Source organism: Rhipicephalus microplus, chromosome 5 (assembly GCF_043290135.1).
Source record: "Rhipicephalus microplus isolate Deutch F79 chromosome 5, USDA_Rmic, whole genome shotgun sequence".
NCBI lineage: Eukaryota > Metazoa > Arthropoda > Arachnida > Ixodida > Ixodidae > Rhipicephalus > Rhipicephalus microplus.
This window is the reverse complement of record NC_134704.1, coordinates 111,866,069-112,010,247: the sequence shown is the minus strand read 5'-3', so window position 1 is coordinate 112,010,247 and position 144,179 is coordinate 111,866,069. Positions and strand designations below refer to the sequence as shown.

Genomic DNA, 144,179 nt, shown 5'->3' with positions numbered 1-144,179 from the left:
TGCAACCACGCGCAGCCATCGGCGCCTTCCAGTATGGCGAGTCTTACGCAACGCGTGGCAACATCCCTCGTCCTTGGTGCAACTACTCGCAGCGGCGGGCCCCATTGGAGGATTCCGACATCACGGTATATGGCGGTTCTCGTTGGACATTTGGTTACTCAAAGTATCCGCCCGGTGCCTATAAAAAAGAAGTCCTCCGGTGCGTCGCCAGCAGTAGACCTACGTGTCAGAGAAGCCTCTCGTTACTTCGAGCTCCTTCGCAGTCGGCGCGGCCGGTGTCCTTGGAAGCGGCGAGTTTCGTGGCGCCCTTCGTAACCTCGTCGGTGGAGCGCTTCGTAACAGCTGTTGGCCCCAGTGCCGAATATGCAACGACTCTATTTCTACGCTGTGCATAAACCTTGCCTTAAATCACCGTCGTCTCGTCCGCTCGTCTATCAGCTCTGCGCAGAAGCAGTCGCGAGCTGAGTAGCGCCCGCTACCAAACGACTGGTGACCGTGTCGGTGGAGTTCGGAGCATCGGCGCCTTCGGAACCGTGTCGGAGGCGCGTGTTCGTAACAGTGGATGGCAGCTGCATCATAGACCAGCGTCAGCCACATCGATGCGGTGAGTGCCTGATGTTTCCCTTCAGTTCACCAGAGTACTCTAGCACAGGTTATAGTAGCTTAGAGAAGGGCTGTGTGAAGCATTAGAGTGAGCTTTGATTGTTTCAAGCCAAGTCGAAGCGCTTTGAAACCAAAGTTAATGCGGAGAGTGTAAACACGGTAGTGCTCTAAATTGCTTTGCGTGTCTTGCTAGTAGGCTTTCAGTGGGTACGGAAATTTAATTCTTAACAGGGGCAAACAGCAAGAGGCTAATGTGAACGATGGAGATCCTTAAAGTGAAGGAACTCATCGAAATTTGTTAGGAACTTGGCCTTAATTTGGGCCGTGCGAAACGACAGCAAGCGATACTTGAGATCATGAGAGATGCAGGAGTGACGACTGAGGAAGTCGATGATGCCTGGGCGGGTATCACAGCACGCTGCGAGGAGGCTGAAAGGCGAGAAGTAGAAGTTCGCGAACGCGAAGAAGCTGAAAGGCGAGAACGCCGTGAGGAGGCCGAGAGACAGGAGCAGCTTGAGTTGAAACGAATAGAATTGGCAATCTTATGGTGTTCGCAGGCGCCTAGCGTAGCTTCTGCGTCAGTTCAGGTCAGCGGTCAGAGAATTCGTGACCAACTGCCACCGTTCGTAGTAGGCGAGGACATGGCGAAGTATCTTGTCAAGTTTGAACACGTCTGGGAGCGAAATGCTTTGGAGCGGTCTTTTGGGGAGCAGAAGCTGTTAGCTCTTTTTTCCGGCAAAGTGTCCGACGCGATAACTTGCTTGTCGAAGGAAGCGTTTGAGAGCTACGATGATGTTAAGAAAGTGCTCATGACACGTTATATGTTGTCACCCGAGGCTTTCAGGCAAAGGTTCCGGTATGCTAAAAGGGGGAATGAGTCACACGTTGACTTCACGTCTTGTCTTGAAGCCGATTTATTTGAATGGCTCAAAGGCGAAGGTGTTTATGACGACCGCGATAAAGTGGTAGAATTCATTGCATTGGAGCAATTCTACCGCCGCATCGAGGAGGATGTAAAGCTTTGGCTGCACGACAAACTTGGTGAAGTACAGCTAAATCAGGCGGCAGAGTTAGCTGAGGAGTATTACACTCGCCGAAAGTTGCATAGTAGGCCAGGGCGCGTCGAAAAGGGTGAAAGGAAAGAGGGCTTTTCAAAAAAATCTGATCAACGAAAACCCGCTTCACGCCGTAATTTCAGGAAGGACCCATCTCTTACGAAGGACACTGTAGGAGAAGGGCAAATGGAAGCGGAGAAATCGAGTGAGGTTTCTAAACAACGCACTGATACCACACGGGCATTTGAATCACGGAAGCTGCTAATCTGCTACAACTGCAAAAAGGAAGGGCACATCGTCATAAACTGTAAGCGAAATTTTGCTTCGCAACAATCCGAGAATCGGAAAAGGACATGCGGTTGTTAGAGCCGTAACTCCAAGAAATTAGTTTGAATGGAAAAATGTGTCGAGCACTTCGAGATTCAGCGGCAACCTTGGACGTTGTCCATTCTTTGTTGGTGTCTCCGGATAACTTTACAGGGGAATGCGCGTGGATCAGAAGTCGCCGAGGAGCAGAGTGCTTGCTTAACAATCGATAAGGTTGTCTTTGAAGGCCAGCTCAGTAAGCTTCGCACCGAAGCAGCTGTGTCTGCCGCTCTTCCCGATCGTTTTGTTTATCTATTTTCTAGTAGCTTAGAGCAGCTTCTTAAAGAGCATGGTAAATCGTTCTTCTCCAACTTAGCGTACAAGGCGCTCACGCGATCGCAACCTATCGCAGGAGCTTGATCTTGTTCAATGTGGTGAAGCACCAAGTTCAAAAGCTGCTGATCTGTGTGACCTTGGCGGCGAGTCGACGGAACCTCAGATAGAAAATTCTCCGTATGAGTCATTTGAGCAGGCACTCGAGTGGCCCGTCACCGAAGCGACTGGCGTGGTCTATGTCGGTGGAGGACACGACATGGCGCCATTGAGTCAGAGTGAGAGGAGTGCAACGCTCTCGCCTGTAGCGGAAAGTTGGAGCGAGTTGTCGAGGGTTGATCGAGAAACATTCATTCGAGAGCAGCGTGAGGACCTCTTGAATAAAGCGCTAATGAAAAGCGTAAACTTCAAGAAAAAATACTGTTTCTTTCTTTGAGAAAGCAGGGCACCTGTATCGTAGCTACACAAATTCGCAAGGTCGCAAGTATGAGCAGCTCTTGGTACAGCATAGGTATCGTCGCCTTAAAGTGGCCGGTTACTGAGGTGGAGAATGATACTCCAATAGTACAACTTTGACGTTCGCTACAAAAAAGGAAAGCTAAACGCTAATGCAGACGCATTGAGCCGTGCGTTTTAGTTAGTACCTTGTCCACCTTTCAGTTTTTCGCTGGCGATTCGGGGCAAAATTTTCTCCCCATCACGGCTTTAGCTGAGCGCTCTCGTCTGAAGTTATCTCAAGGGGCCAACTTTATGTTGTATTCTATTTCACTACGTTGTTGTACGTGTAAAAAATTCAGTTCTAATTTGAAGAGTCTTGTGTCCCACATGTGCCTCTTGATGTAGAGGAAACGAAATTCCAATAGACACGTAGCTAGGTATATGTTGTACTATGCTTTGTCTGGTGTTCAGTCGGGTGACCGAGGGCACTTGCTTGTGTCTTGTGTTGTCTGTTGTCGAACCGTTCTTGACAAGTTGCAGAACCATCGACAAGTGCTGAGACCAAAAATAATCAGAAGAGACGAGCGAAGCTGGCTGGCAAGATTTGGCAACAAGCCAGCGGAGCTGGGATCCGTCTTCGAGAATAGGATGTGTTCACGGAACGGAGTCTAGAGCTGCATTCTCCTCATGGTCCTGGAGGTGAACCTGGAGGGACCTGGCGAACGAGAGCGCCCGACATCCGAGCCACGGGGAAGCAGCTCACCTTTCCGGCACATTGTCTGGCGGCGGGGGTGCTGTTACGCCTGTGAGTCCACACCGAACGTCAATGTCTCTGCAAAAGGCAATCAGTGTCAAGGCTAGATATTGAGCCCGCCTGACTCGATCAACTCAACGACGTCATCAAGTGGCGGCGCCAGTCTGTCACGCAACGCACCACGAGCTCCCTCAGCCCTCGAGCCCGTTGAAGCGATCGGCGCCTTCCAGTCTGGCGAGTCTTAAGCAATGCGTGGGAACGTGGGTCATCTTTGGCTGCAACCACGTGCAGCAATCGGTGCCTTCCAGTCTGGCGAGTCTTACGCAATGCATGGCAACATCCCTCGTCCTTGGTGCAACCAGGTGCAGCGGCTGGCCCCATTGGAGGATTCCGACATCACAGCCAGCGGCTCTTCTGGTTTGTCTTTTGGTTACTCAAAGGATCCTCTTGGAGCCTATATAAAAGCCCTCTGGCGCGTCGCCAGCAGTAGTCCTATGTCTCAGAAAAGCCTCACGTTACTTTGAGCTTCTTCGCAGTCGGCACGGCTGGTGCTTCGTCCTTGGAAGTGGCGAGTTTCGTGGCGCCATTCGTAACCTCGTCGGCGGTGCGCCTCGTAACAGCTGTCGGTCCCAGTGCCGAATATGTAACGCCTCTATTTCTATGCTGTACAAAAACCTTGTCTTAACTCACCGTCGTCTCGTCCGCTCGTCTATCAGCTCTGCGCAGAAGCGGTCGCGAGATGAGTAACACACGCTACCAAACGGCTGGTGACCGTGTCGGTGGAGTTCGGAGCAGTAGCGCCTTCGGGACCGTGTCGGCGTCGCGTCTTCGTAACAACGGTCAAGTGAACTGACAGGCTGGCTTACGAAAAATATCCGAGTGGCGCAGCCGATGAAAGAGAACACTCCATCAAAATAAATCTTTGTCGATGACTATAACAAGGAAACAAAAAGTTTACTCCTACACGTACATGATTAATAACACTGAAAGAAAGTAAAGTAACACAAGCACCTACGAGTGATGTTCACTGATGAACTTAGGTGGAACAGCCTGATAGATATGGTAGATAAAAAAAACCACTAGAACTCTAAGAGTCTAAAACGCTAGAAACGTAGTGTAACTTCTCAAATTGATAACTTAGCGTGTAGAACCTTAATAAAACCCATTATATACCATGCCGAAATAGTGTCAGACCCTAACACGGCAATAAATTCACACATTTTGGATCAAGTTCAGTGTCTAGCAGTTAAATTCGTCGTTAACATTTATAGTCGCGGTCACTTCTCTACGGAATTGTGCCTAAATGCAAATTTTTCTGATTTAGAATTAACGACAGGAGTAGAAATAGAAAGCCCCATTTTCCTTCTTGTTCAAGACAAGCTAAATATAATTGGGCACGATATTTTCAGATTATAATCGAATCCGCGTTTCAGACACAGACACCGTATAGTAATTGAAGCTCCATTGACGGGAATAAACTCCTTGAGGTATACCTATTTTGCAGGAGTATATAATAACTGGAACATGCAGCCCGATTCATTGATTTCCTCTCCTTCCCTTACTGGATTCCTAAACGAGCCTCATATACGTGCTCTGTTTGGGTCATTGGGCATTTTTAAACACTAACGCCATGCAGTAGACGTGACGAGTACGTTCGTGCTGTTTTGTATGTTTGTTTGTTCTTTCATTTTTACTCTTTTCATATAACACACGTGAGCAGTGTCCTCCAATTCTTCACATTTATGTCACGTGCTTGTTTCTTATTTGTTTTCTATCGAACTGTATCTGATTGTTGATTATTTTGTATTGACCCTTCTAGGGTTAACAGTATTAACACAAAGAAACAAACCAAAATTGTCGAAAGTGCCATAGCTCTTCTTCAAAATATCTATTATAACCATATTGTGTTTTCTGATCATAGGATCCTACCTATTGAGAATATTTGCCATTCATAAAAACAAGATTTGCGTAAATAACAATGATCTGGTACAATTTTTGTGTAACTGCCATCTTTCTGGGTCTAATTTGTTTGCAGTGTTGCCTTTCCTAAATCACAGAAATGAAAATTTCACTGATCATTTTGATTGGTCTTACAGAAAACTTTAGCGCAGCTTCGAGTTAGGGCAAGCCCAGCTTTGTTTGAAGTTCTGACTTTTCCACATGACATCGACTACGCCATAAAGCATGTTTTTTGTAAAGTAAGGAAGTTTAATTAATAGTCTTCTTGCGGATAAGTCGAGTACCCTCTAAAATTGGTCGGTGAATTAACTCACTGAAGAGTCGACGCACCCACACTCATTCAGGCTCAGATTCTGCCGAAAGTATGAGTCTGAGTGAGTCCGGGTGAGTCATGGTCCGAGTGATTCCAGATGATGAAAATGTTATTGAGTTTGAGTCTGAATGATTCCGGCTAAGAAAAAATTTTGTGAGTCGGAGTTCGAATGAGTTGGAAGCGCGAGATATAGATTCTGTGTTAGTCTCAGTGAGTACCATTTATCTGTTCATTCCTATGGTCCCATTTACTCATCTTTACCATTACTATGAGCCTTACTTGAATTCGTGTTTACACTCTCGTATACTCACAAGTATTCCAAAGCAGTCATCGTTGTCATCTCTTTCATAGAAAATGTCCTTGAAAGTTTACAATGATTCATGACTAGTATTCGAAGGTACTGTATCAAAACACTCCATGAAGAGCACCGTTTACGTGAGATATTTTTGTTAAAGAGCATCGACACCACGCCCAAAAAAGGTATTTCTGGACACACAGACTCATCGATCGACTCACTCCGACTCAAATAGACTGACCGATACATGAGTTTGAGTACGAGTGAGTCCAGCTGAAAAAAATGTTAAAAAGAAGAAAAGAAATATTTATGTGTACATGAACAGTTTGTAGAGGGTGAAAATTATGGAAAGACATACTCGTTGCCCAGTTAGCATTCTGTGGTGTCTAATTTTTGTTTCATTCTTCTGCCAGGCCATATTAGATATGTTGAAGTAATTTCTCGGTTGTAGTGCCGCTTTCATTGGGTTTTCTTTGCATTTAGGTTTCAAGCACCACTGTAGCTGTAATAATACTCGACTGCCAACCCAGGGTTCAAATTTAATTCGTTATTGGGTATTTTGTTCTTATTTTAGTTTTAATAGCTATCGACTACGCCACCAATGGTGACGACAATGGCGACAGCTACGCTGCTCAATGCACTAACGGGTGCAAAGGAGCTGCTTTCCAAAAACCTACATGTGTGGTCCAAAATACAGTCACAGCAATTTTTCATGCTTCCTACGAAGCACCTAATCTTTAGCCTCAATTGCTCTTTCAGACTCGAAATTCGGAATGAGGTCTAAAGCCTTATATAGAAGCTCAGTACTAACCTACAACAGGAAACCTTGACATATCAATGTACTGAGCACTAGCTCTTTTTTTTTTAGCAAATCAGTCATACCGTCAACGTTTCTATTAAAATAACCTGGTCTGTAAGTTCAAAGTACAGCCCAGAGATTTAAACGACAAACTGTTGTTGTCGCTAAAGCGATTCTCAGCATCTCACGACTACAAAACTTTGTCAGTGTCACCCATTTTTTCGTTTGCTTTACGCATTTAGCCTAAGTTTATTTTGGGGGTTTACACTCGACAGTCTGGCGGTTCTGACGCAAGACTGGAAAGCTCGCCTTTCTGAATCAAACAAGAGTCCATGGAAGCCTTTCGGGGTTACCGTGCTGTTGCAATTTACTGCATTGTTTCCTTTGGCAGCTCCAACTTGACAGAGACGTTAAATTGAAAACTTCACAGAAAGTCTGATGCACACTTTAACGTACCAATGGAGCAGAAGTCGGCAGTCGCTTCTGTAGAACACCTATGGTATCAGAAATCGAAATCTTTGGGTTTCTTCACATGACGTGCAGGAACCGAAAATGTTTCACAGATGAAAACGCACCAGTGAGCACTTCGTAAACATGTTCAAAAAACAAACACGCACTGGGACTATACCAGAAAACGAGTTAGACAACGTGAACAATGAAAAGTAAGCATTGAGACGTTGTTCGATTGCATTTGGACAGGCGTCGAAAACCACAGCATCGAGAAATTTGAAGCGCATCGAGGCTACTGTCTGATGCGCACGCTGTTCCCGCTCAAAAAAAAGCAACAACAAAAGTTATTCATTTCATTGACGGCCTTGGATGTATCTGTGTACAACAGATGAAATAGAAGGCACGATACTAGGTAACTTTTTATTACATACAATATGTACGTCTACACGGAAATTTCAGCGCTCGTCATAGCAGCCACGCTTTTCTCGTGCTCTAATGGTTTCTTTATTCCTTTCACGGCACACTGCAGTTCCATTTTTTTAGCGTTTTGGGGCCAAATGTGCAACTTTTTATCCGGAGTCTTTTTTCTTTTTCAATGTTTTTATAATCATAGTTCCGTGCATCCTCCGACAGATATGGATGCGAATTTCACGTCACCGAAAATATATTGCGCCACTCAGCTGCATCTCCCAATTAAAAAAGATACAGCTTATACTTCTAGTTTTCTTTATTCAGTCCAGATCCGCCAAATGTTTCTCTGGGAAATATCAGCTGGGCGATTACCCACGTTATCTCCCATGGCGCATAATTTTTTATCATAAAAACCAGCTGCGCATGTAGTTCAATTTTAAATTTGTGTTGTATTGTGTACCTTTCGTTCTAATTGATTTGTGATATATTATTTTTCGCTTAGCTTTGCCAACTTAGGATACAGAATTCTTTAGAGACCACAACACTATATGAGGAAAAAATGCCTTCATGTAAAACAAACTGTTATATATCCCAAACATAAGAATCCGCCTGAACAACGAATACAGTTTTTTTTATTTCGTGAACACTTTTTTTGTGTTGAATACACGTCTACTAGGAAGCAAAAAATAAACAAAGTACATAAAAGGGCCGTTTGCAGGAAACATGTGCTCTCCGCTGTTCAGGGCCATGCAGTTTAGCAAGAAAGCAAATGTTAAAGTTAGGCGGGTGTCAGTGAGAAACATTTCCATAAAGAAAATTATTTCGATAAAGAGGTTCCCATCAAGAGCAACAACTTTGGGTTCGTCGCCTAGAGGTAGTTTTCCAAAAACTGCGGCGCACACACTAGTGTGAATTTTATAAGAATCATGAATATTACAATGCTTTTAAATGTAAAAATATTATCCCGTCAATACTAGGCCCTATGTTTATCTGCGTGATTCTCGCATTTTCGTTTTAGGAGCAGCTTTTTCACGGAAACAAACCTGTTGTTGTTAAAATGAGGCATATGAAAGGCTACTCCTAAGTTAGTTACATTCGGCTATAACAACATAATAGCAAATTTTTTCGTTATACAAGGCGATATCAATCCTGTGAGTACATGACTCTGGTAAACGTTTGTGTACCTAAGATACTCTTCGTATTCAGGGACAGGAACTGGTTGTAAGTGCGTGCTAATTTATGTATTTGTATACTTTGGCGTTTTTTCTCTATTTTGTGTTTCCGTTATGCAAGAGTAGCCAGTGCCATCATTTGGCTTCGACTCTCTTTATAGACATTTATAAAAAAGCAGTATTGTTGCGCGATTTTTACTAATCATCCATGCTCGAATGTATAGTATTTCTTTTTTTCTCTTTCTTTCAATTACATGTTCCTTTATTCAAGCTTTCTTCTTCGCTAAGGAAGTAAATATGTGATGTTTATAACTTTAAGAACAACTACTGCAACTATAATCTACGTTTCCCCGACATTACGCCTGCATAGGATGGACCTTCAAAGCAGTTCCAAGACCAGGCGTATTCAATAGAACACTTCACTGCCACGCAGATTGCATTGATTTGATGCCTACTGGGACCGACAAGTATCTTTTGCATTCCACGAGTGAACTCTGCCGATGTCTGTATTAGGGGCAAAGCTCCTTAAAGCGGCACCCGTTCATCCCTAGTCGTAGTCGTAGTGCGTAACCAGTCTTACGCTTTGACCCTCAAGGAGGTGCCGGTGGGAGATTTCTCCTGTGCGTAGTTGAACAATAAAAAAATTTGCAGCTTGCGCGTTCGCTAAAAGCCGAATTATCCTGTCTCTCATTCCCAATTAGCAGCCATTGACATGTACATTGAGCACTATCTGACAAGAAAGGGTTGCTAGGTTATACTCGCTGGGTGTAACCTCCTTGGTTTTAGAAAGGTTTAGCGAGTGTTGGGCCGCAGTGCCATGGATACAGTGAACTAGTATATACCATGAACTCAAGGTGGGAAGTAGACAGGAAGCGCAAGCCGTAAGAAAGTGTGCGCGTGCCACCTTTTGTTTAGTCCTTAGAATGCCCGCAAGGTGGCGGTGCTTCTATATGCGGAATATATGACTAAAGATGCGAGATGGTGGTACTTAGAGTGTTGAACTAGATGGACGAACGGACACACAGACAGATGCATGGACGGACGCACAGATGGCTGCACGGACAGATAGACGCATGGATGGATGCAGCGAATGACGCACGGATGGACGTGCGGACGCACGAACAGATGCACGCATGGACGGGCAGATAGATGCGTGGACGGTCACACAGACGGACCCATGGACGCACGAAAGCAAGAACAAATAAACGGACGGATGCTTCGCCCCACCCTCTGTCATTCACCCCGTGAATATGCTGCCATTTTTTTCTGGCCACCCTCGCATTTACGTTAGTATTATATGGTGTCAATTGGCGTTAAAATACGCATATATACCCTATAAAGTGTACGGAGAGATGACCGCCATCATAGCTCAGTGGTAGAGCATCGGATGCGTTATTCAAAGGTCGCAGGTTTGGCAAGTTAACTTTTCGTCCAATTTTCTGTCTTCACATTTATACAAAAAATAGGTCTAATATCATTCATTAAGTTTTCATTGGCATTATTGTCTGTTTGTTCTCATTATTATTGTGGCTAACAAAGAAATGAGCCCTTACGTTTACACCTCATTTTTTTCATTCATAACGAGGGTCTTATTCTGGCATACTTGATACCATCGGGTGGGTTGTGAGGGATCGTTGGTCATCTCACAGGTCGCCATAACATCCCGTACTATGTGACGCCAACAGGCAAAAAATGTGTTCCACACTAATTTTAATGGCAACAGGTGGCGCTGACTGATGCTCCCACGTTTGAATGCACATATTAACTACATAAAGTGGACGGGTGGAGGACCAGTACAGTTGCATCGTAGAGCATCAGACGCGGTATTTGAAGGTTTCGGGTTCAAATCTTCCCAGTTGCAAGTTATCTTTTCGTCCATTTCTCTTTCTACATAAACGTTACATTTATCTTTAGCACTATCCTTCATATTTTACTTGGCATCTTTGTCTGGTAATTCTTCTTAGTGCAGTTTTTGCTGGCACCGTTCAAGGGTACATATAAACTGTCAATCACTTGTGGCACATACGCTCGTAACAAGGCCTCCGGTATACGGGTATGTACCATTGGTACCCGGAGAAAAGAGGTTCGTGACGTAAGGAACGCAATTTTTACGTCATACATGTGATAACGAGTCGGACATTTTCGAGTGCTCTTATCCCGAAAGGTTAGTTTTGTTCTACCACATGTTATGAAGGCAATCTCAAGAGCACTGTATCTAGACAGACACAGATAGATAGATAGATAGATAGATAGATAGATAGATAGATAGATAGATAGATAGATAGATAGATAGATAGATAGATAGATAGATAGATAGATAGATAGATAGATAGATAGATAGATAGATAGATATGCTCCGTATTAAACAAAAATTCCCACAATAATTTCTGCATTAACCCAAGAGGACTGGAGAGGGAAGGAAACTTTTTTTTCTCTTCGGTCGATGTGTTGAACCTGTGCTGCCATCATCTGCTAGCGCTCTGCACCTAACCTGCTTTTGCGCAGATTCTAAGAAAGAAGGCACCCAGGCTGGTTTAGCACTGCCTGTTTGATGAGCAAACCATCGTCAAAGCACGTATATTTTGTTTACAGCTGACCATGAAACGCCACTTTACGTGACGTCACTGTGGCACCGCAATGACGTAACAAATTCATGTCATGTGTGAAGAATTGACGTTGTATGGTGACGTCATCATGCGACAAGTTTTAGCGCCAATCGTGTGGGCGCCACCGACTGGAAACGTCGACATGGGCTAACGGTCAATATTTGTGTTCGATGAGGCACTTAAGGTTTTAGCTCTCATTTTGGACGGCTAAAAAGGTTTTGAACCCCAGCCCTCTATGTGGCAGTCGAAAACATTTATGGCAGATCACGCTGGGGATTTGAACTACTTTGGAAAATGACGCTATTGAGTTGACATGTCAGTCAAGTGATCAAATTAACATATGCAAGTTAGTGTGGGGCAGAGAAAACAAGAATTGGGTGTTGCATAAAGTGAGGTACTATACTTGTGGGTCATTAGTGCTTCCGCCCCCTTAGGGTTCAGCCTCGCATCTTGTTCCACATCGGCCACAGCATGCACCGTGCACACAATGCCTCAAGTATCTGTAGCGGGTACCTCGTTTATCCGAACAATGACGAGTAGTGACATAAAGGGCAGCTCCCCATTTCACACAAATGATGCTCTATGGATACCTTGAACGTGTACTTCTATTGATTACACCCTGGAGATTTTACAAAGGGTTCTAGAAACAAGCTGTGGGTTAGAGCTAGTTGGTACTGCATGATAACTGACTTCTTGCTCATTTTTTCTGTTGTTTTAAAAGAAAACATTGGCGCAAGAAGTAGGCTCTAGAAGCCTGCGCTTCCGTATTTCGCAATAACTGTGCTGCGCGCTCCGCGCAGGTCTGGCACTTCTTTCATTACCTGCCAATTTAAGCTGACAAGCTAAACTTACATCAAATTTCAAGTGTATGATCTCCACCTAAACATTTTTTTTATCGAAATAGAAAATAGACGAAGGAGTGTTTGTCACCGTTACTTGGCGACGGCTACCCCTTTCCACCTAATTGGTACAAATAAAACTATCAAAAAACAAGGGCATATATACATATGTACAGTCCTACATAGGTGAGAGCAAAAGTTCTCCTATATGGGCAGAACAAACACGTAGACGACACGCTCACTTTTAACTTTCGTCCGCTCAGTAGTCGTCACAAATCTGCGTTTCTTCGAAGAAGTGTTGCAGCACCTTCATTGCTTTGCCGTTTGTTTTGGATGGCCATGGACCTAGTATTTTATTCAACCCGAATGGTCGCTCAGGATCTAACCTATGCAGTTCTTGTTCTAGTTGCCTTCGGTGTGAGTCGTGTTTCGGACAGTCAAGCAAAACGTGACAGATATCCTCGTCGTCGTGGCCGCATAAACATGCTGACGATGTTGCACGATGAATACGAAGTAGGAAGTGCTTTGTGTGAGCAATTCAGAGTCGTAGGCGGTGAATGAGTGTTTCGATACGCCTTGGGAGGTCACGGTCGAATTGGCAATCAATTTCTGTTGTTTTAAAAGAAAACTTTGGCGCAAGAAGTAGGCTCTAGAAGCCTGCTCTTCCGTGTTTCGCAATAACTGTGCTACGCGCTCCGCGCAGGTCTGGCACTCCTTTTTTTACCTGCCAATTCAAGCTGACAAGCTAAACCTACATCAAAGTTCAGGTGTATGATCTCCACCTAAACTTTCATGTTTACGCAAATACACCTATACGCAGTTACCCAGATGTATGTTCTGCCCGAAAGGATGACATCACTAGTTGTCAGGAGCGAAGCTCCTAGTGCTTTGGGTCTGTCCATGCTTGTCTTTTGTGACCTGTTTGTAACCACGTAGTTGTATGACTCACTGAGCAGGTGGTGCTAGTGTGAGTGACGGACGGACGGACGGACGGACGAACGGACGGACGGGCGGACACCAATAACTCCCTCATCGCCAATGACTGCATTGAGCAGCACATGCTTTCCAAATACGCAATCAGATCTATTCATATGCAACTTACGATGATCCGAGGGACGTGCATAGACTTAGAGCTTGTAAGCTTCCCACTGCAGCCAGTAGAAGAATCTCTCTGGCTTCATTTCACCGGCCATGAAGGCGTAATAATGAAGGGATTTTGCATCTCAGTCGTCATGACATCAAAAAATGAAAATAACAAAAAACTAAACAAACAAGAATGAAATAAAAGCTTATTTGTATAATAAACGCACAGTCTTACGTCTTTTTAATGATTCAATGAACTAACTTTTCACGGGAGAGTTACAGTTTACTGATCAATCAATCATTCAATCAATCAATTTTATTCCTCTTCACACTTGAAAGAGAGGGACAGAGTTAGAAGCTACTACAGCTTTACAGAGGTCCTGCCATCATTACAAATGAGAGCAACACATTGAAGAGAAAGATAAAGCGCAGCACATTAAAACAAAGTTATACGCTATGTCAATACAGTTGCAATAAAACACAGAAAGCGTGCATGCAAAGAAATGTATTTATATATACCCACAAAAAATACGTGTGAATGAAAACGCTGATTTCGCGCATTAAATTTTTTCGACCTGTTACAAGTAGATATAAGCAGGTTCATATACGCACGTGTATACGCTCTTTGGTAACGTGTTCAATTCAACTCAAACACTAGGGTAAAAGAAAAAGAAAAGGAAATATCCCCTCTAAAGCATCGCCACGTATCATCACTCATTCCATAGATACGGCGTGATATTTTAGACTGACTGTTTTTTAATATATTAAAAATGATATTGTGGGCACATTCCTAGTGTTTGTGAAAATTTATCGATAATTTTCATAAAATTCCACCAGCACTGCTGTAGAAGTGTCTGTGGTTTTAAAAAATACCCACAAAAGTACTACTGCTAACGACAATTTCACTCGCGGCAGCCGGCACCGACAAAATTAAATTTGAAAGAAAGAACTTTTGCTGAAAGAACGAGCAGTAAAAAAATAAGATATAAAAGTTTCATGCGAACTGCACCCAAAAGAATCCGCGTTATGAGCACTTTGCGTAAGTGACGTTCCCTATTCATCCTGCTGTTACATCACTTTTTTATTGTATCCCAGTGAATAGCGAAAATAAATAAATTTCAGCACTGCTGGATAAAAGCTTGTGCTTAGGCGAAACAAAAAGAACAGCCGAGACAGCCGAAAGCATCCAGCTCTGGTTGTTGCGTAAAACCACACTGCTCAGTAAGAGTTGTTTCATAAGAGATAACGTTGAGGGAGCAACGATTCGCTTTGTCCTGGTGATCTTCTTGCGCAGAATCGAGATGTTTTAATAAACCAGCCGTGTGTTACGCAATTTTGTGTGTTTTCGAGAATTCTTAGCTTCCAAAGTTCAGACGCATCTCTCGTGTTCAGTAGAATAAATCTATTGATAAGTGAATCAGCCTTCCTCAGATCCATCACACTTTATTATGTGGGCACGCTTCAGGGCGAATAAACGTGACTTTTATATTGGGCGAACGTTCAGAAGCTCTCAGTGGCTAAACCGAAACGAGGGTCCTTGTGCAACACAAGTTGAACGACTTCGCAAAAGAATAAAACGCGTCGAAGAGGGGTTATCATCTGTCTTAAAATATACAATGAAAGTGCATCACCCGGTTAGTGCACACAGTTCTATAATTTGAATAGGCGCACTGAAAAGAAGTCGGGTTAATTTGGGAAAACCAAGACAATAGGTGATAAAGAACGTCAATGCAAGCGTTTTTTTGGAAACAGAAATTCCCGCATTCAATTACGCACTGCGTAAGGGCACCTGAACCTGTTTGCCCGGAATAGTACGTCACATTTCTATTTAAAATGATCATACTAGTGGCGTATATTTACGAATTCATCCCCATTTTTCTATTCTGTCAATCTATCTCTGCAGACTACACGCTGTTATATTTATGAATCCCTGATTCTTGAGGTATGGAGTGAAAACTTCGTCATACTGAACATTTTATGAATGGTGGAAAAAACGGCATAAAAAAGCGTCGGAAAATAAAAGGCTAAGTAGAAAAGTGTACCATTGGCCAAAGTGCTCTAGACAAGTGGAAAAGCGAAATAGAAAGATGAAAGTCCAATACTTGAAGGCAACACACCAAAAAAATTGATGGCAATAACGGCCTCTCACTGCATTGCCAAAATACTTGCCAAGCTCGTCATTACTACGCTCTAAAAAGTAGCTGCCTGAAATATTCAGACAAACATGTGCAAGGACGAGTGCCCAGACGAAACCCAGTGTGTGTGGACGCCGTCTGTGTTGAAACCAGACATGTCTTATGCTAGAATTACCGTGCATAGCTCACACACTCACGTTCACTCAAGTACTGACGGAACGCCACCAGCCTGGCATTATCATCGGTGTCTACAAAGTGGAACTGGTTTTGTTTTCATGCGTTAGGCATCTGACATGGATATGAAATGGACAGGTGCAAACAAATTTAGCAGCTCGCAAAACTACAATGAAACAATTGTCTTGCGATGAGAGGGTTATTATTGCATGAAATAAAAATTAACCAATGCTGCTCTTCGTAGTTTTTGTTGCTTGAAGAGAGAAAAAAGCAAAAAAAAACAAGAGAAGAAGTAAGGCAGACGAAGGATTTGGTTAGTGCATAGGCACTGCTATAAAACAGAGCGTGTTGCTTCAAAACTGATGTATTAAAGTACTCCACGAGAACAAGAGCAACAGCCCCATCTTTAAGCAGAGTTTTCTTTCAGTTCAATTTGCACATGGTAGTCATTACTTGCTATTTGTGGCCCTGTCACTCGTGGCCTGCACAGCACACAATTGGGCAAGTACCCGAGCAGGTGCGGGAAGACGTGCAGCACGGTTGATGCAGCCCTGTACCTTTGAGAACATAATAGTGTGCCGTGATAAATTTTTGTTTCAGTAGTAATGTATGAATCTATTCACGTAGGTGTCTATATTCGTTCGAAGGCGTTACATTAAGAACATAATAAAACAAAGCATAAGCTGTTTTCGTTGTCAAAACTGTTATTAACGTTGCGGTCGATAAGGGAGCTCAGGAAGAATGTACAGCTGCCTAGTAACTACTCTAGGCGCCCCAGGGTTCGAGTGGATATTTGTGGATACGGATAAAACTTACTGTGTCAAAGAGTGAAAAAATAAAATGACATGACTGAAGCTGTTGTGATTTGTTCAAGATTTGAGAAGGGAAGCAACTTTGTTTCGATAAGTGATGACAGACTTGAAAGATGCTTAATCTCTATTGAGCGGACACTAAATATTTTAAGTGGGAATGCTGCTACATTTTATGACAGACGTTTGTTTCTATGTTATAACGATAAAAAAGCGTCAGGGAAACGTTTTGAGACAAGGATCAAAGAAGCATTTTCTTCAGTAAGAAAGGAGAGACTTGAAGAGAAGAAAAGGTACGAACGTCCACAAGTCCAGGATAACCATTTGACTACCGCACACGTGGGGAAAGGATGATATTGGAAGAAGTAGAGGAAACGGAAAGAAAGGTACAATACACAACACATGCAAAAACACCTGGTCAGTTAGATTGGCACCACTGCATTTTGAGTTGGTCGGAAATTAGCACGCTTAACACTTTAACTTTAAGGCAGAGGTCTGAATGATTGAGGCGATATTTTTTATTATGTATGTTGTTCTCCACGACAAATTCGTTGCTCTCTAGTGTAGTATAGTTAAAGCAAGCAGAGAATAGTGAGAGAACAAGCAAATAAGGATATTGTGGTCAGCTGAAAAACATTGATAGAAATAGATGCTTCTCGAAAGGGAGCTTTAAAGAGCGCGAAAAGGTAATCCAAGACACGCGTGAACATAGAGCCTCTAATCCCTGCTATGACCATGTTCTGATTTTATGGATTGCAACTTCACCTGTAGTTGCCTGCTATACGATGAGAAACGCCACGTTAGCTCAATTCATTTCTTTATTGTTTTTCTTTTTTCCAATTCTTCATCGCTCTGTGTGGTCATAACATAAATCTGCTTCTCACAAAAGAAATGGCTTTAGGAGATTCTTTTGTTATTGAATACCTTCTTTCTCACAAAAAGAGGGCGCAGATGTTGAACTTTCTTTTCAGCTTCACAGATTTCTTTCTGTTTTGTTCATTTTCTGGCCTCGGGCAATTGAATGTTCACTACCGATTGTCATGTTAGCTATCGGAACGCACGTTTCGACGTACAAAACATCCGAAGTCATCTTAATTGCAAACAGTATGTTGATGAACCTCGTCATTCAGGTTCATTAGACCCAATGTAACGCCAGAACCGATGTTATGCGAAGCATGCGGAGGCAAAGTGACCGGGTAGTTTTAACACGAAAGTGTTTTATGCCGGGGCTCACCGAGACATCAGGGACGTATTCTCGTCTTGAAAAGGACGTCAAAATTATGCTTGACTAGGAAACACAGACTAAGTTCCGCCAGCGGGAGTCGAACTACTGACCTCTCGTTCGGCGACAGCTGTTTCCGGGCACATCATTCACTGTGCCAAGGTAGCACACTTTATGGGCTACAAAAGCAAGCCTTTCATTTACCAGTTTCTTATCAGAGTCCTCTTCGTAAAGTGTAATAACAATAAGAATATTAACTGGAGTTTAACTTCCCGAAACCACTATACGATTGCGAGAGACGCCAAAGTTGGAGTCCCAGAAATTTTAGCCATATGGTGTTCTTTAACGTGCGGAACTCGCACAGTACGCGGGCCTCTACTATTTCACCTCCATGAAAATCTGACTGCCACAGGCGGCATCGAACCTGCGACCTTTTTCGTCAGCAGCCGAGCACCGCAACCGCTACACCCCGCGGTGAACCTTGGTAAAGCTAAGTAATGCGACGTTATCGTGCCTGTAGTGAAGAAGAGGAGCTTCAGCGGCATTTCTCGGCGCATCAGGGGCATCGCCATCAGCATAAGCTCGTGCTTGCTGCGCTTGGCCGGACGCTGCTGACTGCTTCGCTTTCTGCGTTCTGCGCTGCAAATAAACCCCGTTACAAGTGGTGGATTCTGCTGGGTTTCGATCACCCTGGAGCTTCGGAATCGCACTTTACCATCCATTATGCCTACCGACGCAAGCGCCGCTCCAACTCCTCCACCGGCACCGCCTACTGTTCTCTGCGCCGGTTCTCTGCGTCTGCGAGATCCCCCTGTCTTCTCAGGCACAGAAGACAAGGACGTTGACGACTGGATTTCAATGTACGAGCGAGTGAGTACTCACAACAAATGGGATGACACCGCCAAGTTGGCCTACGTCTCTTTCTACCTGTCGGACGTGGCCAAGCTGTGGTTTATAAACCACGAAGCGGAACTCCCTACATGGTCGGCCTTCAAAACGAGCCTCACACAAGTTTTCGGGCGGCCTGAGGTAGGCAAACGCCGTGCGGAACAACGCTTACATACTCGGTCCCAGCATCTTGGTGAGAATTTCACAAGCTATATTGAGGACGTTCTGGACCTTTGCAAGCGAGTGAACGAGTCTATGTCCGAAGAGCTTAAGATCAAGCATATCATGAAGGGCATTGAGGACGACGCTTTCCAAATGTTGCTTTCAAATAGTCCTCGCACTGTCCTAGAACTGACCGAGTTATGCCAGAGTTTTGACGAGTTGCGCAGGCAACGTCTTTCCACCCGACGTCCCTCGGTGCTCGACGACTCTTCGTCCAGCCTTTCCACCCTTGGCATAGGAGAAGACCATGCCCCTCTTCTCTCCAAGATCCAAGAGTTCATCCGCGCTGAGGTCGCTCGTCAGCTCTCTTTGATGTCCTGTGTACCCGATCAACCACGCAGATCGCCGTCTACACTCCGCGACTTCATTCAAGACCAGGTCGCACAAGTTCTTCCTCCCGCCCGTGAACCTCCCCCAGTCGCCGCACCTCTCACGTACGCCGAAGCCGTTGCTCGACCTCGACAGCCTGCGTTCCAGTCAGCGCCTATGTATTCGCCGCCGCCCTTTTCGCCGCCGACCTATTCACAGCCGACCTATTCACCGCCGACCTATTCACCGCCGCCTATGCAGATACCACCTCGGCCGCAGTTTTCTGCCCCCCAGCCGCAAGTCGGAGTCTACTCCGACCAATGGCGGACCTACGACAACCGTCCCATATGTTTTTCTTGTGGTGGTGTTGGTCACGTGGCACGTTATTGTCGTCGTCGCCAGGCTGCCCAGAACATTCGACGAATGCCCTCTTTCGACCCTCAGTTTTCGTCTACGCCTTCAAGCCCTCCTTCCTCTTCCTTTCCTTCTGATCGTCCACACGGCCCGACCCGCCGCTCCCCATCTCCACGTCGACGTTCGCTTTCCCCTATGCGTCGCCGTTCCGGACCCACCGACCAGGAAAACTAACGGCCGCAGTTCCCGAGGCACGAACTGCGTCCCCGTCGCCATGCACAAGTCCTCGCCCCTGTCCAGCTAACGTCATTGAAGTGTCAGTCGATGGTATCGTCGTCATGGCGCTTGTTGACACCGGAGCCGCTCTATCCGTCCTGTCCATGAACCTGTGCCGCAAACTCCGCAAAGTTCTGACACCATTATCCGGCCTCTCTCTTAGAACGGCTAACGCAGAAAGTGTAACACCTCTCGCAGCCTGCACCACACGAGTCGTCATCGAAGGGATTGTGTATATTGTCGAATTCGTAGTGCTGCCCTCGTGTTCCCATGACATGATACTCGGCTGGGACTTCCTCGCGAATAATAATGCCGTCATTGACTGCTGTCGCGCTGAACTTGAGCTAACTGCACTACCTGATGTTGACGCTGTCGAAGCCTCCCTGCCGTGTTATAAACTGTTTGTTTCCGACGACACCACCGTACCACCGCGCTCTTCTCTGCTGGTGACTGTGTCGTGTGACGCTATTTCCGACGGTGATGTTGTATTTACGCCCTCTGCCTTGTTCATTCAACGGAAATGTTCTCCACTGCCCATTGCTCTCCTTACTCTCCACCATGGCGTCACGAAGATGCTCGTGTACAATACGCTAGAAGGGCCTTTACCTTTATTCTATGGTGAATGTCTCGGTCACGTGCATCAGATCGACGCCCGTCACATTTTTGACGCTCCATATAGTTTACTTTCCACGGACCTCAGCGCACTCATTTCTGACTCTGTTGTTGACCAGTCACTCCTTGACGCTTTCCACCGCTCCATCGATGTCGCAACGTCTTCGTCAGAACGAAGTCAGTTAGTGAACTTGCTGCAAAAGTTTCGTACTTCTTTTGACAGCCACGCTTCTGGCCTCAGTCGCACATCGAACATATCTCACAAGATTGACACAGGAAGCCATACGCCTCTACGGCAGCGCCCCTACCGAGTCTCAGCGTCGGAGCGCCGTGTTATTGACGACCAGGTTGCTGACATGCTCCATCGAGGTATTGTACAGCCTTCTAACAGTCCCTGGGCGTCACCGGTCGTTCTTGTTAAGAAGAAGGACGGCTCCATTCGGTTCTGTGTGGATTATCGACGTTTAAACAAGATCACCCGCAAGGACGTTTACCCGTTACCTCGAATAGACGACGCCCTTGACTGTTTGCAGGGAGCAGAATATTTTTCTTCGCTGGATTTACGGTCTGGATACTGGCAAGTTCCTATGGAAGCATCTGACCGACCGAAAACAGCATTTGTCACACCTGATGGGTTATACGAGTTTACCGTTATGCCTTTCGGCCTTTGTAACGCTCCAGCCACTTTTGAAAGAATGATGGACGCTATTTTACGAGGCCTCAAGTGGAACACATGTTTATGCTACCTCGATGACGTAGTTGTCTTTTCCACCGATTTCGACACCCATTTAAATCGTCTCGAGCACGTCCTCACACGTCTCACCGACGCCGGCCTTCAACTCAACCTCAAGAAGTGTCGTTTTGGTGCTCGGCAGCTCACCATTCTTGGCCACGTCGTATCGCGGGACGGCATACTTCCCGACCCCGCCAAGCTTCGAGCAGTCGCCGATTTTCCGAAGCCAAAAAACTTGAAGGAACTTAGAAGCTTTGTCGGCTTGTCGTCATACTTCCGACGCTTTATTAGAAATTTCGCTTCCATATGTGCGCCCCTTACGGACCTTCTTAGCGGCGACAAGGACCTTTCCACCTGGTCACCAGCATGCGACGATGCATTCACCAAATTACGCCACCTGCTGACTTCACCACCCATCCTCCGCCACTACGATCCTGCCGCTCCCACGGAGGTTCATACTGATGCCAGCGGTGTTGGACTTGGCGCTGTGCTCGCGCAACGGAAAGCAGGGTTTGATGAATATGTCGTCGCCTACGCAAGCCGTACTTTGACGAAAGCCGAGGCTAACTACTCCGTGACCGAGAAAGAGTGTTTAGCTATTATTTGGGCCCTTGGAAAATTTCGCCCCTACCTGTATGGTCACGCATTCGACGTCGTCACTGACCACCACGCCCTTTGTTGGCTATCCACACTTAAAGACCCTTCCGGACGACTTGCTCGCTGGGCGCTCAAACTTCAGGAATACGACATCCGCGTTATTTACAGATCTGGTCGCAAGCACACGGACGCCGACGCCCTTTCTCGCTCACCCATATCGAATGAAGGTGTTTGCCTCTCTTCTCTCGAGCCTGCACTTGCGTCATCCGCCTTGCGCAACATGACGGTGGAACAACGAAAGGATCCCTGGATCAGTAGCCTCATAAGCATTCTTTCTGATCCTCTCACTTCTTCGCCGTCTCGCGCTCTCCGCCGCCAGGCTAGCAACTTTTGCCTAAGGGATGATCTTCTTTATCGACGCAACTACCTTTCTGACGGTCGCAAGTGTCTCCTTGTGATACCCCGCCATCTTCGAGCTGCCATCTGCGAAGCTTTTCACGCGGACCCACAGTGCGCCCACGCAGGCCTCTTCAAGACATACGCTAGGCTTCGACTCAGATATTATTGGCGTGGCATGTATAACTACGTGCGAAAGTTCATTCGCTCGTGTGCTCAGTGCCAACGACAAAAGTTACCTCCCGGGCAAGTCTACCCGTCACAACCTCTTCCTTGTCCTAGTCGACCTTTTGATCGCGTCGGCATTGACATTTACGGACCACTACCATCAACTCTAGTTGGTAATCGCTGGATTATTGTTGCGATAGACCATCTGACACGCTATGCCGAAACAGCCGCGCTGCCGACTGCCACAGCCCGTGACGTTGGAACGTTTCTGTTGCAACGTTTCATTCTGCGTCATGGGGCCCCTCGCGAGCTCTTAAGTGACAGAGGCCGTGCCTTCCTTTCTGACGCCTTGAAGGCATTACTCAACGAATGCCGAATCGTGCACCGCACAAGTACAGCGTACCACCCTCAAACAAATGGCATGACGGAGCGCTTCAACCGTACTCTTGGAAGTATGCTGTCGATGTACGTCGCCTCTGATCATTCAAATTGGGACCAAGTTCTCCCGTTCGTCACCTACGCGTATAATACTGCCGTACAAGCTACTACTGGGTTTTCGCCATACTTTCTTTTGTACGGACGAGAACCTTCAAATACAGTAGACACTATTCTTCCATATAAACCTTATGAGTCCGAAAGTACAACTCTGTCCGAAGCTGCCCGACATGCTGAAGAATGCCGCCAGCTTGCCCGCTCTTTTTCTACCGAGGACCAGTGGCAGCAGCAATCCCGCCAGACTGGGGACCGTTCGACTCCGAACTTTTCACCTGGTTCATTAGTATGGCTTCGGGCACCTGCTACCGCGCCTGGCCGCTCCGCAAAACTTCTTCCCAAATACATCGGGCCATACCGCGTTGTAGAACAAACGTCACTCGTCAACTATATCGTGGAGCCCATCATCCCATCCACAGACCTACGCTACCGCGGCCGCGACACTGTCCACGTCTCTCGTCTCAAGCCATATTACGACCCATTAGTCGTTTCTTCTCCCTAATCCGCCAGGATGGCGTCTTTTTGTGCGGAGGGCGATTGTAGTGAAGAAGAGGAGCTTCAGCGGCATTTCTCGGCGCATCAGGGGCATCGCCATCAGCATAAGCTCGTGCTTGCTGCGCTTGGCCGGACGCTGCTGACTGCTTCGCTTTCTGCGTTCTGCGCTGCAAATAAACCCCGTTACAGTGCCATTCATGATTAGTTACTTCAACGCTCTGTTCCTACGCGTCTGTCTGATTTAGTGCATTTCCAGTAGAAGCATCATTTTTTAACACCTAACACACCGCCAGGTGGTGAGATTGCCCAACGTATCGGTGTGGCTCATAGCATCCACCCATAGCAACAACAGCTCTGCGATGCACCAGTTTTACCGGGATGTTATTCCGCCTCCCCATTTACGGTGGCCCCGCGAAGAATCGTTACCGGCGAACAGGAAAGACACAATGCGTGTTGTCTCCCTCCAATTAGGCAGTGGAATTCAATAACTCAAGATTCCGCGAAAGGCAACCCTAGCCTAAGTTTGGTGTACGATCAGTCATATAGCGGTCAAACGGCTTTCTTTGGTTCCGATCTCACTGGTAACTACTACAGCTACCAAAAACATCCATGAATGCAAGGGCGTGTTCAATCAATATTCAGTCATTAATCATAGACGTTCGTCATCGGGATAAAGATGTATCAGTGAGTGTGAACGCGGATGCATTTAGGTTCAATCAAAGTTTTAGCTGTGAAACATCAATATACATTGCATAAGTCGCAATATATAACAGTAAATATTTTACTCCTTCTGGGAGAAGACGTTAAAATTTAACCAACTTCTGTGAGGGGTCAACGATGTTTTTTTTATATTATCCTGAAAGAAAACGTAACAAAATGGCGCTAAAGATGTGAACCAAGGTTGTTCCACTGACATATCAACACTCAGGTTGGAGCTCAGACACCAGTATCATCAAAATGATGTGAGGTGTAGAGGGTTACGATGAGAATGTCACATGTACCTTTCGTTAGCGATTTTTCTGTTGTCTGGCAAAGCTTGCGTAGATCTTGCTGGTTTATAGAAATTTAAAATCGGATGTTGGTTACACTGCTGCAAAAGTGCAGCCAACAATGGAACCACAATTCAGGTTAGTCTGGCATGACGTCTGTATCATTAGTTTACATATACAATGTTTATTGATTTGTTACAAATGATATTGCCGGCACTGCAACTATGATTGAAATTAAACTGACTTACACTTGTATTGTGTCTTTTTTCAAAGAGATTAAACACTTTGTATGACTTTATGCGAGAATACTTTTTTGGACGCTGAACACTGGGGTTCGATTCATGCTCAGATTCTAAATTTCGATCCTCGCATTTCGTCGAGTGTACATTGCCAATGTAGTCACTCCTAACGCTCTCAAATTTAGGCTAGTCATGTTTCTACTCGCCGTCCCAGAATATATATATACTCTCAATCACTTGTGGCGCTTGGGTTCGGTTCATGCTCAGATCCTAAGTTTCGATCCTCGCATTTCGTCGAGTGTACATTGCCTATGTAGGCACTCCTAACGCTCTCATACTAAGGTTAGTCATCTTTCTACTCACCATCCCGGAATAGATATACACTGTCAATCACCTGAGGCGCTTGCCCGTCGCCCGTGGTATACGGGTGTGTGCCATACATGTCCCAAGGAAAGGGTTTGCCGACGCAAGTGGCAGAATGCGATTTCTGTATAGGTTGGGGAGGTACTGTATAGATCGTAGTAGACCGCTGTCAGCCCCTTTGACACCAGTGAAAACACCGTTATTGGCAATACGCAGCTGAAGTTAATATGGTTATTTTGGGAAGCCTTGTGTACTGTAAAATACCGCTGCTGACCCGCCGGTCTCGGGATTGAATTCCGGCTGCGGCGGGTGCATTTTCGATGGAGGTGAAAATGCTGTAGGCCTGTATGCTGAGATTCGGGTGCACGTTAAAGAACCCCAGGTGGTCGAAATTTCCGGAACCGTTCACTACGGTGTCCCTCATAAGCATAAGGTGGTTTTCGCACGTTAAACCCCCCATATCTAAATCAAAATACCACTATATTTTCTTTTAAATTTTAATTAACAGCAGTTCAGGGGCTACTCCATGAAAAGCCGGAGTTGGAACTCCGCTATAATTAGACAATGCTAGCAGCTGCAGGTAAAACGGTATAGCTACCACATACAGTAAACCGTTTACATTAATTACTGTCAACAAGCGAGGGAACGTGCTTCGCGATTCTGACGCAGTAGTAACAAAACATCGGCTTATTTGCCGATGATTGTATTTTATTCCATTCAATCAACTCTTTAAATGATCAGATAACGCTGCACCAATCTGTCGAAGCCATATCGGTGTGATGAAGGTATTACCAGGGGGTGGAGGATCACGCATTAACAATTTCAAAAGTTTAAAGAAAAGTATATTGTAAGTGAAGTGAAACAAAATACAAAATATTCATTCTGAACGCTTAACAAACGCGAAACTGCAGTCAAACGAATTCACTCATATACACTGACATAATGAAGGGAACCAACATTGCCCAGTGTAACAAACATAAGTATTTGCCAACATGCTGCAACTCGATAGGCAGGAAAGTCATATTGGACTCTAAAAAAAAATCCTACTTCTGAAAGCACGTCCACTTCGAGGGAGTTGACAAAAAAAGTCACAGCTTTGCCGCAAAGGCGAAGCAATGAATGCGATAGCAAGAAATTGCAAGGTCACGCGCAGAATGACAAAGCAAATCGAAACGTGCCCCGCATTTCTCACGCGCAAATGACGCACGGAACGTACTCACAGGTACAGGTGAACGCGAAAAAGCGTGTCAGTTGTTGCTTTGCTGTGTCTGACAAGCGCGCTCTTTTTGCAAACTGAGGCTGTGCAACGATTTAAGGGACCTGTTCGCGCCCCATAACTACAACAGAATCGTTCGAGTGGAGGCCGAACGCCAGCCAAGACGTATAATTCTTCCCACCAGGAGATAAGGAAGTGCGACAGATCATCGACCCCTCTCCTCTCCATGGGTCAAAGTACGCGTAAGAGATGAGAGCCGCCATGCGATCATTGTGTTATCTTGCTGATAATGCTGAAAACAGGGTAGTCCCTTCCGAGATTCCCGCCAACAGCGGTAAGTTGTAGATATAAATAGATTGCCGTTTGTGCATTGAAGGAGGTACTCCATCGTGGCTCGGTGGTTGACGCCTCGCATTCACGGTGCGGAGGTCCCACGTTCGATTCCACACGCCAGAGTCTTTCTTCTAGATTTTTTGTCTTGCGTTCCTATATATATAGATGCGTATATATATACGGTGCATGACATTAAAGCCGACGCCGGCGGCGAAATGCGACCGATAGAGTCCATATAATTTCTATCGCAATAAAATTTTGTTCATTGCACGTTGAAAGAATCCGTAAGTTACGACAATGAAACATATCCTTACAGAAGTAGTTGATTGTTCACTGCACATTGATATAAGAGAGCTTGCGAAATATCGAATGGTTTTTGACATATATAGTAAGTACCATTCGACGTGGGCGCATCGACGTTCAAAATAGTGTCCTAAACCCTGTGATAGCTCACTTAGGCAAACCGGCGAACTCTTTGCCTACAAACCAAATCTTATTGTGTCCGGCAATTGTATAACACTTCCACCCGCTTGCACAGGGAAGTGCCTGCGCTGTGAGCGAAATTTCTGTGATATTTTTCCACATGGTGTCGACTTGTAATAGAAACACCAACCTCACCCCTGTACCCAACTCTTCCGTGTGGCCCTGCTCGACTGTTCTGACCTGACGGCCCAACGGTCCTTGGTTGAGCGTGCCCGGGCTGCAGCCCATGCCAAACCCTCCCCCCCCCCCCCCGTGATGTTTGTATGCAGCGGCCCTTTAGGGACCACTCCCTGCCCTCCCGGAACAAAACTTAATGAATTAAATGTTAGAAAAGCAGGAGTAGGGGCTAGATGGTTCTACATGGTTAACACTCACGACGAGCTAGAATAGAACATGTTTTTTTTCCTCCACATCCCAACGATGAACGTAATGAGATAAGCCCTTGTGGTCATACATGCTTATGGTAGCTGTAATAGTTAATGGTGAGAGGGGAATTAGACGAAGCTATGTGACAAACAGAAGAGGATCACTGATTAGAGACTGAACTTGAGCTAGGGTTGTTTACTCCCGGCATGCTGGTGTTATTGAGCACCACTGCCCAACCAGAGGGAAACGCAACCATAAACGCAACGCGCGTCGGCACATATTCGCAGCCGGCTCTTTGCGTGGATGGATGGATGGATGCATGGATGGATGGATAGGTGGATGGATGGAGGGATGGATGGACGAACGGACGGACGGACGGACGGACAGATGGGTAGACGGACGGATGAACGGATGAGTGGAAGGACGGACGGACGGACGGTGGATGGATGGCCGAATGGATGGATGGACGGACAGATGAACGGATGGATGGATGGACGGGTGGATGGACGGATGGATGGATGGGTGAATGGACGGGTGGATGGATGGGTGAATGATTGGATGGATGGATGGATGGATGGATGGATGGATGGATGGATGGATGGATGGATGGATGGATGGCAAAATTGCACTTCTACTGCAAATGCGTAAATTTGAAAACGACGCCTTGAAGGAAAAAATAAGGATGGGCTCGGCCAATGACCCAGAATCCTCTGTTCCGACAAAGGCTGATCATCCAGTCTATCCAGAGCTGCAGTCAGTTCTTGTCTTTGCGTGTTGAAATGGGTGTACTAACACAGAAGGTGCGCGATGGTTTCTTCGCAGCTGCAGTAATTGCATGTAAAATAGCTGGCAATTTCAATTAGATAAGAGTAAGAGCGCAAATGTGAGCAATTGTCTAAATCGCGTTATTTAGCATCATGAAAAAGTCAGAAATGCTCGCGATATGTGATTTGACGATGACGTTTTCATGTAATGATGTCCTTTTGTTCGCTCATGCAGGTGCCGTCACAGCAGGCACCGACACTGACGACCAGGTTTGCATTTTTTGAGACAACTTAGGCTTTAGCCTTTATGATCTCTTTCATAAATTGAAGGAAAGAATGTGCTATCAATAGCAATTAGGTATATCAAAAATGTTTGGGAGGCTAGTATGGCAGTTAAACGTGGTAGGTTTCAGTTCTATCACATTACTTGTACTGTAAAGTTTTTTTTTGAAGTAGCACAACTTAGCGGTGAATATTGTGAAACACAACTGTAACATCTGCAAACTTTCGTTCATTAAAGTTTAACAAGGGTTGCCTTGCGGCAGCCTGCTTCACTGCGTCACTTTCTATGTGATACGTATAAATACTACACTAGTTAAACGCACCCGGTTGGCTGAAAGAACGACTAGACTAAATGCGTGAAACAGTCTGCACTCCTACGCAGCCTATTTTCATTTCCCCAAAGCAGTGCAGATGGTTGAGAAAGTTGGCGAACGAACACCTAACGCTTTCCACTAGTTGCGTGGCAATGGTTCCGTCAAGCACGTTCCCGTTTCGCCAAGGCACATGCATGCACGCAAACGAGCTCATTACGAGATAGCAAGGAATGATTAATTCATCACGCTAATCTCGTAGTCAACTGCGGAGGTGATGCCTGCTTCGGTATTGACGCTGTGAAGGTCTCCACGAAGCTAGAGATGACGACACAACTTGGCGATGTTGCAGCCACCCGAAACCAGTTTCGTCATGTCGACTCATTCCTTCGGCATTTTATTGATGACGCAACGTGGGCGATTAAAGCAATTTTTTGTGTAGAGGCACAGGATCAAACTTGGTGGTTCGCATATACAATATAACACCTACTTGCTGACGAAGCGACATAGCTAACATTTCATTTAGACCTTGTCGACAATTGAGTGACACGCAACTATTTTAGCTCAATAACAATTGGTGGTTACTGTCTTGATAAATGACATGGTTTGTTTGATTTAGCTGTGCTAGCACTCGAGTGGCCTCACAGGCTAACCTACAAACTTCTAACCCTTATTTAGTACCAGCAGATTCAAATTATTGTGCCGTTTCGAATATTTGCAGTTGTTCGAAGCTGGTGGCCGGAAATAAGATATTGATTGTAGGTTTATGCTGATGTGTGCTTTCATTGAACTGCAAATACAAGATGTGATGTGCGTAAATACTTAGGAGAAAAACCATGTGCCCCTTTAGTGTAATGATAATTCGATATAGTGTTCAGTAGACGTCGTATCGATAGTGATACACCGATCAATGCATGGGGTCTTTTCTCACCTCCTGTGTTCTTCACTTTTCGACCAAGTGTAGGCGGCGTAAAATTTATGCTCCACCTTGTTTTTAAGTTTCACACATCAATGACCTTGGATATTTTTTGCACACTCAGAGAAGCGAAGTCTGCATTCTAACAATTTCTTCTCCTCCACGAAAAAATAAAAAGCTATTTATTCCATGCGGCTAAAACTGTAGCAGTTTGCACTCTAGAGGGTGAATTCGAGAAGCGTTTTATATCCATAATGCAAGAACTAAGGTCTTCGCTTCTTGCATTGCTGTTTCAAAGCCGGGAGGGCAGAGAATATCATAAGCGGTTGAGCATTTCGCAGTTCACTTGAGTCACCTTGGAAGTTTGAACCCCGGCTCTTCCCAAAAGTTGCCACATGTTGTCGACTCGAAAGCTGAAATGAAACTGCAGAATGCCGCTTGTTCAAAATGCAGTATATTTTAAGTACAGCCGATTTGCCGACGCCTCATGGACCAATGCATTCACGGGTAGTGGAGTGCTGTTTTACTTATATTTTTTGCGCATAACTAGCATGCCTCAAAATTGATCTCATATCTAAGAGGAAGTCCGTAGAGAAAACAGCAACGAGTGACTGTGCTCCCAGTTGAAGCAAGTTAATGTGAAGCCGCTGATTCACAGATCGCGAGCGTCGAGGTGACACTGTTACGAAATAGAATGCCGAGAAATCAAAAAACTGTACGCACGTAGGAGGAATGCAAAGGTAGCTGTGTACTGGGCTAACTAGATCTTTTTGAAGAGGATAAAAAAAGGCAAGTCTAAAATAGGGTAGGATAAAGTTCATAAAGCGCAATTACTACATCGATTTCCCAGCTACGCGGTATATAAAGCAGCCACAGAGGCCCAACGTGATCTTATAGTTCCAAAATCGCCTTTCTTAATGCATAACTAATATTATTTCGTGAAGTTGGAGCGCCTTAACTGCTCAGAAAATAACAAAAATTCAGTGCTTCTGGGTGTTGTCAATCTGACTTTCGTAGTGCTGAAAACGACTTATTGAATGCATACAAAATCAACAAGTTCCAGGAAACATTGCGATGTTTAGAGCCAACAATTTTTTAGAACTAACTAAATAAATACCATGCAAGTATATATATGGAAATTTGCTTACAGTAGTAGCGTTTTCGCTTCATAAAAGAAACCTCCTTTTAATGGCTCTCACAGCTGTTTAATGGTTTCACCAACACCGCGTTAATTATTAAAGCAAGAGATCTGCATTTTTATGAGCTGGTTTGTCATCTCGCCAGCATCGTTAACGCCTCCATAGCGTTTTTTTTTCTAAAGTTGTTTGTCAGTTTTGAACCACTGAAACATGTCCTTGAAGGCACAGTTTTGCACCATTTTACATGTAAACGCATAGTTGACTGTGAATGACACTTGCAAAGACAAAATATCTTATTCAAGTCGAATAACCAATAGTGTGCATGAAGAAAAGCTTGTGGAATTCTGTGGTGACGTATTGGACTGAGAGAGAAATATTTGACGAAAAAGCTAGTGAGAAAACGTTACCCGCAGTTCTTCCTTATAGAAGCCCAGGTAATACGCCGGTTCATTTCCAGTAGCGTATTATGATATGCGCATCTTTCACGAGCTCTTCCTTATTTTTCCACAAAACCAACAAAATTGTCAAAGACTGTGACTCAAAATACTGACATGCCATAGAAAACTACACTCCCTATCTCGCGGTAGTGAAAATTTTCGGGAATATTTTAGTCCACTGTTGCCCAGTCGAGATAACCGTAGGCTGGTGCTCGTATCCGCTTGGGCTCGTTAGGTATGATCATTGCCGACTACTCTCCGGTAAGTTAAACCGAAAACCACGTTCGTCACCAAGGCTCGGTGACGTCATTTACGCTTTGAGTTAACCAGTTTGTGTAATGCGTAATCACCATTTGTGTGATTCTAGTGCCTGTTATCGTCGAACCCCTCAGAACCTTGGTGTCAATGTCCAAAACCATAAGTCCCTGTAAGTTCCACGGCGTAATGCCAGTTTCCAAAACCTAAAATCACAGACAATTTAATTGCAATACTACCTAATGCAAATTCTGATCGCAGCCTACTGTAGGGGCAAATAGCTCTGCGCTTAGGTTTCAACTTTCTGCAAGGTATCGACTATTTCTCAAATCAAAGTTTCTGAGGAAAAAAAAGAAACCACTACGTTATTACTCTTCTAAATCAGAGCTCGACTTACAGCGATCATTACGTGATGAATTTTCATCACGCAATCAAATCTCATTTGATTGTGGATATTCTTTTTTGAATTTTAAGGGTGAATGTGCATCGGAATTTAACGTTCTGATGTCTGTCGGTTATGCCACCATAGGTAACGGCGACAGCTATGGCGACGACGCTGCTCAACACAGATATGGGTGCCTAATAGCGGTGCTGGGAAAATATCCAGGATGGAAATAGATTGCGTTTGTCCCAGACGCTTTAACAATACTGTCTTAATGAAAAACGCGCAACCGGTGGCGCTGTTATTCGCTGCGAAGTGGTATCTACGCACATCTTCACGCAGAAACACGAATGTGCATGCTCACAACGCTCATCGCAGGAGTCAAAAGCGAGAACAGTAATTGCACATAGTTCAGTCAGCGGGCTGGAAGCGTGTGCAAATCGGGAATTTTCGCATGTGGAACATGATGAATTTCCTGCTAACTAGGTGTTTTGGAATTCTCGCAGGCCAAATACGCACAAGGTTGTAAATAATAAAAAAAAAGCTGACAGTGGTGGCACATACTGGCAGTGGCCCTGAAGATACAGAGAAGCCAGCTCGGTCAATTCATGGTTGAAGGAAAAATGCAGTGGCATGAAAAAATAACAATGATTTGCTAGGTAAAAAAAACCTGACAGTAAGAAGTTTATTTACTGTAAACCACTATTAAAAGTACCATGCAGACATTCGCAACGAAATAAGTGCATTGAGAGCAGAGAGCGCACACCTAGCAGGGTACTCGAGGTTGCACTTAGCGACAGCATTACAAACATAGCCGCGGGGTTTAGGTTAAATAGTTCCCAAACAAAAGCTGGGCAAACAGTTTCGGCAAATATTGGGTGAAACGCTCTGCCCCATATCTTCCTTCATAGTACTTCTGAACAGCTTCATACTAAAGATGCTTTTGTTTTACTTTTCATTGCTATGTTTCTGTTATGGTGTGGCATTTGCATGCATCACACGATACATTTCAGAGGCGGCTCACGTGCTCGGCAAAGCCCAATTGAGTTAGCCTTGCCGGCACACTATGAGTGCCGATGCGAATGCGATTTCCGAGTGTGCAGGAAGCGTGCGCAAGAAGGCACAGGGGCCACGTGCAGCCGCATTACAAGAAGGTTTTTTTATTTTTTCAGGACGTCACTTATTCTTCGCCTTTTTTTTCTCTTCTATAGTTGGCAGTGGTCGTATCGTGTTGCGGTTGTTTCCGTTGCGGTTGCTGATAAGTGCATTCACGCTGGATAACTTTTTCTCCGCTCAGTCTGCCTGGTAGGGGCGAAGCTCCTTAGGGCCTAACCTTGTCAGCGCCCGTCCTTCACGAGGTGACTCGTGAATGTGAGGCACAAAAATATTTAACATTAGACTAATATCAATAATACTTGTGACAGAACAACATAGACCACCTAGAAGTCGGTGATTTAAACTTACGTATTCTGGACCACGGTTGTGGACTTTAGAACCTAGCTTTGTCGTAGGCTCTTTGTCGCTTTGTCACTCAGTTTACATATCATGGGGCAACGCACATTAATATACGTGAGCCACAACAAAGGTTCATTATTACACTGATATCATTCATGATGATTGTGATGAAACAATATAAAACACGTACAAAAACAAACCCTTTATACTATAGTCAGTTACTTCAAGGTAGACGCTATCGACCTTATAATCTAGCTCCACCTACTCGTCATCACTAGCTTCTTGAAGATGCTTAGATATTTTTGGGAGCAATATAGATACGAAAGAGCGACACGTCAATACAGACTGGGAAGACGACAGCTGATATGAAAACACATTTTGGCCCGGATGCAACCGAGTAAAATGAAAAAAAAGAAAATATAAAATAGACCGAGATAAAACCGGAACGCGAATCAACTTTGAGTTGCATGAGCGCATTGTTGCATAGTTCTTGGATTTGTAGAATTAGAAAAGCATGTCGTATTTCACCAGTGATGCACCAGCACTGTTTCCTGGGCCACAACTGCGGGTCTCCTTCGCTGAATTGTTGCGTGGAAATCGTTCTTGCTCACTTGGTGTTAATTTTCTGAAGGTCATGCTATTCAGGTACTGTAAGAGGTTTATGCCTGTATCCTAATTTTTAACGCGTATAAATAAATTGTCGCTACTGGCACAATAACATGAATAGTGTTTGCGCTTGTGGTCAGAAACAACGCGAAACCTAGTGGAAACATAATTTCTAATGGGAATATATTTAGAAGAAGCGCTGTTAGAACTGTTCAAGTTTAATATTTGTGACTCTGAAGCAACACTGCTAATTTTTTGTTGTGGTTTTCAGTTCTGTAAGACATTCGTGATGCTTCGGAAAACAGGCGTCTTTTTTTGCTTCATTTAGAGAAGGTGCAAAAAAGACGAAAATGCAAAAGAGGGACAGGGGTGTTTAACAGGTTCCATTTAGATCGCTACCATTCACGGCGAGAACAGAAAGGTCAGAAAAGAATAGAGCTGTTGAATATAAGATGTGCTCATAGAGATATGCGACTACTAATGGAGATGGTAGATAGGAGCGAACCATTGAATAACTGTTGTTCATATACCACTGAATCATTTAAAACTCTCAGGTTCTTTCTTCAGCACCCTCGGCATTTTTGACAACTCACGGCAGTTGCACTTTATTTGGTACGGCGCCCACAGCTAGCAGTGGTAAGAACAAGACTGCTGTATATATTAGAACACGCCTGGGAGTCTAAGTATGCGCAAGGAATTAAAAGTGAATGTGCCTCCTGTGGCCATATGTTATTTTATACATGGATAGGAGGTTTAACTGTACATGGCTTCGTGGTACATGGTTTCTTCTTAGAGATACCGTACATGACCACGCCATGCTATACCCACTCCAATTCATATCTTCTCTTCGCCTTAATCTTTTATCAGTACGTTTCACATACATATACAGTATACATGGCCGTGCTCTACGTGGCTATGCTTAACAAGTTTTGGGCTGCATGCTTCCAAGTGATGACATGAGATCGCAGCATGTGCTAGAACGAGAGATGGCATGCGATTGCAGACGACAGCATACGACAGCCAGGGCCCTCAGGTGTTTCGCATCTAAATAGAAAAAATAATGGGATACCAGGCCGCTTAGCGTGATACACAAGCGTGCACGGATGGTTCACTCGTCATCAATCACACTTGGTCGAAAGTAGATAGTGCCTAAGCTTTAGTATCTTTCATTTCAAACAAAAGAGGGCAGTACTCTGAGAGTGCGTTCGTAACATGCACTCGCTCACAGTCTCCCAGCAGCCCGAGAAAATAAAATATGCACTGCTATGCAATGTACACCGAAAGGGAAGGCGGGTTGTGTTCATACTCATACTTGTAGGCAACAACGCAACATAACAACAAACCAGACATAAAGCAAAAAAAAGTACCGTAAAGGTTGCCGGAAAGACATAGCAGCCGAGAATAGAGCAAGAGCGGAGAAAAACAAGCTTGGTAGAACAATATAAAAAAATAAACGAAACCGAACAGGTGCACCTGAGATGACACTGGTATGGTATGCTTCTTTCAGTAGACGAGAGCTCTGCATTAAAGGACAATGGAACAAGTCGCCGCTTTCAGCGCTTTTACGTAACGCGGGCTGTTTGTTTACCGTGAATGTCATGGTTCCTTTTTGGGGCACGTAAGCACACCACACCAACACAATGAGCAGCGCTATAGTCTTGGCGCTGCATATTTATTCTAGATTGATTTTTGCATGTTTACGCAACAAGCTGTGTCGTTCTATATGTATGCACTTCTTTAAGACCCTTTGCTAGCACCTTTGCATTCAGGGTCGCTACATTTATTTTACGGGTCAAACAAGTGCTGTCACACCGCATGTCAGTGCATTGGAAGGGGAAGGAAAGGTGACGACATAGGGGCTTGAAAAAATTGCCAAAATATTTTTTCTTCAACAGATGTGACTGCGCAACAGCAAAGGTAGCTGAATGAGATCTGTGATTTTATGCGTACAACATTGAAGACAAAACAGAGAGAACACAACTAAATTCTTGTGAGGCATGGCTAGAACGAACGCGCGCTGAAGATTGTAATAAGCGAAGGGCACGCTTCAAAAAGTGCGCGAGTGCAACCAATACAGCCAGCGCAAGACACAAAAGACAACGAATTACCTAATGAGGAGATGCGGTCTTTCGTGGTGCCATTGACCAACACAACATTGTGCAGGTAAGATGCGCGAAGTTGCGCAAGAGGAACTACTCCCATGATGAGCCCTGACCCTGGTTTGTAAGACGGCCTGAAGAACGAGACAGGCGTGGCAGAGAACTGGCTGAAGCAAAAAGGCTACAAGAGCGCGGCACACTCGGCTGCCAAGTTTATGTGGCACCATGACGTGTGCCCGAACATAGTCTGGCGGGTTGGCCGCTGCGTAGCTCTGACCGATCGGCCCGCTGTCGGCGATCTACTGACGCCATGTAGCTCTCGCCGAGTGGTGACCAATCCTCCGACTCCTTCAACCGTGTCCGCCGTCTTTCTTTTCTCTCGTCTTTCTTGACTCGCGTGCGGCGAGTGCTTCGTCTTCTATATCCTTATGATCTTTCTATCCTCTTACCCCATCCCCTATACAAGAACCTTAGACTTGTCGCTTAAAAAGCAAACCGAGATCAGCTCTTTTTCTCCTCTCCTTCAAGAACCATTTACTACGTTGGCCAGCAACGCCCCGTCTCTGGATGTACGTTCAAGCGTCGAATGATTAACGCCCAAAAGAGACTGACTTTTGCTCACCCAACGATAATTACTTTCCTAGGAATGCCTAAACCCCAATACTACACGCAGCTGGACTGGAAGGGCTTGCGAGCGTTCCTGTCTGGTCGTCGTCTACCGGGAATGCATCTCACCCACATCAACCTTGGCCGTTTACACGAGTGCGTGTACTGAGCGTTAGCAGACATTTCTGTTGAATTTATTTACGCACGGTTTGCATTTCTCGATCGCTTTCCTTAATTTGTTATATTTTTACTATATTTTGCGTGATTTGTTATTTTATTTAAAACTCGCTCTCTCTACTCTGTTTTTTCAAATATACTGAGTGTTGGTTTTTTTTTTCTTTTCTTCAAAAGCGGTCTCGTTGTACCCTTCTTGAATACAGGTTTGTCGTGGCTTAGTGTTTACCCAAACCTATACGAGAACGCATCTATTGCTAGCCTTGTGACTCGGATGAAGATGTGGGAGCTTACCTAGAGCTTCACTCTATGTAAGCACAAGTGAGACCCATGTATAATTTCACTGCATGTAAATTTCTACATCGCATTCACATCGAGAAGCGTGGGAGGTTACAATTATTTCTTAAACCTCTCGCCTCCACATTTTTGTGTATGCATGAGGTCAGCTGAATTGATTATTCGTACTGACCAATCTTGTCTCAGAGGTCTTAATTAGCTAGGCTACAAATGCATGTAAATGATGGGCAGCGATATAGGTAGCCCAGACCACAAGTAGAAGCTAAAAATGACAGCAGATACCAGAATTCAAAACAAGAAAGACGTGTACATCGGACATGCTCACTCAGATATTACATGGCTGAGAGGAACTAGTGTAACGCAGGCAAGAATTTGCAATTCAGCATAATAGCACCAATGGCATACATGACCGACAATGGTATACGACAAGGTCGGATTGAATTTTCGAATAAAGATTTGATTTATTATTTTACTAATGTTGCCGAAGTATGGAGAGGAGGAAATGTCGAGGCGTGCTTGCCCTCTGGCCTAAAGGTAAGCTGAAAGCTTAAAGGCAGACAGGCTCTTTCAAAGCGACAGGTGCTTTTTAAAAACTTCCAAACAATCTTATAAGTGCACGGTACATCTATTTTGTAAGAACTTCTCCAGTGGATGAGTAACGGTGAGTATGGTACAACTAGAAATAATCTATGTGTTTCTTTAGAGGATTTTTTTGTGTGTTTACTTTCTTTCAGCAGCGCTGTCATGTATGAAGTAGTTGTCAATTAAAGATCTTAAAGGAAGTATCACTGAACGATTCTCCTCACCCGGTTTCATTTTCTGCTTCGTGCAAGGGGTTATAAAAAACTATCTCTTCGAAGACTACGCATATGCCTTAAAACTCTGTACCGACTGAAGTAATCAGAAACTTTTCATCAGTGCGTGCGTAACGTGCTACAGGAAAGATTCAGTTTTAACGCGATAGCGTTAGAGAGCTCGTGTTGCAGGATTTCCGCCGCTGGCGTCGGCACCGTTGGTTGTGAGTGAAAAATTGTTCGTGAGGGAAATATTGAGAAAGAAGCAAATATAAGAAAAAATAAAGTTTTCTGTCTCACTGAGATATCAAACCCGGACCGTTCGTGTGGCAAGCAGGTGCCCTATAACAAAGCCGTGATGATACTTGCAGCTGCTCCAGGAAAAAAAAACACTTCATAAATGTCATGTAGTAGATGAAGCCTCCTTAACGTGTTTCGTTCAACGGGTGCCATGACGAAAACGAGCCCATTTGGCAATTTGTAGGCGCCTTTGGGAGGCCATCAAACTACGTCAAAAAAGGCCGGAATAGTGCAGCTATCGCCGCTATAAACACACAGCAGCTTTCCAACTGCTCTGAAAGTGGACAAATATGTCCATCTTGCGGAAAACATATCATGGCTTACCAGAGGCATTGATCAACCAAATAGTAAACGCTAGGTAATGTGCTGCCATCTGTGAGGCATTGTGATACTCTTTACGGCATCCTTAATGGCAATCGTGTGGCGTGTATCTTGGAAGTCATGTGGCTCTTGCCTTTGATAAAAATCCTCTGAATACCATTAGCGCGCGCCTGTATGTGTGTATGTGTCTATGTGTGTGTTTGAAAACGTATTATTAGGTATGCACTTAGCGGTTGAAGGGCGCACTAGGGGCTGGATTTCGCTATTGTGTTCCACTCTTAAAGGCGAACTTTATGGGTATCCCAGTTTTTTCTATGATGGCTAAAAACTCATATAAGTGAGAAAGCTTTCCATGTACGTCAATCTCGCATTGAAATAACGTAATTGACTAAATACCAATTCTACGACGTAGTAGTTGAAAGCGTTATCGAAGTGTCCAATTTCTGATATTGTTTTTTTTTCTATATTAGGCGAATGCAGAAAATAAAGCAGCAGTTTTCTGTGTTGCACGCCGAGTATCACAGCTAAGAAGTGTCAATTCGTACTCTTTTTTTTTCAATGGCGACTTTGGCTTTGAACAATGAACTATGGAAGCACGCCCTAAACTGCGTCAGTGTTATTTAAATCTGCTGCAAACACATTAATTAGAAATTGCCTTCTGATCACAGCAATCAGTTTATGAGAAACTACACTCGTTATTTCCTAGCATGAAAAGCCGCTTTGGTGAGCGCATGTGAGCAAGCTCATTTACTGCCGTTGTGTTTCTGGACGAGTGTTCTTCTAGACTCCTTTTGTTCAGGTTACGAATAGATAGCAGGTTTTGCTGCTGTACTACAGACGTGATCATTAAGGAAGGTTCTGCCTCTGTAAGCTCAGTGCTTCAATATGAAGGTTTTGACATCATTGCCAAAGCAAAGAGGCCCTTCTTTATTGTCGTTTCAGTTACACCCATTTCTCTTGGTCTTTACGCTCTACGTCAGCGTATGTGATTTCGTACCCTTGTATATTCTGCGACAATACTGAATTGGTTGTAATGCGTTTAATATCTTCAACATAAAAAGACCAGTTTCTCGCCTTACATACTGAAATATGTACTATCCCCTACATATTGTAATTATTAACAACAAAAAGTACTCGGCTTTCGCTAATATACAATGATGCTCTGCGGTTAATGCTGCTGACCTTATGAATGAGAATTATTACAGTCTATTTTTTCATACTGTTCATTTTCTGTATACTGATAAGTCACCTTGCATAAAGTCTGTTTAGTTGCTTGTAAAAGTAACATTCCTAGTTCAATAGCTTAATGAAATCTAAATATGTTAGGGGTCCCTAAACCTTCGCCTTTAGGAGTTGAATACAGTAGGGATATCCTGTTCTAAGTGCGTACTTCAAACACCTATTGGAAGAAACCTTTGCGAACTTCCTATGCACCCACTACGTGGCCTTAAGAGAATAGGCGCAGTAGCATGTGTGCCTTTTGTAGTGAGTGACTGCATTTAAACAATGAAGTCTATATGATAAGCACATAACGTCGTGGTCACTCGTAATCGGCGCTTGTACCCCGCATTGTAACTGCCATATGCCTTGTTTCATTGTGAAGCATGTATACAGGACGCGTTGCTTGTAAAGTATGAAATCTACTTTCGATGTATTTTCGAACACATGAAGTTCTTTTCTCTGCATTCACAAGCAGATGCGTGGTCATGTGGTAGCACATCGGCTTGCCACAAGACGACCAGGCTGAGATCCTTTTTGTTATCCCAGAATTTTTTAGCATTTCTTTTATTTGCGTCATTCTAAATTTTTTGGTCACGCATAAGATGACCTTTCGCTCACAACCAATGACGAAGACGTCTACACAAACGCCGTAATTTCTGTCGAAACGATCTGTTTACCGCTCGTTTCGCAGAAAACAAGCTCTAAAAAAGAAGATTACCATAATTTCACGTCTGGCGGTCCCAAGCCGCCAATTGCCCACTCGGTGGGTGCCCTGCCAAGTTACTAGAATTTTCATTCTGCCGAGCACCAGGTTAGATGTGCGCTTGCACCTATTAATTCAGTAGGTGCCTCGCGGCAGCGATTCTCCGCCTCCCACAGTAGCGGTGGATGCTCAACTATTTCACCAAGGCTGTGGTGCCTTAAGGTACGCCCAGGGGTCTTCGCAGAACCGTATGGCATTGAAAACTTGTGGGCAGAACCTTAAAAAACTTTCCATGCCCTTAAGGGCATGGACATTTCATGTAGGGTAAATAAACGAGAACCGTTGCTTCCCAACAGGGACAGATTAGTACCAAATAAAATATAGCGCATGAAAAACAGGATTGATGTTTTCCTATGTAGTTAATACATTTGAGGCGATAGCGTGGCAGCAAGAAGCATCTATACGACCCGGTTACCTGATGAAGCACTGGAGGTGCCTTCGCCCTGAAGTGCTTCAAGCAGCCTCAATTCTCAATCAAAGACTTAACTGATTTGAAAGTGCATGTTTTACTATTGATTTCATGTGCTACTCTTAACATTTTATTAAATGGGAAGTCTTTGTTAGCGAGCCAAAGGTTTTTCGAGCCTTTATGTTTCTGTAAAGGCCTACATCTGCGTACGCTTGTTATAGTCGCCTTAACGGTGTATAGACCGAATTTGGCATAGTATTTGCAGAATGCGGCTGCCTGGGTAGGACATGAATTAGACATAAAAAGTCTTTTAACGTATGTCGTCAGACCCTTTTGTCCGCATGCGTAAACCGTTGTCGCGGTATGTGGCAGGTACGTGCCGCAGTTGACGGAGATTTTATATTTACATTAGAAAGGCGAGAACAGCTATTGGTAATTGAAATGTGAGCCTGTTAAATGTGAGCCTGTCATTAGGAGCTAAACACACCATATTCTGGAAACTTGTCATTCACGCGATCATAATATGTATTGTTGTAGCCACGCCAGCTTGGTGGTTATTCGACAGATCTTTAGCCAAGGCAGGCAAGAAATGTAAAGATTATTGGTCCTAAGTTAGATTTGGTAGTCTGGCTACGCCTACGTTGCCATTTCTCGAATATTTGCTACTTTGTTTGTCGCTGCTTCTGGAGTCTTTCGTGGTCGAGGACGTACACTTGCATTAGAGCAAGTCCGCTGGTGTATTGTGCCTTATAAAGCTATGCTGCATTACTGAGGCCTGTGTTTAACGATTCTAGTAGCATTTGTTGGCGAGTGTCTCAGCCACAGCTAGAGTAAGCTAGGTACGTCAAGTTCAGGCAAATGCGCCACGATCATTATTTCATTTTGTGCGTACATAATGCGTCACTATGAAATTAGTCCCTTCAAGGCCTAATGTCACGATGTCGAAATCGCATTCTTCATACGCAGCTCGCTGTTTTGTTTCGCAGCAGATAATGCGCTGCCTCTATTATAAATCGGTGCCTAATACGCACAACATTGTTTTCAAGGTGATCCGTTCGCCACTATGTGCTTAGAGCGAGCTCGAGATTCTCTTAAGAGATCCTCTATCGTATGTTCAATCGGGGACGATGGGTGGCAATAAACCTTTAGGTGGTTGAAAAATTGAATTGCTGCACAAACTTGAAGAAAAAACAAGAGAGACAGGAAAGAGCGCAGTAGTCTGCGCTCTTTTCTGTCTCTCTTGTTTTTTCTTCAACTTTGTGCAGCAATTCAATTTTTCAAGTATGAACCAACTAGTCTGCAAAAAAGTATTGCTTTAGGTGGTAAACGTGAACAGCACTGCTGTCGGCGCACGTTTTCTTCGCTTTCAGTGATATGAATCCTGAACGCAAATATTAGACTGAAATCGCTAGCCTTGGTGCTGTGCTTGCGCTTCAAGTTGCATGTAGATAATGCTCCCAAGTTTATAGGCACAAGGAATGCGACAACGACGCTCATGGTGGGAGAGAATTATCGTTATTTGATGTAAAAAAATTGGCCTCGGAACCTGATAAGAATGAGAGCAGATCATGGCATCTGAAGGATATGTGTGCCGTACGGCTCATAAGGATTTGCCGAAAACTGTGCTCCTAGCAGAATTCTTCGAAGCTATAAATAAGCGGCGCACTCTTCGTTGGCCTACGTGGCCCGCATCACTTGGAGACGCTGAGAGAGCAAACAGGGCTGCCCTGTAGTTCTTGAAGAAACACGAAGGGTCACGACGCGAAGCTTCGTGCTGCGCTCTTCTAGGTCATCAAGTTCATTTTGATTATGCAAAGACATGATCCAGGAGTGCCTTGGAAATTCTGGCTACTTGTATGCGCGGGAGCATCCCAAGGAGTTAGCAAATGTGCTGCGTAATAATTCATTCATTAGATCCCGGAAAGGTTATTCAATACTTTCATCACGAATATAATTTAATGTTTAGTTTTTATAACAATGGTTGCCCAAACTGTCAAGTTGTTCCGGGTGCTATTTTCTTTTTGCATTATATACGGATCAGTTACGTTGAAAACTTTTTGAGTCATTTGAAATAAATATGTCTGAAAACGTTAAAAATACAATAAAGTGTGCCAATAATATTGTTCACAAAGAGTGTCAATCGGGTGTGTTTGAACTAAAACCCGAACAGCTCGTCACTTAACGTATTCGTAAACAACTATATTTCTCTGTCCATGCAAGGAAAGCCTCAAAAAGAAAACAATTAAAATTTATCTGGCTGCTTTGGGCACGAGCTAATGAAATCTGCAAATAAAGTGCTGTCTAGATTAATTGTAACCCAGAAATCTGACAGCCGCGTCTATGCCGCACTCTCCGTAGGGCTACAATGAATTGGCGATTGCAATCGGCGCTTACCCGATATCGACCATCAGTTTACGTATCACATACTGTGTGCGAACTAAGAAGATGAAGTTGAAGGAATGCACCGATATTGTAAAAAAGCTTTGTGCACGTTTTAAATGAAAAATAACGAACCTAAATTATGCATAGCTCACTGCTGCCATGGTCCCGGCACCATGCATATTTTCTGCATCTTTTAAAGACGACCTTCGACGCAAAAACTTTGGTCTGTCTTTCTGTCATTACATTTCTCTGTTTGTCTACCCTTACTGCGAACCGGGTATTCCAAACAGCACCAGCCGATACCCCGAACGGCCAACCCCATCCGATGCGCCCACCATTGTTGCTCAAGCATCAGAGTTCATACGTGTACGATTGTCAATTAAAAATAAATTATTCTGAATATCTTAGAAACCACAACAACACTTATATATTCTGCGTGTTCGTATTTTACTAGAAAAGGCATACATAAGTAATTCTAAGGAGCGTAGCGCTTATCACGCTGCGCTGACCATGCAACGCTTGCACGAAGAAGCGAGTGTGTCCAACGCTTTATTAAGACGACACGGTGGGGGCGCCTACCCGTCGCCTTGCGTTCTACACCTCATCAACTCTGAGAAGGGCGCGCACGCCCGTCTCAGGGCCACGCGCTTTGTTTTTCAAATAAAACTGCCAGATGGCGCTCGTGTCTCACGTGTGACATCACTTGATGCGCTCGTTCGTCTCCGCTGCACGCTCGAGGCACTCTAACTAGCGCCCCCGGAATACCATTCACCGTTGTTCTTGCGCAGAATATCAAATAAATGTTTTGTTCACTCTTTCCCCGTGCAAGTTTATCGTCTTTCGACGACATTCGCAGATTACAGGCAGATACGGGGCCACTTTTTGCTTAAGGGTCCGATATGTTCTTTTTCATATTGTTACGTTATTATTCATAGAAAAACATGCCTTACTTTGCTCAGAAGCTACAAAGGAGAACTTGAGCATCCAGCGTAACGTCTCGTCGTCACTGAAGTTTTGCGGATCCCACGTACCTTGGGAATTAATGATATGCAAAGCAGGCACATGGGAGCTTGCGCATGGCAAACCATTACAAAGTTGCGCTGAATAAATTTACAAATGCACGCACAGTTATATGTTAAAGCGTCGCATATGATTTATATCACCAAGTAGTTACAGTTGTGTAACAATGCCAACAGCAACAAGGATTTTAACAACAGCAGAACTAGTAAGCTGATATAAAGCGCTGCGGCTCGCGAGGATCGTAGCCCTTGACGCTGCTGCCTAAATAAATTTAAGCGGATAACACCAATTGTTAACGCCATGTGATGGCTGCATGGTAGGAGTACAAATGTAATATTTATGAAATTCGAAAGCCAGCACTGTAACCCCAATAGACGTTTCATGAATATTAGGGTCTATTTGAAAGGTAGTTGCAAGACCTGGGGTGGTTCTGCGGTACAATACATTATCGGCATGCTCGGAATGCTAGGGTTTGATTCCTTCCGGTACAATGACATTGATTCTTTGCATTCGTCCGGTCAACGCTGCCGATTTCCGCTTTTTCTTAACGTTCAAGCGTTAAAAATACCCATGTGTGTTTTCGCCGTTTCTAGGTAAACATATATTGTCAAACACTTGTGGCACATACACGGGAGCGAGTATATGTCACTGTTTTTTGGAAACTGTTTGACGGCGTACGCAACGGGATTGATAATAAACGTCAAGCATTTCTTCACGTGCTGTAAACACTTTGAAATCTATCTATCTATCTATCTATCTATCTATCTATCTATCTATCTATCTATCTATCTATCTATCTATCTATCTATCTATCTATCTATCTCTATTCGCTTACGTCTGGGTAGTCTTGTGATCACTTCGTTACATTAGCACGAACCAAAATTACAATGGGAGGGTAAGACGGTTTTACGAATATGACGCGCTGTTCAAGACATAATAATGTCAGGATCTAGTAGCGTACATCGTCAAGCACTTCACGCGAAAAGAGAGATAAATAGAGATGAAAGGCAGGGAGGTTAACCAAGCTTGGCTCGATTGTCTACCCTACACAGTGGTGGGGGAAAGGGAGAATAATAGAAAGGAAAGAGATAGAAAAGAGGAGTAAGAATCAGAAGGAAGAATGTTCAGCTCGAGACTGCACAGAGTGGTGTCACACTGTTCTGTCACAAGCGGTCTTATTCTCGTCACCTTGGAATGGCATGCACTTCGGCATGCAACATCTTCGCCTGCGAGGAAACGCTCGAGCACACTCTATGTCATTGCCCTGCATACCAGTCCGAACGACGTATTATGGAAGCCAAGCTCTGTCAGCTTGATTCACGGCCGCTCACAGAAGAGAAAATCCTGGGACCTTGGCCGACAATTTCCTATATGCGCAAAGCCACGAAAACCCTTTTGTACTTCTTAAGGACCACCAGACTTCAAGACTTCGCGCCAAAAAGCGGCAAAAACCTGCGAGCGGGTACAGGTGATTGACACTAAGTATCTACATTGGAATGACCAGAACACGCATGGGCAATTTTAGCGCGGGAGCGTTCATGAAAACCGGACATCACCAGCGTGGACCCTGCGAATGCAAGGAATAAATTACAGGGTCCCATCAAGAATCAACCCAAGCTTTCCATGTGGCAATCAGATATTCTACCACAGAGACAACCAGCAGGTCTCGGAACTACTTTTTAAATAGACCCTAAGCTTCGTGAAACGTCAGTTGTGGTTTCAGTCTTGGCTTTCCAAGTTTATGAACAACACTTATCTACTCCTATGACACAGCCGTCACATCGGGTTCAAGTTAATTGTTGTTAGTTGCTATGCACTGAAGTTCAGTTAACATAGCAGTGTCCAGCGCTACCATCCATGCCAGCACCATCGCTTCATATCAGCTCATAACTTCTGGTTTTGTTAATACTCATGTTTTTATTGGTATCGTTGCGCAAGTGCAGACAACTGGTTATATAAATATTTGCAACACTTAAAGGTATGCATGTGTGCGCAACAATTATACATATATTTATAGTCATTTCATAAGGTGTCACTCAATAAAAAAGTCACAACGCAGTCGTCTTCTCTCCGCATGCTTTGCCTGACATCAACTATCAAGGTACGCTGAATCTGCCGAACCTTTTCGTGTCATGACCAGTGAGTCGTATTTGTGAAATCATTTTACCATCCCATACTAATATTGGTTTACCCAAGTTAAGGAATTGATCATGACAACACCGAGACGAAGCGAATCGATAGAGATAGATAGATAGATAGATAGATAGAGAGATAGATAGATAGATAGATAGATAGATAAGATAGATAGATAGATAGATAGATAGATAGATAGATAGATAGATAGATAGATAGATAGATAGATAGATAGATAGATAGATAGATAGATAGATAGATAGATAGATAGATAGATAGATAGATAGATAGATAGATAGATAGATGCACCGACAGATGGACGCAGGGGCGAATGCAGGGGCGAATGCATGGACGAACGCAGGGACGGACGCACAGATGGGCGTGTGGATGCACGAACAGATGCATGGACGGTCACACAGACGGACGCATGTACGGACGGAACAAAAGAACGAATGGACGGACGGATGCTTCGCCCCACTCTCTATCATTCACTCCGCAGATATGCTGCCATTTTTTTCTCCCGATTTGCGGCACGAGCACTTTACGTACTGCAGGAGCTCATTTTATTCTTGGATTGTTCACAGTTTGTTCTCTGAAGCAAGTAGCAGTGACCTTAAGCAATAAAAAATCAGGCAAATTCACAGCCCGAAGCAGTCATTATTTCAAGACATCAAAACACATTGCGAAGGATAAGGTTAAAGCGCAACGAACCGTACGTGTTACGTGAAAAAAACAAAAAAACAGGCTGATTTTTCGAACATTCCTATCCAAGTTTATGGCTTTCAGTTTATAGCAGTTAACTGCGAGATCAGCAAAAACAAAATTGAGTAAAAACGGTTGGTTTCGCACTATAGTTTGGCGTACTGGTAAATATCCCCAACGATTATTTACTATCATAAGCGTGCTTATGATAGTGAATAAGCGGGCATAAGCGGGCAGCGTTTTCTCGCTATACCCAAAAAGTGTTGCAGGACCTTTTAGGTATTTGAATGTGAAAACTAACTCAGTCAAAAGATTCATGCGGAATAATGACAATGGTTTCACTATAATGGCAGATTACAAAACATCACTGATTCTGCATTATATTCTGGGATGCCTTTTTGGTCACTTGGCAGCAAAGTTTTAAGGGCATAACTAAAATAAATGCAGATCACATCTTTCTATGCCATGAACCCTTGCAGTTGGTCCTTGGTACTTACCTTTATGTCATTAAGGCGATACACTTAACTGTCTTTTACGAACGTTTCCTAAAAATAAATGTGTAAACCGAACGAAGCAAAAGTGAGGAAGTCATTACGAGCTCGTGTTTGCATGACTACAAAAAATGACATATCCTTAAACTTCGCTCTTAAGAGTTGAACGCGATAGCGATATCAGGTTTCTAATGCGTGCTTCGTACCCTTAATGCATGAATTCTTTTCGAACTTGCTATGCACCCACTGCATGGCGTTAAGGAAATACTGACAGTAACGTGTTTGTGTTGTGTAGCGGGTGACCGTCTTTAACGGGACACTAAGGGCAATTATTTAGGTCGACGTTTATCGTTGAAATAGCGGTCCAGAAACACGCTTTGTCAATTGTGTGCCAGGGAAAAGCTTATTTTGAAAGAATATTGCGTTTTAGTGGTCCGAATTGGGTTAGCGCACTTCAATTTGCCCACATTTTTTCACGTCTATTGGTGCAGCTTTTTTTATGTCTCTTAGTGCACGGGGGATTTTTTATTTAGTGCAGATAGATCGACTACTAGTGATTAATTGTAGGCGATTCATCTGACATCATTGGAGTCATTTTGAGAATTTCCTACTGCGGCGCAAGTATTGTAGGGCATTTACCTTAATTTCTCTGCAGGTTGGGTTCTGATTTTCATAGTATTCTTGTTTTAGATGATGCAACACATTGAGCTTTCACTCTGACGTCACTGTCCTTTTAAACCATGAACTCATTATTGTAATCATGTGTTGTGGCACCCGATGGAAATGAACGCTTCTACCGCGAATTATTATTGCGATCTTTCATGTTGTATTGTAAAGCATGTCTACTGGACGCATTTGAATGTGAATAATGAAAGTTACTTTCACTGCATTTTCAAGCACAGGAATTATTCTCACTCTAGTCAAAAGAGTACACATGGGGTGTGTGGTAGAACACCCGCTTGCCATGAAAACTATCCGAGTTCAATTTCTACTATGGAGCGGAGTTCTTCATAACTTATTTTATTTCGTACATTTTAAATTTTTTGTTCAGGCACAAGATGTTGATTATTAGCTCACAAGAACACAACCAACCGAGCACTCTAACGCTATCACGCTACTAAGAAAGCGGAATTCTTAGGTTACGTCTACGCGAAATAGCAACACCGCAAGGCTTTTGCCTTCGATAATTTTTAGGAAAAGTCACACACGCATTCCAATAGGCGATTGCGTACAAAGCCCCGTAGATGTACCGTGTGGGGTTTACTGTAAGATGAGTATTATGTGGAGTGTTTCGCTGTTTCTGTTACGTTCAAGCTGCATTCGTGAAATCGATTTTTGTTGAAAACGACCAAAACCACCTTCTACAATGCTGGTTGTGAAATGCCAAATTGGTTCTCGTACTAATACTAGGTAGCATTCGTCGTAGATTTTAGCAGATAAGCAGAGAGATCAGCAGTAGTTGAGCAGAAGATTTAGGAATGCCTTCACGTTTTCTTTATTGGGAAATTCGGAATGTCCTCTAGTATTTCTTCACGCTTACGCGAACGCCAATGCCGCAATGACAAAACTGAGTAAGAATTATGATGTTCGCTAGCTGAAGTGTGTTTTTTTATATATATACTCACATGAAGACCAGAAATTTGAAATGAACGAAATACACGTGTATCTGGTACGGTCACGGTTTTTTATCTGTTATGTCAGACATCACCTTGAAAGAGACTTCATTGAATCGGCATTCACATTTGCCTGTATTAAAGAAGGCAAATGTGATAATGACGTAACAGTGCTCTCCGTATGCTTATTTTTGTTTTTCAAGACATGCAACCTTGAAATGGCCCCTTGAACGACACCTATAAACAATCACAGTATGTCTTGACAGTCATGCTGCTATACCAATGTACTGTACGTAAACTTAAAATTCATTATTTTTGAAAACGCCGCCATTGAAACTGATTAAAATCAACATCAATAGCTTTAAAAATAATGAACATTTATATACGTGTGGCCATATAAAATAGATCACAAACAAAAGTGCTGTCTATAGTCCACCTCCTTATTTCAGAAAATGACTGGCGAAATCGGAAGACGCTTGAGGTTTTTTCAAGGGCAGCGGCTGCATTTCCGATGGAGGCGGAAATGTTGTAGGCCCGTGTGCTCAGATTTGGGTGCAATTTCTGGAGCCCTCCACTATGACGTCTCTCATAATCATATGGTGGTTTTGGGACGTTAAAGCCCACATATCATATCATTTTTTCAAGGGCAGAACGCGATAGCGTAATCTGAACTTGTGTACATCACCTTTTGCTGATACTGGTTCAGTTTTGTCTCCATGCCTAAACCTTGCCGTAAGGAAATGAACAGCTATGTGCCTACTATTGCCAATTTTAGGTTATCTTGGAAATCCTACCTTAAGTAGAGCTGTTAAGTGCCCGATATGCCATTTATTCAACGAATCAACGAAGCGCCCAATGTGCGTTCACCTTGTTCTCTTCATGAATAGTGCTGCTGCTGATGGTAAATAAATATGTCTGAGTACCTTGTAACTATCGGTGCGCTTTTAAAACACCCAATCATAGCTTAATTCAAAAGTTTTGACCTTTGGTACTATTCTACGCTTCTGGCACGCAATATAGTATGCGTTAAGAAGATGCCTTCTGCTACATGACATTCATATGTATTTTTTTTCTTTTTTCAAAGCAGTTTCACAAAGTACCGTGGCTTGGCTATAAAACACCTGCTTACCACGCATACTTCAGGAAAGTGAGGAAATTCGCATTGTTTTTGGTTGGTCTGATTAACTTCAGCGCGTAAGGCGAAGTGTGAAGAATATTCTTCAACAAACCCGGTCACCGATATATTGCCTGGAGCCCCGCCGCGGTGGTCTTGTGGCTAAGGTACTCGCCTGCTGACCCGCAGGTCGCGGGTTCGAATCCCGGCTGCGGCGGCTGCATTTACGATGGAGGTGGAAATGTTGTAGGCCCGTGTGCTCAGATTTGGGTGCACGTTAAAGAACCCCAGGTGGTCGAAATTTCCGAAGCCCTCCACTACGGCGTCTCTAATAATCATATGGTGGCTTTGGGACGTTAAACCCCACATATCTATCTATCTATCAAATATGCCTGGAATCTTCGATGACATATCTCTAAATGCTGACACCCCTTACGGCTTATCGGATTACTAGTCGTCTGACTTCTCACCTCGCCATTATCAGTGTGGAGCGTAAATTAATTGCACGCAACCTCTTCAGTTCCCGGGCACAAGCCACCGAAATAAAGCATACCCTGATTCTCCGTCTTGCTACAGCCATCTTCAACGTCACAACCATGTGGCTGCTCACCTCTCAGCTGCGATGTATTTGCAGCATCACCCCTCCATCGAACGAGTTGCTGCTTTCATAATGTCACAAGTTTTCAGAATTCTTTGCTAACATACCTCTGTAAAGTGTGAGTTCTTGAAATTTAACAATCTTTTTACGGTAATTTTATGGAATGTGTGAACTCAACTAGTCCTTCGATTTCACCGATTGACCACAACGGTTACAGTATTCTATATAATGTTGAGGAAATATTTACAATACGTCTATAGTATCTGCCCAGGTTATAATAACTACATCCTCCGCCGCAGTGGTCTAGTGGCTAAAGTACTCGCGACCTGCGTGCGGCTTCTGACCCGCAGGTCGCGAGATCAAATTCCGGCTGTGGCAGCTGCGTTTTCGATGGAGGCGAAAATAATGAGGCCCGTGTGCTGAGATTTGGGTGCACGTTAAAGAACCCCAGGTGGTCGAAATTTCCGGAGCCCTTCACTATGGCGTCTCTCAAATTCATATGGTGGTTTTGGGACATTAGCCCCCACATATCAATCATTATCAACAGCCAGCACACATTTTTCTAGTGTTAAATTTACAATATACGACAATAACATTCTTACGCATACTTAGCTCACTGATAGCGACTTAAGCATTTTTCTGCAGATTTATTAATAATGAACTTCCCCGCCCAATCCTATGATTTATAGCAATGGTCAATTCGCAATAAACAACAATATTGTTTTATTGAGTATTCGTACTAATTATGGTAAACATACTGTAATATTCACTTCCATCTTACATCGGAACACTCCTTCATTTTCTATAAAAACAATATGCCTAATTATTCAATTGAAAAACAACTAGAGTGCGTTTTTTCACGCAGACTAAGTATAGAAGTTGGTACTTCTAAGTACGCGTACGGCACTAACAAACTTCTGTAGGATTATTCTGTTGCATTGCCACGTGCAGTTAGTTTCATTTGTTTGAGTTTTGTGAACATGCGTGACAGATATGCCACATCTATTTATTTGATGATTTTACTAGGGTAGGTGAAACTAATGTCAGTACAGGTAGCGGTTAAAACTAATCGCAACCAAAATTTTGTCACAAAAAACAGTAACAACAATAGGACAGTGAGAATTCCGACCAATTTACAAATTTGTTGCAGTCGGTTTGAGCATATCGCTACACTCTACGCAAATGTGCTAGAGCCATGCCCGAACTATTTGAAGATTTCGTCGACTGCACTAAGGTACCCTGAAAATAAACATTGCTACTTCCGTGTTTGGCGAACAAACTTCCTGCGTGCGGAAAAACTGTGTTCCCTCTTTCGCCTGTCTGCGTGAGATTTTGCCTTTTTTATGATGGTGACCCATGCAAACATTGTCTCTGTCTTATATATGTGTTATGCCTCAAAGATCACCACAAAAAAAAAAAAACAAGAAGGGCTGGGTAGCCAAGGTTTGACGAAAAAAGATGAAAAAGCCTAGTAGACCAAATTAGAAAATAGAAAACAAGAAGACGCTAAAATCACACTTTCGCAAGGCATGGAATCATCGCATTAGCAACAGCTTAAAAAGACTTAATCATGAACGGGAGAAAGTCAATAGTAGCGGAGCATCGCTCAAGGGTGATTGGCGCACTGGCGCATCAGCTTGACACTGGCGCAACACTGCTGAAACACAAGGAAGGATGCTTGAAAAGAACGCCCAGCTATACCCAAGACGAACGCAACTTAATCTGTCCATGTCGTTATTTTGTGTTTGATCAGCACGCTGCAAATGGCGACTGTGCCAGCGCCTCCTTGTTGGGCACTGCGGCACGTCTAGTGACCTCTTTGCGACTCCTGCCCCATGTGACGTTTGAAGCATTGCTTGCTCGGCATTTCCAAGGGGGAATGGGTAAAATTATGGGTTTCTTATATAGTGCGTCTCCAAAGCACTGCAAACTAAGTCCGGAGCGCTGTTTTCAAGTTAGATCTTCAGACCATTGCGCTGGTGGGACTGAACGCACCGAAGTGCCTTTCAGAACTGCTTACCGCCATGCTCCAGCGGTAACTGGTCGCCATTGCGAAGAACGAGCAGCACAGGGCAGAGCTGTTCACGCGCGAGACTGCCGTGAAAGTGGCCACATTTACGAATCCCGGTGGTACAATTCGTGAACTTCTTTTTTTTAATGCGAATCATTTCTTAGCGAACTTCGGCGAATTCGAGCGTATCTATCTATCTATCTATCTATCTATCTATCTATCTATCTATCTATCTATCTATCTATCTATCTATCTATCTATCTATCTATCTATCTATCTATCTATCTATCTATCTATCTATCTATCTATCTATCTATCTATCTATTTATCTATCTATCTATCTATCTATCTATCTATCTGTCTATCTATATATCTATCTATCTATCTATCTATCTCTCTCTCTATCTATCTATCTTTCTATCTATCTGTCTATCTATCTGTCTGTCTGTCTGTCTGTCTGTCTGTCTGTCTGTCTGTCTGTCTGTCTGTCTGTCTGTCTGTCTGTCTGTCTGTCTCATAGAGTTTCCCAAAATTAACTAGAGGGCACTATAACGCTGCGATCGTTCAGCGACCATGAGAATGATGGGTAGTACACACATTTGCCTAGTCTTCGTACTTGCGGGTGGCGAATCGTACTTGCGGCTTCGTTTATTGCTGTGTTTCAGTTTTGTTTTGAAAGAAAAAACAAACCCTTTTCAACTTAGTGTTTTGATTCAAAATGGTAAGCCTAAAAGAATAAGGCTGTGAAGCGCAAATGGTGAACATTTGCTAATTTATGTTTTCTTGAAAAAACAGCTTCAAGCCACATGAACACACATGGAGCCAAAATCAGGCCAGAAGTACAAAAATTAGACAAATGTGTGTACTACCCATCATCCCCATGCTCGCTGAAGCGCCGTGCGTTGCAGCTCCCTTAGACACTCGCGCCAGAGTTCTCTCTAGTGTATATCGAGAAACTCTATGGTCTGTCTGTCTGTCTGTCTGTCTGTCTGTCTGTCTGTCTGTCTGTCTGTCTGTCTGTCTGTCTGTCTGTCTGGTTTTTGTCGTGGTTTTCCACGACACGCGCAGTCGTAGAAAACCACGACTGCGCGCGTCTAAGATGTTCACATTAGTTCTGCTCTATCCCGCCGCGGCTGCCGTCAATATCTTGACAATTATTTGAATTTCGTCTGCTTTGCGAGTTATGTATGAAAATCCTACCGAATTCTAGTTATTCACGCAGCGTACTCAAAGAAAGCAGCTCGCACCTTTTCAAACGTTGTTTTGGGAGATAAGCCAGCAGAAACGACACGAGTGAACGCTCCGGCAGCGGCGGCGGCGCATTCAGGTGGCTGTACAAAAACGCGAGGCACGTTAAGGCATGCCGACTCGCTGCCACTGCACCGTCTACTTTCAGAGTTCTTAGCGATCGCAATCTAAGACAGGCTCTCGATGCGCGCGTCCTCGTTGAGGCCATCAAGCTCCGTCGTGCTGCATGGGTAGTTTTTGATTCGAGTCCATGCGAGCCACCGCCGACGCCTGTGCTGCCATGTTGAATCTACGCCCGGCTGGTAAGGTCACAAGGTTTGATCTAGCGCACCCAAGGCTGTGAAGCGGAAACCGGATCTGGTATCGCGTGGCGGGAAAATCGCGCTCGGATCAATTTTTGTGAGCCAGCCGCGCTACGTGGTTTTCCGGCCGCTTGCGCAGCGAAATGAGCCAGCTGTTGGAGAGTTTCGCTGGTTTCGCTTTCTTCGAGGCAAAGTGTGAACGCGAATTCAGACAGCACCACGTCTGCCTCTCTTTGTGACGGAGGGACACTGTGTACGCTCAAACGCGCGTGCGTCAAAGCAACACATCGCGGGCGTGCGAGTATATGGCAGGCAGATCCAGAAGAGAGGTCTGTGGGCAGATCCAGTGATCTCAACTAGGGGGATATTTGCACCCGGCATGGCATTGCCGTCGTGACGCGATGAAATGAACGCCGGTGCATACGCACACTGGGTCATGCCGAAGTATATTGTCGCCTTGAGTGTGGCGTGTATTAATTTTCTTACATAACACGCATCTCCCAATAATCATGTTTGCACCAGTCACATACCTTCGTCATCCATTCACGCGACGTAATGCCAAGTTTTGGCATATGTGAAGTTAGCGAAATGGCCGCGAGCGCATCTTGAGTGTGGGACGTATTCATGTTGTTACAAGGCACGCATGTCACGAACATCACGTTTGGATGTGTCATTTACCTATGTCATCCATTCGCGTCGCGTAATACCGAGATTGGTACATCTGAAGCTAGCGAAATGGCCGCGAGCACATCATGAGCGTAGCATGTAGTCAAGTTGTTACATGACAAGCATCTCGTGACTATCACGTTTGCAACAGTATCATACCTTCGTCATCCATTCACGCACTGTAATACCGAATTTGGTATATAAGCCGCTAGCGAAACGGCCGCACGCGCATCATGAGCGTGGCATGTAGTCATGTTGTTACATCAGAATCAGAATCAGAAATGGTTTTATTTTGTCATCGAATCATTTACAAAAAATTGTGTATAAAGAAGGAGGTCCCATAGCGAGAGACTGAATTGGGATCTCCTACAGTAGTGAATATAGATAAAATTATTTGATGCAGCAAACAGTGGTACAGAAAGCAGGTAATGAAATACATCTCAGGTAAAAACGAAAAAGGAGTTCTACTTAAGAAAAGCTATAGCAGAAAGCAGCAACAAAAACTGAAATAAGACAACATAAAAATCGACGTACTTCAACTCTCCTAAGTAGTTTTCAGATAATTACCATGACGAAAGATAGTAAAAATAAACTACGAGAAAAGAAAACTAAACAGTGACATCTGATATGAGCAATGTAGGATGATGATGTGATGCTTTGTTAACGTTAGGTTGTGAGAAAGCATGAAAGGGAGCGGGAGTAAAAGAAGTCACCAAAGTTATCCAGATAATGGATGGATGAGGGGAAAGTCTTCACATCTTTTTTTGAATATGCCCATTGATTCCGAGGCTATTATTCCTGAAGGTATAGTATTCTAGAGATGGATTCTAGTGAAGTGGGCTGTTTGTTTGCCATAGTTAGTATGTACTATAGGTAAGATAAAATTGTGATTTTGTGCAAACCTTGTCAAGTTTGTATTCTCTAGACTAGATGGAGGAATTATACACAAAGGAAACTGATTTTTTATTTGCTTGAAAACTAGTATGTCTAGATTATATTTGAAAGTGTTCTCGACTGTTAGGATGTTGTTGGCATGCAGGAGTGCTTTAGCATCAGTGCGATAATGACTGTGGGTAAGAATTTTAATAGAATATTTTGCATAGTTTGAAGGGAGACGAGATGACTGCTGTAGGTATTGCCCCAAGATGTGATTCAGTAATTATTATGAGAGTAAATAAAAGCGTAGTACAATGAAAGTACTGTGTGTTTAGAATATATATCACGGGATTTAATTATAACACGTATGCCATAAGCCATTTTTTTCCGCAGGTATGCAACATGCGAATGAAATTTTAAATGACGGTCCAGTCTGATTCCCAAGAACGTCACCTCATCGTCTGCTTCAATCGCGAATTGATTTAGGAATAGCCCCGCCACGGTGGTCTAGTGGCTAAGGTACTCGGCTGCTGACCCGCAGGTCGCGGGATCGAATCCCGGCTGTGGCGGCTGCATTTTCAATGGAGGTGGAAATGTTGTAGGCCAGTGTACTCAGATTTGGGTGCACGTTAAAGAACCCCAGGTGGTAAAAATTTCCGGAGCCCTCCACTACGGCATCTCTCATAATCATATGCTAGTTTTGGGACGTTAAACTCCACAAATCAATTGATTTAGAAATATTGGCAGGATATAAATATGTTCACGTTGTCGAGAGTGGAAAACAACGATTTCGTTTTTGTGGGATTTATTTGTAATTTATTATGGATACACCACGCAGCCAAGCCTGAAAGGTCATGATTTAGTTTCTGTGTCATAGATTGGAGGCATTTATCAGTGTTCACAATTGTTGTGTCGTCTGCATACAATAGGCATTCTGAGCTGGCAAGGCAAGATGGCAAATCATTTATGTAAATAATGAGAAGAAGTGGGCCGAGAATAGAAACTTGAGGTACTACTACATTTGTTAGCTTAGGTATGGAATTATGACCTGACAGACTGACAACTTGGCTTCTATTGAGAAGGTAGTTTTTTATTAATGATAGTGCAGGACCAGTTACGCCTATTGCTTCAAGTTTCATTAAAAAAAATGGGGTGGTTATAGTGTCGAATGCTTTGGGGAAATCTACAAACACAGAACCTGCGTAGTAGCCTACATCGATTGCTTCCTTCAACTTTTCAGTTAAAGATAACAAAGCGAGGTCAGTGGAATATGCTTTGCGAAAACCAAATTGGGAAAGAGATAAAGTCTAAAACTTATTGAGGTATTTTGTCAGACGCATTTCGAGCAATTTTTGGAATATTTTACTGATAAATGGTATAATGCAAATGGGTCGATAGTTGGATATCAGTGTATGGTCACCTCTCTTAAAAACGGGGACGACTCTGCTACTTTTCAATTCTACAGGAAAGATGCCAGTTTTGAAAGCTGGGTTAATGATGGATGCCAAAATAACAAAAACAACATGAGCAATCATTTTTACGTGGGTTAGATCAATACCATCAGGACCAGCACTTGTTGTGTTCAGGTGGCGAATGACATCGTGTACTTCATGAGATGTGGTAGGAAATAGGAAGAACGATTGTGACATACGAGAAAGGGGAAGATGATAGCTTTGGGGATGGCATCAGAGTTTAAAAAGGAGTTACTGAAGACCTCCGCAATTTCCAGCGGGGTAACATATGCAACGTTTTTGTACTGAATAGTAGTGATGCTAGAATGCCTTTCATTCCTGTTCAGGAATGAGCTGACAATTTCCCCTTTTTTTTCTCACCAATTGAAGCAGCATCTTCAATTTCTCGTTCATAATAAATCTTTTTTGCATTTTTCAGACGGAATGTAAGGGCATTGCAGAATATTTCGTAACGCGCGAGTAATTTTAAATTACAAGGCTTCCGTTTTGTTTTTCTATAAAGTTTCTCTTTGGCTCTCAGCTCCTTCAGCAATTTTTCAGTAATCCAAGGGTTTTGAGGACTGGCATATGTTTTTTTTTACATTTGCGAACCTCAGTATGACGCTGAATCTGTGACAATAACATCGATGCAAACTCTGAAAATGTAATTTGTGGATCATGCAGGGGTAGTGCTGACGACCAATCAGTGTTCATGATGTCATCAATGAACGATTCTTTGTCTAGAACACAGCTGGTGTAAGATATGCTAGTCGGTGAAGAGATACAATTGAAGCGCAGAAAAATCGGGTAATGGTCAGTGATGTCGACATTAAGAAACCCTGCATCCGGCACTTGTGATAAATTAGAAAGTGCATGATCAATCAAGGTACTTGGGCTATTCATGCAGCGTGTGGGAAGGGAGAATAAACATTCATTGAATGCTAGTAATAATGAAATATTGGTGTTAAAAATTTTCCCTCATATTGACGGTAACTGCAAGCTCCCTATAAAAAAACCTCGTATTTTTTACCACCACGTGAATCTACAATAAACGCTCGGAGTTCCGTGTAAGATCGTTTCCACGATGTCCGCCACACGTGTTTTTTTTTGTTCTATATCTATTGTGTACCCTGAAGAGCGATGCAATGAATGTCGATGGGAAAGAGGTGCTTATTGTACGTATATGTTGTGCAAACCTAAATATGAAACAATAAAAATATTCTGAAATAAAATACTTATCAGTTTGGAGTCTGATCTCGAGATATTTCGTTTATACGACATGTTTAAAAGCTTCCTAAATAATATTTGTGTAGGCTCTAGCTACAGTGCCTGTAGCAGGTCGAAATACTGTTCTGTTACTGTTACTGCTTATCTGACGATGACTTGGTGAATTGAGTGTTTGACCGGTATTATATAGGTTGTTTTATAGGTCGTTTCCCACAAGTTCAGTTCGGATATTCGTGTCATTGCTAACATTTTTGTCGTGTATCCTAAGGAAACAATATGTCGAACTTTCTGCAAAACTTTGGCTTCTGTAGTACTCTATACTTACGCGCTTTCACATCTTGACGGTGTTGTCTTTAGAACTTTCAGATTTTAGTACGTTAAGCAACTCTTTGTGTACTTAACAATCTTTTCGTTGCTTGATCGCTACCGTACTACACAATATGCTCTATTATTTCGTGCTGCGCAAGTTCTTCAAAATATAAGATAATTACGGCAAATGTTAGTGTCGCATTGTACCAAATATTTTAAGTGAGCAATGGCGAACAGATAAAGAAGGTAGGAATTGTATGTTTGCTTTCGCCAAAAACATTTCCGTAAGATATGTTGTATGTCACTCCTTCTGTCATGATACGGTTTCATGTCTCCGTTTATAGCCTGAAATTTATTCTTAATTTAAAACGCACATCTGGGACGTCAATATGTGAGATTAGATGAATTTGTCCATTTGGTTATTTTGTTATACGACAACCATTATCTGCTGTCTAGGAGCCTTGATATGAGACAGAGGAATAAAGGAGTTTCTTAACAAAAACAACACAATAAGCAATTTATAAAATAATGTGTTGATGGCTGAACGTTTGAAAAAATGATCAAAAGCTAATTGACACAAAGGCATAGTTAATTTCACATAGTTGTATATTCACGGTGACTAAAAGACATATTTACTTGTGTTAATTTACATTCAATCCAACGTTGACGCAAGAACGTCATGTAAAACATTTCCTCCAATTAGTAACTAACATAAAACTGCCACCGGCACAAGTAAATGTGGACACGACGGAGTGCTGCTGCACGTGACTGTGACGATTATTGGCGTCACTAATGAAAGAAGCCGACAAATTAGAAAGACGAATTGATAATTTTCGAACATATAGCGATTATTCTTATGAGGAACTCGCACACACATGAATGGTAAGCACTCGTTTGTATTGTGGCTTGTAGTTCACTGTGGTGACATCAGCACTACAGACATTCATAATACGTATTCTCTGATCTCGAACAGTGCAGCTAAGTCGTTATCTCACGTGTATAGATATTAAAGCCGCTTATTGTTAAGCTTTATGTACCAAAAATTGAAAAGCCCATCTTGTAAACATCGTCCAGTTCTTAATAATTCTGAACTGTCGAAGCTTAGTCACAAGAATTCAACTCGCATAACAGAGTTTGTTGCGAAGCGAGTGACTAATAGAATAAGATTTACGGCATGAGCGATCGAAAGGGACCGGCTCGGTGCTGCCGTCATTGGGAATCTGCCAGTAAAAATTACCGTGATGAAGAAAAAGAAAACACATAACAATTAGTACAGCAGACTTGTTGGCCGATTCTCAGCCATAAGCCGCCTGGGGTACTGTCAACAATGGCATCCGTTCGGGCTAGCTTCACAAAGCTGCCTGAATGATGTCGTGCTTCTTGATAGCCTTTTCCATCTCATCAGAGTTTAACTGAGGAATACAGCACGCTTTGTAAACGGCTTACTGCCCTCATTTTACTTTGGAGTACTGGTCGTTTATTTATAGTTCCTTCATTCATTATTGTCTCCTGCATTACGGCGTTGCTTTATTATGTGACCTCGTGTTAAATACCTGACATAAAACAACGCAATAAGCTCCGTCGCCAAGGAGCCACCATGCCATGCTGGAGGACCGAATGGCACTTCACCGACGTGACTGCACGCTATGCTCAGCCCTTGCGAAACACATGTAGGGAGCCAAGCTCCGACAAAGAGAACAGTGCGTGTTCGAGCGGGAAAATCGGCCTGCCAGAGCGTTCAGCAGGGGTCCACGTTTTTTCCCGCTTGCCTGCCTCTCGAGATCTCCCCAAGAAGTCAAGATCAGAAAACGACGTCACCGCGGAGAGCGCCAGGAAAGCGAGGAAACAAGGTCCACCATTACAGACAGTGGTGCAGAAAGAGCAGAAGCGGAAGGGGAGTGGTTCTGCTTCAGAGGGAGGCTTCTCGTGGTTGTGTTTTAACAAGATTGGCGCCTTCCTGCTGCCACTCCACATCGTGGCTCGCGGCGGAACCACGGGGTTTTCGCGTCAGAAGCCACGACAGGCCTATTGAGCGAGGGCGCTGTGTTAGGGGTTTCAGCCAAGCCGCTGGCGGCGAAATTACGGTCAACCATATGGATCACCTAAGGAACGCAAATAAAAAGCACTCCTTCAGAGAAAGAAAGTACACTTTCAAAAAGGCCGCTGGTTCTGCGCTTTTGGTCTTATGCATGCAGTATTTCGTTCATTCAGAAGGCTGTGTTCTCCCTCACAATTCTTTTAGTTCGTTGCACTGAAAGGCACAAGCTGCGGGATCAATTGATGAACCGAATTTTTTTTCTTTTTGTTTTGAATTTCTCTAGCGAAACGAGAATTTGAAGTCAGATTGCTCGCGAACTATGTCAGATTCTCGTTTATTTGTCTGAAACGTGATTTTATACTTCTTTCTTTGTGCACTTATTTTGCGCGCGGTGTAGGTGTATGTGGGAAGTTCTCTTGTAAGATTTCGTTTATAAAAAACACTCTGTATCTGTACCTTTTTTTCTCTTGTTGTGTTCTCGCTAACTATATCTTTGATTGATTTGTTCCAATCACCCAAATTACAGCACTGGTATGAAAAGAATAACTGTTGATTAAATGATGTGGATTCATGTTTCCGACTTTGTGTTCCGTAGTATTTTGGTTCCAACTAGCGTTAAAGCCCTAATTGATATTTTACACAACGGATTCGCGCTGGTGATGAATGTCCTACTGGAATGACAAAAAAGTTACTTTGCCAATATTCATAACACACCTTGATGCATAACGTTCCACTTCTCCACTGACGTGATTCTCCACACTTTCTCGATCAAGTCCGGAAAGTCGCCAATCTTCCTTTAGTCCCGTTTTGTTTATTGTTTTTTTAATTACACCACAGTGTCGGGCCATTTGCACTTCGCCTGTGGCGTCTACAGCAAAGGCGGCCTTTCCAGCCCTTTCCTTTTTTCTAGCCGAGTGAACACGTTCATCTCGGCTCACATTGATCAGGAAGATCAAGAAAAGTGCTGTGCACAAACAAGAAAAACGGGCGGCATGCAATCCAGGGCATCCTCAAACTGGGTTTTTGCACAGAAATTTCCCAGGCAAATGTTGATGACCGGGCGCGTTCGCCTCGTGCATGATTACGCGTCCGCCTCGTGAATGGTTTGTGTTATCGTCACGCAGCGTCCGCTGTCGACGGTGGGTGTGATAGCCACTAAAATAGTGCGAAGCATGCGTCAGTTCATTACGCAAGTGGGGATACGAGTTGGTCTGGGAGAATGAGTAGCAAGAGAGGACATCTATGCGTGGTAGAAAAGAGAAAAAATTGAGGAATATGTAGTTAAAATATAAACAGACTCATTCCCAAGTATAACGAATATTTTTAATGGACTAAGCAAAATATGAAACAAGATGGCAAGTACTCTTGTTTTTAGAAGTTTTCTAATGTGCAAGGGTGGCAATTAAATAATAACAGTAATATCTGGAACTCACGTCTTAGAACATATATATATATATATATATATATATATATATATATATATATATATATATATATATATATATATATATATATATATATATATATATATATATATATATATACGACGTACGCGTCCATCTGGTTCACGAGCTAGCACGAACGTTTACACACACACACAATATATATATATATATATATATATATATATATGTATATATATATATATATATATATATATATATAAATTGTGTGTGTGTGTGTGTAAGCGTTCGTGCTAGCTCGTGAACCAGATGGACGCGACGCGTACGTCTCAGGCAACACTTCCTGCAATACAAGCAGGAAAACCCGGTAACACGGAATCTGCTCTGGACACCCCCGTCATACTTTTGATGGCATTTTTATTTCTTCTATTCCCCAGCCATAAACATAAGTGCAAATGTGCGAACAACAAAAAAAATTGAATCGACGATCGCACACGTGTCGATTTCTGCATTCTGTCACCACTCGTTTGCTGCACGTCTTGCACACACGATTTGGAGACATCGCATAGTGACAGCTCACGGATCGGCGGCGCTACGGCAACTGTAAGAACGCTGCGGCGAAGTGCCGCCACAGTGCATGCAACGTACGCCCGAGTGTTGTCGTGGCTATTGACGCCATGAAATGCGAGACAAATGTGAGACACGCTGGTGTAGTCGAGGAAAAGGCTGGAAGCACTCACCCGCGCTTCCAGGTGTTGCTGCTGCTCGTCGAGAAAAGAGAAAAAACAAAAAAAGGTAGTCGCTGATTCTGCGCACGTAATGCCCACGTACTTAAATGAATGCTCCATCTACTTTTTTTCTTTTTTTTCTTTCGTGCAATTTGTGATATTTTTCTCGCTGCGGCAAGGCTGTTCGTGGACCTGTATTTAAGGTTTGAACAATGTAGTGTCCAGAGATGTTTGTTCTTCTTTGTTTCTTTTTTTCCAGGGCCTACGGCAACAGAAGTACAAAAAACACACTGTATCCACAAAATAGGAAGGAAGGAAAATAGAAAGAAAAGAACGGCAGAGAGGTTAACCAGCCTATAAGCAGCCCATTTGCTACCCTGCGTATGGGAGCAGGATGGGGGAGATGAAAGAGAGAGAGAGCAGAGAGGGAAGAGAGATAAACAATGCACATTCGGCAGCACACGCTCCAACACTCAGTCATAGTTCCAGAAGCAAACAATAACGCTACAAATGCCCCACAAGCTGGAACCTAAGCAATCAGCCTTGACGACTCGCAAAAATATTGAGTATCTTTTTTCACGCCATGTCAGTTGTAAGAGGTCGTAATAGTGTATAAATTGTAAGACGAGTTTATGCTTGTGCAGCAATACCATCGTAAGTAGCCCAACAACTGAGCACAAAAAATAGATTACGAACAGACGCCTCTAGACTTACAATGACACTTGTAGGCGTTGTGCTCGTTTGCTGAGCTCTCTGATCATAAAAAAAGCATGAAATAGCACGCACCATTAATATAAAATGAAATTTGCAATGAAGAATGTAACGGTAGGAAGTTCCGTTGAATAAATTTGAGCAGCCAAATTTCCCCGTGCTGGTAGAGGCAAAGGGGAAATGGAGAGTATTACCGTGGCTGTGCAAGCACTCTATAGATGTGGCTAGATAGCACAAAATAAGCAGCGTCATTTTCAACAGCTTGAGAGACGGTGAGTACGTCTATGTGCATACGGTGCCAAAATGAATCAGTCTGGTAAATATCTGGCTATTTTACAGTTAAGTGTTTCTTTAAATTGACTACAGCTGAAGATGAAAAATAGGCTACGTCTCTCCATGAAATCAGAAGGTGCATTCATTCCTCAAATATGTCGTAACACCAGCAACATACTTCAAAAGCGTTGATGTTTGTTCTAGGTGCCCGCAATTGGCAAAATGCCCTATGATGGCTCTGTTGGGTACCAATTATACTCATATTAAATAAATAGATAAATACTTCATGTCTAGTCTGTAGTAGAATGTGTGCTACTATAGCAGAGAAAGTTTAATTAGCCTTGTCTTTAATGCACGAGCTCAAATAAGACTTGAAAAGTACTGCAGTTCGCCCTGTATGTCTATTTGCTTTTCCATATGGAATTATGTGAAACAATACCAATTCAGGAATGCAATCATAACTAATACTGTGCCAAATCAAACCAGCTAGTTTCATCTAATGCCCTTCAACAAAATTCTTTGCTCTCCTAAATAAGAGTAATAAAGTATCATATTCACTATTCATACCCTTCGCGTTTTGTTCAGATATTTAAGGGCATCTTTTCTGAAATGATACACACGACACTCATGATGAGCGTCTAGTCTTGTATTTTGAGCAGCTGTTCAAGTACAATATACTTTAATCAACTCGCTTTCTCGGCTATAATACTTTTTTAATGCGGCAACTTTCCTTTGAGCCGCCTCAAACTAATCATTCACACGTGGTAGCTGCTGCCGAATGTACATTTAATTGCATGAATAACACAGAAAATAATTACCAAACACCGAAAAAACTGGTGCATCATACACAACGCAATCTCTTGAGATCAGCGAGCAGTCTTTCAGCCTACATGCTTGATGTGACGTGTTTTTTTACTTATCTTCTATGAATGGCTGCAATATTTCATCGTGGCTTGCGAGAAGCAATATTATTTCAGAGAGAAAGTACTCCAGCATTCTACTTTAGGTAAGCTATACCTTTGGAATACGTTTCAGAAGCGAAACTGAATTCAGGCACAGTAAGTTGAAGCAGTGAGAGCACGGGCACCAGAAAGGCATGCCCGAGCAATTTTTTATAATTGATATGTGGGGTTTAACGTTCCGAAACCACCATATGGTTATGAAAGACGCCGTAGTGGAGGGCTCCGGAAATTTCGACCACCTGGGGTTCCTTCAACATGCACCCAAATCTGAGCACACGGGCCTACAACATTTCCGCCTCCATCGGAAATGCAGCCGCCGCAGCCGGGATTTGATCCCGCGACTTGCGGGTCAGCAGCCGAGTACCTTAGTCACTAGACCACCGCGGCGGCGCGAACATTTTTTTTATGTAATTACCAGCGCGTACAGCTAAAGGTGGAGAGATTCACAGAAAAAACGGACACCTTAATGGAACTGCCACAATTAAAATGTGATATCTTGAGTTGTATTGATTGATTTGTGGGGTTTAACGTCCCAAAACCTCCATTTGATTATGAGAGACGCCATAGTGGAGGGCTCCGGAAATTTTGACCACCTGGGGTTCCTTAACGTGCACCAAATCTGAGTACACGGGCCTACATGTCCGCCTTCATTATCTTGAGATGAAGTGAATTCTATCCCACATAGAGTATTGTAGACAATTATAACACGTACCTGCCATCTGCACCATCGGAGGCTCGAGGCTTATAAAACAACTTCGCCACAAGTGATAGGTAGTATCACAATAAAAATGGTAAACAGCTGCACTAGTTGTTATGGGCCCATATGTGCATGCTCTCACACATCATACCGTGATAAGCTCACACTCGCGTGACGTGAGTTCCGTGCGGCTATGAATAACGACCGGAAACTATATACGCACCGGACTCATTCGAGAATGTGTCCGCTGGGAAGGTTGCACAAGAAGGGAAGGTGGGATTGTTCAGAATGACATCCCCATGCAGCCTTAATATCACCAGCCACCAAATGCCGTTTATCGCATTGACACTGACAATAAACATCATATTGGGCGCACTCCTTTCTCAAGTTTCATTATCGGCGAATTACACGAGTATACGCTGCCTTGCACAACCATGCCCATCGATTAAAGAACCACCAAAATAATCGTAGAACCTTTCCATGTGATTACGCCCGCAACGGAAACATTACAGATTCTTCTGGAACTAACTTCGATAGGACGGATATATTCGATGGCACGTGTATAAATGCCAACGCGCGTTTTAGCTTGTCAGTTGATCGACAGCTCGCCGCTATAACCACCAGTGTGTACCGCTGCAATTGTAATTTTGTTCAACACACACAAGTTTGGCCAAATAAACAGTTTGATCTTCTACCTTCAGTCTGCTCTTTTCGTTGCCTCCAAGACCTCGTGAAAATATCACACCTGTTGCCGTTTCCACTTGTGAATTCACGTGTAGTACATTCTTGCAACGATTTTTCAAACGTTTGATAAAGGTGAATACAATAATACTTTAGGACCTCTCAGAGTTTGACCACGCCAAGAATGCGATTTTCAAGTTGCACTAAACCAAAAGAAAGGTCCTCTCTAGTTGTGAGGATTTCTCACCTTATTTCGTTTGTTAAATAAATACACTGCTGTTTTTATAATTAGTATAGATTACTAAGTCACTCTCCTTGTTCACATTTTGTTTAACTGACATTCTGAAGCTTTAGGAACATTGTTCGTGGTGGAGAGGTGCAAAAATATTAAATCAGGCAAATGAGCGTGCAATATATATACAGCTGTTCATTTGGAATTCTTGTTTAGTTGAGACTTTGGTAACTTTAAGGTTTGGAAGTTTCATTTTAATGACTCCCGGATAAATACTCAAAACTAGAAAGTGCATGCCAAAAACACACAAGGTGAAAAAACGTGAAATATATTTTTCGTGCTCCCATCTTTCCGTTTTCAGACTGGTTTATTATTATTTTTTTCAATTTCGCGCATTTATCATAATTTTATTGTATGTGGTGTTGTTATCACTGTCTGGGCTTTATGATTGGCCGTGATCACACAAGTGTAGTATAAATTGCACAGAGCAAGAGCTTCTTTATACCTTACACACCTGTTGGTTGGTGATGAAAGCGCTGGTAAAGTTTTTTGCGAGGGAGTCGCCTTGCTGAAAGATTATGAACTTTACGTGTGTGTATGCTTCTGCTTACCTGATATCTTCTCTCATCTCATTTTTCGAGCAAATACAAATAGTTCTGGCACTATCACCTCCATAACTTTACGAGTTATTTTTGTTACACTTTTAATGTATTTTTAGCCAGCTTATCTCAATTAAAGAATTTCAATACCTAGGCAAGTACTCATTGTCACACGATCTGCGTGCGCCAAGCGTCAATTTGGCTGCGAGCATCGACCATAAATTTTAACGCTTTGCTCAGACTAGTATGACCACTATAAGTGTGGCAACAGCCAAATTTAACCAAGTCGTAATCGCCGTTAACAATTGCCTACTGTATAAGGGACGGCTAAGTAGTACCCAGTGTTTTCAGTTGAGAATTTGATACACCATGGTAAGATTGAGCTGCCTTCTTCGTCATAAATCCGTTCATCGTCATAAATGCCAAGTTCGCTAACGTCTTATTTTCAGTCAACTGAAAATAAGACTAAAAAAAATATTCACGACAAAAAACGCCTACACATCACACCTAAAAGAAGCTATGTTTCAGCTAACAGGTATCCCATTCGAGAACCAGTGGCTAATTATTGAGCACAATAGTTAGCTCTGAAGTTTGCTATTTGAGGGATTTTTGACATTTTCTGATTGCAAACGTTATAAAGAATAAATCAGTGACTCGCATAAAAAACACAATACACTCGTATTCTGCATTTAGCCTCTGTGGCACGTTTTTTTACAAATTCTCAAATATCACACTTCCTCAACATCACCCGCAAAACTTAGTGCCATTATTTTCAGCGACAACACAAGGCAGCCACCTGGAGACCTTTATATTAGTAACAGTAGTTCAAGATTGATTGATTTGTGGAGTTTAACGTCCCAAAACCACTATATGATTATGAGAGACGCCGTAGTGGAGGGCTCCAGAAATTTCGACCACCTGGGGTTCTTTAACGTGCACCCAAATCTGTGTACACGGGCCTACAACATTTCCGCCTCCATCGGAAATGCAGCCGCCACAGCCTGGATTTGATCCCACGACCTGCGGGTCAGCAGCCGAGTACCTTAGCCACTAGACCACCGTGGCGTGCACCAGTAGTTCAAGAGTGCAGTCATTTCAAATGTTGGGCATGTAAGCTGAGCGGAGCTCTAATTCCCCGTCCTGCCTTACTCAAACATTGGTTTATCTCTTCATCCCAGTTTGCTGAAAAAATTGTATAACTAGCCTATATTCTGTCGATCATATCAACATGCAAGCCACCACAAGTTTTGACATTGAATATTGAGTCTGACCACTTCTGTGTTTATTTTAAACGCGAATGTTGGATCTATAGATATTTATTTTTGCTCTAAAAGACTGAGGACTCACTACGGTAATAAGGCCATAGATAATAAATAATTTTAATGTCTAATACCTACTTATCCTCTATCAAACTGGCCATAGAAAACTCATATATTTCTCGTTTTCAAAAAACAAGAACAAGCAATAATACTTCTCATGTCTCTTTAAATCATATACATTTTTAATAATGCACCATAAAATGATCGAAATTACCTTTTTCTTTATTGTGTAAGTACTTCATCTGCAAATACTATTACTTCTACTATTACATTTTGTATACACTTCTCCCTTATACACCTATTCGAGTGTTTATATCCTTTTTCTTTGTTATTTTGCATACTGTGTAATCAGCGGTTTAATATTTTTTTCTGTTTCACATGCTTTTATTAGTTTTGCTCCTTCTGTCAGACGTGAACGTCTAGCAAGAAGGTCTCTTCAGGAGACATGCGAGTCTCATTTCGCCTTAACTCGTGGACATATTACGCACTGTGAATTGTCTATATATGCATAAAAAATAATAATTATTATTTTATATAACGCCTGTCGTGGCTTCCGATATAGCTGGCAAAATACAAATAAATTGAGGCAGTTAACATTGAACATTCCATTTTCACAGAGCACTCGCAGTGACAACAGGCAGGTTTAAACTTTTTGAAGTGACAGTTGTGTCGTAACATGGGGCACACTACAATCACTGATGGAAAGTAATCACAGGTGGGAAATATAGCGGAGTGATGCCAAAAGAAAGGGCAGCATAGTCAGCACATTCTTATGGCCTTCATATATTTTTGTAGGAATTGCGAAATGTGACGGTGGATTCCTTGTGGTTGTTCCCCACTATTTGTTCAGCACAACAAGCAAACATGAACACAGAGTAATTGGGTAAATTTATATACCAGATAACAGACACCAATAAATAGCCCTTATAAGCGAAAACAATAATTGCCTCTCCTAAATTTTGAATAAAATACAGTGTTTGAGCAAGGCAATTATTTATATCTCTAAGCACCTGATTACCACTTTCGCAAATTATTCACGTATTTTGCATGTTACCTTCAAGAATATTTTAATGTAGGCATCATTGTTTTCATGAACTAGGCGGCGAAATGATTTCCTCGATTGTCGTACGGCAACTTGTTGATTTTTATGTGCAGGTAATATTCTCAAATGTGTGCTACCTTCTTTTCTGTGTGTCGAATATGCCATTTCGTCTGAGATGCCATGTTGTCAGTGCGACGTAATTTTCGAATTACAGAAATTGTTACATCAACACCAAGCATTTCATGCATAGTTTTAGGATTTGTTTACACGATACATATATTTTCTTTTGCTTTCGTATATACTTCATAGTCATTCTCTAAATCAACAGCCACTCGTTTTTTTAAAGCAGTCTCTCAAACAAAAATTGTACGTTAGAGTTGCAGTCCAGGATGATATTCTAGTGAACACCATGAGGACGCTTCCATTGCAACCTAGATGAAGAAAGCTTTGAATAGAGTTTCAGAATTGTCGTAAATCAAAAATGTTTTGTTTTTTACATAAGTGAGAACCTGTAAGGTGGCAACTTGAACTGAGTTTAGGACAAGTGTTTTCAAGTTCATCGTTGCAGGTCAGAATTATTTTTGCGCATTTTTGCCGGTTGCGAAAGCTATCGGATAAAGAATCTTGCTGTTGCCCGTATCCTTTACCTCTACTTCGATAACTTAGATGCCAATAACATATTTTATATAACTTAGGCTTTCCCAAGTGAAGTACGCAAAATGGCCTTTTAAATCATGGACACTTGATGAATGAAGAAACTTTATTTAAAGTCTGGCAGTTTTCACCAGTCGAGGTGGGGAAAGAGGGGATCAATCCCTGTCCCTTCCCACTCTCCGTCGATTATGGTGGTGGTGCCTCAGGTGACCACTCGTTATCAATTTCGTTATACCTCGAGAGACAGCGGTAAATTAGAATGGCATTTAAAATTAGGTGGTTCAAATGCATTATGCTTCCTACGTTAGCGACAAGCGTAGCACACCCCATGGATGTGTACATGGATATTTTTTGTCCCAGCTATACTAATCAAAATGATCACATGTTCATCCCTTTTTTCACAAATATTTCGATTACCCAGATACTTTATTCAGTGCATGATAACACGTTAGCCCAACTCATTTTTTTTTCAAAGCCCCTGACGCTGACTTATACTTAACTCTTCTGAAAGACCTCTGTGTGCTCCTTCCCAAGAAAGACGATAACAACAACCTTTCCATGCAGTTTGCCAAATTGCTTAGTAATACTTGCTAAAGACGGCCGTAATTTTTGTATATAATCGTTAGAAGCCATTGCGCCGATAATATTGTCTTCATCAGAGAATGAAATCACCCACGGAACAAATGAAAGGGTAAGGCCTGACCTACGTGCCTTTCTTTTTCCAAGTGGTGAAGAGGTTCAAAATAATTTTACTCGTGCATGCTTGCTTAATGGTTCCAATTGGGAAAGAAATATGCCAACTGATATTTGATGAGTTAAGACATCACCATTGCTTGCTGGTTTATTTTCTCACAATTTCTTGCATGTTTAGTTGTAATTAGGTATTCGACATGTTTGACTTGCACCACACAGTGCCTTCATCTCTAACATGCAAGCTCACGTCATTTGCTACCATGGGACAAAACGTTCAGTTTTTTTAAAAAAGCACGGCTTCGGACGACGGCTTCAGAAGACGCCCACATCAGGACGCACCATGATGAGCGGGAGTGAGTCAGCGCACGTTCAGTCGATTGGTTCACACTTTTTACCGTCCTTCAAAAAGGCGGGGCACATGCAGCAGCGACACAAACACTTGGTCGTGCAAGTCTGCGGGTCTTCAGTTTTTGTTTTTAATTTTCAGCGTCCACCATGTCATCACACGGGTTATATCGGAGAGTCACCAGAATGCCTCGGTGTTGTGCATCTGGTGACTTGCCGCACTGCTAGGAAACGTCGGGTCTCCTCTGCTACGCATGCGCCGAAGCCTCGCGGTTGTCTACCACGTCCACTTGAAGCGTTGTGGCCAGCAGCACCGATACTGAGCGATCGGGTTGAGCAGTTGTCAGCAACTCCAGCGAAGTCTTCGACTCTCCAGCGAAGTCTTCGACGCACCTCTTTCTTTTTCGCGTTGCTGAGAGCAGTGTCCAATCCACCATTGCTTCTTAAGACGCGCGATGACCCCTGTTTCTTGTAACCGGAGAATGGCTTCGGACAAGTGGGCCGTGTAAGGGGACCCTGAAATCAATCGCAGACCAATTTTGCGTTAATTCCTTGTCAATGTGTCGGTACACTGAATGCTATTAGAATATTTGTCATGCGAGTACAGAACAACCAGGCCAGATTGTAAGAGTGATGGAAAATGCAACAAAGCATGTGCGCACTTAAATGCTTTGTCTCCTAAAACATGCTGCATATAATAGTCTTCTTATAATAAACTGGCACGCACCATATTATTTCCCTGAAAGAAAGAACTGAACCTTCTCCGGTCTAACTACTATGCCCAAAAGCTATTCTGCAGTGGAAGAAAACAGCACGCTTTTCCAGTGCTCACCGGAACCACCTGCAAACCATTAACGCCAAATACAAATGTGAAGGGTTACGAAATGTTGTTGTAGAATCTTTACCCCGTGCATTAGTGGTGGTTTAACGGGAATGACTACAAGGCAAAACAAAAAATTGTAAAAAACATGCTTGGTTGAAGTAGCTGACACCGAATTGTAGGTGACATTTAGTTAGACACGTACACTGAAGGTTATATTAGTTATATTCTTTCCCGCTTACGTTCGAGCAATTTGTAGCAGTAATATCTACATAGCCTATGTGATCATGCACCACATCTTTAGGTGCTGTCTTGCAGTTCCTGATTGACGATTCGGCAATGAAAAGCAGCACCGAAGCGCGTAAGTCTTACACCTTTGCGCTGTGCCTTAAATGTGTCGTTTTTTTTTTTCAATACTGTGATAAAACCATACTTTCCGACAATATTCTGAAATATAATGCTGGATGACATACATTTTGTGTCTCTCACTGGGCTAACAGAAGTGAAATAATATGAATGTTATTGGTGAGTGCTTTCATTTATTAACTGCGCCTTAATTATGATCTTCCTCTGTGCTGATACGTTCATAAGGCTATCAATTTATTTTCAATAATTCTCTATCCACACCATACGGTAGCAATGAACTACGCATATGTCTAGAATGCCTCGCTAATAGCAGTTTTTAACCTAAAATATTAGTCTCAGTAGAGCGGCAGCATTTTTATTGATGGAACCTCACTGCCTCATGTCTGAAAGGTTACTTGCTAAATTCGTGTCTGTAACCTGAAGACTTTAACTTGTCACTACCCACCTTACTCGCAGCTAGAGCATACTATAGTCACACATAATGAACTCTACAATGAAGAAAATAATTCAGATTGAGTGCACGTTAAAGAACACCAGGTTGTTGAAATAGCCTGAGCCCTTCACTGCGGCGTGTCTTATGATCAAATTGTATTTTCGGCACAAAAAAAAACAACAACAGAATATCCCATAAGATGCTCTCGCCGTAATTGTTTTCGTCATCATCATACGCAGTGATTGACGCTGCAGAACGCGGTGTGTCCTGATAATTTTTGTAGTATAATTTCAAGAAAGAAAGTATATTTCAAAGTTACGTTTCCGGAGTCCTCCACTACGGCGTCCCTCATAGTCATATGGTGGTTTTGGGACGTTGAACCCCACATATCAATCAATCATCTTTATAAGGTACATAGAAATCTAAGGAGGCATGTGTAAGAATTTCGTAGATTGAATCAAATTGTAACGCCGCGTGCTGGTGATTGTCCTGCTGACTGTCTGCTTTTGCTGATTCATGCACAGCGCAATGTGCACCGCACGCTGAATTGTCCGATCTAGAGTTTGTCATACTGATACATTGTAGCAGTTATCTTCTTGATTAAAGATAGCCTTTCCTGGTTTGTATTTCCGTACATAATCGGGGTAGCCTTGCCAAGAAGTTTATTTGTAAAATCATATAGCTGACTTCCATGCAGGAAAGGTTTAGATAAGTGTCAAATTTGAAGCCTTCTTATACACTTATACTCAAATGTTTGTTGATCACCAAAGCACAACAATTCATTTGACCACAAACGAAAATCTTCACTCTGCTAACTCTAAGTCGGTATTTTTTTATTGCTATCGTCTATTTTTTTCACACATTGTAAAACTCTTCAAATGAAAAAAAAATGAGTATATACAATTCACATGCCCGCAACACACAATCTCGCTGAAGAGCGCATCTAAGACAGCAGATACATCTAAAATTGACATTGAAATGTATAGATTCTCATCTAAAACTCACAGAATGAGGCTTCACACTCCCCCTAAGTATTCCAATTATTTGCGTTCTTTTTCATAAAAATGTTGTCAAAATCTCTGCCGACCTTGGAACCCAACTGTGCAACATGTATTTTTATACTCGGCTTTCACCCACCGTGAACTTTCTAATCTAAAGCTGTTCAGAAAACATGGTAATCTGGAATTTTGCCTAATTGGAAAATCTTGTTCTCTTGTTTTTCTTATATTTACTCATCTAAGGCTCCTCTAATAAATAAATATAACCACACTATAGAACTTTGACCTTCGTGCAGTCACTACAAAGGTAAAAACATGTCTGTGTCGTAGTCGTTATCGAACAGTTGGCCCGCACAAAAGTTAGCATCGAGCCTCCTCAAAGGGATTCGGAAGCACCGCCAACACGTGACGTAGGCAACTGGCGTGACCACTTTCTCATGCGCTCTTAGTCTAGCCCACAAATTATTAATACAGCAATACTTGCACACCGTGTCGCTAGGCAAACAAAATAAGAACCATGAAAAGCGTCAGAGAGAGAGAAAGGCGAGCTTTCTTTCCGAGGTCTGTTGTTCACCTCGGGGCAGCGCGAATCCATATCCCTTGGAGTCGACGGGGCCCCCAATCTGAGCCAGCTGGCAATCTCGGTCTGTTAGATACTCGATTGTTGCTGCCTCCATCAGGAATGCGTAGTCGCCTCTCTGGACGCGCTCCACGCCTTCGCCAGTCGATGACGCCAGGGAGTCCTCGCGGTTGTTCGACATCACCGTCCACATCCGTTCGTACGGCTCCAGTTTCAATTCCTGTGGTTGGCCGTGAAAGAAACGACACGGTGTCTTGCACAGTGGCTCCTAAATTGCTATTCATCGTACGCTGTACGAAGTGCTTTAATACAAATAGCTTATTATGTTCTAACAAGAGCCACAGTTTTCATAGCGTAGCTCGTGCCCTCCTCTGCATACACTGTTCGCTCCAGCAAATGTAATCGGCGAGTGCTAGTGACTGGACCTTCCTAAGTTCTCTCATACCACGGAAGTGCTACCGGTTTTACGCACATGCTGGCAGCGCACTGCTCATGCTGGCTAATGTCGTCTGGTTGAATGGTGAAGTACTTTAGGTTTCGTTATTATCGACTAAAGCTAGTATAAGGCATGGGTTATATTCGCCCTATTGTGGGTTGATCCCGTATATATATAGAGAGAATTTATTCACAGAAAGGTAGAGAGGTCGGCCTGAGCAATAGTTTGCTCTGGCCTGCTATTCTACACTGGGGAAGGGTGACTGGGGAGTGAAAGAGTGATGAATGACGATGGTAAGGTAGAGAGATGATATGTTCTTATTAGGCTGGGTAACTCTACAGACGTGAATTCAGTCCAGTGGCTTCTAAGAAAGCGATGACGGCTCGTATAACCACATGTGTGCTGCTGGTGCGATCCCGTATAAATTACAACTAGCAACGACTGAACAATGCCTGATATCTAGTAGGAAGCCACTATAAGTATTATCTTGACTAATGGTCGAATAACGTAGGGTAAATAACACTGGCCGCATAACATAGGTCATCGGCAGTTATAAGCGGTACAGTTTTTTTATGCGTCATTAGTTATTCTTTCACACATACGTACATAACAACCATAGATGCTTCCGACCTGTTTTTTCCCGTAATTTTCAAAACACCAAGCCTTCAATGAAGCCTTCGCTAGGCCGTCATCTCTTTCTGTTACAATACGTTGAAATATACTGTTTTTGCGGAACATTTATTTGCATCTATGAGATTTCTAATATATGCGCATGAGTAAAATACACAAGTTTTGTAATTGTTGAGATGTGGGGACCACAACATTCTTAAAGTGCTTGTGCCCAAATCATTTGCAAATTTGCTATGAAGCAATTACGCTTTGTGCAATGACTGTATTCGATAGTCAATACAGCAGTTCATTCATTTTCATTTTATGTGTAGCTATAAAGAAAGATATCCAAAATATTTAACCAGTCACCCTGCTGACGTATGGTGAATAGGTGTGAAAATTGCGTTGTGTAAAACCTAGTCAGCACGGCAAAATTATAAGCATCATGTAACTTCATTGAATCATCATGGAATATTTGAACTGACCTTGAAAAACGTCTCTGTTGAGCCCGACGACGTGCAGCTGTACTTATTCTTGGACTGCGCAGCCAGGTCATGAACATTTTCTATGGGAAACTGAAGCTTCTCGTTGACCAAGAAAGCGGCCATGTTGGCCATGTAGAAGAAAACCATGATGAGCGAGAACACCCACCAGCTGATGGCAATGAGTCTTGTGGACGCAGCCCTGCAAGCGACGTTAGCAATATAAAAAGACGGCAGGCATGGCGTTCCGTTATCTCATAAACTTTACTACGATTTGAAAGAATTTGGAAAACGTGTGTTATCCTTATGCGCAACAATTCGATGTGGTTAACAATAGTGGCACGAAAATACTCAACATTGAAATCCAATAAGGTTCATCAGTTCCTTGCTCTAACAATTGCGGTTATAGACTTTCTATCGTCTTCAATAACTAAAATCAATTTAAAATACTGGTCTCGTCTATTTTTGATACTCAGCATGCTATTGTGACCCTCACAAGCTTTAGCACAACGTATACCTTGCGCACACATTCACTTTGTGCATAACCATGGCATGATCTAGGTAAATCTTCTTTTTTTTTGTTTTTCACTCGATGTTTGATACAATCATGCTACGCATATTGTACGTTAACAACAATTTTACCATCTCGAAACTTACCTGGGGCTGGTTTCACAGCCTTGGAAAAGGAGCGCCGCCGTTGCGTACCACAGGCTCTCTCCAAGCCCGAGTGCATTTCTAGGACTGTCCGCACCCGATGACCAATCGCAGTCGCACTTCGGACCGTGTCTCGGAACGTGCCATTCGGCGGGGGCCATGAGCGACGCCAGGTGGAGCATCAGCGCAGAACCCAGGTACGCTGCCAGTAGGCAGAGCCAGACGTCGAGAGACAAGGGCAGCAGAAAGTAGAAGAGACGTGACTCCTGTACGGGTCGTCGGTACAGAATGCCGATGCCAGTATGCATGAAGGGCAGCGTGAAGTCCACCGCGCGTGAGCGAGACACCGTGATGGTGAGGTCCCCGATGGCCAAGTCGGCTTCCTGCGTGCGCACCCATTCTCCATTAGGCTTCGCTAAGTGGGACCGATGGAATAAAAAAAAAATCCGGGCACCTCTATCACTAGCACCGTTTTACTGCACGAAAAACCTACGCTCACCCACACGCAAAGCTTTTCTTTTTTTCTAATTCAAATATACTCGAACACACTTATAAAAATACCGGTTTCAGGAATGAGAAGCTATTGCGCCATCAATTGGTGTACGTTAATTGATGGTGAGATAACCCGCTCAGATCAAAGCTCGCATGCCATAGTATAACTTATAACAATAAACTTTCTTTGTTGGTCGTTTTCGCAGAAAGGTGTTAAAACTTTTAATCATCGCAAAAAAATTAGGTCGATAAATTCAAGCTGCTGAACGCCCTTCCACAACCTCACATACCTAAATGCCCCTTCATATTTGCATTGACCTTCACTGCATGACGTTTTGGCTGCACGGCAAAGTGTATTTTTGAAATCAGCTGCGACTCAGATGGTTGCGGTGAATGCATCTTCTGACATGCCACTTAAGTTATAAGTTGAGACTCGGATGATTTACAGCAACCCAAAATTCAGACGTCGTCATACATTGGCTATATGTGGCTTGTCGTAGACCCGTGAAATAGTCCGAATTTTCTAGCATGCCCGAAAAATTAGCAGCTTTGTCATCATTCTCGCTAGTGTCTGTTGCCAAATTTTGTCTCATAGTTTTCTGACACCAGTCTTAATTGCTCTTATGTTGCTTTCTTCATGCAACATGGTTATACCGATGATCGGTTATAACGATGTAATTTTTGTGGCATGTGACGTTTCGTATAAGTGGGTTGGACTGTACTGCAACCTTTTATTGGTGACCTAAAAGATCGACAACAACATATTTATGACGGTAAATTTTAATGGCTCAAGGGCAACTGAAGCCAAAGAGCGTTCATTAGAGTATTATTAAGGGTTATGTATACTGGCCACTGACACTGAAAGATGAGCAAACAATTGTAAAGCGACTTCCAGAAGAGCATGTACTGAGAAATTGTTGACAGAATAATAATATTTTCAATAAATAGTGGTTGTGTAACTTGTGTACAAGTGTAGTACGGCAGTGCAAGCCTAACCGGAAAAAAATCTTCCTCTGCGTCAAAGAACATCAATTAGAAAATGTGGTACGATAGTAGAGTTGCTGCTCACTAATGTGCCAGCTTGTTTGAATTGTTTGTAAAATTCAATGGTTTTAAGACTATAATATAGACGTGCTTAAGGTGAGAGTCCAGTTGTATGTCAAAAGAGCCGTAAAGTTTTCAGATAGTGATTGATGATGGCAATGAGAACACAACATTATGGAATACAGAGCTTATGGTGTCTATGCTGTAACTTCAATAAATTATGAAATTATTTAAATAAATTAGATAACATGAATAAGTAACTATTTATGCACAACAAAAAAGAATGCTCAATGGAAAATTTCTCTGAGGTTAACATGTTGCGAAAAGGCCTTGTCTTCGTGAGAGCCGAACATGCCTTTTTTCGCAGCTTGATAAAAACTTTCGATGGCAGTTACGTTACTGGCGTAGACAAATCATTTGTCTATAACGATGTCTCAAGGATCACTCTTTGCACAACGATGTTTCATTGTGACGGAGATAGTGCGATATAAGAGCGGAAATCGACAGCTCAGCAGACTTTTAACTACTGCTCCTGAAGCTACCACGCGGCCAAATATCTCGAAAAGGCTACGCATGCCATCTACACCACACATAGAGTTCTATACAATATTAACTAGAGAGGAATCTGGCGCTGCTATCATTTACCTCTATGGGAATTATGGGAAGTACAGGCTTCGGATTGAATAGGGTTAGCTAGCGAACTGTCTACAGACCTTTCTCTACAGTTTCAGTTTCGATCTTCGCGCTGCGACGGCAGTGGGGTGTGGTGAAAAAGACTGAAGCAGAGCCTTTGTTGTTGGAAGAGGCTGATTACAACTAGATTTCCTAATTTTCTGCGAAGTCGGAGCTTTACGAGTCGTATTTGTAAGTTTAAACAAAGCGTCATCCACTCACCGCTGCGCATAGATTTAGCGTGTCATGCCAGTGCGAGATATTGCCTCAAGTTCACGTTTTTCACGAGCGCGTCTTGCCTAAACGTGTCTTAAGTGGACTAAAAAATGATGGATAAGATAACTAGACGCACCGTCACGCTCCGCTGACTCGACTTCACAACAAAACCAGAGGTGCGTTGGAGGCAGACCACTGGGAGAGACGCGCCTAGCGTCGCAGATTACTAAATAATAAGCGTTTCTCACTTGATACTGTACTGTTATTTCCGATAATAGATAATACATACTTTCTAGAGAAAGACAAGCATGTTTGTCTTCAAGTGTTATAAAAAATAATTCATTAGACCTTGATGCCAAATCTGGAACGCAATGACAGAGCGATGCATACCCTAATGCTTGAATTTGCCTAGGTATCTTTTCTTGGCGCCTGTTCCCGAAAACGTTTTGAAATAAATTTAGCGTATAAATATATGAAGCAAGTTGAATTAAATATAAGTTCATATCACTTTCTTTTACACTCGGAAAACAAGCATCAGACTCCCCTCTAGATATTCTATGAAGCTAATAATGTATATATATATATATATATATATATATATATATATATATATATATATATATATATATATATATATATATATATATATATATATATATATATATGTATATATATATATATATGGGATATGGCACAACTCATCCCCTGATGAAGGGAGGACCCCTCCTGAAACTGTCGGGGAAATAAATATATTTATCCTTGTTGACAACGCTCCCGTTGTGCCATATCCCATACCTTCACGAAGACTAACTGGCCCATTGAATTATTACTCCCACTAAATATATATTATATATAAAAATATATATACACACACATATATATATATATATATATATATATATATATATATATATATATATATATATATATATATATATATATATATATATATATATATATATATATATATATATATATATATATATATATATATATATATATATATTTCTAACGTCATTTTTTGACTGCACGACTCTTTACGGAGATCATTTTTCCTGTTGTATACATAAAATCTATCGCACTATCCGGTGGCAATATTTTGCCGAAGTTCCGGACAAGACAGAGTGGTCTGTTATATATGTAAGTCTTTCAAAGAGCACTGTTTCTCCTGATACTTTTATTCGATGTAGTTTACTACTTATTGTTCATGTTGTTCCGCCGTAATAACCAGAACATCGTCCTGCATGGCGAGAATCGTCATAAAAAAAATGTTGCTTCATCATCGGGTTGCTTGACCATGTTGCTTCATCATGCGAATGTCGGGATCTCTAAAGTTTCCGTGAGCCGGTTTTCAGTTAGACGAGCGTGTACGAAACTTGAAAAAAACGTGTGTGAATAAGTATTGCACCATAGAATTGGAACAATGCATGTTACACATATAAAGGTTATCCTGACCAAAAAAAAAAGAAAATTAGGTGCAAACGTTCTAGTAAATAAATGGACTATCCGGGAGGTGGCACACGCACACTTTCTTTCGGCTTGCGCTTCGCGTCTACTTGCCACCTTTAACCACATTGAGTTCATGGTATATACTAGTTCACTGTATTCATGGAACTGCGGGCCAACGCTCGCTAAACCTTTCTAAAACTAAGGAGGTTACACCGAGCGAGTGTAACGTAGCAACCCTTTTTTGTCAGATAGTGCTCAATGTATATGCCAATGGCTGCTAAGGGGTGATGAGAGACAGGAGAATGCGGTTTTTAGTTAACGCACACGCTGCAATTTTTTTATTGTTCAATAACGCACAGAAGAAATCTCCCACCGGCACCACCTTTGAGGTCAAAATCTAAGACTGGTTACACACTACGACTACTACTACTACTACTACTACTACGAGGGACGAACAGGTGCCGTTTTAGGGAGCTTCGCCCATAAAACAAAACCATGGGTCCGAAACTCGGTGAGGCTAGGAACTCGTTATACCATCTCATCTAGGAGCAACAGGCCGGGTTCACATAGACTAGGCTGCTGTCTCAGAATCGCAACTTGTCAGAGCGAGTGATAAGTACACTTTTCGCAAGTTTGCTGTATTTTTCGCTAACGATTGACAATATTATTATTCAAATACAGGTTTTTGCGTAGCATGGTGAGCACAGGATTCATTGTGGGCTCACAAATAACTACACTGTGGAGCTATAAACACTTACGATGCTACTGGTGAAATTTCCCTGCCATGTGGCGGAAGTAGCTGCTGAAGGCCTTCCTCACACTGCAGTCAACTCGATGGCATAAACAAATGAAAAGTTTACCGTTCAAGATAAACTGTACTATAGTCCTTATTTTACCTAGTTGGTATATGATCAACGAAGTCTAAAAAGCAGCGCGTGACACAGGACAGTGACAGAGACATCTCTGTAACTGTCCTGTGTTACGCGCTGGTTTTTCTTTTTCGGCTTCGTTGTTTAAGATAAAACTATGCTATATGCAACCTATAGAAAAGCTTAGACCCCTTAGTCAGTATTGCAGACTACTTTCTCTAGAAATATGTCCCTATTTCAAGCTGAACGCAAACCGAAAGCAGTCATCTCTAACACACTGAGAGAGTCCATTGCGATTCACAACAGCAGATATATGTACATTGACGCGCGCTGCTGAATAGTGCTTCAGTGAAACAAAATGAAAGTGCTCACAACGGAAAACAGAAGCGTATGAGGAGGCTTACTGGAAAACGTTCTCGTCAGTGCTCCCAGCGAAGACGGACTGCAAGGTGTGTAAAGAAGGGTTCATGAAGGACGCAAAATCTATACGCGAGAGCGAGTGACGCTGCTTTGATGTCCTTGTAATCCCCGTCTTGCAGCGCTTCCTACGTTCCGTTAGAGGCCTATGCAGTACATGGCATGAGGCCTTCACATTTAAGCACGGGTGCGCAATAATGAAGGAGTCAAGGACTCTGTGTAATGAAAAATGGCGTATGCACTCTATAGGTTTTCCTTCTTGTCAGTCGCTTTCATGGCATTCTTCGACGGCGCACAATTTTTTACATACATATATAAACACTCCTCAGGTTTTCGTGTAAACAGCCAACCGCGTCCTGCGTCCTGTGTTTGTGTTGGCTGCCACGATCTATACTAGCGCTTCTTCATTGCAGACTTTTACACTTAAAATAGCAAAGCTTCTGACGTCCTTGCCCGAGCAGTGCCACATCCTATGCCTACGGGAAGAGAGGGTGCGTAGCTAAGCCGAGCTGTACGCCCTCTCTCTTCATTGGAAAAAGGCGCGGCGCCGCGTCCAAAAGCCACGCACCGGCGCAATGGAGGCTTGACCAAACGCACCCATTGCAGCACGTCCGCGCGTTCCTTTGTGTGTGTTTATGAGAGAGGGTGCGCAGCTTTTCGTACCCACGCAGCCTCCCTCTTCATGAGGAAACTGTGCGGCGCTGCGTCAAACAGCCTTGCGCTGACCCGCTCCTACAGATGCGTGTGGTCAGGCCTTAACGGTACACAGGAAGCATTTGTTGAAATGTTACCAAAGTGGTGCTCATGCGCATGTGTTTACGGACGCTCACGCAACAAGCTATGTTAAACTGAAAACTATGGTGGGACCCACTTGACTCGGTCTTCTCACGAGACGAAAGTGGGACATGGCGCTCTAAAGCCGTCTTCGAACAATTGGCCATTGTGCAGTCCAGCACACTAGGGTTTCAGTACTTAATATTAGTTGATTCCAGTTACCCATGCAATCAGAAAAGACAAGATCTAAATATGTTAGCGTCAGTACGCCTTTAGAACTTCAAATGTCATATGTCGTCTGTAACGATGAGCACTTCATCATCGTGGCAAACTTCCGAGGCCCCGAGAATATGGTTGCCCGATGCTTGTCCGATATGGACTTAACTAAAGTACGTCAATGGGTTCAACAAACGATGCTGAAAACAACTGGGAGAACCGTACACTTGCTATGACCGCACGGTTGAAATATTTGGCAGTGAAATTTTTCAAGGGCGATAAACAGATTTGCTCGACAACGAATAAAGTCGATATCAAGAATAGCGTATTTATGAAAATTCCGACTTCAGTGAAACGGAAATCCCAACCCTCATTCCTACGAGCGTGTGAAAGTCCTGTATTTGAGATGTTGTACAGGCTGACGAACGTTGAAAAGAACATGAAATAAGGACTCCGCTCGAAAACAGCGTTCCGGGGACAGAAACTAGGGATAATAAAACTGGACACTGTGTTTAAAAAAGGAAGAAAGAAGGAAATAAAGAAAGGAAAAGAAAGAAAGAAAGGAAGAAAGAAACGCAGTAGGCACCCCGCCATTTCTCGTATAGGGTGAGGACTTCTGAAATATTTGGATGTAGCTCACACTACTTGGTAGGCCTGATGAAGAGCTGCATTGCATTGGACCCAGGCGGGCACGTCATTCGGCCACTGGGACATCGTCCGATACTCGTTATTTGCACTGTTGGTACTCACCCTGTCCATGACTTCTCTGATGATACCACTCCACTTTCCACGTGAGTTTACTACACCATAGGTACCGTCACGCACAAGGCGCAGTTCAAAGCGAAATCCAAGCAGGAGCGCCATCTGTCGCAGAATATCCACGCAATATCCGTCCAACCTGTCTTCACCGGCTGATGACGTCTTCAAGTCCTTGCGCAACAAAACGTATGGTTCACTCTGCGCAACAAAGAGCAAAGTCGGAACACGACGTAAGGAACGAAGTATCGTATGCGTTAAAAGGCTTATACGAATCCATAGCCAAGAAACTGAGCCAAAATCTAAACCGGCTAGAAAGTAACGCTTTCGTTCCTTTACAACTTCTGATTTGTTCGATGTCAGGCACCTAACTCGAGGATGACGAAAAAATGTTTCTTCACGTAACAGAATGTTTTATGTTTTTTTTATGTTTTACTTTAAGGAATAACCTATTCCTCCAACATCTCCTTATTGTGCACTAATTGTGTGCTAATTGCGTAATCAGACACATGCCACACTTTCTTGCAACGATGCCGTTTAGGAGGCTTTAGCAGTTTGCCAGGGCAGTTGATATTTAGCATGGTAGCGTTTGCTACGGGCATTCGTGTACCAATTTATATTTACAAGCTTAATTGAGTTTTTTGTAATGCGCTATTCTATACCCGATCACGTTAGGAAATTCAGGACATAATATCACACAGCAAAGGCACACGTTGTTCTTGTCTTAATCAGATATATCTGATCTCAAGGAACGTAATGCTTCATGCCTTTGTTTTATGAAGCGGATACTTTCCTTCATTGACCTTTTCTAGCTGGGAAAATACTATTATCTCACATGTAGAAGGAGGCCATAATTTTGCCTTGCAGAAAAGTATCTTCCACTAATAACGATGCGCCTGCACCCCACAGGTGACGGCCCTTTTTCGGAAGACTGAAACATTGAAATAAACTGTCAAGATCACTCAAGGTTTTCCTCCTTGAAAATTAAGACACACAGGTCGGATGTTGACTGTTGCACAGGACTCGGAAAACTTAAATAAACGATGTTTGCTAAAGAAGCTATCAGGTGATATACTATGCAGCACCGGAAGTCGAAAAGATTTTAGTTCTGGACTTGTGCCTTATGAGTATGACTGTAACTACGTCTTGAGGAGACAGCGGTGTATATTAGAAATTCTTCATCAATTTTTGGCCCTACCAAAGTGTTTAAGTATGCTAGCAGTAGAAGGAACCATCACCCTGAAAGGCACAAAACGTTCAATCGCTGAATTGTGAATTTGACCGGCTGGGACAAAACGACGGGTCACTATTTTTTTCAGCATGGTATTTAAAGCTTGAATACAAAACTATACCGGTTTGTTACAGTTGAACATTTTGATAAGATATATGCACCTGAAAGAAATGTTCCTGCTTGATATGAGGTGCCCGTTACAAAAAAATGCACGACGTGCGTATTTGCTTATCAAGACCTCCTTCAATACACGCACACTGGTTTCCCTTACGACTGTATGGGCCTTAAATCAGTGTCTCTCATGAATGATGTTTACAATACACCTAAGAAGGCTCCGTTCACATCACTAGAGCTTGTTCATGTCTGCCATAAAAAAAACGTAGCCCTACATTCTGAAAAACTACGCGTACGATCATTGCTCCGCATTGGACATTTGCAAAGATAAAATGGTTTGACGGCCACTAAAATAAGTCGCTTAAATTTCCACTCTGCCCAGTTTGATTTAACCATTCAAGACATATCTCTACAGTTCAATTAGCTAAACATATAGTAAAACTGTATTTGCACATACATACAATACATCTTCAATCGACCACATTTATACTAGACAAAAAGTAACTACAAAAAAACTGAGTACGCACCATGATAGTAACAACGCGCAGTGTTTTATTGCGCAGTGTGTGAGCTACCTCCTCGTAAACCTCTCTGTGATTCTTGCTGTAATGAACGCCGCTGCGTTCACCCCAGGCACCAACCTGAAAAAAACAACAACAGGAAAGCGAGAAAAATAGAGATTCTGTTTAAAAAAGCCAAGACATGGTCATTCGAAACTACGTGCTTTTGAGCGAAAGCCAGAAGTAGAGTGGCTATTTTGTCTATATGTGCTTTACAGGGAAAGCTGGAAGTACTGGGTCTTTTATGCCTTTAGAGATACGAATATTGAGCCTTCAAAGAGCTTCACAGAGAAAAAAAAATCCCTGGAAATCACTGGCTACATTCAATTCCGCCCTCCGCCAGCAGCCAGCATTTCGCCATGGCACCTGTGACGTGACATGGAGCAAGGAACAGTGCCATCGTCTTGCACCACAGTTTCAGCCACTCCAATTAGTGAAACTCTGAAGTCTAAAAAAAAAAGCTGGGACATCTCGATTTCACGCCCAGCTGATGACAGAAAACAACGTTAACTAGAATGCAGCCGCTCGTACGACAAGCTCCTTGTTACGTCACGGCTCGCAAGTGCGCCAGTGTTGGCCTATTCTCAAGCAAGTCGAAAACTTGTACAAATATTCAATATTAAGTTAGGTTATTCATCAAATGCTGTAAATTTAACCAGCCTTTTTGTGAATGCTCAAATTTTAACACATGCAACGCTTATTACGATCCCAAATTGGGCACCATGACTCCTTCTTATGTACGGAAAATTACCTGCATAAGTATCATGGTACGTTATTTCTTTTTGCAATATTGTGGCGTTTCGTCTGCACTGTTTTAAAATTCAACGTTTTTACGAGGTAGTATGCCTTACCTTCGGTGCCACAATCTTGCAGTGAGAATATAAATCAATAGGTAATAAACTCAAGTTAAAACAAAACAAGGTATAAAACTTCTGCACCTGGATCTTGCGCAACTGCTTGAGTGCATGTCTAAGAATGATATTTTCAGTAGTCTCTATCTTGAATGCTATTATAGGCAATGCAAATTTACTTTTTTTCACTCATAGGAGGGGTTTCATTTAGTCACTCTATGAAAGGGTATGCAAAAAAACACTGAAGGCTGATAAAAATATCCTCCCTTCAAACGGAGCTGATCTACTGCTCGATAGGAAAGGTCAGACAGTCCAGCAGTCATTCGCAAATACTAAGTTAGGTGGCTGAAACTACATAGATCACAGCTGTACTTAACAAGCTCAAGAAATTCGTTGCTCTCAGACCGGATTCGGATAGAAGTTCCCCAGATTTGAATAAATCCTTAGTAATACTGCAACCTAGTTTCTGCACACGCTAAAGGGAATAATAAGATTAAGCTACACAGAATAATAAATACGGCCACTAGTAATTTGAGTGGATGTTTTTGTGCTTCCTTGTATTCCTTTTATTTATTTAAAGCGTGTTTCTTCTTTACTACACACCTTTTTACAACAGAAACGTGTCTTTTCGTTAAGAGCGAAAGAACAAAAAGCGGATTTCACGCCACAGTTTTGCCTTAAAGCTATAAATAGTGCCGTGAAAAAATGCACAAAGCCAGAAAAGTAAAATAACCTTATGCACGTTTGAAAAAAAAAACACGAACAAAACACGCGTACAGCGATCGGCCCATCGACGTATAGAAAATGATGCCGACACAAAAATGCACGAAGCTTTTTTTCCCACCTCGGCTTAGAGTTCCGACCACAAAACTTTTTAGGCTCGTAGCAGCGAGGCGTTCAGACGCTGAATAAGTCAGGAGGCACTCTTTCGAAGTGAAGAAGACACGGCTGGGTAGATATCGTAAAGGGTGTTTCAAATTTCACACGCGTGGGTTGTGGCAAGCCTACCTTGGGCGTGCAATTTGCATGAGGTTGTATTTTGCACAATTTTTTCAAGCTGCAGTGTTAAACTGCGCCGAAGAGCATGCGCTGTTCCCATTATTCCACTATAATTCTAAGAAAGAAGTGGCCGAACATCTAGAGCTGATATTCGCATTCATACTGGCTTATCTGTGAGCAATTCGGCGATGCAACAACCAGGGCATTTGAAATAACTGTGCCAGTACATTGAACTTTGCTATATTTAGTATGTTGTATGCAGTTATTCTGAAGTCGTAGCTTTACCGTCAGGGCAAATGGGGGAATGAGGTAGCAATAAATTATAATCTTGAACAAAGCAAGGCATTTGGCTCGTTCTTTTAGCACAGCACCCGTCGCAACAAAAGCAAGAATCAATGTAAGGTAACGGGGCCCTGAAGCAAGTATTGAGGTTTGAATTTCACGGAATCTTAGCGACGATAACACAACGCGTATCAATGACAAGCAGTCGGCTGATCCACTTTATACTCAACATGACGGCGACGTTGGCGGCTATATTACGCCCAGATTGTCCATTTTATTAAAACGGAACAAAATATTTTGACTTGCCTAACTGGCAAAGTTCTTTAATGTGTGTAGGCGCGTTTTTTTTTTACTAAATCCGGCCTTTCGTTACAACACCGCACTATTGGAAAGTTTTTTTCCAGTGCTATTCAATGTATATTCCACACGATGCCATTACAAAGTCTCTTCTTTTTTTCTTGCCACCAGCCAAGTATTCTCAGCAAACTTAAACGAAATACAAATATTGCATGGCTCAACTAAGCACAACAATACCTAGACAGGACTAAGACATTTTTCAGTGCAGTTGGCTAACAAATAGGTAAATGGGCATTTAATATTATTATTCATATTCATTGCGTTATCTCCCGCTTGTTGTTTTCAGTTTTCATTACATTCTGCAGAGAGTAAAATTTTAGCAATGAAGCCAGAAGTTCGATGAAATACACTGGTTAGATACAAAATCAAGAATATATATGTCGTCACGCTGTATATGTTTAGGAAAAAAATTCCAAGTTTTTTTTGTCAACCAATTATCACACTAACAACTTTCGTTAAATGTACTTGTTAACTCTGAGGTTAATCGAATAAATAAAATAGATAAAGACTCTTATTTTTTTAAAACTTCAGCTGATCTGCTGCATCGACTTCAAGTAACATGTAAATCAATTTCCTTAACAAACATCTCAATACTCTCTTTCTCCCTCGCACTCGATAAAACACATGTTTAGATAAGTTGAATATTGAGTAATTAAAAGATATTTTGCTGGAACGTTTAACTACTAGCAGCCAATTTAGTGCAATACATGCTCAATACTACTCTACTTTTGTTTTCCTTACATTACATTTTTTGTCAATTCATCTACGTGTCATTTAGGCAGAGATTTGCGTACAAAGTTTTTGCTTTGTTTTTAATACTGAAACACGGCCTCTCGTGCACATTGTACAGAGCTATTGTTCGTGAGGCGTTTGCACGCCGGACACGTACGTTCACCGCAAAGACGTGTTTTGACAGTTGATAAAATGGGCTCTTTCTTATGAGATTTCTTTCAATACGAAAGCTACAAAATACAGCAGCCCTTGTTCTTACGGTTCTTACATGCTTTGTTAAATATACATAATGTCACAAGACCAGCGGCCACGGGATAACATACGCGTTTTCACTCGGGCATAAAGAACGGCTCTCCGTGGTCCAGAATACTAACAGTAGAGATGTTTCCAGCATGATCAGGGATTTGTCTATCCTCAAACATCAGTCTTCTTTGTGTTTTTTTTTGTAACTGTAGTCGTTTTACAAAGAGAAAGCAGAGGATATTTTGGCAGTAATGAAGAAGAATAATTCGAGGCAGCCTAACAGGTGTGTGGAGCATTTTAGCAAGGAAAAAATTCTCAAAATGTCGATGAATCATCGTGCTGCAAACGGTGCCCTGCATACGAGACTGTGCAGTGGAATAAGTGGTTGTCACAGAACATTATTGTACAATGATCTAGGCATGCTGAATACGTCATTGTACCGAAGTACTTTCTAAGAAGACATCTTTTAGGGCTGTTCCGAATCCTCTTTCACAATTTCCGCTCCAAAAAATGCGGCTTTTTGCTAGCTCAATAAAAAGTTACTAAGATGTCCGCATTGAACGATCTTCTACCATAGTATTTTGACTTGGTTTATTTATGTGCCTAGTCTCTCGACATCCGATGGCCGGAATGAAGACAGCTGCAACAGCAGGGTTTGTTGGCCGAGTGCAAAAAGATTTCGACATTTGCACTGATTCTAATAAAACAACTTGTTTGTACCCAATCTAGAACAATTCAGATGCTAATGCGTGATCGCTGAACAACACGAATTCGACAGTTTGCAAAATAATGCAAAGACGAGAAATCTTGATAGACTTGCACGCAGCTGTCTGCGTCAACCTTTCGCTGTATATATTTTTTTGGCTTGCTTAGCCACTTTGATAACAGCATATCATTCTATGACACGTGATCACGCTAACTGTTCGAGCATCCGACGTCCGGAAAGAAGTTACGATTGATGGTAAAAGAATGGACATCCCCACGCTGAGACGCCACGTTGAATGGGAATTAAAAGTAACATTTCTGACTCCGAAAATATGATTTATTTCAAGGCCATCAAGCAACAAAGCTCATCATCATCATCATCATCATCATCATCATCATCATCATCATCATCATCATCATCATCATCAGCCCGACTACGTACACTGCAGGAAGAAACCCTCTCCCACGTTCCGCCAGTTAACTTGGTCCCGTGCTTGCTGCTGCCAATTTATACCCGCAAACTATTTAACCTCATCCGCCTACCTAATTTTCTGTCTACTCCAAACCCGCTTGCCTTCTCTGGGAATCCAGTCAGTTACCCTTAACGACCAGCGGTTATCCTGTCTACGCGCTACATGCCCAGTCCATGTCCATTTCCTCTTCTTGATTTCAACTATGATATACTTAACCCCGCTTTGTTTGCTGATATACTCTGCTCTCCTCTTGTCTCTTAAGGTTACACCTACCATTTTTCTTTCCGTTGCTCGCTGCGTCATCCTCAATTTAGGCTGAGCCCTCTTAGTAAGCCTCCAGGTTTCTGCTCCGTAGCTAAGTACCGGCAAGATACAGCTGTTATATACCTTCCTCATGAGGGACGATGGCAATTTACCTGTGATAATTTGAGAGTGCTTGCCAAATTTGCTCCACCCTATTTGTATTGTTCTAGTTACTTCAATCTCGTCGTTCGGCTCCGCGGTTATTACCTGCCCTAAATAGACATGTTCTTTTACAACTTGGAGTGCACTATTACCTATCTCGAAGCGCTGCTCTCTTCCGAGGTTGTTGTAGAGTACTTTTGTTTTCTGCAGTATAAATTTAGGACCTACCTTTCTGCTCTCCTTGTCTTAACTCCGTAATCATGAGTTGCAATTTGTCCCCTGGTTTACTCAGCAATGCAATGTCATCGGCGAAGCGTAAATTACTAAGGTACTCTCCATTAACACTTATCCGTAACTGTTCCCATTCTAGGCTTCTGAAAAGCTCCTGTAAGCACGCGGTAAATATCATTGGGGCGATTGTGTCCCCCCCCCCCCCCTTAAACCCTTCTTGATTGGTATTTTGTTGCTTTCTTTATGAAGCACTATGGTAGCAGTTGATCCCCTGTAGATTTCTTCCGGGATGTTTATATATGCTTCATCGACACCCTGATTCGTCATTGTCTGCATGATTCCTGATATTTCCACTGAATCAAACACTTTCTCGTAATCAATAAAGGCTAGGTTTAGTAGTTGGCTATATTCTGAGCATTTCTCTAGTAACTGATTGATAGCATGAATGTGGTCGATTGTTGAGTAACCTGTTTGAAATCCTGCTTGTTCATTTGGTTGATTCAATTCTAATGTTTTCTTTATTCTGTTAGCAATTACCTTTGTAAAAAGCTTGTATACTACAGAGAGCAAGCTTATCGGCCTGTAATTCTTCAAGTCCTTGTCATCTCCTTTCTTATCTATTAAGATTATGTTAGCATTTTTCCAAGACTCTGGTATTCCTCCCCTCAGGAGAAACCTCGTAAACAGTGTGGCTAGTCTTTCTAGCGCAATCTGTCCTCCATCTTTCAGCAGATCTGATGTTACCTGGTCCTCACCAGCAGCCTTGCATCTCTCTATGCTTTCCAAAGCTTTTCTGACTTCTATCATTACTGGTGGGGTGTCATCTTGGATACTGCTGGTTCTTATAGTATTAAGGTCGTGGTTATCCCGGCTACTGTGCAGATCTTTGTAAAACTCCTCCGTTATTTTAACTATCCTATCTATATTGGTAGTTATTTTGCCTTCTTTGTCCTTTAGTGCCTACATTCGATTTTTGCCTATCCCAAGTTTTCTCTTCACTGCTTTGACACTTCCTTCGTTTTTCAGAGCATTTTCAATTTTCTCCATGTTATACCTTCTTACATCGAATACCTTACTCCTATAATCAACTTCGAAAGCTCTGCCAGTTCTATTTTGTCTGTTGTACTTGAGACTTTCATCATTTGACGCTTCTTAATGAGATTCTTCATTCCTTCGGGAAGCTTGCCATTGTCTTGACTAGCTACCCTGCTTTCAACTTCCACTGCACACTCCGTAATGATATTCACCAGAATATTATTCATTGTATCTACGCTAAGGTTGGTTTCTTCCCTAAGAGCCGAGTACCTGTTCTGAAGCAAGACTCTGAATTCCTGTACTTTCCCTCCCAGTGCTAGCTCATTGATTGGCTTCTTGCGTATCAGTTTCTGTCGTTCCTTCTTCACGTCTAAGTGAATTAGAGACCGTACCATTCTATAATCATTGCATCGTACCTTGCCAACCACTTCCACATCCTGTACAACGCCTGGGTGTGCACTAATTATAAAATCTGTTTCGTTCTTATTTTCGCCATTAGGGCTTCTCCATGTCCACTTGCTGTTTCATCGTTTTCGGTAGAAGGTATTCAAAATTCGTAAATTATTGCGTTCTGCGAATTCTACTAGTACCTCTCCTCTGGATTTTCTAGTACCAATGCCATATTCTCCTACTGCCTGGTCTCCAGCCTGTTTCTTCCCTACTTTTGCATAAAATCTCCCATCAGTATAGTATACTGTGTTTTTACCTTACTCATTGCCGATTCAACGTCTTCATAGAAGCTTTCAACTGAAGCGCAATCATAGCTGGGTGTAGGCGCGTAAGCCTGTAGCACTTTCAACTTGTATCTCTTATTCAGTTTAATTGCAATACCTACCATCCATTCATTAATGCTATAGTATTCCTCTATGCTGCCAGCTATATTTCTGTGTATTGGGAAAGCCACTCCCAGTCCTCTTCTGTCAGCCAATCCTCGATAGCAAAGGACGTGCCCATTCTGTAGCACCGTACAGGCCTCACCTGTCCTCCTAAGTTCACTGAGCCCTATTATATCCCGTTTAAACCCTCTAGCTCCTTGAATTGTACAGCTTGACTTCCCTCACTAGATAAGGTTCTAGCGTTAAACGTTGCCAAGTTCAGGTTAAAATGGCGGCATGTCCAGATCCGGAGATTTTTAGCACCGTCTGCTGCGTTGCAGATCTGACCACTGCCGTGGTCAGTTGCTTTGCAGCTGCTGGGGACAGAGAGCCGTGAGTTAATTAACGTATGCATGTGGGAGGTAGTGGCCAGATACTGCATCACGATGGCATATCCTTCTCTGGTGAGGGAGTGCGTTACCGGCGTTGGTTTCCGGCGAGGTCGCGCCCCAGGCTTCTTCATGCAGTTCGATCACCACGTGGATACTTTTTTATCCGGTTGGGAACTGCACGGCACCGGGATTCAAACCACGGACCTTTTGCATGCGAGGCGGATGCTCTAACCACTACGCCATCGCTGCATACTGATAATAATATTGTTTTATAAATACCAGTGTTACTTAGTACTTTGTTAATAATAATAATAATAATAATAATAATAATAAGAATGTCATCAATATATTATTATTATTATTATTATTATTATTATTATTATTATTATTATTATTATTATTATTATTATTATTATTATTATTATTCGTGCGAAATACGCCACATAATCATGAGACATGCCGGAGAAGGGGCTCCGGATTCATTTTACCCGCCTGTATACTTTTAAAGCGTGTATTAATAGAGCAACATGGGAGCTCTCACGATGCGTTCTTTTAGTCAGAAGTCGGCATTACTGGGAATCGAATCAACTTATCCGAGCTCAGCATTGCGATACGCACCAACAATTTATTATGCCCTGTCCAAGCATGCGTGCCCAAAAGTACGTTCAAGTGTCTCCATATCTTTTTTTCTGTATTAAGAATGGCATGGCCACTCCTGGTGAGCTTTGCCGTCGCCTTCATTATGAAGTTCTGTATAAACTCTGAGGGTGGTAATTATTCATGTCTCTAATGTGCTACTTGGAAGGGCGGCTGACGATCACCGCTTCAGCTAAAAGGAAAAGTGTGGGCCATCTTTCGTCGTGTGGTAGGTGTGTAGAGGGTACGTAAGATTGGACTACATTGTGGATCGGGGTGCCGTCGCCATGAATTTAGTACTTTGAGCGGCTGGACTCGGTCGCATGCGCCATACTTTGACAGAAATAAGCAAGTGGGTCGGAGCTACGCTGGTCCTGAGTTCGCACCACTGAGTTTGAACTGATGTGATAGAGAGCACCCAGCTCGTGTCACTCGCTGCACTGGTTGCGTTTTGATGCACTAGTTTTTTTGTTTTATGACACCATGCAGGATGCCATAAGAGCCAGATTCTAGGCTTAACTGGCCTGGGTTTTCAGTTTTGTGCCATCACCTTCCCTTCTTCGTTACGGCTAAACTTTGTATGCTTTTTTTACTTCCTGAATCAACTCCACCGGCATCAACTCTTGTTGCAATCTTTTATCGCACATCTTATAGCAAACGTGCCATTTATAGATAAAGTAAATTCGAGAACGACGGATGACACAACAGTGTCCTCGATTCAACTGTGAGAGGCCGGTTTCTTTAAGCTGAACCAGTGAAAACGATAGGTTAGTCCAAAATCCAAACGTGTCGAACTGCAGTCTTCCTGTGAGACCGGATACAGTGCCCTAAAACATGAAAAATAATACCACATTCATTTTCGCTGTGGCGAATCCGCACTATGAGAAATGATGACATTGTTACCTTTATTTTATATTTTTCAGCAGAAAATAAACTGAGAGTTTAGGTCAAAGATCTGTAACAGAATTGAGGCAAGCTGAACTTGGCGTGGGCATGCCTGGCTAATTTTCTTTGTTTCTGAAACATTGCGAAGTGATCACTCTGATCTGCTTTCTGCCGCAATGCCTAAAGTTGTACGATCATTCACGTGCTGAGCAGAGCCACAGAAAGTTGCTACGGTCAACTATAATGGTCATTCGATCGTGTTGAAACAACAAAGGTGTCCTAAAACAATATTGAAGTTACCTGAATAATCAAAATAGGAGTTCAGATAGCTGAATAAGAAATGGCTAATCTCTGAAAAGCGAATCATTGAGAGAGCGTTAGTTATTAAAAACAACGCACGGAAGTATGTAAATAACTGGTGCAGCTTTGAGGGCCACATTTGACTAACTCTTTAGGCGCCATATTTTTTTCGAAGAATGGTTATCCAACAACAAACACACTTGTGAGGCACCAAATGTAGTCTCTCTCAGGAGCTTTTAAGGGGTGGCTTGTTGCTCTCCCATAGTTGAGTACCAAGCACTCGAAATCGTTAAAAATGTTTTCTAAACACACGACGCTTGGTTGTGCCAATCATGCATGTATCTAACCCCCCCCCCCCCCCCCCATTTACAAACGCTTCTTCACTCAAGAGCTCCCTTCGACTTTAAAAAGCCGATGGGAGCGCCGTCTCCTGAAAGACCAAGTCACTGAATATCGGCAATATTCTGCAGCGATTCTCGAGAAGCGCAGCGTCAATTTCGGTCGAGCAGCGGCGCAATGCTCAACTTAGTCAAGTGAAGGATGGAATTCGAGTCGAGGAGCGTTTCTCAATACGGGGGCTAGTCCACTATTAAGCGTGGACGGCTCTATCTCCTCCCATGATAAAGTACCAATTACTATGAATTGGTAAACCATTTTTCTTAACACAAGCTTGATTGAAACAGCGTACATCACACAATAACACAGAGAGCATCTACCTAATCACAGACTACTTGTATAATCAGAGCTGCGGGGTTCACGCTGCACATATCACGTGTAAATGCAATTTAGTACCGAGTGCACTCTGGCAAACAACATTTAACATCAACTTGAGTCCTATACGTTCCACATAACCACGAAGCGGTGAGCTTAGTCTTGGATTTAAATAGATTCGGTGCCAAGGCCCTCAGTGTGATATAGTGAATGGCATTGTGTTTCCAAACAACCACTCGACAATAAGATGGTAGGTGCTTCAGTACCTTATGTGAACTTTACGTTATCTCCAATACGCTATGTATATTGTGATGATTATCATAGTCATATTAGCTATGTGTTGCATCAGTTAATAGACACTTTTAAAGTGGAACTTTGGATGGGGGAGATCACTGAATGTAGGCTGGTGCCTGGGTATACGGACGGACAGTTTCATTCGCCTCACGAAATGCCTCTGAACGTGAAGAAGCTAGCGCAAATTCTGCTAAGTTTGGCAAAAGAATGCTACCGCGTGGGTCAGTTGCCTTTACACGTAAGAAAGGTAAATTTTATTGTGCTTATAATGAGTATGATGATATTGCCACGTTCCTTCCTGCAGTTCTCTTATCACCCCTTTACGTTGTACTCAGCCCAAACTACGCCTACAGTGTTGTAGAAGCTTCAGGACTGCAGTAGATCATTTTGTTGAGATTACGCCCACTTCAGGAGCATTCAAGAATAATGTGGAATCTACGTCGCCGTTAGCGATAACGCTAGAATAATCGATGGCGAGTGTATATATGCCGACACGCTTCGCCGCTTGTCAGTTGATCGATGACCGACGCTGCGTTCGCCGCTATCAGTTCAAGTGTGCTATTGTAACCCGACTTGCCATTTATCGGGGACAAGTTCATCCAAATAGGTAGATTTATCTGACCATCCAGTCTCCTTTCTTAAGCCACATCACGACTCCGTGACATCTGGTGGAGGTGCATCTTCGTTCATGTACCCGACGCCCCCGCCAAGTCGTGAATTCAGCCCAGGTCATGGAGAAGACACCGACGAAAACCAGGAGGAGCGAACAAGCCACCGGCAGCGAGGTCTACCACCTGAGTAGCCTCTACATGACAAGGCGGGGAAGACCAAGGCCATGACGTCGATTGCGGCGATAATGAAAACCGCTGCGTCACAGCCCGCGATAGACGTGCATCAGCTCAGGGAACCACCAACTTTCCGTGGGTCATCGTTCGAAGACCGGGAGACCTGGCTAGAGACATACGACCACGTGGCCGCCTTCAACCACTGGTACACGGAAGAGAGGTTTCACCACATGTACTTCTAACTGGAAGACACTGCAAGGACCTGGTTTGAAAATTGGGAGTCTGCGCTTCAAACGTGGGATGTGTTCTGCAGCGCCTTTTTGCAAACGTTCGCGATCGTCGCTCGCAAATAGAGGGCTGCTGCCTTGCTGGAGACTCGGGTGCAGCTACCAAATGACAATGTGGCCATTTTCGCAGAAGAAATGACTCGCCTGTTTTGTCACTGTGACCCAGACATGGCTGAGAAGAAGAAAGTTCGTTCCCTTCATGCGAGGAGTCAAACAAGAACTTTTAGCAGGATTGATGAGAAATTCGCCGAAGACGTCTAAGAATTCCTTTCAGAAGCGACTACTATTGAAAAAAACCTTCCAGATGCGCACACGATAGTTCAAACGCCGCTCGGCTCCAGGCTATGCAGAGATATAGCCACTATGCTCCGATGATCTCCGTGAGACTATAAGGGCTGTAGTGTGCGAAGAACTTCGCCGAGCGTTCCCGTTATGCCAGCCTCAAGTTTCGTCGATCGCAGACATCGTCAGAGAGGAAATTCAGCAGTCCATGGGCATCGCTGAGACATTGCAACCGCAGCCTCAAGCCATGAGCTACACTGCTGCTGCCGGCACTATGCTCCACGTCCACGCCAAGAGGCCGCGCCTCCGCATTTTCGTCACCAGATACCACCACCGCCACCACCGATGCTATAAAGTCCAACCGCCGGCCAGTGCAACGCTCCGCGAAAAACCGACGTGCGGCACAACCCCGACCACCGGCCTCTCTGCTTCCACTGGGGGGAAGCTGGCTACACTTACCGCCGCTGCTGGTACTACCAGAAGGGACGACGTGGTTTCGCCATCGACGCACCGCGTCTGCAGTGGGGTGAAAGACCACGTGACTTCACCGATTATCTCGTCGTAACGCAGAGGACACCCCGAGGATATTCTCGTTCACCTTCACCCGGCCGCTACATGTCACCGCACTGTCGTCTGTACAATGATCCAAGCCGGGGCCAGTCGCCTAGCCCGCATTACAAAAACTTAGGACAGCAACCGGTGGAGTGATGGTTGCTGCACTAAGAACTGCCAAAGATCTTCCGCCGCCGACGACAATGCCACGACAAAACTACAAGAACCAACCGTCACCTCAAAGTAGCCCCGACGTCGAAACTGCGGGACCAGAAGAAGTCCTCATTACGAAACGTCAAAACAGTGGTGCGAACCGTCATAGCCGTGATCCAACACCATGACCTAACCGCAACCACAGGTGAAGAACTAGCGACCTCGATATTTTCATCGACTGCCACAGCGTCACGGCTCTCACCGACACCGGAGCCGACTATTCCGTCATCAGTAAGACTTTACCGCAAAATTGAAGAAAGTTCGGACCACTTGGGAAGGCTCCGAAATCCGTATAGCCAGAGGTCACCTAGTGACACCAGGGGGAATCTGCTCAGCTAGAGAGACCATTAACAGCCGCATTTACCCCGCAAGCTCCACCGTACTGCACCACTGCTGTAGAGATTTCAATCTTGGAATGGACCTAATAAGCCTCGATGGTGTGGTCATGGACCTGAGAACAAAGTCGGCAACACTATCCACAGGAAAAGCACTGCCGCTGCACACGACGTCACGAAGGCTCACACCTTCAATGTGCTGGAAGACCAAGTCACCATTTATCCCCGCTCCAGCTTCAGCATTTCCATGGTGTTCAACAATCAACAGACATGCAAGGCGTCGTTGGAGGTGACCAACAGATGTTGATAAACTGCGAAATTTGCGTCGCCAGAGCAAAAGCTGAGCTGCGAGGAGGGAACGCAAGAGTGATGCTCACGAACTTCAGCAGCACAGTCACGATTGTTGCCTACGTCGAAGAGGTACTAAAAGCCAGCAATGCTTTCGCCCTCACCGATTCCACCCAATCTACTCCGAGGACTGAAAGCCTTCAACCAGCTTTTGACATTAATCCGAGCCTTCCGACGCATAAACAAGACCAGCTCGAAAATCTGGTCCTGAAATACAAGCACTGCTTTTTGTCGCCATCACGAATTCGACAGACCCCTGTCGCGCAACATCGATTTGTGATAGAACAAAATGCCCGGCCACTCCGTCAGACTCCGTGCAGAGTTTTGACTCGAGAACGCGAGGCCACAATAGAACAATTCGATGAAATGCTCTACTACGACTTTATCCAGAATGTTTAGGCGGCACCGGTGGTATTTGTGAACAAAAATTTGGCCCCATATCTGCATGTAATTTGCAAATGTCATCGAAAGACGATAGTCTTGCATGTGTAGAGAGTGAACAAAAATTTATTTGATGTTCTGCGCAAGAAAATCGGTGAATGATATTCTGCAGGCGCTACGTTAGATTGCCTCGAGCATGCAGCGGAGGCGAACGAGCGCATCGAGTCACGTCACACGTGAGACATGAGCGCCATCTGGCACTTTCTTTTGGAAAACAAAGCGTGTGGCCGTGCGCGCCCGTCTCCGAGGTGTTAAATTGTAGAACGCGAGGCGACGGGTAGGTGTCACCACCATCTCGTCTTAGCAAAGCGTTGAAAACACTCCCCGTTCCGTGCAAGAGTTGCATAGTAATCGCAGCGTGGTAAGTGCTACGGTCCTTAAAATTACTTATGTATGCGTTTTGTAGTAAGAGATGCATATGCAGAATATATGCATATTGTAATGGTGCCCTGGACATGCCCAACAATTGCTTTTTATTTGACAATTGCATAAGCATGAACGCCTAACGTTGAGCAACATTGGTGGTTGCTGCGGATGGGGTCGGCCGTTTCAAGTACTCGAAGCCTGTGAGAGTAGACAAGCAGACAAATGTACAGACAGACAGACCAACATACAGACAGACAGACAGACAGACAGACCAAAATTTTTGCGTCGAAGGTCCCCAAGAAAGACTATCGTCTAGACTACAAGACTATCGTCTAGACCACTAGACTACGAGGTTGTCCCCGACGGTATTACCAACTCGCAACAGCGCCGATCGCGACCTGATGGCGTCTATGTCACGCGCCTCAAGCCGTTTAATGAACGTTAGCGAACTGAATAAGGGTATTTTGTTGTTGTCGTGGTTGTAGTTGTTATTGCTGCTGTATCTTACTTTATTGTTTGTACTTTCTAACATTATTATTGCACTTCCATATTCCGTTGGAGCATTGGGACGACGTTTTTTTCAAAGGCGGGCAAGGCCACGTTCCTTGTTCAAATTTTCTTATCACCCCGTTACGCTGTGCGCGATTTTCAGCGCAAACAGCACCTACGGTGTTCGGGAAGCTTCAGGGCTGCCGTAGATCATTTTGTTGAAATTACGCCCACGTCATGAGAATTTCAGATTATTCTGGAATCCACGTCGCTGTTAGCAATAATGCTAGAATGTTTGATGGAGAGTGTATAAATGCCAACACGCTTCGCCACTTGTCAATTGATCGGCAGCTGACGCTGCGTTCACCGCTATTAGTGCAAGTGTGCTACTGCAGCCCGACTTACCATTTACCCGGCAAAGGTTCGCCCAAATAAACATCTTGATCTTACCATCCAGTCGTCTGCCTTCAGCCACGTCACGACCCCATCCAAATATTTCAGGGATTATTGCCAACACAAGACGGATAGGCTGAGAATCGGGTAGATGTAAGTGATTTTTAAAATACCGATTATACTGGAGACGTTGGGATCAGGCACGCTTTAGGAGCAGCAAAAGCTATTTCCGCCTCACATCTTAGCGGCATCAGCCCCGATGTGAGCCTGGCAGATTTTTCCTCAAGACAAGCCTAAAAGAAGCCGGAGAGGTTCAAGTTTCGACGGGGTTCGCACCATCCATCTAGCTGTCATAGTTTCTGAGAGATGTCACATCAGTGCTGTCAGAAGCGGTATTTCGAAGTCGAAGCAAACTTTTTTGAAACTTTTCAGTAATATTTGCGGATCCCACGAAATATATCTTTTTTTGCCAATCCAGGCTCATGGCGTTTCGTACAGATCCTTATGTTTTTTTCAACGGGTGGCTAAAGAAATTATGTGAATATATCTCCAAGCACTTGTTCGAGTGTTCAGTGGTGAAACCTCTGAGCCATGATACTGCTCCGGCTGAAAGTAGGGTTTTTTATATAAGTGGCACAATTACACCCAATTTATGGATGTCCTACCACCCTGAATATGAGTGTAGTGTACGTAATTTTACACTTGGTACGGTAGCCAGTTATGGCGCCAGTTGCAGTAGAATACAAATAAAATGTTCTGGCACTACACATGTTTCCCACCCTATTTTTTTGCTATTGCATTGCCCCCATCTAAAGAAGTCCCCTTTGCTCGTATAGCTATAATGTTCCGCAATAAGAATTGAAAAAATCTAATTAGATGCTGAAGCCCACTTGTTGCACGCTGCTGCTGTCCAAGCTAACTTTATTTTTACTGCTTTGAGTATACTACGCCTTACTAAGGGACGTGAAACTATAGATTCATTAAATTTTTCAACAGCTGAAAATAATTAAAACATCTAAAACATGTGCAACCAGCGCACTGGCCACGAAATAAGGCCCCGCTTCAGTATACATTGTAAATATTTCACATTTCTGCCATTTTTATTTAAATTTTTGAGCTTCTCGTCTAGCAATATCAGAGTAACACAAACATTCCTCGCCACGCGTAATTCGCGTGCCGCGCTAAATTAGATTAGAAATAGAGAAAGTAGTGGAGTGAACAGATAAGAAAATTAGGCGCGAAATGCTCCCGAAACTGTCAGTGGTGATTAAATTTGCCTTCGCAGGATTTCTTTTTCTTCTTTATCAGACCTCCTTCTTTACTGGGGAAAACAGAATAGTTATTTATGTATTGTATGCTTGAATGTATATTTTACGCTCAAGCAAAATGTAAATCTGAGCTAAAGCCAAATTAGGCCATGACCTGTATCACTAAATGAAGAAAATAGGAGCCGATACGGTTTGCTTATCGAATATTTTCTATTTATTGATCAGCACCTGAAAAGATGGTCACTATTATCGGGCAGTACCAGCAAAAGAGCGAGGGACGGACTGTAGTTGATTTGTTTTCTAACTTTGGTGTGAATTTATTGGAATTATTTGGGTGGCTGAGCTTCTTTGCACTGCTCATCTTCTGTCATATAATTTTTTGTCACCTATATAGTTTTGTTTTTCTAAATCTGAGCTCATTCTCTACAGACCCACATGCAGGGGCCTTAAAACTAAGAAAGCCGATTCTTCCAGCGAGCGTACAGGCACAGATATAAAGCAGTAACATCGGACGGTACCAACATCCCACAAGTTGACATTAGAGTACTGGGCTTGCACTTGTCGCCCAATGGCCACAACGGTAAAAAAATACGCAGAGTATACGGTGCTGTCAATTAAATCCTCCGCCTACTCAACGAATAGCAAATCGCCACAATGGAATGAAAGAAAGCAATACTATCCGTCTGGTACATGTTTTTGTTATGAGCCACATAACGCACGTCGCCTCCTATCTCAAGTGCGAGGTGACTGAACAAAGTTAGCTTGGCCGCCTCATCCGCAAGGCATACAAACGCGAAATAGGCTTACCAATAAATACTTGCACTGAAAAATTTCTCGAGCTGGGGTTACACAATACCCTAGATGACGTAATAGAAGCACACTACAAGTACGAACATTTGGCGAGAACGAGAACCGGTCGGTCAACACATCCTTACGAGACTGGGAATAAACTACCACACGCAGCGTGGCGAAATGGTTGGAATACCAAAACACATACGACAGCGCATTGTCTTTGTGCCCTTTCCAATTAATATGTATTTTACTCATCACATCGGTCGGCGCAACAGACATGCACAAGATTTAGAAAACAAATTCGGCAACAGTATAGACACCATTTACATGGACGTGGCTCATTACGAGAGGCAACGTGGTTTCGTCGTAGGTATCACAAATCGCGCAGTAACTTGCATCGCGAGCGCTACATTACGCAAGGAAAAAGGGAGATGGCGGAAGAAGCGGCGATAGCCTTCGCAATAGCTACCACAGACGCCGAAGTGATCATAGGCGATTGTCAGGCGGCCCTACGTAACTACGCCAGCGGCCGGATCTCCCGCGAAGCAGCACACATTCTCAAAATTTCCGGAGGCAATAATTGCGACGAAAACGACAGTTTCTTCGAATGGACCCCCGCCCACACAGATCCTCCACTCGCGGGCAACGCGACAGCCCACGCTGCGGCTTCAGGCCTTGCACGCCGAGCTGTGGCGCCTGCCGGCAGCCCTGATGTCTCGCAGACATCGAGAACAATGCGGAAATGGACGTTGGGAAATCGCATGACAACTTTCAGAGACATCACCCAACACTACGGACTCAACAGATGCAAATATTAACCGCTACACGAAAAACTAAACAAGAAACGGGAGGTTGCCTGAAGACAAATACAGACACACACGTACCCGAACCCAGTGATCCTACGCCTCTGTTACCCAGACATTTATACATCCGATGAATGTAAAGTTTGTGGAGCAAGAGCGACGCTGCAGCGCATGGTGTGGGAGTGCACCGAGAGCGTGCAGCAGTTCCCTACGAACCAGGTAGACATGGCAGTCTCGAACCGCGAGGCGCGATGGGAGGCGGCTCTGCTCAGCCGCAACCTCACCGATCAACTGGGGGCAGCACAGCTTGCCTGGGAAGCCGTTCGTGTAGAACGACTCGAGGCCGTCACCTGGGCTGGGGTGCTTGTAGCCCCACCCCCCTAAACACGGCTGGACAATCTCAATGAAGTTTTTACTCCCTCACTTCCCAATATACCCACTGATAAGTTAACATATCGTATTAGTGCGCATCTTTGCTCTTGTGCTGAGTTCAATGACATGGCTTCCACCCATACCTTTCACGTCGTCTGTGGCCACTCTAAGAAAGCGCTCCGGCCACCCAAGTGACGTCGACAGTGAGGACACGTTGATATACTCTACGGGCAGTGATGAGAGCTCCGATAAAAGTGACTTTGTGCCCGTGGCAAGACGCAAGGCGAAGAGGAGGCTACTTACGACATCTCCTTCTCAAAGTAAGGCCACCCCGAATATTCACGAGCCACCGGTTCACACTATTTTCTTTGTCCCGCTGAATGCTGCTGACAGCATAAACTGACTTAATCGCCAGGTCGTGAGAATCACATAAATAAGAGACGTGAAAATCAATGGCCGCAAGAACGTTCTGGCGATAGACGTTATGCAACTTACTGTTCTCAACGTATTGACCAAGGTGAATGTGCTGGGGAAATCAACGTACGTTCTTTCATACCAGATGGCAAGGACTCTAGGGACGGCGTTATCTACGACGTCGACACTTCTATCAGCGTTATTCATTTTCCCATTCTAATCAAACCAGTGACGGAAGCTACTATAATCTTGCAAGCCCACCGTCTCGGGAACTCGCGATACGTGAAACTAGTTTTTAGGGGGACAGTCTCCCAACTCAAGTAGGAGTTGGTCATTTTTGACACACAGTACGGCCGTTCGTGCCGAAACCTCTTCAGTGTCGGAAGTGCTGTAAAATAGGACACGTGAGTGCTGTTTGCACAAGTTCTGCTGTGTGCTTCCGATGCTCGGAGTCGCAAAACACAGAAGCCTGCCAAGCAGAACATCGCAAATGCGGCAATTGCCAAGGTCTTCACGAGGCGTCATCAAAGCAGTGCCCAAATGTGAAGAAGGAGATGCAAGTGCTGAGGCAGATGGCCAGAGACGGTTCCACCCACACGGAGGCTGCTGCCAAAGTGCGACGTCGGCGTTCGTGCCATAGAGAAACTCCTAGGACAACCTCTACCAATGCCAGGAATACACTGCTACCCCATATCACGCACTCACCACCACAAGCATCAAAAAGTGCCAACAGGCATCCTCAGAAAGACGCAAAAAACATTGACCCTGACGCATGGCCAGCGCTGCCGTCCGTGACACCACCAGTAGAGCCGCAGCATTGCCCGCTAAAAGCTGCTTCAGATCGAGTAAGTCGTGACAGTCAAGATAATGAAATAATAGACGTGATTAAGACCTTCATGAAGACAATTCGAGTGCTCCTGAATATTATTCAGACTCCGGCTGCCCACAGCGCTCTTCGAATATTGGACGCTTTGAATCCGGTGCTATCAAATCTAGAAAAGCACCATGGCTCTTTCGCTGCAGCCCTTCCGTAAACAGGTGAAAGATGTATCAATTTTTCAATGGAATGCCCGAGGTCTTAGACCCCGCCTTTCGGATTTTTAGAATCAGTTTCCAATTATCGCATTTTGTGAACCACGTCTTCACAATGCTATACGAATTTCTAAATACGAGGCTTTCAGATCTGCAATCCGTAACGAAAATGGTAAGGTCATTGTTTACATCAGCTGCGGACTCACATATGTTGAGCATCCAGTAACACCGGACGACAGCAACCAATACATGTGCCTGACAGTTAAGCGTAAGAACGTGAACTTCACGCTAGTGGCAGTATATATTTCGCCTTCAGGCCACTTCGACCCAGCAAGTTTAAGTGACATTATATCAGCGACACCCAAGCCATGTATTAATACTGGTGATTTTAACGGTCATCAACCCCTGTGGGGAAGCCAGAATATGGACCGTTGGGGAAGAATTGTGTCCTTCTTTGCATCTCACCACCAACTATAATGTTTAAATGACGGCACCCCCACGTTTTTACAGGGTCTGACATATAGTAGCTGTCTCGACCTAACTTTTTTGTCAAGTAGCCTAAGTAACAAGGTGCAGTGGTTTGCGGACAATGAAACGCATGGCAGTGACCACATCCCCACCTATATAAAGATCAAGGAGCTGAGCGAATCCCAGATCGCGTCCACTTCACAGATAGACTGGTCAAAGTACAGATCATCCACAGAGAAGCAATGCGAGAGAAACCAAGAAGGTTCTATTGATAGCCTAGAACGTATAATGAAGGGCGCTATCCAAGAGGCAACGTTTAATTGTGGACCTTTGCCAGATTTTTGCAAATATGAGGTGGAGTTGGAGCGACTTCGAGCAATCCGTCGTCGCGCCGAACGACGTTATAGACGCACGAAATCCATCTACGACTTGAGGGAGGCGAGACATCTACAAAAGAAGATTGAACGTCGAATCAATGTACTACAGTCGCTACGATGGAAGTCACTATGCGAGTCGCTCGATCCCCACAAACCTCTTTCGCAAATATGGAGAATAATCCGCAGTCTGCGAACATTGCCACAACAGCATCGCCCATTCAAATGCCTTGCTCTCCACCAAAGCCGACGTGAAATCGACGAAGCAGAAGATTCTGTGCCAGGGTTGCAAACAAGGGGTCCAGGATCAACATGAGTAACCTATGAAACGCGCCGGTGTCCAGGGACACTCGGATGGACAATATGTTTTCTCTAGAGGAGCTTCAGATAGCATTGGCAGCATGCAAGCGCTCGTCATCTCCTGGACTCAATGGAGTCACTTACATGGCCCTTGCTAACCTAGGACAAACAGCTTGGCGTGCCCTTTTAGCTGTATACAATGACTCGTGGAACGACGGTTTGGTTCCTCCTTCGTAGAAGTGCAGCCGCCTTGTGCCCCTGCTCAAACCAGGCAAATTGCCTCTCGACATAGCCTGCTATCGTACCACCGCGCTTCCCAGCTGTTTTGGAAAGGTGATGGAGAGAATGCTGCTTACTCGCCTGGAGTGGTACCTGGAAGATAACAATATATACCCCGATGTTTTGACCTGCTTTCGACGTGGACGGTCTTCCATAGACAATGTTGTTGATCTTGTCACGTCTGTATAGCAGCAGAAAAGCCTAAGGAGATAATCAGCGGCACTTGGATATTGAGGCTGCATATGACAATGTACAACATGAAACCATCCTGGACGCCTTGGGCAGCATTGGATTGGGAGGCCGCGTTTACCAATGGATCTACGGCTATTTGAAGGACAGAAACTTCTTCGTTCAGACAGAAGATGGTGCAACAAGGCACGATCATACTTATCGCGGTGTACCTAAGGTGGGGTCCTAAGACCCATACATTTCAACCTTGCGCCCATCGACTTCGTTGACGTCCTGCCACACTCCGTACATCTGTCGATATATGCAGACGACATCTGCATCTGAGCATCAGGGGTCACGCGTCTACACGTACGAGCCAGGCTTCAGACAGCGGCTACACTGACGTCAAACTTCCTTCAAGGACGAGGACTGGAGCTGTAATCTGAGAAATGCTCACTGGTTGCGTTAAAGCGCTAGACAATGACGCCATACCGCATCAGAATCAATGGACACACGATCAGCTATCAAAAGGCCCACCGTTTTTTGGGAGTAATAATAGATTGTGAGTTGTCTTGGAGCCCTCATATTGCTCACATGAACAAAAAACTGACCATTATCACCCATGTCCTAAGGTTTCTTGCGGGAAAATCATTGGTTGCATCAGTACGAGCCATGCCTGAACTGTATGCTGCACTTTTTCTTGGCTTCATGCGCTACAGCCTACCTGTGCTTGGCAAGGCCCGCATGACAAACGTACGCGTCCTCCTGTCATTACAAGCTCAAGAACCGAGAATATGCTTCGAGCTTCCGAGACGCGTATGCTCAGCAGCGACTGTCGCAATCACAGCCTACATTCGTGTCGATGCTTTAAGAACGCACATAAGACATGCTACCCGGATTCCATCGCATCACCTCGCCTCCCTTCCAACTTCCACACCACGCTCTGCATTATGCTTTATTATTGCCCCACATCGCGCGGTAATTCCCACGAACTTCACGCACGCAGCAAGACCGTCGTTACCATTGTGGTCTCTACATCCACTGGAAGTCCTGATAACCATCCCCGGAATGCAAAAGAAAAAATTTGTCAAATTTGGCCCTAAAACCAACAACATTACTGTTCCTGCATGAGAAACACAGTGGACGCATTCATTTCCACATGAATGGGTCGGTCACTTCAACAAGTTTAACAGGTGCAGTGGTGATTCCGGAGAAATCTATCACGATAAAGTTCAGGACCTCGCATCTGACATCATCCATGGCGGAAGAACTGGCAGCCATTCGTGCCGCTCTGGAGTTGCTAGTTGAAGAAACGCAGCAGACATGGCCAATCTTCTCCGACTCCAAAGCAGCCCTCCAGGGCATTGCCTCGCCATATCGTCATGAACCAAATGAACAGCTAATTGCTGAAATACGACTGCTTCATCACTGGGCTATAGAGAAACAACATGACATAGCGTATCAATGGATACCAGGCCACTGCAGCATTGATGGAAACAACCGTGCAGATGAAGCAGCCCGATCTGCTCATGATGATGCCCCTTGTGCAGCTATACAGTTATCAAGAACGGACGCCGCTGCAAGGCTTCGATCACTTGCACGAGAACTGACACTCGCTCAGTAGAATTCACCAGCATTTATTAACGTCCGCCTTCCTAAATTGGACGCACACCTAAAGCTTCGTCTTCCATCAGGAATAACCAGAGCTGAGGAGACACTTTTGTGCCATCTGTGGATTGGGGCGGCCTTTACGAATGCTTATTCGTTTCGAATCGGAATGGCCAGCAGCCCGACATGTGACAACTGTGGCTGCGCAGAGACTTTCTGCCATAATTTCTGCGAGTGTCCTCGCTTCAGCGTGCCAAGAAAAAAACTGCAAAAAGTTTTAGATAGACTAGACAATCGCCAATTGCCGAAGGAAAGGGTATTAGGACACTGGCCGAGACCGTCTTCCGCACGCAAGGCATTGAGAGCGTTGTTGCACTTTCTGCAGGCAAGTGGTCTAAAGACGGACTGTAAGCGGCGTCGTGGATTGTCTGATGACCTTCTCTCTCCTTTTTTTCTTCGTCTCTTTTCTCTCATCTTTTATCCCCCTTACCTCCTTCCCCAGTACAGTGTAGCTAGCTGTTCTGAGAACTGGCTAACCTCCCTGTCCTTCCTCTTTCAAAACCTCCTCCTCCTCCTCCTCGATGACATATAAACTACCTCAGGAAGACAAAACTATAGTTTAAAGGTGTTCAATAACCTGACTGCGTGCAGTTCTTACAGTGTTAAATGGATATGTACGAAGTGCGATTGCTGCTAGTGAGAATCACTGGTGATCATAAACGTACCGCACAGGAAAACTACCACGCGGCGCTCTATGGAAGTCTACTGCTTCGACAGCTTCTACATAGGACCGACGGGACACTGCATCAAACAGAAATTATTGGAACACGAGAGATCACTAACCGAAACCTCACCTAATATTTCTTTACTATGTCGAGAGTGTGAGTGCCCTCCTAAATTTGCTGAACGCACAGTTTTGTAAAGACAGAGGAAGAAAGCGACACTTTGATTAGTTAGACATGGCATGTAGCAATGACCGCAGTAGCGCATGAGCCAGCCAGCCGTCGATTACTTTCCATAAAGATGAACTCAAATTTCTCAACTCTTAACTTTCAGGTAGAACTCCACGCGTGCCACACTGATAGGTTCCAATATTTCATAGGCATGCGCAGATGTGCTTTAGTGTCTTCTTTTTGTTTCACTATTGAGAGCTGCTTCAGTTGTTAGTATGCGTTTTTGGTGTTCTGGCTTCTATCTTGTGCGCGTGTTTGCAAAACCCGTCTCTTTAGGATTTAACTATGATAGTAGGGTCTGTCTCTATAAATGGGATATTGCGGGCGCTATGCTCCATATACCTAAAGCATATCAGCCGTAGTGGTCGCCTGGTAGGCCTGCGTTTGAAAGGAGGCTTTATTAAGGGTGTGCCACCAACAGATTGGTGAAGAGAAACACAATTATCGGCCACAGCCTGTGCATGACAGTTGGCGCAGCAGGGAATCGCTTCGAGGTTTGCTGTCCTGTGCAGGTTCTTCCTGTTGCCTGCCAGAAACGACGACAATGCAAGCAGGAAACTCTTCTAGCATTAGGAATGGCGAAAGGACGCTTCCAATTTTCGCATCCGCATCACCAAACGGAAGAAGCATTTTCGTTACACGAACGGAGACGCGTAGTATTGTATAGAATATACTAATAAGTAGCGTCTTATCACATCATTTATTTGCAACAGAATGCATACAACCAGCAATAAAGTGACACCACCTTATATAAAAGAGAGTACAAAAGGCACGGGGTGAATAATTCGTTTTTGAGTGAACTTTCAGCGAGTTTTTCCCTAAACGTACGCTGTTTCAATTAGCTCTTTCTACAAGCACTTCAATCAATGAGGACCAATTTTATGACCTCTTGTAGCATAAATACACGAACGTTGCTTATCCTCTGAAACTGCATGCCTGACAAAGCTCTAACATTAGGACATGTTTAATTCTCTCAAGGTTTACACTGAACCTTGATAGCACTCGATGAAAGCTGAAAGAGTGGACTTAAGACAAACACTGAAATAGCACTGGGCAAGAATTTCTCAAAAATTCTAGTTAGAGCCTCATTCATTTTGTTCCTGACAATTATAAAAGCTGCATGCTGAATGTAGTTTGCAACATAGGACACATTGAATTCTATACAAAGCTTGATACTGAGGAGTGGACTGCATTCGTTGAAAGCTCGAAGGACTGCGCTTCAGACGAACACTCTAGTATCACTGGAACCAAATTACTCAAATATTCATTTTATTTTATTTTGTTCCTCACACTTTTTTGTGTAGAGCGAGAAGCGGTGCTATATTATTACGTTTTACAAAGACCTACTAATTCATAACACCGTATGAGAACAAAAATGAAAGAACTTGAAACATCGTTTTAAAACATGCGAGCCCATTTTTTTTTTACTTTCTCAAAATACAATTTGGTGACAACCAAGGTTAGCCATGTTAAAACCATTAAACCATGGTAAAGGCTTGAACAGGGTTTTATAATTAGGCTGCAGTGGCTGAAATGTACCAACCAGCCCTCATAGTACCGTCAATTCTGCACCCATTTGTTTCAGTAAACTATATTACACTCCTTCCAAGACAAAAATCACTGTTACAAGAAAGACGTCTACACGCAAAGCCTCGTTGTTGTGCGCCGGTAGGGTAGAGCGGCCGGCCAGTGGCGTCGCTAAGGGGGTGACACACCGGGCCTATGCCTTCCCCCTGAAATGTTTTTCTGCCATAGGTTATATATCTTAGATTGGCATTGGACCGCCTGCTTGCACGAACCCAACTTCAGATCAAAGAGGAGCCCCTCCTGTCCCCCCACCTTTCAAGAAACAAATTTCTGCCTACGCCCCCCCCCCGTGCCCGGCATCAATCGTAACAGACAGCTGCGATAGATGCCTTTGGCTCCACTTCGAGAAGCGTAAAAAACGTTTCTTTTATTCTGTTCGCGTAAATTTTACCTTAGTCACTTCCGTGACAGACACCAGTTAATAAAAATTCGGTGTACAAAACAATTTCCTCTTCGATATGTGGTTGTCGTTGCTAGGGAATAAGAAAATAATATATGAATAGTAAAAAAGAATAGGTAATGAGTACTTCCTATGCTTTAACTTGTAAAACAGTAAATAAATCATCGACTATACGATCACTTGTATGGTTCAGCTGGGTAGGAGCACAGCCACGTGTGAACAGAAAAAGCCGACCACGTTCAACATTTACTGTTTCCCCTATGGTGAGTGCTCACCTCAACATGAAGCTTGGCATAGCTCTTGATGTAGCAGCCTGTATCCCTGTTCCGTGATGCCGAGATATCTCGTTGAAGTAGCAAAGGATTCTATGAAGCCCAAGCAACAAATTTTCGTTAGCGCTGTTGGAAGTTGCAGTATCGATAGTACTAATGCCCGAAATTAGCCAGAAAAAAAAAGAGCACCCACCGCTTTGATTTGCGTGGCGAGCGAGAGTCCATAGGGCCAGGCAGCGCGGCCTGGCTCACACGTGGCGTCATGCTTTGGCTCCAGATTTCGACTCCTGCTCAGTGTCTGCAGTTCGCGGGCAAAAGATAACACTGCGTCGTGGGCCACAGCTGCACCCAACTGCATAGAATAATGCAGTGAAAAATAAGGGCTCTCATGAATAGTATCTTTTAACAACCACGATGATGTACGAATTGCAAAAAAAACTGAATAAAGTAAACGTACAAAAAGTTTGCTGTTCTTATACAACCATCTCTGATTTCAATGCGATCGTATCACTTTTTCTGGGCTTACTTCGCTATCTCATAATTCACGTTAGGACACACGGAATTGAACGCATCTCCTTTCATTGACTATTCTCACGCTGAAACAAAATTTCAGTTTTCACCCTAATTACAATTCGATAATCAAGTAGCGGTTACTAACGCATTTATTGTTATTGGTGGTGTGCTTTTATTTCAGAGAGATTTTGTTGCATTTTTATTTTGTAAAAGTGCAATCCTCATGGTTGCATGCGCAGATACAGGTAGAAGTTTTTGCGTTGTAGTGTGTCATAGTTACGTAGCAACAACCTCAACTTTTCACGTTAGCCAATCCGTTACTCTGCGAATTGAGATCTCATTGAACGAAGTGTGATTTGACTGCAGTTGGAATGAAGTTGGAATGATGAGGGTGAGCAGAGTGGTGGGAATGGCAGGAGTATATATATAGAAGCGGGTGTTGTGGTTGTGGGAGTACTTCGCAGTGGGAATGTTTAGAGGAGTTGCACAAATGTGTAATGGGGTTGATCTGCGATGGCTTCCAGGCATGGAAGAATCGACTGAGAAGAGATTTTTTGTTGAAACACAAAGTACGCAGTCGAAATTCCTATCATTAAGCTCGAGGCCGCCAGCCCTATATGTAAATCATAATACCACCTCTTGTGACAGTATATTTCCATTTTCTCGAAGCTAGTTATAGTGTAACCTATGTGTTACAAAATTTGGGTATTATCATTGCTTGCATGGGCAAGTAGTGGAAACTTACTACACTGTTTAGAAAATGCTGCTTGCCGAACATGTGTGACCATCAGAAGCAGCGCAAGAATCTAAACACCGGTAAATCGCCTTGTCTGGCATTTTTTTAGCATTGGTAACCCACTGTTCAAGATATGGTGAAACATGAATGAGGGGAAAGTTTAGCACACGTCAAGGCGATGTTGCGCTGCTACCAATTGCGCTTCCGCTATACAGACTCAGAAAAATATATGCATCATCTGACTGGCCGTATTGAGGATGTGCGACCCACCTTTACGCTCGAAAAGATCAGCCTCGCCATTGGAGACAGCAGCTGCAGCGAGTCTTCGACACCAATGATTAGTTTCTCGTCGAGCTGACCCAAGTACGAAGGCGACTCTTCCATGGTCACCATGCGGAAGCCGGTCACGTTGCATCGCGAGCTGTAGAAGGAGCGCAGATCTAGTGTGTGCATATCCTGTGGAAGGGGGAAAACAACTAAGAAAGGAGGGTCGCTATGGTAACGATAATATCTGTCCCTTGATACATTCTGTTGCAAGTCAGTTCCACGGCTTCACGCAAGTAGACGGAAAGCTTTAGCAAGGGACACTGACAGTCATGCACTTTTAGCACAAAGTCGCAAGAAGCTTCAAATAAATATCAGAGAAAAAAAGATTCGGATAGCTTTTGGACGGGTAATACTGATAGTTACGGTATTTATTGGACATGTGAATAATTTAGGTATTTTTGTGTCAGTTTAAAGGCTAACTCATGCGTCAATTGCATTTGCGAAGTTTTTTGGTTAAAGCTATTCTATTGCAAGGTCAGAAAAAAAAACTGTCCCAACAGGATGCATATCAAGAACGCCAATGTAGAAAATAATTTTCAACACCCAGGGCTTTTTAATATGTACACCAGTGCATACATGGGTGTTATTGAAATCAGCCCGCTCCAAAATGTGGCCGAAGTGGCCGGGACTCAAACCCACGTACCTAACTTAGCACCGCGGGATCTTACAGTCAAGCTAACACGAGGGTTGCTTGGCAAAAAGGGTGTAATAAAGACGTGATTTTTGTAACGTTGTGATTACAAACTAAAATATCACTTTTATATAATATGATTACCAATACTGATGGTGAGTTGTCTAAACAGAAGAGAACGTAGTACTTAAAATATTATACAGACATACATGACTGTAGGCACTATTTCGTTAGCCTGCATATTTTTTTCATACGTATGTGGTAAAGAAGCGGGAGATTTTCAGATAACCTCCAGAAACTTTAAGCTCATTACTTGAATGCGATACATTAATTTAAATGCAACATTTTTCGGAAATAACAAGAATCTATCTTTGAGTATACTCAAGTCACCAAAACATGACAAGTAAATTAATGATTGTACCTCCAAAACAGTGGCAGCCTGCTCTCAGGAAGTTATTACCTGCAAACCCGTTTAGCCATAACTACATGGCATTCTCATTTTTTATCTATTTACATCTCCTTACGTATTCCGCAGTGCAGGTTAGCAATGTGGACATTCATCCTCCGGTTAGCCTGCCTGCCTGCCTGCTTTCCACCTTATTTCTACGTCTGTCTATCTCCTACTTTCTTTATTATCCAAGGTGCCCCCATGTATTAACTGATTTCCAATTGTAATACTTCGAGGCACCTAAATCTGCCAGGTATTTCCCACAATTTTACCCAGAATATATTATCATCCTGTTGAGTACTTTTATTTCCTAATATTGGATTCGATTACGTGCTTGAGAGCTTGTATAATAGAGTGATCTGCACCTGAAAAATTCACTATGAAGGCTACCTCATCCGTCAAATACATTTTCGGAGTTTGTTAGCTAAGAATAATCCTTTACAAACCAGGGAAAGAGCCAAATTGCATGTTTCCCACTCGTTGTTACATTCAAGTCATGTATTTTTTTCAACTACGCCGTTCTAAGAGATCCCGCCAATCCGCCGTTTTTCTGTGAGTGAGAACCTTGTCCTTCAGCTTGCAGAGAGCAGCTAAAAACCATGTTGCCGCCAGTGCTTTAACTCGTTTCAAAATGCGAAGTTAGACGTTGTGTGTGGCGTTCCGCGCGGTCTAGAACGAGTAATACAACAAAAATCTTCACACAATGACGCCACCATGAGACGTATTGAGGACGTCCCTATGACGTTCACTTAACATCAATGTTATGTGCCGCCCATCATGCCACCCTCAAGTGAAATCGTAGAAGTCGTGAGTTGGTAAAAACTTGTCCGATGACGCAGGCAGTGTGAAACCACATTGCTGAAAGCGTTCGAAGAATGGCGGGTTCACATAAACACACTAAGTAAGAAGAGAAGCATGTGGCCATCCATGAATTCTGTACAAATGGTTAACCAGCCAAGCTGAAAAGTGCTGTCCCGCTGTTGCGAGGAGTCGTTCCTCAACAGCATTGAGCCAGGGCAAATGCAAAAGAATCAATGGATAAAACTACTCATTTATGGTGGTTAAATTTGAAAGGCTGCTATTGATCAGCGATTCCTTGCACGTACCACCGACCTGAAGCTGAGCGACGTTGGCAGGAGCCGGAAACCACCGTATCGATACCTCTATGGCATTGCTTCATTGCTGCAGACGCCGCTTCCCGTCAATCGTTGCCAGGTTGTTTTCGAACCCTAGGCGGTCACAGACGTCGTAGCTGAAGAAAAGGTGCCACTGGAAAAAGTTCCGCCAAAAGCGGACGGTTGCCCGGAGAACGCGCTTCCGCAGTCATCACGTTGACACTGTTGTTGCTGCAAAGCCGTTTGTTGGGCGCGCCGTTGTTGCAAGATTTGATATCGTGAGCCAACTCGGTGGCATGGTTTGCAGCATCTGCCCGTCACCGGTACATGTATTCCCATTCGCGATTTAGCACGGCTTGGAAGGCTGCCGGTCCGTTGGCTGCCGGACCATTCGCGCACGGGTGGACGGACGGACGGACAGACAGACAGACAGACAGACAGACAGACAGACAGACAGACAGACAGACAGATAGATAGATAGATAGATAGATAGATAGATAGATAGATAGATAGATAGATAGATAGATAGATAGATAGATAGATAGATAGATAGATAATCAAAATTCGTGGGGTACGCAAAGAAATGCTTCGCATTCGAAACAAGCAAGACCGCCTAGTTCAGTGCTCTTCAAGCTTGATACCATTAATGCGAAGCTCCCTATGTTTATTTTCTTGTTTGTACTGCATATACTTCACGATTAAGAAAGTTGTGTAGTGCCTTGACTAGATTATAATAACTAGCATTGCTCAGTCAACGTTTCTCTTGTCAATTTGTCTCTTTGGTTCAATTACAATTCTTCTTTACAAAGCATTGTTATCCCTTCAAATATAGCTAAAAAGAAACATGCTTTGTCATAAACGATTCGGAAACCCTCTCAGCTCTGAGTAATGACACATAGGAAAAGAGAGACGTACCAATCTGAATACTTGAAACTTTGTAGCATTCAAAGAGCACGAAAAAATAAATTGAGGAGGCAGATATATTGTGCATTAAATTTTGTTGTAAAGCCTTGTATATTCTCTTTGCTAGAGTTGCATAATTTTTATTTGTCTGTGTAACCATAACCTAAGTGCAACATGACTAATTATACCAACAACGCAACCAAGTTGTAGTTGAGGCGCAACTACGAAAGCAAGAGACAAAGCGAGGAAAAAGCGCTTGCTTACGCAGTTACGCTGTAGTTACTATTCCTTGCGCTGTTTGTATATTAGGTAATGTCCTATATATTTGCCCATTTGCACCCTTCATAACCGCAACATGTTATTGTTATTGGTGCTTGACAATGAACAAGTGACAAATGAATTGCAGAAAAATAAACAGAGCAGTGGAAATGCATGGTAACTTCATTAAGATATCATCTCAAAGACAGCGCCACCCCTGCAGAGTGAAAGCCCTTTTTCGAGTGCCAATAAACCTCAGGGAATGAAAACAGGCCCCTGACATCTCCAGTTTGACGACAGGTTGTGAAGTGAGGGGATTCTGCGTCACTTTTACTTATCCAAACGTAATATATAGTTTGCTTTTGCTCTAAGACACGTCAGGGTTTAGCGGAAGGGCGACATCTGTTGAAGGCACTCTCCGAGGAGTATTGATTGAATCTTTGTGCTTGCGCCACTCCCGTCACACCAACAATTTCTTCACATCTCTTGAAAGTTGTTTACCTCATTCGTATTGTATCTTTTTATTGATATCATGCGTTTTGTTTTTAAGCTTTTGTGCGCTGCCATGCCCTTCAACAACATGTTTGGTCACGACAGGCGTGGGAAACAAGTTGAAGGATACATATAGAAAAATATGAGCAAAATTATCCTTGTTCTCCATGTTCAGAAATTCGGCACTCAGGCTGTCGTTCTCTTACTTATTTTCGGAACTCCTAGTAAATTACAAGGTAGAAGGCCGCGATAAACATACTTTTGCTGCTTCTTTTAGATATCAAATTGCACCGCACTATTAGACTGTTCCACAAACGCAGCCAGGCGTACAAAAGTAATCTCGTTTTTTGTGCGTCAGATTTAAATGTGCTTTAAATGTGATTTATATGTGCGTCAAATAAAATGCGATATATAATTTATTCGATGTATGGCCGAAGTACATAATCTGACTTGGTGACAAGGTGGATGCGTTCATCGTGTTCAATCGGAAAAGAGCCAGTGGCATTTAGATGCAGCAGGCGCTGATGACATGATATGAAAGCGGACGCAGAAGACAAGAAATCCCACCCAAGAATGAGAGCGTGGGTGCACTCACGAAATACCGCGAAAACAATGTGATGACGAATGCCTTCTATGCAGACACGAACGATACACTGTGCAAGTGGACGAATGAGAGCGTTGTTCGCCGCACGTAAAGGTGGGCCGTCATAAGGTGTGGTGACTTTTCGAAGGCGGGAACAAAAATCAACACGAATAATCGAAACGGCAGCGCCAGTGTCTACAAGAGCCTCAACACGTACACCTTCTACAAACACTACTATCAAATTCGATGGCCACTCTGGAGGAATTGTTAGCTGTCCAAAGAATGCAGTTTCCCCTCCTAAAACTGCATTGAGGAGTTTTCCGCGTGGGCGTTCGTGGAACGGGAGGCGGGCGGTAGAGGCGACACTGAACGGTGACCTGGCGAAGGCGACCTGCGGCGAGATGTACGGGAATTCCCAGGCGTGTCCGTATGGTAAGTAGGTGACGGTGAACGGTAATAGGACGATCGGGAGGGTGGTCGTAGGTAGTTCATGGTCGGACGGAAGCTTCGATGTTCTTCGGGAGCGTAGCCGCGTTGCTCGTCTTGTTGGCGCTTTCAACAAAACCGAGCGATATGTCCTCAATAGCCGCAGTAGTAACAGACTGGTCGAGGTGGGCGCTGAGGTGCGTAGTAAGGTGGTGCACGCACTGGTGGTGATAACGAAGCCACAGGCGTATGGTCTGCTGTTGTAGGCACAGAAACGGTGGGTGTGGCAGAGAGCGCGGCAACTTCGGCATACGTGCGCGTCTGGCGCAAGCACGGACTGTTGGAAAACGTCGCACGCAATGCGGAGGCGATCTCTTGTTTAATCAGGTCTCGCAAGCTATCTTTTTCAGAAGGGAAAGTAACTTCTGCAGCACAGGAAGAGCAGCGCCCGTGCAGTTCTTCACGAACGATGTCGCGAATAAGCGCACGCAAGTCGAGGGGTGCAGGCAAACGAACGTCGGTGGCATCGTAACAAAGGCGAAGAGACTGAAGGTCGTCAAGTCGCTGAAAGATGGTTATCACGTCCTGGGTGGTGCAGAATTTTGCGTGGCGAAGGCGTTAAAGGCGACGGTGTTAATGCCTTTGATAATGTGGCATATTTGGTCGTTCTGAGACATGCCGGTGTTAACGCGCTTGCACAGAGCAAGGACATCCTCAATATAAAAGGTGTAAGATTCACCCGGCAGCTGCGTGCGTTCAGCGAGTTTCTTATTTGCTGCCTCAGTCCGAACTGCAGGGGCACCAAATACCTGAAGAATTTGCTGCTAGAAAGTATCCCAGTCGGGAAGATCCGGGTGGTGGTTCCAGAACAAAGTTTCCGCAAAAACGGACAAGTAAAATGGGACGTTGCGCAACTTCTGTGGTTCTCCCACCTGTTCAAATCGCTGACGAGGTCGTAGTTCTTGATCCAGTCTTCTTGATCATCGCCTCGAAGACCGGAAAACACAGGTGAATCACGCAGGCGAATGTTGTTGGGCGGAGCGGGTGGCGGTGGCTGCAGTAGGATGGCAACGTTGGTTGGGTCAGGGTTTTCTTGGGCCGCCATGGAAGGGGGTTGTATGCGACGACCCGAGCGGAGCTCCAGCGAAAACGGGCGAGAGGACTTGAGGGAACGAAAAGCACAGTCCACCACTTGTGAGGAACCGGTTTATTCAGCCAGGCTCGAGCTGAATCACGCTGGTGATAATATTTTCAGATGGAGAAGATGTACAGGTGATGATGATATCAAAGAGAATAAAGAGTCATTCGCTTGTCGCGCTCACAATATGTTGAATGCTTTTATAATCTAGTAGTTTTAAAAGAGGTGGGGTCTGGTGCGTCATCACTATACATTTACATGTCTGTCATTATTGAAGTTAAAAGTGTACACAATGTTGTCCAAGTACGAACTGTCTTTTATTTTCAAGTGCCTTCTTGTTGTGCCACTACAAAATTTCTCCTGTATTTTCTATCTCAGACATTTCGACATATATCTCTTTTTAGTGCATATACTAAGGCTTCTGTTAAGCTTATATAACCAAATAAAAACAAGTTTTTGATCGTATTTTCAAGGTCTTTTTGATTCAGTGGCTCTATTGTTTCTTTTTATTGGTTAGTCTAAACACCACAAGTGTTAACATTGGGTCAACCAAACGCGTCTCCGCTCTACTGCCGTGTGAAAGTTTCTTCGGCCTGTTTCTTTAACACCACGTCTACTCTTTCAGAACCGCAAACCATAAAACTTCACACCGGCTCTTCAATGGCACTGGAAGGTAGGAGAATAATTCACTCCGTTGGCCCACCTGTGTTAACACTACCACGAATTTTCTAGTATTTTATCTCTGCTGACTAAAACTGATGCACTCTAAAAAATCTGGAGACCACTACAACATTTTAGTTAAAGAGCTTGTTTGAAAACACGTCACCTTTAATTCTCCGAAATATCGAAATACCCAAACGCAGAACAATGACATAAGCTTGCGTGTCTGGCAAGTGGTTTCAAAATTGCGCAAGTGAATGGCGAACAAGAAACGCGGAAATATTATTAAAGGGGGAAGGCGGAATCGGTTGGTTTCAAATAACCGGAAAATTTAGCCAAAAGAAACATTAACAAAAAGGGCACTACACCTGCACAATGCGAAATGTCGAAGGGGTTTTATTGAAAGAAAATACACAAACTAGTGCAAAAAGTCACGGGGTTAAAATGTCAAAATCATCAAAGTAGGTTTTCTTCAGTGCTAAGAAAAACAATTTTAGTAGCATGCAACATGCCGAATGGATTCAATATGTATGTCTCACCAGGGCTGTTAATAACGAAAAAAATCGGCAGATCTCACGTACCTGGGAATCAAAATTTTGCGAAGCATGCGAGGGAAGCTGACTATGTTGCATTTTTTTTTATTGAGAAACACGTCCTGAAATCACGCTAAATATATGTACAAATGCTGCATGAACAGACACATGTTGAAGAATTGCAGATGTGCATGTAACCAGTTGTTTACCTTTGCGTATTAGCATCATCAGAAGCGCACATAAAGCGCTGATGCTCCGAAAATGCTGGCCCCGGGCACTGCTACATAAATGTACTTGTAGCTAACCGCAATTGATGTTCACTCGACGTGCAGGCTTTACCAAAGGTGTACACATGTAATGTTTATAAAATTGGGTAGGCAGCACTGCAAACACTATTGACGTTTCACGAAGATTAGCGTCTATTTGAAAAATAGTTCTGAGACCTGGTGAAGATCTATGACAGAATGCTCAACTGCCTCGCAGAATGGTTGGGTTCGATTCCTGCGCTGAACCTGAAATATAATATGTGCATTAGTCAAGGGGTCAACGCTGTTTATGTCAGGTTTCCCTTAACACTGACATTTATTCTGTGCTTTCGTTGGGTCGACGCTACCAATGTCGGGTATTGCTTAACGCTCACGCGTTAAAATTGCCAGTATTTGTTCTCGTCGTTCCTGGGTAGATAATAAAAACTGTCAATCACCTGTGGCACATACCCGCCCATTTGTATGTGCCACTGTCTGGTGAGAAGTGTTTGGCCACGTACGCGACGGGATTCTAACATTATTCATGTCTCGACCAGTGCGTCATATTCGTCAAATCATCTTATCTTCACATGGCAATTTTGGTTCACGCCAACTCAAGTGGGTGACCACAAGAGCACCCAAACGTAGGCAGCTAGATAGATAGATACGCTCAATGTAGCGGATATTCGCTAAGAAATGCTCCGAATTAAAAAAAAATTACGAAAGGACATCTTTGATGCTTCATGCAACCTTCTGTTTTTTTTTTTCAAGTTTGAGCGTGTGACAGCGCAAGCGTCTGACAGTAAAGATATGCAACTGTACTCTCTGCAATCCAGTGGAATGTTTCTAACAAGGCGTTTTCATTCATAACACCTGATTATCTAATAGCCCGTTATTTAACCAATTGAGAGTATGTCTTGTGGTAAACTCCGACGCAGCAGTTTCCACAGTATATACAATACACCCGCTCCCTTGCCATATGCAACGAACTTTTTGCGTCGTCGCCCACCCATTATCTCACCAGCTTTACCCCCGCAAGGGCTCATCCACAGCCACGAAAACCTGTCTAAGCTTGTCTGCAGCCGACAGCGGTAGCGAATCAAGTTTTAGTGGATACATTATAGTCTCAGATTTTACTGTTCACTTTTTCTCGCAATATGCAGTCGGCTTGAAACTAGTCTTGGTTTTTCGCTGTGGCTGAATCATTTAAGTGAGTGCGCAAGGCTATGGCACCAGTGCACTTACATTTAGGCGCACGTTCACAAAAACAATTACTTACGAAATTTCCGGTAGAGCGTACATCATAATGATGTCACGTTATTGCACTTACAACATCATAAACTAATATTAATAATATTATTAAACGCGCCAGTCAAGAATAAATCTTGGTGAGTACAAGAAGAATATTACCCTATAGTATAGTTTGTGTCTGCGCTTCACGTATATTTCGTCCACGTCAGGGAAGCGGGGTTCCCTTTCATATCATCATATCGCACCGAATCGACGAAGCTTACAAGTTATGGCCATGACCTTACGACACGTGCTTGAACAACCTGTCAAGAATGAAACTTCCCTAACGATGCCTAACTGTGGCTTATTACTATATATTTTTTACCTTACTCCAATCAGGTCTTGAGAGCATGCCATTCTCAACCACTGTATATTCATAGTGGATGCTATATCGCAATTCGTGCAAAGAGCGTGCCCGTTATCTCCTCAATTATTGAGTTTTTTCAATTGTGCCTTAATATTTTCTATAAGGGTAATACTTCGACTACTAAGAAATAAATGAGACTGCTCACCCGTATAGCATTGATACTCTCTATAGCATTCTACATTATATTACGATTTTAAGAATATTTTTATTCGTGCGTAGTAGTTATACTTGTACCTCTAGAAATAGGCATTATTGTTGATACCATTGTACGAAAAAATGTTAAGTGAAGACCTTGCTGATGAGAAATGTTTTCTATTGTATGCTTTGAAATTATATAGGTCCAGATGCTGGTGTAATGCTCCTAGACAGTTACGAAATTATGCAATGGAAAACTTGATTCACTCAGTAGTCCTCAGCGCGTATTCTGTATGCCTCCCTTTATGGTTCTTTGGTGTATGGTAATCATCATCATCAACCTGACTACAACCACAGCAGGGCAAAGGCTTCTCCCATGATCCGCCAACTGACCTGGTATTGTGCTTTCTGCAACGAGTTATAGCTGCAATTTTTAATCTCATCAGCCCACCTAACGTTCTCTTTCCTCTTGCATTTGCTTTCTCCGGGAATCTAGTCAGTTGCACTTAATGACCACCGGTATCCTGCCTACGCGCTACAAGCACAGCCCATGCCCGTTTCTTATTCTTGATTTCAACTATGATATCGTTTACCCATGTTTGTTCCCTGACCCATAATGCTCTATTCTTGTCTCTTGAGGTTACTTCTATCCTTTTCCTTTCCATCGCTCGCTGCGCAGTCCTCTATTTAGGCTGGACGCTCTTCGTAAGTCTTCAGATTTCTGTTCCGTAAGTAAGCTCCGGCATGATGCTGCTGTTATATACTTTCCTACTGAGGATTAGTGGCAGATAACCAATCACGTTTAGAGAATGCTTGCCGAATGTTATACCCTCCATACTTATTCTCCTGGTTATTTCACTCTCATGGTCGTGCTCCACGATTGCTACCTTTTCTAAGTAGACATATTCCTTTACAACTTCCATCTTTTCTCTGTCTTATGCTAAATGCTGTTTTCTGCCTAGACTGTTGCACGCCACTTTAAATTTATGCATTTTAATTTTCCGACCTACTCTTCTGCTTCTCATGTCCCGTTCACAAATCATTAGCTGTAATTTTTCACGTGACTTACTCATCAAGGCAATTCTATCAGATACTCAAAGGTTGCTAAGATATTCTCCATTAACTCTTATTCCCATCTCTACCCAATTTAGGACCCTGAAAACCTCCTGCACACAAGCGGTTAATAGCAGCGGAGAGAAACTTCTTTATTGAAATTCATTCACTTTCTTTTTGGGGAACTATGTCGGCTGTGAATTCGCTGTATAGTTCGTCCAGTATGTTTATCTAGGGTTCATCGATGCCCTGAATATTTAATGCATCAGTGACGATGTCTCGACAGGGTCAAACGCCTGCTCGTGATCTATGAAGGCTACGTATAAGGGTTGGCTGTATTCCGTACATTTCCATATTACGTGATTGATAATACGAATATGGTCTATTGTGGAGTAACCTGTAACTCCATTAACTCTTATTCCTATCTCTCCCCAATTTAGGACCCTGAAGACCTCCTGTACACAAGCGGTTAATAGCAGCGGAGAGAAACGTCTTTATTGAAATTCATTCACTTTCTTTTTGGAGAACTATGGCGGCTGTGAATTCGCTGTATAGTTCGTCCAGTATGTTTATCTAGGGTTCATCGATGCCCTGAATATTTAATGAATCAGTGATGATGTCTCGACAAGGTCAAACGCCTTCTCGTAATCTAGGAAGGCTATGTATAAGGGTTGGCTGTATTACGCACATTTCCATATTACCTGATTGATAATACAAATATGGTCTATTGTGAGGTAACCTGTACAAAACTCTTCTTGTTCCTTTGATTGATACAACTCTAGTGTCACCCTACGTATATTAGACAATATTTTTGTGCATAGCTTGTACAAAACAGACAGTAAGCTCATGAGCTTAAAATTTTTGAAGTCCTTGACGTCTCCTTTTTTATAGATTAGGATGATTTTGACGTTTTCCTAAGATTCTTGTACCCTTTCTATCAAAAGACACTTCATTTATAAGGTGGCTAGTTGTTCTAACACACCTCACCACCATTTTTCAGCAGGTTCATCGTTACCTTATTCTCGCCAGTGGATCTGCCTTTTTGCAATTCTTTACAAAGGCTTCAATACTTCCGCTGTCATTACTGGTGAGATGTCGAATTTCTCTGAGCTATTATTCCTTTTTGCGATGTCACTCTGTTTCGGCTTCTGTACAGCTCTCTGTAGAACTTCTCCATCATCTCAACTATCTTATACTTGTTCGTTACGACAATGCCTTCTTTATTCCTTAATTCATGCGTTTTATTCTGCTTATGAACAAGTTTGCGCAGATTTTAGGCTTCTGCCGCTTTCTTCAGCATGCTCGATTCTTTCATGGGTTGCCTTCGAATGTCATCTACGTTGCGCCTACTGATGAGCTTCAAAAGCTCCACTTTCCACTTGCCCTATCTCGTCAGTTGCATTAGAAGTTTTTCTGGTTTGTCATTCTTTCGTCAGATTTCTCGTCTCCTGGAATAGTTTTACAGCGTCCTGTCTAGTGACTGTACATCCAACTTCTGTTTACACTGTTAATTGATAGCAGTACGATTATTATTCACTGTGTCAACGTGAACAAAGGTTACCTCATTTGGAGCTGCGAATCTATTCTGAATTAAAATTCAGAATTTTTGTACTTTTTCACCGCTAGCTTAATTTTCTGGCTTCACGCGTATCATGTTATGCCTTTTATATTTTTCGAATTCAGCTGAATTTCAGCTCTTATAATTCTATGACCAATGCATTGTCTCTTGTGAACTACTTCTACCTCCTGTACAATGCCTAGTTGTGCACAGAGAATGAAGTTCAGTTCATTTTTAAATTTACCATTGAACTCTGCCGTGTTCCCTTATGGTTAGTTCGTTTTTTGTAGAAGGTATTCAAGATCCGTTTATTATTACGTTCTGAGCACTGTACTAATAACTCTTCTGTGACATTTCTAAATCCGATGCTACCTTCCCCTACAGCATGGTCTCCGGCCTGTTTCTTGCCTAGTTTGGAATTAAAGTCACTCATCAGTGTAGTGTACTGTGTATTTACATTATTATTGCATACTCTAGGTGTTGCTACAAGCGTTCAGTTCATCATCGCTCGATGTAGGCGCATAGACCTGTACCATCTTCATCTTGTACTATTTCATGACTAAAATATATATTGTAGCTAAAACATAAAAACGATCTTTTTTTTATTGTAAAAGGCATATCAGGACCTAAATATATAAAGAAATATTGTGCTAGCTGCTATGCTGCAAGCTGTAGCAGTTTCGAAAATTTTGAAAGTGTGCCAACATAGAAGCAGTAATGAATACTGCTGTCCGTTCTGTACTAATCATTACGCGCGTAGTCACAATCACAATCATTGCCAATCACTGTAACCAACAGTCATGACTGAAACAATGATTACTATTCTATCCCTTACTCTTTCGCAGCGAAACACCATCGCCAAGATATTACTCACAACAAAGCAGTGTAAATAACACTTTAGTTGAAAAAGAAATTCTGTGTAGCTCCATTGAGTGCTATTTAGGGGTAATCTTCAGTCAATTTTCAGTTCTGCGAAGATCTCAGGCATCCAGATTGCGACTTTTGATAGAAAAAAAGGGAGTAACTTGTGATTTTTTGCGCATAAGTATCGGCCACATTATAATGCGGTTCCTCTGCGGAAAATCTTGGGGCACATCGATAAGGTCAATGATGCAGCTATAATTTGAACATTCTATTGTCTTTAAATATGTCTTATCACCCCACACTAATAACTCCTTCATTATGAATACACTGCGATCCGTAGCAACCATCTATCTGCACAAACACAATTCCCACTATTTTTATTTTATTTTTTATTTATACAATACTGCAGACCCTATTTGTGTCCAAGCAGGAGGGCAAATACATGAATAAAATATATATATATATATGTACATGTAAATATATACATGAACAGCAATCACAAAAACAATGAAAGGAGAAAGTCACAACTAAGTAAGATGTACACTGAAGAAATACAGAAAACATAATCAATGAAAACAACGTCAGAAAGAAGGGTAGAAGCAAATCGCGAGTGTGTGCTATAACTACGAGTTCTGTTGACAGTATGGGCGATGCCTCCCTGTCGGCTAAAATGCAATTATGTCGCCTGGTGTCGTTTGCAATGTGATGCATTCTCCACGTGCCGGGAGCGCCACACAAACTGCGTAGCAGTTGAAGCCTCCCGTACTCTACCGCACTTGAATGTCCGCTGAGCTCGCTTGCAAGAGTATCGGCCTCCGGGGAAGAGACGTTTTATTGAAGTGCGCTTGCGTGAAAGGCAGCCACCATCGTAGGCGGTGCCTTGGTGGCAGACTGCCTTACGAGCGCCGCCTAATATTGGCCGTTAGTGGAGCGAAAGCAGCCACGTGTCGCAGAATGAGAAATCGCACACAAAACAAACTTGGTTAGAACCGCTCAAAACTATAATGAACTTCAACGGTGCTCGCGAAAGCAAGAAAAGTGGGAATGTTTGAGAGCGGAGGAAGGTCGAGCGTGCGCATCGTTTTTTGCTTTAGAAACTTTGGGCAACCACTTTTTCGTTGTTGTTATTATTAATATTATTAAGGTTTTATTGTTGTTGTTGTTGTTGTTGTTGTTGTTGTTTAGATACTAGCGTCATAAACGAACTGACGCTTTTTTGCGACACAATATTTTTAGGTGGCTTTTAAGCTCTAATGGCATCAATTTAGACCATTTTGTTTAAATTCAAACTATACATGTTGTGTTTGAAAGGCAATATAAAGAGATAAAATTTTAAGCTTTTCCAATGACAAATTAGCTGTAGGCTACTGAGTGCATATTAATATGAACGAAGAAAAACCAAACACTGCTCATAAAGCAGTTTAGCCAGATGAGAACAAATCCGCGACACCTATTTCACAAAACAGCAATTCTCTGCTCATGTGAGCTTTGAAGAGCATATTCAAAATAAACCAAGCAATAAATTCTTTGAAATCAGCCAGAGCTCTCGAAAGTCAACTCAGACACCCCAAGTGCATAGGTAGTGAATTCAAGAAGAGGGGTATAGCAGTAAAACATGGTACAGTGTTGGCATATCTGAATATCAAAGATGGTTCGATATGTTAGCTTTTGTAAAGTTCCCCTAACCTTACCACGGCTGCACTAATGAGGCTAGAAAAGTGTATTATATTTAACAAAAAAAACTAAAACACCTCCGAACAAAACTTAACCACATCATTCCTTCACAATGTATAGAAAAAGCATTTCCAAGTCGCTACATTCTCTTTAGGTCATATTCTTCTTGCGAGCTGTGGTGTATATCTACGAATCTACATGCTATGGGGTATATGTAATGATGCTTCTCAGCTGCAAAACATTGTTTGTGGAGTCGTAACAATCTCCACGTAAAAGCAATGCCTCCACTAGATGGACTTAGAGAAATGCGTACACTGACTCATATTTACCGTTTGAATTAATTTGTTCTATGATCGATTCCTGGATGTCACTGAGTACTTTTGCATGCATTCAAGACGACACAAAGAATTCGGGAAGGTGTAAGATGAACAGCTGCGCAGTAAAAAATAATAAACGTTGATCCAGCTCACCTGCTTCAAGTATTTCTTGACGCGATGCGTCGGCGCGTCCGACAGGATGTTTGATTCGCCTCACAGTCCCACTTCACGGAACACCATGCGTAGCTCTTCACCGGGAGCGCATTGCCGTAGTCGGAAGGTAATGTCACCCGTTGGGGAAAAGCGCAGCACTTCTCGAAGTCGGAGGATAGCTGTGAAGAATTTAAGCACAATTGAAATAAGATGTACAAATGACATGTTGAAGCATGTAAAGTCTTCGCGAGAGTTCGCGTGCAGGAACAAACCTGTGTCAATAAACACACTGCAGTGCTCGTAGACAAAACAAATGAGGCCTGCAACTTATCCCCGTTTTTCTATGTTATTCCTCATTTTCATGCACCTTTGCTTCGCTTTTTCATGTTCAATAAGCCAAGTTCACGCTTTATTATGGTAGTGGCTAGTTCTTCACCGATAATAGGGATATTCTAAAATTACAACAACGAGAAAAGTTCGCGCGAAAAAGCAGCTAGACAGAGTTCCTATTAATGCATGGACGTAGCTCCAAAAAGAACAAGACAAACACAATACAATCATGTAGCCCTAAATTTTACATATATACGCTTCGTATTTAATTACAATGACAGCAAACGTTAATTAGGTAACAGCACTGAAGATCAGCAAACTCCAGTTTTACGGAACGATGATACGTCTGTAAATGAAGTTGCACATAACACGACATCGTCAGGTTAAATAACGTTCGTATAATCAGCCCTTATGTTTCCACCTCATTTGCTAGTAAACCACTTATTTCTAGAATGCCACTCACCCTCAACAGTGCACGTTTAGCAAGGCATGCCTTGGTCCTGGGTCTAGCATTTTTCTGACACTGAAAGGCCGACAATTCAATGCCTTTACATATCGCAGTAGCTCGTGTCCCTGATTGTTTTATCATGAACAACCTAATAATGTATGTTTCAATGTTTCGCATCTTCTTCCGCGTCTAGACATGAATGATTGGGGCCTTTGAAGGTAAAATCTGCGTAAACAGCATTGTTGGCAATTTATTACGCTCCTCGCATTTGTGCATATCCTCTGTATCTTTTTTCTTTTCGGGAGCAGTATAGTGGAGTGTCGCGCCCTTAAACTGGCAATGCTTGTTCTTCTCCTTCCCCAACTCCTCTCTTCTATAGCGTGTCTTACTATCAATATCAAGTATCAGCACCATAATACGACCAAGCACTCATAGTTTTACGTGGCCGCGAATAAACATAAGGTATTTCTGCAGACGCACGCAAAAATGGAACAATAAATGCAAACAATGCAATATAGACCGACTTCAAGTAAAGATATCAAATAAAAAAGCAAATACGCACAGACAAGAAAAGGTCAATGCAAAATGGGAATAAAATGACAGGATTGGGAGGGAAAGTAAAAAAACGGCAGATGCCATGTACAGTGGGAATCGATGATATGCGAAGCACGATTGAGAAATGTTGATATGTCACTTTAAAATCAGCACAACGTTATGAGGTGGAAGTAAATGTTGCCGTACATGACTTCCATGTCATGATTATCATGTTTGGATGTGTCGTTTACCTTCGTATTCTGTTCACGTCACGTGATACCAAATTTAGAATAGGTAGAGCTAGCAAAATGGCCGTGACCATGCTATGAGCGTGGTATGCTGTCATGTTCTTCAAAGACACGCGTGTCAGAATTATCATGTTTGAACCAGTCGTATATTTTGTCATTCTTTGACGTCACGTAACAACAAATTCGGTATGCGTGGAGCTAGCGAAATGGTCGCGAGCGCATCATGAAGGGCTCATTAAACTCCAAAGTAGCGCTGACGTGCGCGCACGCTGGCCACAGCGACGCTACGTTAGCAAAACGCGAGCGCTCTCTGGCCTGATGCCAGGCACGACTAGCGTCCGTCAGCGCAGTCGATGGCAACCGGCGCAAAATGCGACATGCTGCCAGTCACATACCTTCGTCATTCATTGGCGTCATGTAATACCAAACTTAGCATTTAGGCTAGCGAAACGGCTGCGAGCGCAGGATCAGTGTGGTATGTAGTCATGTCGTTACATAACACGCATGTAATGATTATCATGTTTGGGTGTGTCAGTTACCTATGTCGTCCGCTCGCATCGCGTAATACTGAGTTTGGTACATGTGAAGCTAGCGAAACAGCTGTGAGCGCCTCATGAGCGTCGCATGTAGTCACGTTGTTACATGATACGCATCTCATGTTTATCATGTTTCACCATTATGATACCTTCGTAATCCATTCAGGTAATACCAACTTTGGTATAAGTGAAGCTAGCGAAACGGCCACCAGCGCATCATGAGCGTTTCATGCAGTCATGTTGTTATATGACACACATCTCATGATTATCATGTTTGCACCAGTCACATACCTTGGCCGCTGTAATATCGAATTTGGTATATGTGACGCTAGTGAAACGGCCCCGAGCGCATCATAGGCGTGGCATGTAGTAATGCTGTTACATGACACGCATGTTATGATTTTTATGTTAGGGTCTCTCACTTGTGTTCGCCATCCAATCATGTCATACCGTACCAATTCTGCACTATGCTATGTGAATTAAACCACTTCAAAAGCTGCAGGACGATTAAATGTAAATCATGACATTCATGGCATACGTGTCATGATTTTCATGTTAACACTAATCAAATGATTTTCATACAGTCATGTTATGCATTACCAAGTTTGGTATGAATACAATTATAGAAACGGTCATGAGAGCTAAAAGTCGTAGGCGGATAGATAGATAGATAGATAAATAGATAAATAGATAGATCGATAGATAGATAGATAGATAAATAGATAGATAGATAGATAGATAGATAGATAGATAGATAGATAGATAGATAGATAGATAGATAGATAGATAGATAGATAGATACGCTGTGAAATCTACACCACTATGCGGAAGGCTTTCTCAAAGACGGAAACAGGAAGAATATGTTATTTGTGAAAAACTGTGTTACGACAGAGCAACACTTAGATAAAGATTTTGAATATGGACTATGAAAAGCATCCAGATCAAGAAATATTGCATTATAGAGACTGTATATTATGAGCACTGGAGTGTTGGAGGAAGTTGGCAGGTATATGAAATGTTCGATTCTCTCGGGTTAACTTACACGAAATTCGAAAATTCATACATCGGAGAAGTAAAGGGCAGGATATCGCACCATGAACTGGCTTTAAAAAAATATCAGGCCAACGCGATGTAGCCGACAGTGAAATAATGGCATTGGTAATAATCTGGCATTGGTAAAACGAGATCCAGAGTCATTTTCAGCGAGACGATTGTTTTTAATGCATATAAATTTTCTCTGGACTCGCACAACGGCGGTACTGCCTAACTTAGCTATGATATTCCAGATCACAGATGCATATTCAAGTTGAGAAAGACATATTGTGGTGTACGATTTGCAGAAGAAAGTAGGAGAACTGATTTCTGGAGAGATTCTGCAAACACAGCCGAGAAAACGAAGGCCACGCAAGGCAGCACGTTTAGTGTGAGCAGAAAAAGATTTGCATGCTATCAAACGGAACACCGAGAACACCAGCAATACTGAGCACATAAACCTCACATAAGAACGTAATATTAACTGAGCATGAAAATCACACGATGGTTGTTTTGTATTATACACTGATGAATTTGGTCTTTGAGGTATTCAGGCATCGGTTATTGTTGTCGCGAAATTTGGAGAAAGAACACGTCTGACGGCAGCGGTTGACAGTCGTTAACTGAATGAATTTCCTTAAACATCTTCATTTCATCGGCATATAAGATAGATCAAGAATACCAATATGCAAAATAAACATCGTTAACATAAATTAAAAATAAGGGTGAGCCTAATACCGAATCTTGAGGAACCTCACTGTAGTAACTTGGTACAAAAAGGCGTTCAGCAATTTACGACCACTTAACACTGATAGCTATGCTATATATGCAACACTGAAGAGTCAACATCAAAGTTCGCAAAATAAACCAGCGTCACTGAGTAGCTAACTATGCCAAAAGCCTTGCTCAGGTCTCACGAGACTACGTCAACCTGTTCTCTCTGAGAAATAGGGGGGGGGGGGTTGCATCATAAAACTAGCAAGATATGCGGTAGATGAGCGGCCAGGGAGAACCAACTGTTGACTGGGAACTAATGAATTTTTCACAATGACACACAATATGTCGGGAAAAGCCGACTCATATACATTCAATGCTTGATGCTTGAGTGTCTACGTAACAGTTTTCCCTCCACCACTTATGCTACCAGCACAAGCTGTCTGATTCAACAGTTTCTTACGTCATATATTTTCTGCGAAAGTCAATTATTTTCGCCGGCACAGGATTCTTTTCATAGCTCACTGTACAAGAAGATATCACGTAGTGAATTCGGAAATATATTATAGACCAAAATATCTAGGAAATGCTCTGAAGAATCCAAGTGATCCGATGGTATACTGGAGGTTCATTGTCACGAAAGTTTCTTTTCGGGAAAGCGCGAGCCAATGCAGGTGTGGAAATGAAAGTCCATGACAGGATCGACAGGCAGACGGTGCATGTCCGACTGTGCATTTGTTGTGCAGTCAGAGTCAGCGTTTATGTGCGTGTCGACTAAGTCACGACACGTTTCCATTGAAAATACTTCTTTTATGTCGTAAAAAACCGCATTTCTTGCTCACCGCTTGTCTGGCAACGAGAGGAGACTTCCGGCTGAATTGTTTTAGCCCTAGAAGAACCACTGTGGGCAGATCAATAACAATGGCTTGAGCCAAGTGACAACCCATGAGTTAGATTGCAAAAGCAAAGGGAAAAAAACGATTGCAAAACATACGCAACATGACAGATGCCGCGGCATCAGGAGATTGGTGCCTGAGGAAAGTCTGATCGATAGAAGAGAAAAAACTTGAAGTGGGGGGTTGCATGAAATCTAAATTATATACGTCTGCGCGTACGTTTGAGTAAAGAATAAAGAGAAGAACAATAGCTTACATGAAAAGGTAATCACTGGTGGATGCATTTCACCGACATCAAAAGAATAAATTTTTAGCAACCCGAAACAACAGGAAATATTGTGTTTGAAGGCGTCAAGACGATGCAAATAGCAGGAAGAAATAAAAATGTAGAAGGAAGAAATAATATGTCAGCTAGAAGAGCCAGAGCATGGGCTGCGATCGGTTTTACATGGTTGTCACTTAAAACGTGCTGTTTTAGTACAAAGAAACACACGCTAAGAGCAAATGTAAGGTACAGTTCAAGTGAGAAATAAGAACTATTTATTTGATGAACACCTGACGCATATATACGAGGCGAAAGAAAGAAGGGAAGTGTGAACCTGCGCAAAGCACACAACAAGAGAGCAACCATCTGCGTCTTAGTTATTTTCGGCCTTTTGCACTTCCTAATTATCTATGTAAAAACAAATTTCATCGTCTGCCAAATTTATTAATGGCGCGCTAGCACAGATGTCTTCTCGACAACACCACTGTTGTATCGTGATCTAAAGAAACGGGGCAAAGAGAAATGATTGAAGCTTTCACGAAGCCCAAGCTCGGCAAAGACGTGTGGTGTGCCCGCACAACTTAGGCGACGCTCAATCTGAACGCTTGAATGGTAAAACAGCGCCCTTGAAAAGTGTAAAATTGCTTTGAGTGGCCATTTCGCTTTAAAAAAATACTGAGAGTACTTGCTTCACGGACATCAAATTTCATCAATTTTTTTTAGCAAGGCTGTGACTGATAATGCAAGAAAAGATCCCAACTCAGACATAGGGGTTATCGTGAGGATAAATACGCATGAATGCAAATGATAAGCTAATGTTAACTGTTTTGGCTAAGTCTCACTTAGAGTGAATTCTATTTTGGCAGCGCATAGCGTAAGCTAGTTTCAGGGCATTCAGGTAGCCTGGGGTTCTTGAGCACACCATATAGTGTCAAAGTTTTAGACATGAAGTCTACAGGTAGCTACTAAATAATTATCCAGATACTTTCAAACAGAATTGAGATTACTCGCTTCAGCAGTGTCAAGGGTTGTACGATTATATTTAGGTTCACATACATTTCACCCCTATCTAAACACTATCTAAACACAGGGTGGCTTGTTTTTCACTAATGTAGAGGGTACTAGAATCTTGGAAGAATGCTAATATTCTTAATACATAAGAAATAAGATGACAATAACTTGAAGAAGTACAGGCTGATCAGCTTGCTCTCCGTCGTTACAAGTTATTTACAAAGGTTACAAAAGATTTTGAACAGACTACTCAATAATCAACCGCATACATTCGTACTATCAATGAGCTAGTAGAGAAATGCTCAGAATGCAGCCAATTACTCTACATAGCATTCATTGATTACAAGAAGGCGTTTGAATCCGTAGAGACAATAGCAGTCTTGCAGACAGAGTCAAAGCATCGCTGCAGAATCAGGGCATCTACAAAGCGTTCATAAACATCCTGGAAGAAGTCTAAAGGGGTCAACTGCCACCATAAAAAAGCGACAGAATACCAATAAAAGAGGGTGTAAGACAAGGGGATACAATCTCCCCAATACTGTTTACCACGTGCTGAGAGGAGGTTTTCAGCGGCCTAGAATGGGAAGAGTTAGGGAAGAGTCAATGGAGAGTACCTTAGTAACCTGCAGTTCGCTGATTACGATGCATTGCTAAGTAACTAAGGGGAAGAATTGCAGCTAATGATTAGAGACTTAGACAAGAAGAGCAGAACGGTAGGTCTTAAAATAATCTACATAAAACGAAAGTAATGTAATGCAACCTCAGAAGAGAGCAGCGCTTCGAGTTAGATAACAGTGTACTTGAAGTTGTATAAGACTGCTTCTACTTAGGACAAGAAATAATGAGACTGAACTGAATAATGAGGCAAGCCACGAGACTGAACTAGCTAGAAGATTAGGAATGGAGTGGAGCACATTTGAAAAACACCCTCAAATCAAGACTGGTAGATTGCCACTATCCCTCAAGGCCAAGGTATATATATACCAGTGGCATCTTGCCGGTACTTACATACGGAGCAGAAACCTGGAAGCTTACAAAGAGGGTTAAACTTACATTGAGGGCGACGCAGTGAGCGATTGAAAGGAAAATGATAGGTGAAATTTAAGAGACAAAAATATAGCAGAGTGGAATAGGGAGCAAATCGGGGTTAAGGATATAATAATTGAAATCTAGAAGAATAGATCATAGGCTGGGCATGTAGCGCGTAGGCAGGACATTGGTTATTAGGAATAACTGATTGGATTCCAGAGAGGTCAAGTGCTCCGGAGACGGAAGGTTAGGTGGGCAGATGAGATTAGGAAGTTTGTGGGTATAAAGTGACAAGAGCACGCACAGGACTGAGTTAACTGGCGAAAAATAGGAAAGGCCCTTGTCCAGCAGTAGGCGCAGTCAGGCTGATGAAGAAGATGATAATAATAATAATAATAATAATAATAATAATAATAAAAATAATAATAATAATAATAATAATAATAATAATAATAATAATAAAGATGATAATGATGTTGATGAAGACGGTATTTTACCCTGAGCACGGGAAACAAAGCACAGCTTTAAAAATTTCGTAAACAACCCAGAGGTCAACATTCGGTTTTGCTGGGGAAATTGCGCACAAGTGTACGATGCACACGGTCATGATAATTTCTGAAAAAAGTGCCATTAGGCGAAGTTAGACGCGTTTGATTATCGAAACCATGAAAATTCCTTCTTTTGGTCTCTCCTTCGCTACCCTCCATGGTATCCCCTCCCAAGCCACTCTGCCCACACGCTGAGCGCCCGCCCCTCCCATGCCCCTCCCAATATCGCGTGGCATACGTCATCGCTGACGCGCTGCTTGAAACACCTTCTACCTACGGTTGCCACGACTCCGTACGTTTACTCTGTCAATTGCGTTGCAGATGCGTTCTTGTTGGCGAACCGTGGCTGCCATGCCTACATGAATATGAACCCTGCGCACCATCATTGCAAAACACTCAGATTTAGTTATCGCAGTTACGTAACGAGCTGCAGTAGCTGAGTCGTCAGCGGGCGCACGCACATGGGCAGCATGACGAACAACAAGCAGAGGGGACTGCTACTTGCCAACTGAGCGGAAATCCTAGGCTCTTGCTCGACCAATCACAGCATATTTTGATCGCCGCGTGAGAGATATTCCAAAGTCACGTCACGCGGAGGCGAGAAAGGCCCGAAAAGGAGGAATTATTTTTTGGAATTAGTGGGGCTTCGGTGGCTCGTAGCGCTGCCACATGAAGAATTGTTGATCGCGACGACATTCTGAACACGATGCGCGTGTTTAGTTGAAACGTTTAAAAAAACATCAGACATAGTTTAGCAGTCCTTGAAAGGATGAAAACTGAGTCCATGTAACAGTAAGTTGCTGTCATCACAAACATCTTGGCAAACTAATTGAACGCCACAGTGAGAACCTGAAGCCTCATCCTGCAGTAAGCACAGTTATACGCGTAGTCAAATCGACAACTTCAAGCATGAAGGGAAACTTGAAAGTATAATAAATTGAAATTAACATAGTAGGAGGGCATCTGTGATGGAGTGCAAGAAAGAAGCCGCTGATAGAATGTTTCTAAATGACCTCGGCATTCGAAAACTGGGAATCGATATCATCAACTAGAATTTGAACGCTTTTCAGCGAACGAAATATGCGCTTTATCAACGAACGAGATCACAACGCAGCGAGGTGCCTTTGTACCGCACAAAGCACATCACACGGGCATGAAAATAGGTCAGCCTTAGATAACCGACTATTCTATATCTCAGTTAATATTTCTGCTTTCTCGGCTGCCTTTTCGACATGCATGATGTGGTTCAACTCCGGAATAATAGTATGACTGAAGCAAAGTAAGAAAAAACTACGAGTGTGATAAACAAATGAAGTAAAAAGTCCGGGAATATGCTTGTAAATGTTGAGAAAAAAATGAAGGCATGTCATTCTCAAAAAACAAGTCTAATGCAGTCTTCATGCGAGAAAGGCACTCGTGAAAACTGCATTTGAGAAAACCAGAACCCAAGAAGCCGCTTCATTACCATGAAAAACGATCCTACGCGATTCACCCCAACTGCAGTGAGGCCAGCTGCAGATGTGCTACTCTACCCTGCATCGACTCCACCAGCACACAAGGACATCACAACAATGCAAGACGTTCTCGCAAGATGACGCAGATTTCCCAGCAGTCCTGATTGCGTCAGGCACGACGTTTTGTGTAAGCGCGTCCATAACTTCATTTTTTTTTCTGCTATTTTATGCTCTTTTCCACTTCTTCTCGTTCTATGCATTGTAGGAGAGCCAATCACGCGTAACTTGGTTAACCTAAATGTCTTTCGTCCTTTTTATCTTTTTCAATATAAGGCACCGTATATCAGTAAAAACGTTCATTTCCGTAGTGGCTCCTCCACAGCGGCACCCATGGATTGTCATTCCATTATAAAAAGCATTCACACACACACACACACACACACACACACACACACACACACACACACACACACACACACACAAATTGGCAGCATATCCACGGAGTGAATGATGGAGAGTGGGGCGAAGCATCCATCCGTCCATTCGTTCTTGCTTCCGTCCGTCCATGCGTCCGTCTGTGTGACCGGCCATGAGCCCATCTACCCGTCCGTGCGCGCGTCTGTTCGTGCATCCGTCCCTGCGTTCGTCCATGCATCCGCCCCCGCCGTCTGTTCATGCGTTCATTCATGCATCTGTCTGCGTGTTCGTTCATCCATCTATTCAACACTCCAAATACCACCATCTCGCATATTTTCATCATATATTCCCCATATAGAAGCACCACCATCCAGCCGACATTCCAAGGACTAAACGAGAGGTGGCATACGCACACGTTCGTACGGCTTTCGCTTCGGGTCTACTTCCCACCTTTAACCACCTCGAGTTCATGGTATATACTAGTTCACTGTATTCGTGGCACTGTGGCCCAACGCTCGCTAAACCTTTCAAAAACCAAGGAGGTTACGCCCAGCGAGTATAACGTAGCAACCTTTTCCTGTCAGATAGTGCTCAGTGTACATGCCAATGGCTGCTAATGGGAAACGAGAGACAGAGAATTCGACTTTTAGCTTCTTACGGCTTGCGCTTTGTATCTACTTCCCACCTCGAGTTCATTCATGGTATATACTTGTTCATTGCATTTGTGGCACTGCGGCTCAACGCTCACTAAACCTTTCTAAAACTAAAGGCTGGTGCACACCCGCGACTAGCCGCGGTCGCGCGACCATTTGCGACTGGTCGCAAGCAGTCGCGAACGGTCGCAAGCGGTCGCAAAGCGACTGTTTGGGCCAGTCGCTTCCTGACCGATTTTTTAGTCGCGCGACTGCAGTCGCAAAACAGTTTAACCAATAAGCGAAGACCAGAAGTGACGTCAGCCTTTGTTTACATCCGGCCTCCTCGTATGTTATTTTTTTTTCTCGTTGCGCTTGCCTACTGCCGTGAGGTACGAACGACACGTACGTTCCTCCATGGATTCTTCCTCGCATCAGACGAATGCCACCACGGCCAGCTTTGGGTACTCGGCCGAGCTCCTCATCGACGCGATTAAAATGTACCCATATCTGTATGACAAGCGGCACCCTTCTTTTAAAGATCGGACAAAGAAGGACCGGGCTTGGGCAGATCGAAGCATGTTCGGCATGTCGAGTAAGTACCGAGATTTTTTGTTTGAGTTGCTATATAAGCAAAAACAGGTGTGTACTGCATGGCTGGCGTTGCCAATGAATGAACAATGAAAATATTGGTATTTGTACTGCAAGGTTACATGGTTAGTTTGCATGAGATGTATTGACTGTGATGTATGCGAGCGCAGTTGTGTGCATGTTTGTTCTCGCGACTTCCCGAGTTTAACATCGAAATCGACGTGACAGAACATTGTATAGCTGATAATAAAGCTCAGACGTTCGAAATACTGCTCACAGTTGCCAACTCACTTGCGCATGCTCCTTGCTGTGTTTGTACGTCATCGTCTGGCCAAGGGAATGTGTGCTTTTGTGAACGTGCGGCATTTGCAATGCATAATATCTAGTGCGCGGTGAGGGAGGGGGGGGGGGGGGGTTACGCTTTAATTTTGCCTATGCATTGCAGTTGTGCTGCTTTAAAAATGAATGCAAAGTAGCTTCTGCTTTGGGCGCATTTTGTGCACTCCACAGAGGAGCGTGTAATTAAAACATAAAAAACATGTTTAGCAGCACTCTCAAATGTCCGGATTTAGGAGTCAGACATGCTGTTGATGCCAAATGACATGCAATCGTAAAAAAAAAGATATGGTAGTGTTCTAGTGGCTGGGCGAACACTGAAGGAAAGCACAGATGGGGGAATTTATTCCTCTGTAATGTGGCCCAAATCTAATCCTCATTTCTTCACAACTGTTCCTTTCCTCTCCTGTGTTTTTGTCTATTGGTGCCTTTATATTTTATTCCCCGAGGTTATATCTCTCCGCTTTCAACTGTGCCTCGTTTTTGTTTGTTTTCTTTGTTCCTATAATTTAAAGTCAATTTTTCATGTCTGCTTCTATGTGTTGGTATATTTTCATGTTTTGGTCCCCTTATTTTCTTATATTTTCCTTCCTCTCGCTCTCTCTATGTTACACTTTGAGTGATATACTATGTTTGTTGCATTTCTTTCTCTCGAAAATTGTCATCTTGCTCTAGTTAGTTTCATTCTTCTTTTCAAGTTATTTAACATGTTTGCTTTTGTTTGACAACAATCACTCCCGCTGTACACGACAGTTGCGCTTGGCCGATACCAATGGTATATACTCACCTGTGGAGTTTTGCGCAATGCAGTAATGCTTAGAAAGCTTCACTGTGAAGGTGATGAAGACATCATGTGCTGGTTCATGAAATAGACTTTTTGCAAGTGAACTTCAATTTCCGACAGTATAACCAGCCTCTTTGTTACAATAGCTTGGCAGACATGCTTACCTTCAAGAAACAGTGTACATAACTCTTTGCGCAACTAATCATTGCGTCAGCTGTGATGTCGTGCACGTGTAGGTGGACGGTCCAAAACACTAGGTGGGTAGCATTTCTGGAACCCTCGACTGCAGGTTCTCTCAATCATGTCGTGGTTTTGAAATGTTTAAGCCCCTACCAATAGTTAAGTTTAGATGGCATGCGATTCATTTTGTTGCCCAATATTCAGATTTTTAGGGTGCTGCAGCCGAAATGATCTGGGCAAAGAAAATAAAGACCGCTCACAATTGTGCTGAAATAAAGTAGAAAATTTATCAGCGATACAGTATGCACAATACATTCTTACAGCAAGGGTTTTGTTTTCAGGTGTCCTTGTTGAGAAACGATTTAAGAACCTGCGTGATATCTTCAAAAGGAAACAACACGACATACGTGAAAAAACAAAGAAGTGGAGCCGGAGCAGCCGACATTCCAACAATAAAATGGCCCCATTTTGAGGCCATGCTTGAATTAATGGAAGGAGAGTCTGAGCCTGTGGCGTAAGTTCAATATTAGCTGACTATTGAGTACTAAACAAAAAAAAGTTGATTTAATTCACATGACTGCTATACATACACATAAATACTCACATATCAATACACATATGTACACTGCACATAAACATAGAAGTCCCAAGAGGTAATTCACAGTGGGCATGCATGTGATCATGAACATCATGGCAATGGGCTGTTTTGATGTCGAATACCTGTGGCTACAGCTACGAAGAATAACTCAGTGCATCATTCTTTCTGGATACTGTGCAACATGAGTGCCATTGACCAAAGGTAATGAATAATGCTTACCGTCCATTGAACAGAAAATGAAATGTTTTGGTTAGCATAGCACAATGCATCAGCACAACGCAAAAAATATAGCATACCGTACAAGTGGCACGTGGACAGCTTCACAAAACAGAATATTGAAGACAGAACAGTAAGAATGAGAGAATTGAGTGTACTTCTGTGTCATTCTCGGCTCTCATTTACCAAAAGAAGGAAGGCTTAATACAAAATCTAAAAATCTAAAGAGATCGCTTATTGCATGTGTCATGAGGCTGTTCATTGACAAGCATTGCACATATTCATTACAAGAATGCAGCATAAGTACTTATATTGTAGCAAAACAGTGAAAATGCTCTAAAGATGCACACAATAGCACTGACAGAATCACATATTGCATGTTCTCTTGCAGCAGCCACATCACAGCAGAAGAGGCTAACGAGAGGTGAGCATGCACAAAAATTTTCGGTACCATGTGCATGCACTTGAAGCTGTACACGCATGAACTTGAACCTAGAAACATTATTTTTTATTACTAGGTGATTGTACTTTGCAAAATTATCAAAAATACAAGCGTGCTTGAAAGGTGGTGTTCAGGTCGTTAGCTTGCCCAAACCACTGCATTTTTTTCAATACATTCAGCACTCAACACTGAACAGAAGCACACCGGAATACATGAGGGCACAGGCATTGTTTCTGTGTGAATGTGGTTATTTTACAACGTCAAATATTTCTGAAAAAGCAAAGTATTCATCAGCGACAGGCTGCAATTACTTTTACTTCATCTCCGTGACAATATCTCTTGTTCTCATTTAGATGTGCAGCCTACATAGCATTTTATTAACATAATATGCACAATAAACTTCTGTATGCACACCTTCCATACAGCAGTGCTCAATCAAGAGGTAACGCAAGTGTAAAATAAACCTCGTGTTGAGTGAAATCATAATGGCATTTTAACTCCCAAAGAATTCCTAAAACTGTTCATGTACTAGCGGCATCACCAAATACATAGAAAGAAATTTTCATCACTGCAGATCATCGCCTCGGCCAAGACATGCAGCGGAACCGGAACGTACCCCTGATACGGCTGAGGAGACTCGTGTCGACACCTGCAGCAATGAGTAAAACCTTTATGACTCCACCTAAGTAATGACAAATGAAGGGCATGCATAGATAGCCAATCTATTAAATCTTAAAAACATGTTTTGTAACCTTCTTCATGTTCTAGCACATTTCGAGAATGTGCCTAATGTTTTCACACCAGATTCTGCTACATGCAATTGCAACACTTTATAAGTTGTATAATAATACTGCCTCCTTCTGCGGTGATGCTTCAGCAACCACCTCAAGAGAGCAGCCACCATCAAAACGGTGTGTAAACAAAAAAATTATTTTAGGTACTCCTGGCAAGAGATCACAACCACAACTTTTCAAAAAGGATCTCTTTCTGTACATTTAAGCAATATGTATAATTCACTGCAGGTCACGCTCGTCAAGACGACAACGGACCTGCGAGAGCGCTAGGTGAGATATACCGCTAACTCTTACAGGATAAACTTGCAGATTTTTTTCTAACAATCCTGCGCATGCTACAAAATACAAAACTTTATAAGGTTAACGCTCGGTCAAGTTGGTACACAGACATAGTAACAAAAAAGAGTGTGAGAACGACAAGGTAGAAACAGAAGAAACAGGACAGAGCACTGACCTTAAACTGATGTTTTTATCGTGGGCACATTTATACTAAGGCAGACAGAACCCATGTAACTACCGTAATATTTAGACGTTAATATCAGAACATCAGCACCCTGTCCCAAAACACGAGTGTCCATTTCAAAGATCAAAAGCCCATTTATTTCTCACAGAGAAGTAGACGCCCTATTGACACATTTATCTTTTAAGTGTGCTATTTAATTTGCTTCAGTTGCTCTATATTTTTTTCTTTCTTAGTGCCGAAAATCACAAACATTAGCTGAAAGTCAGTGCTCTGTCTTGTTTCTTCTGTTTCTACTTTGTCGTTCTCACACGGTTTTTTTTGCTAAATGGTGCTTTATGAAGTAACAATGCAACCTTAAAGCATTTGCATGAATCGCAATTCACACTTGCTTTGCAGCAATGCAGGAGAGGGCACAAGCCATGAAGCTGTGGCGCAAGCGTGCATGGAGCATCTTGAACACATCAGAGCGAACAAGGGGGTCATCAAAAAAGATAACATTGGTTTCTTCGCTCTACGTACCGATGCACGCCTCAGAGAGCTACCAGTGCACATTGCACAAGATGTAATGCAAGCAGTAGAACTTATGCTGTATGAAGCAGAGGCAAAATTGCGTCAGAGCAGTGAAGCAAATTGAAGTGTTTATATATATAAAGTCAATGACACCCACCTTTTTTATCTTGTGTTCACTTTTCTAGTCCTAACTTAAAGGGGTCATGACTGGTCACTCAACAATTGACGGTTGTCCGCAAAAAACAAAACTACAGAGTAAAATGTGCTAGTACACGTGTGAAAAGGGGCCTTAAGAGATTATTTTAGTCAAAAATATGCCGTAGAAGTGCTCGGCTCCTAAAACTCAACCTACCACAAGTGACCGCCATTTTGTCATGGCGTGCGAGATGTCACAAGCCGAAGGAGCAATGGCAAATGGTATACGCATTGCACATTCACAGGCCCCATTTTGACATCCGAAATTATTTGCTGCAAGTACCAGCGCTACATTGCTGACACAGTAGCCATGTTTCGACCCCTGGAAGTCATTTAGCTTTAGTGGAGAGTTCAACAATGCGAAAAAATTTGATTGCAAACGGAGTTGATGACAAAACACGACCGTCTGCCAGAATGCACAGTGTGCAGCAGCTTGTCGAGCAAGCGGTTCGTGATGTCATGGATAGTGAGTGCGTCAGTATTGCCCAACTGTCAGGCGACTAGCTCGTTTATAAAAATATGCGATTAAAAATTAGCAGCTTGACCAAATTCCTCGAATTTCACCAGCTTGTATGTGAACATACAAGAATCAGTTCATACAACACACATTATGGTTGAAAATTGGGTGTCATGACCGCTTTAAGGCAACTTATTTCTGTGATAATTGTAGCGATAACCGTGCAATAACTCAAATATTTTAACATGAATTATTTATTTTTGTGTTTTCATGGTTATATTTGGACACGACAGTTTTCCCTGTAATGTATCTGTTGTGTCACGGGTGATTTTTTTCTTGTTTGTTTAGCTTAAGAAGATGCTATGTACATAAGTTCTGTAAGCAATAAAATGCATTTACAACCCACCTTCACCTTGTACGCCTCAAGTGCTGTTCACCACTTTGTCCTTCCAAGGCACCTGACCGTCTGTGACGAAGTAGTGCGCCAATTTATCTCACACTTCCTTGGCATACCTACAACGCATAAGTGCCATGTGAAATTTCTGTCGGCACAGCCATGATGGAAGACACACACTGTAAAAGGAGCATGCTGAGCTTGAAAATCTCACACATAGTTGCATTTCAGTGTCGTAGTCATGACGCTACAT

The 144,179-nt window shown here is 43.1% G+C and overlaps 3 protein-coding genes across 3 annotated transcripts; 1 reads left to right on the top strand and 2 right to left on the bottom strand.

Moving 5' to 3' along the window:
• Positions 1 to 71,586: 71,586 nt before the first annotated feature.
• Positions 71,587 to 74,725, bottom strand: LOC119185197 (glutamate receptor ionotropic, kainate 2). Its single transcript, XM_075894569.1, has 3 exons — positions 74,530 to 74,725; positions 71,732 to 71,854; positions 71,587 to 71,657 (listed from the first exon to the last, which is right to left on the bottom strand). The coding sequence occupies exons 1-3, from the start codon at positions 74,714 to 74,716 to the stop codon at positions 71,587 to 71,589; spliced, it is 381 nt and encodes a 126-aa protein (XP_075750684.1). The 5' UTR covers positions 74,717 to 74,725.
• A 1,319-nt stretch (positions 74,726 to 76,044) lies between these two features.
• Positions 76,045 to 124,315, bottom strand: LOC142817537 (glutamate receptor ionotropic, kainate 1-like). Its single transcript, XM_075894568.1, has 8 exons — positions 124,289 to 124,315; positions 112,973 to 113,158; positions 111,647 to 111,805; positions 111,457 to 111,546; positions 85,494 to 85,607; positions 83,616 to 83,822; positions 76,720 to 77,099; positions 76,045 to 76,264 (listed from the first exon to the last, which is right to left on the bottom strand). Exons 1-8 carry the CDS (start codon positions 124,313 to 124,315, stop codon positions 76,045 to 76,047), a joined length of 1,383 nt encoding a protein of 460 aa, XP_075750683.1.
• Positions 124,316 to 138,346: 14,031 nt separating this feature from the next.
• LOC142817898 (uncharacterized) lies at positions 138,347 to 141,095 on the top strand. Its single transcript, XM_075895845.1, has 3 exons — positions 138,347 to 138,561; positions 140,199 to 140,371; positions 141,063 to 141,095. Exons 1-2 carry the CDS (start codon positions 138,384 to 138,386, stop codon positions 140,327 to 140,329), a joined length of 309 nt encoding a protein of 102 aa, XP_075751960.1. The 5' UTR covers positions 138,347 to 138,383; the 3' UTR covers positions 140,330 to 140,371; positions 141,063 to 141,095.
• Positions 141,096 to 144,179: the final 3,084 nt, after the last annotated feature.

Bases quoted from the DNA above. Each gene is read 5' to 3' on its own strand.
- LOC142817537 (XM_075894568.1), bottom strand. From the start codon at position 124,315: ATGAACCTGCTGAAAAATGGTGGTGAG. The intron at 83,823-85,493 runs GTGCGTACTCAG...TTTGTTGCGCAG, and splicing joins TGCGCGTTGTTACTATCATG to AGTGAACCATACGTTTTGTT. The intron at 76,265-76,719 runs GTAAGTTTCGAG...CGTCGCTTGCAG, and splicing joins GGCTGTGAAACCAGCCCCAG to GGCTGCGTCCACAAGACTCA.
- LOC142817898 (XM_075895845.1), top strand. From the start codon at position 138,384: ATGGATTCTTCCTCGCATCAGACGAATGCCACCACGGCCAGCTTTGGG. The intron at 138,562-140,198 runs GTAAGTACCGAG...TTTTGTTTTCAG, and splicing joins AAGCATGTTCGGCATGTCGA to GTGTCCTTGTTGAGAAACGA.
- LOC119185197 (XM_075894569.1), bottom strand. From the start codon at position 74,716: ATGTCGAACAACCGCGAGGACTCCCTGGCGTCATCGACTGGCGAAGGC. The intron at 71,855-74,529 runs GTGAACAACAGA...GATTGATTTCAG, and splicing joins TGGATTCGCGCTGCCCCGAG to GGTCCCCTTACACGGCCCAC. The intron at 71,658-71,731 runs GTGCGTCGAAGA...CCGATCGCTCAG, and splicing joins GCAACGCGAAAAAGAAAGAG to TATCGGTGCTGCTGGCCACA.